The sequence below is a fragment of the Malaclemys terrapin genome, chromosome 2, assembly GCF_027887155.1.
Source record: "Malaclemys terrapin pileata isolate rMalTer1 chromosome 2, rMalTer1.hap1, whole genome shotgun sequence".
Classification (NCBI taxonomy): domain Eukaryota; kingdom Metazoa; phylum Chordata; order Testudines; family Emydidae; genus Malaclemys; species Malaclemys terrapin.
In genome coordinates, this window is record NC_071506.1 from 132,325,953 (window position 1) to 132,456,950 (window position 130,998).

Below are 130,998 nucleotides of genomic sequence, written 5' to 3' on the forward strand. Positions count from 1 at the left end.
CTTGTTTACACACTATGGCTCTGGCTTTTCTCCAGCATTTTTGCAGGCCCAGGCCTGACCCTGAAGGCTGAGACCCTGAGACTCCATAGCAGCCAGGGGAAGAGGCAGGGGAAACAAACCTATAGGCAGCAGATTTTCCCAAGCCAGTGAGAGCACCCCAGGGTTCTAGAGCAGGCTGGCAATGCAGTTAGGATGACCAGACAGCAAATGTGAAAAACTGGGACAGGGGAGGGGGCGGGGGGTAATAGGAACCTATATAAGAAAAAGACCCAAAAATCAGAGCTGTCCCTATAAAATCAGGACATTTGGTGACCCTAAATGCAGTTGCCTCCCTCCTGCATCTGTAGCTATGGAGCTGGGTTGTATTTTCCCCACACGCCTCCAGTATGTTTCTTTGGGACATGCAATAGCACATCTCACTAACCCAGACTCAGAGTACAGCCACATGATCTATGAACTAGCTTCCATCACAGACATTTCGGTGCTCGCCCCCATTCAGACATCAGCTGGTGACTGATGGGCCGGAAGGAAAGCCAGGTGGTGGGGATTATATGGGAGCCTGTTCTCTAACGACTCCCTGCAGAATTGGGGTGCGTGGGCCCCAGCCAGGGTGTGCTAATACTGCTCAGTACTTGGCAGGAGTTGGGACGGTTTCACTCCAGAGGGGATTTTGATTTTCCACTGGAACAGACTCCTTGGCCAGTGCTGGATTGTTCTCTACTGTCTAATTGCCCCAGCTCTGGTTACTTTTAAAGTGATTCAAGCAATAAGGCTCCCACCCATTCCCTTGGGAGATTATCCCACACCCCATGGGTTCCTCACCAGTGGGAAATGCATCCCCCTATACTCTCTCTCTTCATTTTCATCCCATCTTCCCTCGTTACCCCTCCTTGGGCAGCTGGAACAAACCCTCTCCCCTTCTTGTGGCTTCATCTTCTGCTAGGCATACAGAGGCAGCCTGAGAAATCAAGAGTTACACAGCCGCTTTACCACCCAGTTCCCTACACCGTTCCATCACCACTTCTACAGCCAAGCAGCACCAGCGAGTGTAAAACATGGGTTTATTTTTTTAAAAAATATCATTTTACATTTTAACAGATTCTAGGCACAGAGCAGCAAAATCTCTTACAAGAATGAGGGTCCAAGTTTCAGCGCCGCTCTCCAGCTCTGGGGCTGCGAGAGATAGCACCTGCAAAAAAAAGGGCACCCGCATGCTGGGCATGCCCAAACGTGCCAGTCAGGCAACAAGTTATACAACTGCCTCATTTATCTGCATATACAAAAGTGAGCCAAGATTTGGGACATGACAGCCCAGGGAGAGAGAGGGCCAGGTCCTCACGATGGCTCAGCTCCCACCAGCTCCTGCTGAACTCCACCCACTTATTTAAGTGGCTTAATGGGAGCCGTAGGATGCACGGCTATTTTAAAAATCTGCCCCCAACATATTTGTGCATTTTTCCAGGTGCCGATTCTCTCATCTGCAAACATCATGAGGATTTATACAGGGGTGGATTAGAATCAAATAAAACTCTCCTTCCTACACCATGTGGCTGTTTCGCTTTGCTCTGTTCCCTCCAAATCAGCTATGACCCTTTGGGGATAAACACCCAACATGAACAATGTGGGGTAACATCAAGAGTCCAGGAAGCCTTACTCATCCTGGTATCTGTCCCTTTAATGTGTGCTGTGTGTCGTTCCAGCCTCCCAGTTGAGCCACCTTTACAAGATGTTTACATTAATGAAAAGCGAGATCGGGTTTGTGGCTGGAGGCCACCCTGGGCGTGAAGGGGGAGACACACTGGGATCTCTTGGCATAAGTGTATTGGAAACTGGGATGTGGTGTCCCAGCTAGCCACACGGGCAAGGAGCAGATATGAAGGGAGCACCAGTGACAGCAAGCAGAATACTATGTAAACTTGCTGGCTGCAGCCTGGGGCGGGTGTGTGTGTGTTGGGGAGATTTAGTTCATTGCATATTAAAAGCCACTGCTTCCATGTAACATGTGCCCTGTGCATAAGGGTGTCTGGCTGTTCAGTAGCAGAGGATGGGGAGCAGCTTAACCTGACTGCATGACAAAAGATGCCAGGAGCTTCCCCTCTCTCTCCCTCTCTCCTGGTTGCTCCTCACACATCTGCCCCACTTGCACAGCCAGGCCTGGACTCGTCGTCAGCCTGCAGGGACTCCCCAGCAGACTGCTGCAGCAGCATCTGCCCTGCTAAGGGCAGGCAGGTGGATTCGCACAGCTCCCGGGTCTCAAACCTGTTCCTGTTTCCTTCGCAGCCACCGTACCAAAAGGAGGTGCAGCGCGCAGGCTGGGTCTTGTTAAAGAACCACTTCAAGGCGAAGGAGTGGCAGGGGCCTGCGTCTCTGTCCTCCAGGCACACAGCTGCAAAACACAACAGGCATCAGAGGTCTCCTGATGCAGTCGGAGACATCATGAGGTGCTGCTAAGAGGGCCAAACCAGACACAACAGGGACCTCCAGAGCTAAAAGCAGAAGCTGCTGCAGCTTGAGCTGAAGAGCAAGGCTCTCTGGCTGGGACTGCAGCAGACTCTCATGCCCTGTGGATAGGCACAGAGGGGGACCTGTAACAGGCACTCACCAGGGCCAGGGTTACACTTGCTCAGGCAGGCAGAACTCCCACTGAAGTCAGTGGATTATCAAGGTCTGCAGGGCTTGGCCCACACAAGCTCATTTCATGCTGAAGGATCCCAGAGCACTGAAGGGGTTCACCTGAGATCACACTGTAGCTGGAACTAGAACCCAGGCTTCCTAGGCCAGGACCTTCTCCACTAGACCAGATTTCCCTCCATGCCTAGCCCAATGGAACCTCCAAACTCTGAGGTGGCCCATCACTGCAAAACACTGGATTTCCCCAGGAGATACACAAGGCTTACACAGGGAAGCCTATAGACCGTGTACTCATGCCCTATTTCCCCTGAAAACTCAATGTGCCATCTATGCAAGGCTTCCAAACGGTCCCTCCCGCAGAGCAGCTCAGCTCAGCTCACAAGAACCGCTGCGAAGGATGCTAGAGCTCCACCCTCGGTTCTTCCACAAAGCATTACCTTGAGTCAAGTTCTTCTCTTCCCCAAGCCCGGCTGCACTCGTACCTGTATCCAAGAGAATCACAACGGTCAGAGCATCACTACAAGGCAAGTAACAACATAACACAGGCTATGGAACCAATGCAGGACGATTCTTGCTTCAGTCGCTCCCCCTGCACCCAAGGATGGAGCAACCTCAGCCGTTGGAGTCATGGCACGTTTGGGCTAATCTTGTGCTGGCACAGAGTATATGGTGTATTAGACAACGGCAGCAGCACAACTGTGTTCTGAACCACAACATCTGTCAAAGGGTGAGCTGCCCCTTTAAGGAGGAGTTGAGGCAGACTCACCTGTACCAGTTGTAGCCCCACCTTTCCAGGTGAAGGGAACAATTCCAAGAGGTCATGTTATGGGAGCACGTAGCTGAACTCTGGTTGCCCTTATATTCCTTAGCAGGCCTGGTTCGGAGTCACACACTCCCATCATGTGACCCCTTGGACTCATTCCCTTCACCTGAGGAGGTGGGGATACACCTGGAACAGGTGAGGCTGAGCCCCCATCCCCTTACAGAGCCAGCTCTCCCTGTGAAAATATGAGTCAGGATTGTCTCTGCTTGGAGCAAGAGCACATTAAAAGTCATTAGCACCTTGGCTGAGAAGCAAAGGTGTTGGGTACATTGAGGCAACTCCTTAAACGCGTTAGTGGGTTGCGGCAGCGTTCAGTCAAAGCCATTCGAGATGGAGTTGTTATGGATTGTGGGGTGTTGAAAGCAGTTGAGCCACAGCTGCAATGGGCTTGGCGAGGCAGCAGATAGGCAAGATAAAAGCTGTACAGCCAAGGAAAATAGTGTGTGAGAACCAGAGAGTGCAGTCAAAGATAGCTGCGGTCCCAGAATCCACTGCAATTCTGGCCCATCTGCCTTGGACCAAACTCTGGCTCAGCCTTACAGGTGATGAAGCTAATTGAATTCATCTCGTCAATTGGTGCCATCTCCCCAGGACAGGTCCCTGTGCCTCCACCCATCCCTCCCTGACACCAAGCCATGGACAGTCACAGGCTGCCCCACGTACTTCGGTCAATGCACACGCGGATGCAGTCCTGCTCACTGTTGAACCGGTTGGCATTGCCGCCACAGCCACCATACCAGAAGCGGTCGCAGGAACCCGTGTCCACCCGGTAGTACCACAATAAGGAGTAGCTGGTGCACTTGACGCCAGAGTCTTTGCCCAGGAAGCACGGATCGTCACCGTCCACAACACCTCTCACCTCACTGGGGCTGATGGTGGTGGCCTCCATCCCATCTTGAGGCAGAGCACCAGGTTTGGAGACCCTGTTAAAGCAATCGACTCTTCAGTGACAGGTCCAGATTGGCTGGTAAGACTTCTGAAAATGGTGTCTCTGAAAGGCCTGGTCAGAAACTCAGATGATATTTCCGGGCCCAGATCTGGACTGGAGACTGCCCCCAAGAATACCATGCAAGTGCTGAGATCCCACAGCGATATTGCTACTGAACCCTCCCAGATAGAGAGAACCAGTATGACCTGGCACACGACACTGGCATTCAGGCAGGTGTCTGGCCGCCTCCAATAACCCCAGTGGTCCATTAATACTGAGTCTCACTGTATAAAAGAAAAAATTTCAGATGCCTGGAATGCAGCCTCAGCCCCCGCCCCACTCCAGAAATGGTGCGTGCAAAGAGTAAGGAATGCAGACACTCCTGCATCCTCCCAGCCTCCTCCCTCCCCACCTTCCTCAGCCTCCCATCTTCCAGGTCCCATTGCTCTTGCTGCGCTTGCAGCTCCTGACTTAATATGTCAGCCCGTGTTCTGCTTATGCCCCCGCTTCCTGGATCCAGTACTTCCTAGGAGCCGCCGATCTGGGGAGGGTGCTCTGCTGACTCATCCGGCTGGCTGGGCACTGGAGGCCGTACCTGGAGAAGCATGTTTTCCCCCAACAGCAGAGGAAGAAAATTCGCCATTGGCAGGGCCGGCTCCAGGTACCAGCCTGGCAAGCAGGTGCTTGGGGTGGCCGCTCCGGATAGGGGCGGCCGCTCTGGATAGGGGCGGCACGTCCAGGTATTCGGCGGCAATTTGGCGGATGGTCCCTCACTCCCGCTGGGAGCAAAGGGCCTCCCGCCGAATTGCCGCCGCAGATCGCGATCGCAGCTTTTTTTTTTTTGGCTTCTTGGGGCGGCCAAAACCCTGGAGCCGGCCCTGGCCATTGGGCTAGCCAAGTTGCACCAGCTGCCCTGAGTGCAGAGATGCAGGGGTTCCAGCCTGCAGTGCAGCCACAGGTAGCTCAGCCAGGGTACAGTCCCCTGCTGAGTTCCAGGCACTTAAGAAGAGGGTCTAGGAAGGCAGGATCAATACGTGCCATCCACTCACCCATCTGGGCTCACTGGAGGTGGAGGCGTAGCAGTAGGATTGGTGGGGGATAGCTCCAGCTGACACCAAGCACTGGCGCGTTCCAGGGGATGCCGTTGGTTTTCCACTGTAAAGTGCAAACAGGTACGGAATGAGTGAGGCCTCCATTCTGCCTCTCAGCCAGTCCAGCCCCCTACCTTGTGAGGCTCACTGCCTCCCCTCTATATGCAGCCCTGGATCCTATGTCCTAGAGCACTCAGAAAGCCTTTGACAAATGTAACGCACTGGCTAAGTCAGTCACCAGCCCCTCTAGTGGCTGTTTCATATAGAAGATAATTGCCTAGTACTGCCACCAGCTAGCAGGGGTTACTCCCTCAGCTCAAGGCATACAGGCACTTGCTGTGGGGCAGGATGTCCCAGAGTCAATCTCTGCTGATGGATCATTGGACAAACCCTCCTTCTCCCTTTGTCCATGACTGCTGCAGTCAGTGCCATGGCTGGAGGAGGAGGCGGTGCTGTGGTCTCCATGGCAGATGGGAATTCCCCCCCATCCTCAAGCCCCAGCTGTCACTCACCCAGCAGGTTCCTCAGGAACCCCAGAACCATCCTCTCTGCATACTCCATTTCCGGCTCCTGGACTGAGCCAAGCCGCAGGAAGTGGTATCTCCACGCTGGGAAAGCCAGCAGCTCTGGCCCAATCCCTTCCTGCCTGCCAGCCCCCTCCGGGCCCAGGGCTAGGATGAACATGGCAAACACCCCGCACTGGGCAAAGCGGGACAGCTCTGGTAGCGTCTCCTGGTCCCACAGGTCAGTTTCCTTGGTAACTACAGCAAAGAGCACCCGTAGCTTGTGTGAAGGGCTCTCCCGGAATGCCTGGCGCAGGGTCCATTCCATGGCTTGGCTGGCCGGCATTGCTGCTTCCCTGGCAGCCAGTGAGAGCTGCAGATGCTCTTTGATCCTCTCTCTAGAGCCATGCTGGGTGAAAGGAAACTCCCACAAGACCTCTCCAGAAGCTAGGTGAGCGCTCGAGGGCCCCATCAGGACCAGGGAGACACGGGTACCACTGTCATGCCGCTCAGGGTGGGGAGAGATCTTCAAATGGTCCAGGATGCTGCTGAAGAGATGAGCAACTCTCCCCAGGCTCCCGACTGGCAGGGCGAGGGGGGAGTTATCCACCAGCAGAGCCAAATCCAGGTCCAGCCCCAGCGGGTTCTGCAGCAGGGGCTCCTTCGTGCAGTTCCCGGGCTTGCATATATCTGGGAGGGAAGGGGGAGGGACAGAAAGTAATGGTGCATCTTTCCTGAAGCAACAGCTGAAATACGCCCACAAGCAGGAAGCTACCCATTGTGATGTCACTTGTAGGGGGAAAAGGAAGGGTGGTCTTGTGCGTTCTGGCTCTGGGCTACGACTCAAGAGATCTGGGTTCAATTCCTGGCTCTGCCACAGACCCCCTGGGAGACCTTGGGCAAGTCACCGAATCTCTCTGACACAGAGAGACTAGCACTGCCCTAGCACTGGAGGGGAGGACAAATCCATCAGTCTCTGGATGGCCATGGCTGGAGATGGGACACTACACGGGGGTGGGCCAGGACTCTGTGATGTCACCGAGTATTCTCTCTCAAGTGCTTGGCTAGCTGGTTCTTGCTCGCATGCACAGGGTCTAACTGATCTACAGATATGGGGTGAGAAAGGAAGATCAGCAGTGGCCTTGGGCGGGGGGAGGGTTTGCCTCCCTCTGCAGCATGCGTGCACTGGTGGTATTACAAAGATCCCAAAGCACTTTCCACTGCTCCTGTCTCACAGCAATGAGCCCAACAGCAGCATGGTAAGGGGGTCTGGGAAAGACCCTACACCCAGGCTGGAGTCATAATATGCGGAACTTCGCTGGCCAAAGCCGAAGGGAAAGGGGGAGCTCTGGAGCAGGGGCTCTAGGACATGGGGAAATAAAGCCTTCAGGTCTATCTCAGCTTGCCTGGGACTCTCTCTGGTCCTCTAAGGTACATCTACATGGCCACAAAACTGCAGCACATGAGCTCCTCAGGCTAAAAATACCAGTGTAGACATTTGGGCTCGGGCTGGAGCCTGGGTTCTGAGATCCTCCCCCCCCCACATGGGACCTCAGAGCCTGGGCTCCAGCCTGAGCGTCTACACTGCAATTTTATAGCTCTGCGGCCCGAGCCCAAGTCAGCTGTGGCTGTGCCATGGGTCTTTCGTTGCCGTATAGACTGATTCTTAGGTTCTTCAAGCCAAGAGTCCCATGGAGCAGCAAAGCGTCTTACCAAAGCAGAGCGTGCAGAGGAACACAGCTTCCCGAAGAGCCTCCACATCCTGAGATGAGTCCGCGGCCGGCAGCTGGACCACTCTGAACGTCTCGTCCAGCTGGCAGGAGAGGTAGACGGACAGGGTGTAAATGAGGGGTGATTTGGCCCCGTGGCCGTGATGGAAACAGAGTGCAAGGGGGCAGGCTCCAGAGCCACAAAGCTACTGCCAAGCCTGGGAGAGCAGATTCTTCCTCCCCACTCACAGAGCAGACCCCGCTCACAGGCAGCGGGGAAGAGCCAAGGAATCACCCAGCCAGTCCTACAGCCTGGCCACGGGGCCTCCTGTTTGTTTACAGGCGTCTTGGCTTTTGCCAACAGCCGCATGTGAGACTTTGCACATGTCAATCAGGAGAGGTGCAAGCGATGGCTCTCACCGGGCTGCCTGCAACCCCTAGCCAAGCGGTTATTTACCAGGGCACAAGCCTGGGGGACATTCCTGAGAGATCAGGCCATAAACATATCCCCAAACATCCATGGAGATGTGCAAAGCCAGCGCATCGCAACGTGGCCAAAAGCCATTGGCACAAGAGGAGGCAGCCAGCTTACCCCAGAGGACAGTGTTTTAGAGGTGGCAACCCTGAAGTTCCCCCATCTCCATGGACTGCCAGCAGGAACCCAGGACCTCCAGCACCACAGTGCAGTACTCTTCCAACTTGAGCTAAAGAGCTGGTAGCTCTAGTAGGTTGTTGTCCTGCCATGGACCAGCCACCAGAGAGGGCTCAGCATGGACTGTGCCAGAACTTCACGCTGAGTCCCCTCTGCACGGTGTGGGTAGGGGCTGTCCATAAGTTACGTTATGCAGTAGGGGATGGATGGGTCCTTCATTTCACATGACAGTGTGCTTGTTTCATGATACAAGGAGGTGAGTGGGTGGAAAATCACAAAAAAAAAAAAACAAAAAAAAACAGCATTATGTAATGTACGGCTGGCCCCCTACAAGGGAGGTACCAGTCTTGTACCCTGGCCCAGCCTGCTCACCTGGAATGCCTGCTCCACTACTGGCAAGGAGCTGAAGGTTACCACCACTGGGACGATGCCAAGGGCCACATACTCCAGGGCGACCTTGCCAATGCCCTCCTGGGCCTGGCCCCGGCCGCTGGTCAGGAACACTGCCACCTTCCTGCCCAGCAAGGCTGGCCTCACCCTTTTGAAGGTATTGCGGCCCACGAACCTCATGGCGGCAGCCAGGCGGCCCCTCTGGGTAGAGCGCACATAGGACAGGTCCCCCACCTGCCGCAGGAGCAGCCCCTTCGTCTGCATGTCGGTGAAGCGCAGCAGGTAGGTGGGGGTGGAGGCATAGGACAGCAGGGCCACACGGGCCCCGGCGGGGCAGTTGCCCTGGGAGATGTGCAGGTCCCGGAGCAGGAAGGCCAGAGCGTCTTTCATGCGGCCGAACTCAGTGGGAGTGACATTGGCGGACCTCTCCACCACCAAGGCCAGCTCAGTGGGGAAGAGTGGGCAGGCCAGGGAGTCGGGGTCTGCACAGAGAAGGAAAAAGTAAAGACCCCATGGCAGCTGTCCCTGGGGCTGCGTACTGGAGCAGCACAGAGCCCTCCTCCTCAAAGGGCAGCGCTACCCATTCAGAGAGTGAGCCAGTTACTACCACTAGCCAGGTAGAGGGCAGGATGAACCAGCCATTACATCTTATAATGTTTCTGCCACATCCACCCACCCAGCACATCCGTCTGTCCCTGGCATGTTCACCCACCCACCATGTCCCTCTGTTCCTGCCACATCCATCCATCCATCCATCCACCCACCCAGCATGTCCCACTGTCCCTGCCACATCCATCTGTCCATCCATCCAGCATGTCCATCTGTCACTCCGAAACTCCCAGCACCTCTGTCTGTCACAGCAAACTATGTCTCTCAGGTCCTAGTTCATGCTGCTGGTTTCACTGTGCTTCTCACTAGAGCAGACCTCCCATCCCCAGTTCTGCCAGCTCCTCACAAAGCAGGCAGAGCTGAACACTTACCGCATCTCTCTCGGATAGAGGCAATTAGTTCACAGGGCTGGAAAGGAGAGTGGGAAGCTGGGTCAGTTCTAGTTTCCTTGCCTTTTCTTTCCAGGCCAATGGGGTTCCCCCTCTGCCTCCCTAGCTCTCCCAAGTGACACAGGGAGGGAGACCTGTGGGCCAGTCGGAGCTGACCCCAGAGGCTGTGATGCAATAGACCCAACTAGACACAGGGTTCTCTGTGTGTTTAGGTCTTTTGCAAGCTCCTTCTGTCAAAGGGATGGGAGTCATTCACAGGACTGAACTAACATACGATCTTGTATCCTTGGGATATTTCCACCAGAGGGCAACTTTCTGGGTGGTACTTACCCAAATTCTGCCCATAAACCAAGCTCCACCTGCATGTGATCATTCAAACTATGACCTGGTACGGTCTGCTGCCTCTTCAGACTTAGATCCACCCATATTGTGTGCAGGACAATTCTTGGGTTCCATCCACCCCACAAACAGCTCCCCCAGATGTGGAGGAGTTCATGCGGACACAAACACCCAGCACACAACTGCCTGTGCTGGAGTATCTCTGCTAAGTCCTGCCCCATCCTGTCTCTCCAAGGACAGTCATTTCTACAACTTCTCCTGCTGGGATGTCTCATGGGCCTTCAGAGAGATGCAACAGCTCAGAAGGCGAGCCAGCTGCACCCAGCATGGGGGTGAGAGTCAGGAGTAGCTGGTATGGATTTAAAGGGTGAATAGTAACCTCTTATGGCAGGGAGCACCAGAGACAAGAGGATACGGTACATGGCTGCAACAGCACTCCCCCCAAGCCATCACACACCCTTCCTGACCCACCTAATGAGCACACAGCCAAGCTAGCGAGACACTGCATAACAGAAGAACCCCTTACCGTAAAGAGGGGAACTCCAGGTAAACCTCTCAGACCCTTGAAGCAGAAAGGAAAAATAGAGAATGAAAAAGGCAGTGAGAAACCTTACTGAGAAAGCACCAGAGGACTCAGAGCAGTGAAGTCACCACACACACTTTCTCTCACACACACACCAAGCACCCGCTTAGGCAAATAAGATTCATCCTACTGAGTGGGAGCATTTTTCCACCAGGGCCAGTCTCCTGCCTCTAGCAAGGGCCTATATCTAGTTCCTCAGAGGAACATACCTCTGATACACCTGACCAACCATGCTGGACATGGGTTTCTTCCTGACCTTGGCAGGTAATCTGTTTATGCCCTGAAGCATGAGGTTTGGTGACCCTTATCTTGGCATGAAGAGCTGGGTTATTAATAGCCAAAATAAATCATCCATACCTTTTATAAGCCCAGACACAGCCGCCGGCTGATTGTGCCCCCAGACCCACTTCCCCACCTCTCCAAATGCAGTCCCACCAAGAAGTCCATGCATCGAGACTTTACCATCTTTCCTGGAGGTCCCACGCTTCCACGCAGCCCTTGGTCTCCCTTTCTCCCAAGAAGCCCCTGAAAGATTGGGGGGCAGTTTTAGAGAACACAAACCTGCAGGTCAGCAAAAAACAGCCTACAGGAGAAACAGCCCCTGGGGATAGCCCCGTTCTTCACAGGCAGGAACAAATGAGATCCATCAGCTAAACTGTGGGATAGCTGTTCAGTGAGCAGGGAGGTGCTATTCCTCCCCATCCCCCTACTCCAGAGCCTAGGCTGCCGTGTTAGCACCTACAGTCCAGGGCAAAGGGCCCCTCTCCCTAGGTCTGTACTTGGGAGCAGGAGAGTGGTGTGTTTAGCAGAGGTGGAACAGAGATGCTTTCCTGTGGGGAGCTGGCTGCTCACATATGACCAGCTGGGATTGCACAGCAAATCTTGCTTTGAAGAAGACAGCAGGCGGGCATTAGGCATAGGGTGTGGGTTGGCACTGGGGGAAGAGATGGGCATTTTTGTGGCACGGCAGACTGGGTATGTGCTGGATCCATCCTGAGAAGGAAGCCTGACTCGGATTGGAGGCCATGGCAGCACCGTACTCACCCTGGATCCACGCAGGCCTTTCCAACCTTTGTCCCCCCTGGCACCTTTGTCGCCTCTTTCACCCTGAGAATAGAAGGCAATAGACAGGCAGGGTCAGGCACCAGCGGTGGGTGAGAGGAATGCACTGCCTGTCCCTTAGGGACGTCCCTCACACTCCACTTATAGAGATCCTGCATAGCAACCCCACTGGTCCCCACCCCTCCTGTCCCCTATGCCCTCCATGCGAACCTTGCCTCCACGGCCCGTGCTGAGCGACAGAGAGTCGCAGCTGGCAGGTAACACGGAAGCGCTGCCGGACCTTGGGTAGTTATCCCTAGTCCCGACAGTCACCATGAAACGACAACGCTAAGCAGCCGCCTTCCCACTAGCCACAGGCTGACGGCAGCAGCTCTCCACTCACCTGAGCACCGGGGTCTCCATGGCCTCCGCGGGAGCCCTACACAAGAAAGCAGGAGAGAGGTGAATGCACCCAAGGAATGGATCCCGGCAGGAAGCGAAGCTAAGCGGGGCCCTTGGACCACAGGGCAGCAGGCAAAGCTCATGCTGCATGGGGTCACAATGGAGAGGCTGGAACTCAGTGGTGTATAGCATCTGCAGTCAAAATGCCACGAGGAATGGGGCTCCTCCGTGAATCCCTCAATCACCAGCCCAAGCCTTTGGAATAAGCACCTTATGCCCACACAGTGACCTTCGGCTGGTAGGATCCTAAAGCTCCTTACACTCCACGCTCAGGAACAGCTTCCCCCAGCGCTGAAATGCAGCCGGCTCTGCAGCGCACAGCAACAGTTTAGGGCAAAGTGAAGAATTCCAGGCCCGGGGCTGGTTTCATGATTTCAATGGAGCAACTGCTCATTTACACCAGTGTCGGTGAGACCAGAATCAGGCTCAATAATGGAAGTGTGGAGCCCCAGGGGGTGGGGAGAGGAGAATGGACTCTGCCCATGCGGGGTTAATGCTGCTGGTTTGCCGGCAGCAGCGATTACCTTTGGGCCCTTCCTCCCTGGAGGTCCTCGTTTATCACATCCATTGTCCCCCTAGAGAAAACACATAATTACTGTAGGACCTGCACATGCACAATACCTCTGTCCCAGCCCAGCCTGAAAGTGCCAGCCTGTCCTGTGAATTTCCCCAGTTTGCTGGGGGTCTGCTTGGGGACAACCAAGTTGGCAGGATGGGAACATATCGCAAAGCGCTCTGGAGATCCTCTCCCAGGCACCCTGGACCAGGAATGGAGGGGACTTTTCTTTCTCGTGTATCCCCTCGTTAAGGGACAGCCGGAGCCATACCAGGAGCATCTTCACCCAACACCCAGGTCCTAGGGCCCTCTGCACTGGTGCTGGGTGGCTGCAATGCATTTGGGAGGGGACTCCCACTGGAGATCCCACAAGTCATTTGGGTCTCAAAGGGGGAACAGCTGGGTCCTGAAAAGGAGGGGTGGGAAACTTAGCTCCCATCTGCAGTGGACTCTGGCCAGGAGCTCCCGTTCTCGGATGCTTGGCTGACCAAGTCCAGCACCATGAGAAATATACCTGTTCCAGAGCAATGCCAATGTTCCTCGCACCCAACTCACCAGTGCCCCCTTGGGCCCCAGAGACCCTGCGTTCCCTTTTTCGCCTCTTCCTCCGGCCTGCCCCTGGAAGAGAAAGAAGTCTGCCAGCTCAGGGGAAGTGCTACTGGACCAACAGGGCTGGAAAGGGGATGCTGTGCCCAGGCAAACTTTCAGGGGTGGTGATGAGAAATTCAGGAGATCTAATTAATGCACACCCCCCCATACACACACACAGTCGTTGGACCAGGGGTAACATTCTTAGGCACCAGGAAAGGGCTCTGCAGGGCTCTTGCAAACAGAGCTGCACCCAATAGTCAAGAGAACCTGTGGGGAGATATCTGCATCATGGCCTTGTTACACAATACACCATGATCTCACTGACCTTCTCACCCTGGAGACCAGTGGGGCCGGTGTTTCCTGGGGAGCCCACATCTCCAGAACGCCCCTAGGCAAAAGACAAAGGTAACGCTGAAAACGGCTCTGGTGCCAGGACCATCCAGCCCCCTGGCATAAGAGGAACTAGATAAAACACCCTGGGGCAATGCCCGGCAACTAGCTCAACTCACTCCACCTGCTGGGGTGATAGGCTGGGAGATGCAAGGAGGACCCGCCAGTAGGAGGCATAGGCAGAGCAGGGCTGCCTGGACGCGCGTGTCACTAGAGCTGCAGCGGGCGTGGACAGGGCAGTCCTTAGGACCATTTTCCAGCAGAGACAGGGCCCTGTGGTGAGGAGGTTCATCACTGGCAGGGCAGATGCCCTGGAGCCTGCAGCAAATACCCGTGTGTCCCCGGGGAAACATGAACAATGTAAGGGAACCATTTAAACCACAGAGAACACACTCTGCCCTCTAACACCATTGGGTCCCTGCTGGGGCTGGGGGATGAATGGATGGATTCCAGCACCGGAGGGACTGAGCAGAAGCACCACTCCCCCATTTCACTGTCCTCATCTCTGGCCAGCTGTAAAGTTGGGGGAGTTGAGAGCCGGCACCTGAGCTCCACGGCACCCCGGGTGACCCACGACGCCCTTTGTCCCTCTGAGACCTCGCAACCCCTGGAACAGAAGCAGCAGAGAGAAAATGTAGATGCTCCAAGCACAAGCCCAGGAAGACTGCCCGAAGCAGGCGCCCGCAGGCGGATCCAGCTGGCCTCACCTGTGCACCTTGGTAGCCCTTCTCCCCAGCAGCGCCTGGAGCACCTGGGATGCCCCTCCTGCCCTATGGAGAGACCAGGAAGGGTCAGTCTGGATGCATCCAAAGGATGAGAGTGAGATGTCTCACCCCTCCCTCTGGGGACACCCTGCAGCCAGGATGCACCAGGTCAGAGAGTCCCAAAGGCAGGCAGCTGGTTCTGAACAGGCCAGGATGGCCTTTGTTGGGCTACTCCACCCACCGGGATCCAGAGGGACTGGGTCTGCCATGCAGCTCAGGCATTGAGCCTGGACTCTGTCGGGGCATTCCCCACCCCTAAAGCTGGCCAAACAACCCACTGACTCTGCTAGAATGTGTTCTTTGGAAGGGATGAAAACTCCTCCAGGGACCTGGAAAGTGGATCATTACCACCTGCTGTGGGGGTGCAGTGGGGGGGGGGGGGGGAGCTTGCTACTGGTGCACACTGGCCTCGCAGGTGGAAACACCGGACATGGGGAGGTGGGGGAGAGGAGAGACATGTGGGAAACAATTCCATCAAACAACAAAAGCTAGTAGAGAGAGATTCCAGAATGAACAGGGGGGCTGGAGTCAGGACTCCTGGGTTCTCTCTGGGAAGAAGTGTGGCTGTGTGGGTCAGAAAAGGGGAACTGGGACCCCCTCTGGGCCTGTTTCCCCATCGGCAAACTGGGGATAAGGATATTTCCCTCCGGGGGGGGTGGGGGAGGGACTCATCAGTTCTCACCTGGGCTCCTTTCTGCCCCTTCAGGCACGTGTTCTGGGAAGAAGACAGACGTTGATTCTTTACTACACAACCCAGCCAGGCTCATACTATGCTGGAGGCTAAAACTGCCCCCACCCTCGCTGCTCAGCCCAGTGGCCTTGAGCAAACACTGGGATACTGAGAGAGAGAGACAGTTTCAATAGCCAGTTCTGATCCCAGGGCCAGACTTTGGGGGCTGGGTGCCTGGGGGAGCTCTCAACCAGCTCCTGGGGTGCCATTTGCACAGCCCAACCCTGACCCCGCTTTGAAATCTAGGGCTCAGTGGGGAGCTCTGCCCAGTTCTGGGATGACAGACCTCCATGGGGCAGGAGGATGCATGGTATAAGTAAAGACAGGGAGGGGCTCTTCAAGAGGGGACCCTGCCTGCAATTATACCAGCTCCCAGCAGACAGGAAGCAGGTTCCAGAAGCTGATGGCAGCTCAGATCCTCCAGGACCTTCATGGTTTTATTGTACAAGCTACAGATAAGTGCCTCCCAGCCTCCCCTGCCCCATGGAAACAGAACAAGGAGCTGGGCAGATGGGCCTTGACATTAAACACACATGCTAGGGAAGGGGCCAGCTGCTTTCCCCACCTTCACCTGGCCTGGGGCGGAGGTCTCAGTGACCTGCTAACGGTCAGGGTTTGGGGGTATTGGGTGCTGGGGGAAGTTCAGGGCACAAGGGGCTTAGGACAGGCACTGGACATCCCGCACAGGATGAGAGCGAAACGTACCGGATCTGCAGTTGGCCCTTGTGACCCAGGTGGCCCAGGGCTGCCCTCTGGTCCAGAGTCCCCCTGTTCAGGGAAGGGAACAGAAAGAGAAGCAGAACAAAGCTGTGAGAAATGGCCTGGGATGAGTGTGTCCAGCTTCTGGTCTGATTGCAGCAGGGCCACGGAGCCAGCTCACCACCTCCTGCAGACCCCAAGTGGGGTGGGCTGCAGACTAGACAGGGGTCCCGCACTGCCACCTTGCCAGCACAGCCCCTGGGTCTCTTCCTTCATTAGGCACAGGGAGATGTCCCCAGCGAGCTCCCTCTCCCAGCCCCTCACCAGGAGCCCGATTCTCCATTGCGCTGCCCTGTGCTGCCATTTACACCAGTGCAAAATCAGCACCGTGCTCTGGTGTGGATGGTGCCTAAGGGGAGAACTGGCTCTCCTGCTCTCCAGGGGGCTCTCCGACCCCACTGCACCGTTCAACAGGCCCTGCGCATGCCTTCCCCGGAGCACGCCAGCCTCTGGATGGAGCAGCCCAGGGGAGCAAATACCTAGCCATTATTATCCAGGGAACTCCCCTTCTCCGCAAACAGCACTGATCTCCCCTAGCTGCTCACCTTGCATCTTTGCAAATCTACCAACAGACCATGCTGCCTCCCCAGAGAAAAATCCATTCACCGGCCATCAAACACAATGTGGCAGCAACGCAATACACCAGGTGAGGGCCAGGAAGGGAAGATGAACGCTCTGCACCAGGGAAATTGTGGGGAGCAATTTCCAACCCAGGGGCTCAGCCAGCATTAACATTTCAACTATCACCAAAAGCTCCAGGAGGCTTCCTATGACCAGCCACTAGGAGGCAGGATCTCTGGCTTACATCTGTGATACTTCCGAGCCTGAGCCGGCTTCAGCCTGATGAGTCATCTCTGGGCCAACACGTGTGATGAATCAGAGGCAATTACCTGCTGGTCTTGTGATAGGCTCCAAGCCATTCAACCAGGGTTCAGCCAATCCACAGCCAAGAACCCACCCAGGTGATCTCAAGGCAGGTATTGGAAGCAGGTTCCTGTTTGCTCAATGACTGGGTGCATTCCCATTGCTAGTTGGGCCAACACACTGCCCTGGTGCCTGCTCTTGTTCCAGCCTGTACCCCTTTCCACTGGCTGCTTGGCAACACTGAAACATCTGATCCTGCAGAAATTACTGCCAACAGTCACTCTCGTCAGACCCTCCCTATTGAATTGCTAGTGCGCCACCCTGCATTTTCTTTACAGGTTTCCCAGCCAAGTACTGCCCAGGTCTGGTTCTGTTCAGCTTGTGTGCTCTGAACGGAGCATGGCCCAGGGTACTACAGCTGCCGCCTTTTGTTTATCTGGACTTGCAGTAAACAGGGCTGTCTAGGAGCATCTGCCTGGAGTCGTTAATGGCTCAGAGAGTTGGGATGGATTCATTGCCATTACCTGGGTGCCTCTTTCTCCCTTGCTTCCGGGGGCTCCGCGCTCTGTGCTGCTTCTCCCAGGATTTCCCTGTGGAGCATGGAATCAGAGGGGGTGAGCCCACATGCTGTCCCATCCTCCTCCCAGCCCCTTCCTTGCCAGTGAACTCAGGATTCATTTCTCCCTTTAGGCTCTGAAGCCAGACTCGCTGACTAGAGCAAGATCCAGCTGCAAGTGGCAGAGTGGCCAGCATAGGGGACATGCCCACTTGGCCCTGGTCAGTGCCTCTCTGGAATGGCACAGGGGATGCTGTCTCTGAAGCTGGGCATTTGGGATTAACATGTCCCCTTTGCCCACCAGGACCCCAGCTGTGCACTCTGCAGCCCTCCCTCACCCTTTGCTTTTCTGCTGGGTAAGACAGTTTGGGTGAATTGAGCGCTGGTGGAAGGGGCCAGATTCCCTGCCTTAGGTGGGGGGAGGAGGGGAGAAGGTCTGTGTATGTATTCACAGGGCATAGGCAACAGTAGGGCAAACTCCCCCCTACACGGCTCCACCAACCCGCCCCAGCACAACTCTCAAAACCACCCCATTTCCTCTGTGGCCCAGCTAGCCCTTGGCCTCTCCATTGAGGCTACCGACCAGTGGGCCAATGAATGCCAAATGCCACGGTGATTTCAGGGGCTTAGACTGAGACCCACTGAACTCATTGCACACCGGGGCCAGTGAGCAGACAGGAGTCAACGCTCACAGGGTCTGCACTGCAAGAGCTAACTCCCCCCAATTCTCCCCCACACTTACAGCATCGCCGGGGGATCCTGGAGGCCCTGGATCGCCACGGAAACCCCGGGAGCCTTTCTGCCCCTGGATCAAGGCAGGAGGAAGGGATTAGCAGCACGGAGCCAGCAGGGGTGAACATGGGGAAGTGCAGGAGGCTATTGCTGAGTCCGCATTACCAGGGGCACCCGCTTGAAGGTGAGTGGCTGTCTGGGAAGCAGCATCACAACGGGAATAGAGCCACACAGAGTGGGGTGATGCTTGGATCAGGGGTCTCAGGTCACGATGCTATAAGGCCGGGGGACATGGGCACGGGACCTTCTCCTCCTCCCGGGGCTTCTTTACCCGCTTAGCCTTGCTGCCCACTCACCTGCCTCCCGAGGGATCCTCTTGTCCCAGGATTCCCAAATGGACCGGCTTCCCCCTGGGAATGAGAGAATCCGGGAAAGGGGTGAACCCTCTCTGTGCTTTAGTCATTGCTGATGCCCTCTAGTCTCCCTGGAGCTCCAACGATTGATAGTTGGGCTCTAAGGGCCGATCCTCTGCCTCCTGACAGGGGAGGCTCCAGAACGGGTGCTCACTGCGTGCTGCATCTTCCCCTCGGTGCCTGTCCCACAGAGGTCAGGAGACGCCAGCAAGAGGACAGAGGGCACGAGCCAGAGCTCACTGAGAGCGTGGCCATGAATTTCACAGGTTCTGAGTTAGAGTTTTAGCTCCAGCAGTGGAGACTGGTGTCATTTGCCCCTGAAAGCCTTGGTTCGGCTCTGGCCGAGGACTGTCATTTCTCCAGGAGCTGTGGAGCTTAATAGGGTGGATTGTTTTAGGGGACACACAGCGAGCACGGCCCAAAGAGAGCAGCACAGGGACCTGGGGCTGCCCAGCTCTGCTGCAGGACATGCAATTGCGCAGCTCACCTTCTCCCCAGGGATGCCATCGTATCCAGCTTCCCCAGGAGCTCCCTGGAAAGAGATTTTTAGTTGTCTTAGTCCTGGATGCTACCTGGGACCTGTCTGAATAAACAGGCACTCTGCAGCAGGCCCAGGAGCAGCTCATGTCCTTCCTGGTCACATCCGTTAGGGCCAGGTCTTCTCAACATTTTGCATCTTAGCAGAGAGAATGCCTTGTGGACACCTCCCCTTCTGCTCTTCATTGTCCAGCCCCTCCTACCCTGCCATTCACCACTGCGCAGCCAGGAATGCCAGGGAAACACCAGGCACTGAGGGGGCCGTTGCTCCTACCAGTTTTGCAGGTGGATATTTGGAGGCTGGCAAACAGTACGGCTCAGGGTGCTGGCCTTCCATCTGCCCGGGATGGCGCAGATTCACTGGCACACCTGCACATACCTGCACTGCCTGGCCCCAGAGGAGTGCTCCTGGAGTGCCACATGCTGGGAGATGTTTAGGGAGAGAGCGTGACTAGCAGGCCTGGCTATTGTGGAGATGAGCCACGAAGCTGAGTCCTGCCACGCTCATCTTAAGGTTCGCTCTACGATGTACATAGTATTTGCCTGTTAGATTCTACACGCACACCAAACAGTAAAGCCTCTGTACCTGCTCTCCAGGGTATCCCATCAGTCCCTGAAGCAAGACAGAGAGAGAAAGTCAGTGAGATGGAGGAATCTCCGAACCAAAGGGAAAGCAACTGCCAAGGCTGGGTCTGGCATCTTACCTTGGGTCCACACTGGCCTGGGCATCCCTGGGTTCCCCATCTCCCTTGGAGCCCTCGCAGTCCCTGCTCCCCCTGAAATTGGGATTGGAAAGGAGAGACCTTCAAGCACTCCAGTGAAAAAGGAGGCTTCAGAGATAAGCAACACATACATCCTTACGGAGGCGAGTGGCTAGAAGTCCCCCAGAGCCGGCTTTGTCTAGCTGGGGGAATTGTCTAGGGAATATAAGCAGGAGTTGCAATGGGAGAATGCTGAGCTAAGGAGAATCCAGGCTGGGTATCAGGAAATGCTCCCTAGTGCCATTGGACTGTGGACTCATGGGCCAGTGTGAGCATGGAAAGTGGTGGGAGCCCATGACATGGACTTCAGAAGCAGAGTAGATGAATCTCTGGGGCACAATCTTGCACTGGCCCATGAGGGACAGAATTAGATGGGCTCTGATTGATCTGTTCCACCTCTGGCACCTGGGACTGTAGCCTGCACTGCCCAGGGGATGCCAGAGGCAGCTGGTGAGAGGGCTATCTTCAGCCAATGGGATACTTACAAGTGTCGGCTCCAGCACTATCCCCAGGCTTTATGATTACTCTGGTTTCCAAGCTGCCCTGCTGCCACCAAGCTCTAAACAAGGTGTGCAAACTCCAGTGTCCACACCAGGTGTGGCAAAGCTATGCCAGAGCTCCCACCCCATGCTGTTCCGATTGAAGATGCAGGGAGGGGATTGGGTCTTTATGGCCAGCGCTCTGCTCACCAGTACACGCCAAGGGCCATATGCCCAGCAGCCTTCCCACCCTGTGCCCAGGATCTCTGTCCTTGAAAAAGGTTATCGGCCCTAATCTATGTTTGTGGGGTACATCCCACACACCCCATTTCTACAAAGTGGGCCCCACCCTGGGGTCAAGGAGCCCAGCAGCAGCCACTCCTCCATTGGAGATTTCAGAAACAGACAACAGTTCTACTCACGCTGTGTCCATAGTGCCCATGGTCTCCAACCAGCCCCTTTGCTCCTTTCCTCCCCTAGAGCCAAGACAGCAGAACATTTGAAGTCAGCTCCCCTGGGACACAGCCTGCGCCACGCACTAGCTTCCAGTTTGAGCACTCCAGAGGAGAACAGTCAGCGGCATCAGCTCTGGGCTCACTCCTCTCCCAGTGCCCAGAATGCTAGGACCCGGCTGGACATAAAGTCCCAGCCTGTGAGCCCCAGACAACACAGGGGAGCATCAGTGCAGAATTAAGGCAAGCGCCTGAGGACAAGCTCTGCACAGCTCCTACCAACTTGCTCAGAGCAATCTCTTTGGCTCACATGGTGGTGCCGCAGCTTAAGAACTGAGTAACGGCTGTGCTGTGTGCAGCTGCCTAATCGGGGATTCAACTAAAGGGACAGTAATGGCCTAGTGGATTGAGTACAGGGCTGGGAGCCAGGAGTCTTGGGGTCTAGGCACAGCAGGGGAGTGTTGTCTCATGCATAGAGCAAGGGGCTTAGGAATCAGGACTATGTGGGTTCTCTTCCCAGCTCTCTGTGCGGGAGTTTGAGAGTCAGAGCCCCAGAGTTCTAGTCTTGACTCAGGGAGGGAGGTCTCTTGTGGCTAGAGCAGAGGCTGTGGGAGCCAAGGCTCCTGGTTTCTATCCTCAGCTCTGGTTAGAGCAAGGTACTGTGATTCAGGATGCCTAGGTTCTCCAACCCTGGGATGGAGTGCAGTCTAGTGGCCTTGGGCAAATCACTTTGCCTCTGTGCCTCAGTTTCTCCACTAGTAAAACAATCATGTTTGTAAAGTGTTTTCAGATCTCCAGAGGAAAGCACTCAGTATGGAAGAGCTAAGAATTAATCACTATGACTAAGTGGTTAAGACCAGCTTCAATGTCTGGTGAATCCAGTTGACACAACATCAGATGATAGACCTCAGGCAACATAGAGGCCAAGTTGACAAGGTCCCAGCTGTGTAGGGACCAGCCAGCTGGGTCAGACAACATAGGCCCAGCAAGGCCAATAGGAATGGAAGTTGGAGACACCAGGAGATTTATCCCAACTGGAAGGGAAAGAGAACATTATAAACTCTTCTCAGAAACATAGAAAACAAAAATCCCCTTGTGCCTTTTTATCATTCCCCATTGCTCTGCAGATCCAGATGTGCAAACATCTCGCCTCATCCTGATTTCTCAGACCAGTGAGTAAGTGCAAAAGGCATGTAGCTGGGAACAAGCGCTTTCCTAGGGCTCGTCTGCACAGGGTGTTTTTGCACTGGCAGCTCTGCTGATGTCACACCACCAGTGCAGATATGCCGCAAAGCCGTGCAGAGTAGTTTGTGCCCAAGCATGGTTTGGAGCCTCATCTACAGGAGTCACTATTTACAGTGGTGCAGGGCGTGGATAGTGGAGCTTTGCACCAGTGTAAAGGAACCCAGAGTACAACTCCTGCTTCGTCACCTCCATGCAGAGTGGGGGGGTACAGGCTGTGAGACACACAGCCTCACACTCCTGCTAGAGTCTGATCCAAAGCACTGGAAGGGAACAGCACAGCCCCCTGCCCCCCAGCCCCCAAGCAGAGGCTGCATGTGACAGCCCTGCATGCAGCACCAGGACCGGCGACCCGCGGCAAGCGCTTTACCTTGCGCCCTGGAACGCCCAAGGGGCCTGGCGAGCCTGGCAATCCAATGCAGGTGCAGGGGCACGGGTGGCAGCACTTCCTCTCTGACACAGCCAGCTGCAGCGGGACAGAGAGCGTCAGTGTCACAGCCAGGATGGGGACCTCTGCCCCATGGCCCGGAGAGTGAATCCCCTGGGGTCTCGTGCGAGGCGCAGGGGAGCTGCAGGCTGACACAGAGCAAGTGACTGACCACTGCTAGGAAGACAAGCCCAGTCATCAGGCTTCCTTCACTCAGAGCAGAGGAGCTTCCGTGCAACCCAGACAGCTGGGCCAGGGATGGACCCCAAAGGATAGACCCACCACTTGATCAGGGCCGGCTCTAACTTTTTTGCTGCCCCAAGCAGCAAAAAAAAGTGCCGAGCACCGCCGGAACCCCCCCCCCCCCGAGCGCCGCGCCGCCGGAGCCCGCCCCCCCCTGCCGAGCGCCACCGGAAACCCCCCCCCGAGCGCCGAGCCGCCCCCCACGCCGAGCGCCGCACCGCCGGAGCCCGCCACCGGAACACCCCCCAGCGCCGCGCCTGTGCCGCCCCCCCACCAAGCACCACGCCGCCGGAGCGCCCCCCCCTGGTGGAATGCCGCGCCACACCACGCTCCCCCCGCCGCCCCTTATCAGGTGCCGCCCCAAGCATGTGCTTGGGTGCCTGGTGCCTGGAGCCGGCCCTGCACTTGATACTTGTCAAGTATCTCTGCCCTCTGCTAGAAGGGGTCAGACCCCTGGGCCCACAAGCCAACCTGCTGGGAAGGGGCCCTCCCTTACCAGCTCTTGAGCCAAAACGCTGCCAATCTCGGGGCTTTCCATGCTTAGCTGCTGGCTATACCTGAACCTTCGCCCAAACTCAATGAGCTGCAGCTCTTCCAGGTTGGTAGCATTGTTCATTGCGATAGTCACTAGTGCGTCGAGCTGGCCTAGGATAGAAATGAGGCCAGAGCTGGGGTCAGCGTGGCATACGGAGCAGGGGGAGACACAGGTTGCTGACTGCAGCGGGGTGTGGGTTAGGTGACTTGGCACCTGACTCCCTATCTGACTCTTTGTTAGTCTCTAAGGTGCCACAAGTACTCCTGTTCTTTTTATCTGACTCTGTCTCTCAACATCTCTATGGCTCGGTTTCCCCATCCATAGGATGCAGGCAGTAACACTGTCCCGCCGCACAGGGAGGATAAGGATTAGTAAATGTTTGTAAAGTGCTTTGCAATCCTCAGAGGGAAGGGTGGATGGTGGCAGGGCAGATCAGCACCATGGGGCAATGGTAAAACGTGGCATCATGGAACCAGACGCAACGTAGTGAAGGACTACAGTCCCTGGGATAAGAGGGGAACAGAGACACCATGACAAGTTTCAGAGTAACAGCCGTGTTAGTCTGTATCCGCAAAAAGAAGAACAGGAGTACTTGTGGCACCTTAGAGACTAACAAATTTATTAGAGCATAAGCTTTCGTGGACTACAGCCCACTTAGTCCACGAAAGCTTATGCTCTAATAAATTTGTTAGTCTCTAAGGTGCCACAAGTACTCCTGTTCTTTTTTAGAGACACCATGCTCAATCCGTCCTGAGATCCCCACATTCCATCAATATCCCTGCGCCCAATCCCCTCCTGAGGTCTGACTGTGCCCAAGGCTAACTTTCTGAAGACCTCTTCCCCTCCAGATCTAACCACTGGTCGCCAGGAAGTTGTGCGATCCAGCCACATACCTTGCACCCGCAGAGCAGCTGACATCTCCTCCAGCTTCCTCACATCATCGTCCAACCCGTCCGTAAACAGGAGCAGCACCTGGGGCACAGACACATTTGGGGCACATCAGCCTGGAGGAAGCAGCATCCAGGGCAGAGACAGCCGGTGTCCCCCAGCCTGGGACCACACAACACTCCCCAGCAGCAGCAATGCAGCTCTGATTCTGCCCGATGTAGCAGGTATTCTGCCCAAGCCAGATGCACCTGCTGTACTGACCCGGGCAGACAAACAACCCAAGTGAACTCTCTGCTGAGCTCCTAGGAGCCTTCCTCTGTGAAAAAGCAGTGGAACAATGGGAGCTGAGCAGGGAACTGGCAGCAAGGGGGTTAAATGGCTAGAGCTAGCCGAGGAAGGGAGCCCACTGAGCGGGTGTCCTTGTCCTGCAGGATGTGCCCATGTGGAGCTCTTGGGTCAGCTGAGGCTCTACCTTGTTACTCTCTGGCAGGCCTTGGCTCATCTCCAGCAGTCTGTGCAGGGAGGGCTGGTTCAGGTAGGTGCGCCTGAAGGCGTGCACCACACGCAGCTGCTGCAAGATGTCGTGCTGGTACTTGGCGAGACGGGCTTGGAAGAGGACCTCACCGCCCTGGTCCATGCTCTGGATGCTCAGGGTGACGTTGAGCTGGGCGCAGCTGACCCTGGTCAGGGAGAACAGCTCCCAGATGATGCCCTCCAGGTACTGGTGCAGGCTGGACTGTTGGTAATCAGTGACATCCAGGCCGACGAGCAGGTGCAGGGGGCATATTCCTGCAGGGCAGAACATGGAGACCCAGCCAGCTCCCAGCCTCCTCTCACTCACCACCGCCCCCTCCACATCTCCACAGCAGCCCAAAGGGTGAGGAGTCCATCTCCCTTCCACACTCGCCTGGGGACTCGTGTGCCAAGGTCTCGCCCACCTGCCCATGGTGGTCAACGGCTTCTCAGGACTCAACCCTACTTCGGGACCTTTCCGGGATGTCTGCGCTGCAGCTGGGAGCGCGTGTCCTGCCTGGGCAGACAGACTCGGGCTACAAATAGCAGTGTGGACGCTGCCGCACCAACAGAGGCTCAGCTAGCCAGCCGAGCTCGGAGCTAGCAGGTAAGGGAGGCGCACCTCGGTCCCTCCTGTTCTCTGCCTGTGTCCCGTAATCGTCTGGTCTCCTGGGGGCTGTGGTGCTTTCGTCTGATTCTGGTTGTTGGGCTCAGTGTGGAGGAAGCATGGACCTGTGATCTGTGCTATATAGGAGGTTGGACTAGAGAATGGTCCCTTCTGGCCTTAAGCTCTGTGTCTTCATTGTGATAAAAAAACGCACGGTGCTGAGTCTCAGAGCCTGGGTCAGTTGACTCAGGCTCGCCCTGCAGGGCTATGCTCTGAGACTCTCCCGCTGGGCTGGCGGGCTTGCCTGGAGGTCTGCATTGCAATGTCATAGCCCTGCAGCCGACCCGTGAGCCTGAGTCAGCTGACCCAGGCTAGCCACAGAGCAGGCGTACCCCAGTGACTCAGTCTGTCAGCCCAGGCTTCCCAGCTGCAGTGCAAACATCCCCTAAATGATGCCCTCCCCGCTCACTTTTCACGGCTGTTCCAAAATACTAAGGAACTCTCAGGAGCCAGGGCCCTTCGCCCCACCGCTGCATCCTCCCACAGAATCCACCCTGCGGGCCAGATCCATGGCAGATGTAAATCTGGGGTAGCTCTACTGAAGTCAGTAGAGCACCCCTGATTTACACCAGCTGGGGATCTGGCCCTCTGTCTTTACACATGAAATGGGGTTTGGGGTCCCCATAGGGGGTACAGCCCTGGGAGTCCCCTCCACATGTGAGTACATGGATAGCAAGGCCTGGGGTCTCACTTTGTGGGTCCCCTCACCAGTCCCTGCCTCTCCTTGTGCATAGAGAGTAGGGCCTGGGATCCTCATTGGGATACACCCTGGGAGTCATCAGCACCTACCTGTAGGCAATTGGGATTGCCCTAGGCAGTGTATTGGAATAAATGCCCCTCCGGAAGCAGTCCCCACTTACCGGTGTCCTGACTCCGAGCCCCTCCAGCTCCGACAGCGAGCAGAAACAGAGCGAGCCAGCGTTTGAATAGCACCATCCCCTGCATCCTTGCAGGCAGGATCTGGGCTGGATGGGCTGAGGTGGAGGGGGGGCCACAGGGATGCTGCAGCCTGTCTATGTGGGGAAAGCACAGGGATCACCTTCCTGGAGCTCTTGGCCCTCAGACGGTCTACAAACTCACCCAGGGAAGAGCCTCACATTCACCCTGATAGTCCAGCTACCAGTCAAACTGGGTCCTGGGCAGATCCACAGTGGACATGGGGAGGTATCCTGCAGCGCCATCTCTTGGAGGTGATTCAGTGCACCAGCCCTTATGCGTGCTTCCCATGGGGATGAGCACTGGGGAGCCTAGGGCCTTGGCTTCCCGGGCCCCACCACATGCATGGAACTCCCACAGGACACAGTTCAAAGCATCGCTGCAGAGCCCCTCCCCCATCCCACCAGACCTGTTCTACTGCTGGGGGCCCTCTGCAGTCATGAGAAGAGCAGGATTCACCCCTTAGTGTGGGTCTTAAGAGGGCCCCAGCAAGTCTAAGCCAGCCTTGGTGACCCCATCAAAATGGGATCGTGACCCACTTTGGGGTCCTGACCCACAGTTTGAGAACCGCTGGCCTAGAGCGGTGGGGCTCTGATCTCTGTTGTGGCCTGGAGACTCCACTGTAATATAAATAATGAATAGCAATAATAATAATCAAGCACCTGCCTTGTGAACTGGGGTCAGGGCTTTGGGTCTGGCACCACTTCCTACTCTCCATCATTGCTCATGAAAAACAAACAGAGCCCAGCCCAGCTGAGAAGCTGATTTTGGCTTCCTCCAGCCCTGGCTGCAAGAGCAGATCCTGACCCCATCCTTTCTTGTCTGTCTGTTTTGCTGTTTGCAGAATCACATTTGGGTGCATTTTATTCCTCTGCTAATGGGTGTCAGTTCCCAATTATTGTGCAATGGATTTGATGCTGTGGTCTGGAGGGAGGGGACACCGAGTACGGGGAGATTTACCCCAAATGATATCTGAAATGTATGTGAGTGTACAAAAATGACTTTTCCATATACATCTCATGTTTCTTGGTCCTTTCGCAAGCTGTATGGATGCAATGCAACCTTTCACTAGCTCACAGCCCACATATGTCTTTTGCTTCAATGTTGCAGTCAGGGCCAACTCCAGGCACCAGCTAAGGAAACAGGTGCTTGGGACAGCCAATACAAAGGGAGGGCACCTCCTGGTCTTCGGCGGGAATTCGGCGGTGGGTCCCTCAGTCCCTCTCTTCCTCTTTGAGCTGCCGCCGAAGTGCTGCCGAAGAGGAAGAGAGGGAGTGAAGAACCAGCCACCGAATTGCAGCTGAAGAATCAAGTGGCGCAATTGAGCTGCCGCCAATCGGTGCTTTTTTTTTTATTTTATTTTATTTATTTATTTTTGCCTCTTGGGGCGGCAGAAAAGCTGGAGCCGGCCCTGGTTGCAGTGAGTTAATAAATAATACTAATAACACTTTGAATTTATATAGGTGTCAGAGTAGCAGCCGTGTTAGTCTGTATCCGCAAAAAGAACAGGAGTACTTGTGGCACCTTAGAGACTAATAAATTTATTTGAGCATAAGCTTTCATGGGCTACAGCATCTTATGTAGCATCTTTCAGCTGAGAATCTCAAAATGCTTTCCCAAGGTGGTTAAGTAGCTTCTTTAAAAATCCACATTTAAAAGATAGGAAAACTGATGTACAGAGAGGTTAAGATTCAGTTGAGAATAAAACCCAGGCGTCCTGGCTCCTAGTCCCTGGTCTAACCACTAGACCATTCCCAGCCAGAGCTGGAAATAGAACCCAGGAGTCCTGACTCCCAGCCTCTTGCCCTAACTGCTAGACCATCCTACCTCTGTTTTGACAGCACAACAGTCACTTTGTTGATTCAACACCGTAACTTCACTGAAGGATCAAAGCGAAAGAGAACCTTGTTTAAATGCAAACACCTTTAGGAATTAGCAAAGTGGCCAGCCAAGAACAAAACCCAGCCAAGAGCTGAACCTGTCTCCAGGTTCAGCTCTTGGCTGATATCTCCAGCTATCTTCTAAAGTTTTCCCCCATGTAAAATTTTCTCTTGATAGAAAGCATAGCCTCTTACCTCACTGCACCATTCGGCAGCGCGTAATAGCAGCAGTGCCTGGGGATCCGTAGAGGCTTATCCAAAATGGACAGAAACACATGAATTATTTTATTTGATAGTCGGCTGCAGGATGGAGGAGAATTGGCTGCTAACTCGGGACGTTCGGCTGGGAGGTTTACTTGTTTATTCCACAGCTTAAATAAATAAATAAATAAATGGATACGTCAGGGGAAAGTACATTCCGCCCAGTGACTGGCTGTCAAGAACTTCCCAGATTTTAGCTTTCCGGTTCTTAAAGAGAACATGTGAGGTCAACCTAACCTCCCCAAGGCCCATGATGCACACTAAATAATGCCAGTGGGGTTCTCATTTTTGTCCTGTTGAGGGTACAGAACATCCAGCTTCCAGCAAGCCCACTTGAAAGAATTAAGGAATGGACTTGTTAAAGGGCACTTCTGTACATTGGAGCACCTCTTGCTAAAAGAATATAATGAAGCCTTTTGAATGAAATTCCAGGACAAGAATCAATGAGATTTCCAGTTCTCCTAAGTGGCAATCAGAATGAGAGACCAGGCCACTTATGAACAGGTGTGGAAAGAGATGTGAAAGAAATTCACCATAGCACAGGGTTTTCCAACCTGCTACAACTTAAAGGGGGAAAATACCCAGATTAGCCTCCAGCTTCTTAGCGGGTGTAAATCAGCATTGAAATCAATAGGTGGAGGCTGATTTACATCAGCTGAGGATTTGGCCCAATAGCTTCCAAAAACCAAACATCTTTTCCTGTAATCCTAACAGAGCCTGAAGTTATCAAAATGGAAAGTGTTTGAGACATTCAGCTTTTACATTTTAAACGTTTCACCATGGATGCTGTTTGTCTCCTCTCGAGACTACACAGACAATGACATTGGATTTGCCTCTTGCCCTTTTGTGTTCTCATGCACGAGCCCAATGTTGTAGTGTGTGGGTTGCACACCATGAAAGGGGGGGAAACAAAAAAAACACTGTTTTCAAAGGGTTCTTTGTTGAATGGAAACTTTTTTTAATTGCACTTAGTAGCTTTAAAATCTTGTTTTTACAAAAATCTAAATGTTGGGTCTAAAATTAACCTGCGCTTTTGTGTAATTGAAGTATATCCTGACATTATTTACCCTGGGGGAAAATAAAGGGGGAATGCATCAAAGGTGATTTATTAAAGAGACAGGCTTTCCCCCTCAGCAGTGATGTTTGAGTAAGGAATTGGAATGAGAGGAATTCTGAATTTAGCAGTTACTGAAAAGAAAACAGGAGACAAGGAATGTTATTGAGCAGATAGGAAAAGGAAGGGGGAGCTGGAATTCCTGGGTTCGATTCCCATCTCTGGAAGAAAGTTTTAGCTAGTACCCAGAGCAGGAATCTGGGACCCTGGATTCCTGGGTTCTATCTTCTTCATTGCCACTGACTCACTATGGAACGTCAGGCACTTTGTCCAAAAGTGGCCTCAGATTTTTGGCACCCAACTTGAGATACCTCTAGCCTGATTTTTAGAGGAGTCGAGCACATGCAACTCCAGCTGGCATTGGGGGGAGCTGAGGGTGCTCAGCCTGCTGAAAATGAGGCTGGCTCTGCCCTCTCTGTCCTAGTCTCTGTATTGTGACTAAGGAAACTGACCTGCAGTGAATGTTAATGTTTGCAAAGGAGTTTGAGACTGTCACACAAATGGGCAAAATATTAACCTGATTGTTTAATGGAGAGGCAGCATTACCTAATGCCCAGGACCCTGGACTGGGAGTCAACAGAACTGGTTTCTAGGCCTGGCTCTGCCACTCATCTACTGGGTGTCCTTGGGCAAGTCCCTTCATTTCTGATTCCTCTTATTTACAGCACAAGCTCTTTGGAAGAGGGACTGTCTCTCTCTGTGTGGGTAGCTCCTGGCGCAATGGGGCTCTGAGCTCAGTGGGGGCCTGTGTGTGTTAATAACAATATTAACCACTTTAAATACACTTCCTTTCCAAACCGTTTGTACTTGCAAGTTGGGGACAATCCTCGTCCCGCTGCGAGATCAGCCATTGATTTCAATGGGAGCAGGATTGGGTCCTATAGGAGCATCACCTCAGGGACGTGAGAGCAGAAGCAGTGGCCAGTGAACCTGACAAGTTCAGGCAGCTAAGCCAAGCCCCCATGATTCCACTGTGCACGGCTGTGGGGCTAGTCATGCAAAAGGGCCAAGAGCAGTTCACAGTGCATTTAAAGTCCTTAGCAAATTGGAATGTTGTATGCTGCATAGTGCATCGCAGCACACAGAGTGTAAGGCCCGAAGAGACCACTAAATCACCTAGTCTGACCTCCTGTGTAGCCCAGGCCACCGACCCCAGCCAGGACAGCAGGCGGAGAATCTAACCCTGGGCGGAAAGCCAAAGCCCCATTGCATGGGGCTGAAGTCCAGTGCCCCGAGTCCTGCCACCCAGGGCTGATGCCAAAGAGTAATCAACGTAGCTTCGTGGGGGGCGGAGGGGAGAGGGGAGATGGGCCTTGAGGCCCCAGGCAATTGCCCTCCTTGCTACCCCCTAACACTGGCCCTGGCTTTTATATGCAGACAACCAATTGTGGTGGCACCGGTGGGCCATGGAATTTTTATAGCATATTGGGGTGAGCCTCAGAAAGAAAAAGGTTGAGAATCCCTGGTCTATCCTACCCCATCAAAACATGGGGATGCACATCATGCCCATTGATTTTAAGGGGGTTGTATGGGTTTTGTAAACTCTTTGGGGCAGGGACCAGCCCTCTGTTCTATTTGTACAGTGCTGAGCACCATGGGGGCCTGGTCCAGGACTCAGACTCCCAGGCACTTATGGTGATACAAATTAGTAACAATTCAGCCCTGCATGTGCACTGCCCTTGACAGACAATAGCAAGCTTGGAGCTCTACCTAGTGGCCACTGCTTGGGCTGATCCCAGTGCTGGCCAGTGGCCAACCCTCACAAATCACGGCCTTGCACAGCATTGCAGCAGTTCCCCCCTGTGGCTGAGCTAGCCCCCAGTGCTGCCTGAGTTCGCTCCCAGACCTAGGTCTCCCTTAACCCTTTGGACTCAACGGGGTTTGGCATGGGATGGGAAACATGGTGTTCTGCGTCCAGTGGAGGGAGGGAGGAAGAGACTGCAATGAGAAGGAGGGTGTGTGGGGGGGAAGGATAGATGCTAAAGGAAGACCAGGAACAAGACAGCATAGTTGTGAGAGGGAAAAGCATCCCTCTCCCATCAGCACCACCAGCTGCTCTGTGGGCAGGTGTTCAGTGTTTGATACAGGCAGAGATCTAGTCCTTCTCAGAGGAGCATGCAGTAGAAATTCCACTGAGAACTGCAGGGAAGAAACCCCCCACAACGTCTCATCTTCACAGAGGTAACTCTGCTTTCTCTGTCTGCTGTGCAGCCAGGGTTGTGTTCTGCAGGTAAAGGAGACAAGGGCAGTTAGTGAATGCAAAGGTATGGACACTGCTCATACCTACACACAAACATCATAAACACTATGTACTCTCTCTGATGCACACACTCATATATATATATAAAACACAGTATCCTCCCACACACTTTAATAAGCAAAACCACTGCTCCCACCCATATACGCACAGCCTACACCTGCACATACTCACCCTATCTAAGGTGTGATATCCAGGGCTGCTGGGATGCAGTTTATCGCCTAGCCCCAGTCACATGAACTGGGTAAAGGTTACAGAAGTGTCTGCACAAGCTCCATTATAGCAGCTAATGGTTTCTACTACTCCAGCAGTTGCTAGTGTATTGAGATGCAGGGCATGTCTTGCCAGACTCATTATGCAGCCAAGGAAGTCCTAGAGGCAGGAAGGAAAGGTGAGGATCTGTTCAAAGTGGGAGATGTGCTGCCTCTGGTCATAGCTGCCCTTGGGGTGGAGAATAACCTACAAGCACAACCCCACTGCTGTTCTGCAGATTGGGCACAACCTGGGGAGATCCAAGCCTCAGCCAAGTCAAGGGGGCTAGTCCCAATCCGGGAGTAGGACAGGGAATGTTTGCTGAACCCTCTGCCTAATAGTGCTCTGCTATCCTGGTACCCACTTCCTTAGGCCTTCTGTTTGCAGCCAGCTTGTTCCCCAGGGCTCAGCTTCCAAAGGGTTAAGAAAAGCACAGGCTGGGTGGGCTTCTGACAACAGGAGGTCTCAGGGTCATCCTGCAAGTCACCCAGCAGCTGCCAGCCACGAGAGAGGACTGAAGTGACAGGGCTTGACCTGTAGGTGTCGCCCACAGACCTCCGTTACAGGGATGCTGGGCCAAACTTCCCATGTGGGGAGCTCCCTGCACATGTAAAGGCTGTTCATCTCTCCTTGCTGGGGCCGCTGCCATGGCCTGGCTTTATCCCTACACACATAGCTACTAGCACCACCCAGCAATTCCCCTGCCCTGCTCCCTCCCCCCAGCACACCAGTCACCCTACGGTGATTTCCCTGCTGTTAACCTGGCTGAACACTGGGGCTCAGCAGCACCCCTGGCTGCTCAGACACCCTCTCCAGTGGGCAGAGTCCGGCCCTGTGCATCCGTCCCATGTGGAGAAGCATGTTGCACAGGTATTGGCCTTGTGCCAGGATGAGCTGGTGGGTTCTTATGGGGCCGAGTGTCTACCTCACATGTGTGCAGGTGAAACCCCTGCTGCAGCTGGCACTGCTTAGCCTGGGTGGCTCCAGGAGCGAGTGGGCTGAGGAGAACTCTGGAGCTGAAAGCATTGGCGGGGCCCAGTGTGTGTATAGGGGATGCTTGCCCCAGCTCTGTGCTAGCTCCAGGGATAGAGGGTGTCTCCAGGGCTGTCAGGCCAGCACATCTCACCAGCATGAAACTCACCTTGCATCCAAAGAGGCGGGCTGTAGCCCACGAAAGCTTATGCTCAAATAAATTTATTAGTCTCTAAGGTGCCACAAGTACTCCTGTTCTTTTTGCGGATACAGACTAACACGGCTGCTACTTTGAAACTTGTGAGAAGGGCTGCTAGAAAACTATGAGCAGGGCCAGATGTGCAAAAGGGTGCAGCTCCCAGCCGCTCCCGGCCGAGGGTTCACACCGTCCAAATCACTCTTATGGACTCTCCAGTCCCATTCCAGACCAGGCCCCCAAAGTGACACAGATTCACGGGACAGAGACTGTGCTTCCCATGCTCAGTGCACCTACTGAAATGAGTGCCAGGCATCTGAGGGACTTGCCCCTGCAGGGGGGGAGGGATGGCTAGATTCCTAGATGGAGAACTCACAGGGGCACAGCACTCCTCCCTGTATTTCCTCTGACACTGGGGAAGCATGCTGTCCCCTTCCCAGCCTGGGGGGCTAGATGCGAGCCCAGTTCGGTAGCCATTTACACCTGTGAAAAGTAAGTGTGAGACTCCAGCCCACCAGAACTGCCCCTCGCACCACCAGCAGCATTTTGCACCTCTTTGCATGAAGCCGGAGGCAGGGGGAGAATCCCTTCTGATGCTCGGCTCCTGGGAGTGGCTGGACCCAGGGTTTTGGTTCAGGCCTGTCTGTGGAGACCCCAGTGTGGATGCTAATTGCAAGCCCCTATTAAAAGCAACCAACAGACCGCTTCCCAGTTTCCTTCTCAGCAAGCAGCTGCTTTAGGGTCTATCCCGGCACTCAAGCCCTGCCACTCATCGACCAGCCCTGGGATCACAGCAGGGGATGACTCTCTCAGTCCTTCTCCCTCCCCAAGAAACATACCAAGGGCCGGAGCAGAGAGGGGGCAGCATTTCCTAGCTGTCCTGATCGCTCCCGAGGCAGCTGGGAGCCCTGCAGCCGCATCCAAAGGGGTGGGCGAGGGGACTGGACCATAGCAGGGGGCTCCCCGGGGCCCCGCAGCTCAGAGATCAGCTCACAGCCGGGGGGTCTGAAACGCCCCCCCGCTGCCGCCCTATAGAAATCTGCCACTTCAAGAGGGCAGCGCACAGCACCAGCTCCCCGCGGGTGCTCCCGGGTCCAGCCCTCGGTGCTCTCGCGGGGGCGGGGTGTGACGGCCCCACGCCGCGCCGCGGGATGCCGGGCGTTCCCAGCCCCGGGCAGGCGGGGATCCCAGCGGCGAGGGTGGCCCGGAGGCCCCGCGGAGGGCGCTCCCTGGCCGGTGAGCGGCGATGCAAGAGCATCTCCGGGAGCCGCTTCTCCCCCACCCCGGGCTGGCTCCGTTCCCAGCAGGGCTGCGAGCAAACTCTGCAGGCTGGAGGGGCTGAGCTCCCGGCCTGAACCCGCCCCCACCAGCTCTCATTTCCCTAAAAAAAAAAAAAAAAGAGCGAGAGCGAGGGGGGAAAACCCTCCCATCTCCTTCCACTTCTCTCCTTCCCCCTCCTTCCCGCTCCGCTTTTCCCTTCGGTCCCGAGGCGCGTCTGCCCGGGACTCGCCAGCCAGCATGTCCGGGGCCAGGGCGTGCTGGCTGCTCCTGTCCTTCGCGGTGCTGGGACGAGCCCTGGACTTCCCCGATTACACCTATGAGCTGGAGGACGAGGAAGACACTGAGCCCATTGACTATAAGGATCCCTGCAAAGCTGGTAGGGCCAAAGGGATCCCCTGCCCCAAAGCCCCCCCCCTGTGCAAATGCGTCCTTTGGTGGGGGGGGTGGGTCGTGTAGGGGCAGCGAGGCCACGGAAGGACAGGGGCTGGGTGAGCCTGGGTCATGCAGACTGCCTGGCTGGCAGGGCAGCTGCAGACAAAAGAAAGGGGACGTGGGGGGTGTTTCAGGGACACTTTCAAAGTTGCTGCTGCCGGGGCTGGGAGGGAGCTGAGCCCGGGCAGACACAGCCTCGGGCAGGGAAAAGCTCCGGGGCCGGAGACTTGAGTTTTCTGGGTTGTTTTGCCCTCCTCCCTCCCCCCTTTGTGCTGCAGGAAATGAATCTTCCCCTCCCCCGGGAGTTTTTCCTCCCCCCTCTCTCCCCGGGAGTTTTGGATTTCTTTGTGGGGAGGGCTTGGGTCTGGCTGGGTGGGGGGGGAGGGGGCTAAGATGCCTCCTGTAAGGGAGACGGGGAAGGAAGTTGCCACGAGGTTACGCTGGGGGGATCCATCCATCCATCTGTTTATACTTCGGACGTGGAAGAGGCTCGGCGGGGGGGAGGAGGGGGGGCTCTCTCGCTTCCCAGGAGGAGCTGTCAAAGCAGGCGAACTCCTCCAGCCCGGATCGCCCCCACGTCCCCGGCACAGCTGGCCCACTAGCAGCTAAGGCTTTGTGGCTAAGGGCTCTCTGGAAGTCTCCTGTCGTACACAGGTTTCACTCCTGTCTCACTCCGGTGTGAAGGGGGGGGGGGGGATCGGGCCGTAAGCGAGAGGAGAATCGGGACGCAAAGAGTTTGCAAAAACTTTTTGTTCTTTCTTTCTCCCAGCTGCGAAACAACAACAGAAAAGCCTGGTGGTGATAAGGGTGGGGATTGGATTAAGATTGATAAAGAGGGATTTTGGGTGGGAGGAGTGTTATCTCAGTTAGTGATTATGACATGTTATTTGATCAGAGACTTAGCCCTGTTCCTGGCTCTGCCACGAGCCTGGTGCCTGTTCTTGGGCATGTCACTTCACTGCTCAGTGCCTCAGTTTCCCCATATGTAAAATGGGGATAATGAGGACTGTCGTTTGTAAAGTGCTTTGAGATCTGCTGAGGAAAAGAGCCCTGTAAAGCCTCAGTAGTAATATTATCTCACTGTAATATTATCTCACTGTTTTTTATTATTATTATCAGTCTAGCATGATGCTTTACCAACCAACAGAGAGGGAGTTTAAAATCTAAACCTGCATTGGGATCCTTATAGGTGCTGGGGTCCCCTCGGGCAGATTGGATTGTGGGAGTAGGGCCTGAATTTGTGTGTGTAGCATTGTGATCATACAAAGCACCCTCTAAGTGTGGTTATTATTGTATTAGAATGATGTTTATTATCTTCCTTGAGCAAGCCAGGCCAGGAGATGGCTAAGGGGTTGGTATTTAAATTACAGCAGCACCTACAGGCTCCATCTGAGATCAGGGCTCCTTTGTGCCAGATGCTGTATTGAATGAGAGACACTCCCTGCCCCTAAAGAGCCTGCAATTGAAATAGACAAGAGTGATGAAAGGCAGGAGGGGAAACTGAGGCCCAGAGAGCAGACATGAGTTGCCCAAGGTCACACAGTAGGTCAGGTCTTGCAGAGCCTAACCTCGTGCTCTGGACATAGGAAGCCATTGTCCCTTTAAATCTGCTCTGTTTAACCTCCACTTCATCACCTTGTGCATGTGTGTAGGAGAGGGGGGTTTTAATTGTTGATTAAATTAGTGGAGGTCACTCCAGACAAGAGGTAGGTCCAGAGGAGTTCCTTCTGATTGTGCTTGCTGGTCCATTGTATGGTGAGAGACATGCGGAGTGGCATGCTGGATCCCTGCCCCCCACCTTTATTGGATCCATATGTGACTAATTCAGTTATTGCCATTTGTATGGTGGCTATGTCCGGAGGCCCCAGTCTGAATCAGGCTCTATTAGACACTGTACAAACACAGGCCCTATCCTGAAGAGTTCTTTATCACTCAATTAGCTTCAAGTGTAACTCAGGATCGGGGGGTCAGATGGGAGCTTGCCCATTGATTCCTACAGGACAGGGAAGCAGTTCCTCTGCTAAGATTGGCCTGGCCAACTACATATCCCACAAGGCTCTGGGAGAGTGCGTGTGTTTGTGTGGTGGTTTTTTTTTTTTTTCCAAGGCATCAGCTGCAGTAAGTTTCCTAGGACTTTAAGAGCAGCCCGGAAACAGCTGACTCCTTGGCAGTTGGAATTATTCCGTGGCTCCCTTAAATTCCACATGGAGAAGGAGCAGTGGGAATAGTCAAGAAATAGATTTGGTTTTCACTGCACAGCTCATGCCACGGGTATCCTGAGGCCACCCACCCACCAGGGATCACTCCCCGTGGCTCACAGCCTCCCTAACGTTCCCCTTGCCATCCCTCCCCGCTGCAGAACTTTCCCCCACCCCAGGGTGGTACTGGCCCAGACCCTGCTGTAGTGCCAATAGGCGTTTTCCTGAGAAATGCAGCCAGGCTTGTGGTCCTGCCAGCTTTGGCATCAAAGCTCCCACATCACAGCTGTGCCCGCTCCCTAGATGGAAACAGTGGCCCCGGTCCTGCAGTCCGTCTCCTTACCTCCTGTCAAAATAAACCTCCCCGGCTCTGATCCAAAGCCACAGCAGCTGCTGCTTCCTTAGCAGTCCAGTATCAGGGGGCAGCCGTGTCAGTCTGCATCCACAAAAACAACCAGGAGTCCGGTGGCACCTTAAAGACTAACAGATGTATTTGGGCAGAAGCTTTCGTGAGTAAAAACCCCATTTCTTCAGATGCATGGAGTGAAAATTACAGATACAGGCATCAAAGAGTCCTGTGGCACCTGATAGACCAGGGGTTGGCAACATTTGGCACGCGGCTCACCAGGGTAAGCACCCTGGCGGGCCGAGCCAGTTTATTTACCTGCTGATGTGGCAGGTTCGGCCGATCGCGGCCCCCACTGACTGCGGTTCACCGTCCCGGGCCAATGGGGGTGGTGGGAAGCTGCGGCCAGCACATCACTCGCCCACGCCGCTTCCCACCGCCCCCATTGGCCCGGGACGGCGAACCGCGGCCAGTGGGGGCCACGATCGGCCGAACCTGCCGCATCAGCAGGTAAATAAACTGGCCCGGCCCGCCAGGGTGCTTACCCTGGCAAGCCGCGTGCCAAACGTTGCCGACCTCCGTTATAGACTAACAGATGTATTGGAGCATGAGCTTTTGTGGGTGAATACCCACTTCGTCGGATGCATGTCATAAATATACTGGCACCTGAAGAGAGGGGAGTTACCTTACAAGTGGAGAATCAGTGTTGACCAGGCCTATTCAGTCAGTTAGCAGTCCAGACTCCATAGCGCTGAGGGGCCCCTTGGTAATTTGCCAGGACCAGTGAACTGCATCAGAGTCTGTGTGTGCTGTGGGTTCTGTCCTAAGCACTGGGATCCCTTGCAGCACTCGGACTAACACCCCCTCGATTTCAACTCCTGGGGCTGGCAACTCTAGGAGAGGAGCCCTTAGCTGTAGCATTCACTCTCCCTGTTGGGCCGGGAGAACAGTGTTCATCTATTCTTTTTTACTGTGTATAGGTTCTCATACCATCCTCAACACTGTCCTGTCTGAAGTACCTTCCAGCCGGGCACTAAGCAACATCCTCACATGTGGGTTGTTCCCTCCCCTGGGGCAGTGTGCAGTGTCGTGTTTGTGCAGTGAGGTGTCTTGTTTTAGTAGGGCTTTGTTTAATTTTTGTGTATCTCTGTACATGCTGCTCTGTACAATTGCTGTATTTAGAGGGTGGCTTGCCCGTGGGGTTAGCAAGTCCTTTGGGGGGCCCATCTGCTGCCACCGAGTCAATCTTTTGTGACAGAGTCCATTTATAAATCAACTCAATATCGCTTTGTTTCCTGTTGAACACGATGGGCTAGAGGAATAAGCAGGAGTTCGGCAGTCAGGACTCCTGGGTTCTCTTTCCAAGTCTGGGATGGAAGTGTGAACTTGTGGCTGGAATGAGTGGGCAGGACTGGCAGTCAGGACTCTTGGGTGCTATCCCTGGGAGGGAAGTGTGGTCTAATGGCTAGAGCATAGGGGTCTGGATTCTGCTCCCCGTTCTGCTACTGACTTGTTGTGTGCAGCCATGGACAAACCCCTTTGCAGCTATGTGCCTCAGTTTCCCCAGCTGTGAAATTGGGATATTGATACTGACTGACCTTACTGGTTTATTGTGAACATGGCTGCGTTAACATTTGCAACAGAGCTTTGAACACACAACGCCCTATTGAGTGCTAATCAAACACGTACAGCTAGTGTTTGTGCTTGCATTGTCCTTGGGAGATTAATATACAGTTGTTGAGCTCTTCAGCAATGAAAACAAACTCCCGGGTGTCTCCTGAGCCATTAGAGAGGGACAGCAGCTATGGGTTTGGCCCTGTGTGAGTCACTAGTTCCTATCAGCCTGATGTGCTGCTGTAGTAACCCTGCCTCTGTAATGTGATGCGGGGGGCAAAGCTGGAAAATGTGGATCCAGATTTTGGACCCCTCCCCCCCTTCCCAGAGTCAGGGATGATTTGAATCTTCCCATTCTGAAGTGTAGGGCGTTCTGTTCCAGGAGTTTAGTCTGGACCCTTTGCTGGTCAAAATGTCCTTCCAATATGACAGGGTGGGATGACATTTCATGGGCCCTGGTTTCGGGATCTCTGAGCATCCAGGATAGCAAAGTGTTTGGGATACTTGATCACCAGGAATAAGATAGGGATTATCCCCCGAATAACTGTGATAGTTAGCGAACTCCACCATCTGCTTATGCAAGAACTTCCCAGATCAGACCTTGGGTATCTCGGCCATACACACCTTGTTGCAGGGGAGCAGGTTTGACCTAAATTCCAGTTTCCATGTTGAGTCAACTGAAGTCACTTGTTACAGTTGTATTTATCACCATGATGCACAGACCTATTCCAACTGTTGTCATTTATTCATCCAGGGTGAAGTGTGCCCACTGAGCAGAAGCCAGTGTGAGGCTTTTGTTTGGAGATTTAAAGCGCTGCATAGGCCTTGTGAATTTCACAGCTTGACATTTGGATCTCCTCTATCAGTGCATTGTTTGCAGATTTAAAGTGGTGCATAGACCTTGTGAATTTCACACCATGCCATTTGGATTTTGTTTTAGTGCATGGGCGTAGCTCATTTCACACTGCAGCGTCCTCTGACTAGACACTGATCAGGGATGGTCTTGGATTTACTCCTGCCTCAGTGTGGGTTTGGGGGCAGGAGACCTCGTGAGGTCTCTTCCAGCCCTATATTGCTATGATTCTATAATAAACTGAACTGGGGAGAGGTCAGCTCTCATCCTGCAGCTTTGGGAGGGCATGGTGGTGGCAGTGTGGCTAATAATAGGTAAGCTTTAGTTGCGTGCTGAATTTTGATCACTGGGGTTTTAATCCTGGGGCGAGCTGGCGGGATTTCCCATGGCGAAGCACAGGGCTGCGTGCCTGGCTCGGCTATACCTCCCATCTGCCCTTCTGTACGCGCTGCCAGCAGCTTGGGAAATCCTCCTGCTGTTGATTCATGCCATCGGGTCATGTCAAAAGGGAGGCAGGACTTCCCGGCGCTTATCAACCAGCACTGCTGCGGTGCAGGAACAGGGAGCACATTCAGTGCACTTGAACAGGAAGGATGCTTCAGCCTGCTAGAGACAGAATGGGACAGAGACTCCCTGCAGATTACTCTCTGGCAGAGGAGGGAAAGGAGAGAACAAAGCATCCAGCAGGCAGCACAAGCAGAAGGGGAGAGATCGGCAAGAGAAACTAGACTGGAAAGATTTGAAGGGGCTTTAATTTGTGGGTGAAAGGACTGTTTGAATGGAAGAGGAAAGGACCAGTTATCTCCAGGGGTTGATCTGCCTGAGGACTGCATTTCTTACCTGCTTTTATCTTTAAGGCAGCACCTAGAATCATACTAGGCATTGCTTGGGAGGAGAGAATGCCTCCTCCTGGTCTATCAGCAGCCCTGTGTACTTCCTGGAGGTTTCCAGTCCAAGCAGTGACCCAGCCTGACCCTTTGAAGATGTAATACTATCCCAGCTTGAGACAGGGCCGCAGCACCTCCCTGACTAGTGAGCGAATGTCTTGAGAGGCCTTGGACAGCACTGACTCATTATGAGGTCTCCTGGGGTCAGCCACACGCAAACAGTTTCCGGCTGGGAGAGGAGGGCCTGAGAGCAGGCAGCATCATAGGCTGGAAGAAGGAGGCACTTGGAGAAGAAAAGAAAATGTCCTCTTTCCCCGAACCTGGGCTGGTGCCTGAGACTGACAATAACTCCGGCATGTGTCCTTCCCCACAGAGAGGAAATCCCTGTTTGCACAACCCCCCTGGGCCTCATAGCTCCATTTCCCAGTGGCTTCAGATTTCCAAGCTGGGGCTACCTGGGGTCTGACAGTTCCTGCACTGCTGTGAGGGGATGCTGCTTGGGACATTGCCTCAATGGCAAGGATCTAGCAGGTCCTAAAGACAAGAAGCATCTGTAATAACTATTAGACTGCGTATGTGAACCTAGTTATTGAGCGAGACTGTGTAACTACTGTATTCCGATAGTGGAATGTTTATTATACACGGGTATTGTGTTAATTCAGTGGGGGCTACAGCCAAAAGAAGACACTAGCTCCCAGATAAGAACATCCCAGCACACAGTTGACAGTGGGGAAAGCTATTAGCTTGGAGGATCCTACAGCCTGTCTCCAAGGAAGTTGCAAACATCAAAGGGCTATAGGCAGTTAAAAAATGACTTGATCCCTGGGAAGGGGTTGATCAAAAGATAGAGCAGGATTTAAAGGCACACTTTCTGAAGCAGGCAGGGAAAACTGCCTGGTGAGTTGAGAGAACAGAGTATACCACCCAGACTCTAGAGGTCTTGAAGTGTCTGTAGGAAGTTTAGATCTACCGGATGTGGAAGGTGGACAGACACCTGGTAAACTAGACATGCGTAAATAAACAATATGTTGCTTTAAGAAGGCTGTTTGGTCACTGCCTACCAGAGGGAACAGAACAGAGGGCACTGAACATAAGTCAAGCCTGATGAGGCAATCAGTTAGTATCTGGGGCTGCAGTCCAGGGTCCAGTCTGAGGGTGAGAGAATCGGGTGATTCCACCCAAAGAGGCCTGCGAGATGATGCCCTTGGAGAGGCCAGAAGGGGTCCGAGGTACAGTTAGCCTGGTAACTGTGACACAACACCCCTGCAAGGCAGGCAATTGCTCTTCTCCCCATTTCACAGATGGGGGGAACTGAGGCATCAAGAGACTCAGGCCTGGTCGACATTTAAAAGTTTTTCTGGCATAGAATCATAGAACTGGAAGGGACCTCGAGAGGTCATCTAGTCCAGTCCCCTGCACTCATGGCAGGACTAATTATCTAGACCATTCCTGACAGGTGTTTGTCTAACCTGCTCTTAAAAATCTCCAATGATGGAGATTCCACAACCTCCCTAGACAACTTATGCCAGTGCTTAACCAACCTGACTGTTAGGAAGTTTTTCCTAATGTCCAACCTAAACCTCCCTTGCTGCAATTTAAGCCCATTACTTCTTGTCCTATCCTCAGAGGTTAAGAAAAACAATTTTTCTTCCTCCTCCTTGTAACAACCTTTTACATACTTGAAAACTGTTATCACGTCCCCTCTCAGTCTTCTCTTTTCCAGACTAAACAAACCCAATTTTTTCAATCTTCCCTCATAGGTCATGTTATTTAGACCTTTAGTCATTTTTGTTGCTCTTCTCTGGACTCTCTCCAATTTGTTCACATCCTTCCTGAAATGTGGTGCCCAGAACTGGACACAATACTCCAGTTGAGACCTAATCAGCGCAGAAGAATTACTTCTCGTGTCTTGCTTACAACAGTCCTGCCTATACATCCCAGAATGATGTTCACTTTTTTTGCAACAGCGTTACGCTGTTGACTCATATTTAGCTTGTGACCCACTATAACCCCCAGATCCCTTTCCGCAGTACTCCTTCCCAGGCAGTCATTTCCCATTTTGATGTGTGCAACTGATTGTTCCTTCCTAAGTGGAGTACTTTGCATTTGTCCTTATTGAATTTCATCCTATTTACTTCAGACCATTTCTCCAGTTTGTCCAGATCATTGTGAATTTTAATCCTATCCTACAAAGCACTTGCAACCCACCCCAGCTTGGTATCGTCAGCAAACTTTATAAGTATAATCTCTATGCCGTTATCTAAATCATTGCTGAAGATATTGAACAGAACCGATCCCTGAAGGACCCCACTCGTTATGCCCTTCCAGCATGACTGTGAACAGGGCCGGCTCCAGCATTTTTGCCGCCCCAAGCGGCGGGGAGGGACGGGGAGAAAGTCGCGAATGGCGGCACTTCGGCGGCAGCTCTAGGGGACTTGCCGCCAAAGAGTTTGGCTGCCCCAAGCACCTGCTTGCTGCGCTGGTGCCTGGAGCCGGCCCTGACTGTGAACCACTGATAACTACTGTCTGGGAATGGTTTTCTAACCAGTCTTGTACCAACCTTATAGTAGCTCCATCTAGGTTGCATTTCCCTAGTGTGTTTATGAGAAGATCATGCAGGACAGTATCAAAAGCCTTACTAAAATCAAAATATACCATGTCTACCGCTTTCCCCCCATCCACAAGGCTTGTTACTCTGTCAAAGAAAACTATTAGGTTGGTTTGACACAATTTGTTTTTGATAAATCCACGCTGACTGTTATTTATCACCTTATTATCTTCTAGATGTTTGCAAATTGAATGCTTAATTATTTGCTCCATTATCTTTCTGGATACAGAAGTTAAGCTGATTGGTCTGTAATTCCCAGGGTTGTCCTTATTTCCCTTTTTATAGATGGGCACTATATTTACTCTTTTTCAGTCTTCTGGAATCTCTCCCATCTTCCGTGACTTCTTAAAGATAATCGCTAATGGCTCAGATATTTCCTCCGTCAGCTCCTTGAGTATTCTAGGATGCATTTCATCAGGCCCTAGTGATTTGAAGACTTCTAATTTGTCCAAGTAATTTTTAACTTGTTCTTTCTCTATTTTAGCCTCTTCTGATCCTACCTCATTTTCACTGGCAATCACTGCGTTAGTCATCCAATCACCACCAACCTTCTTGGTGAAAACCGAAACAAAAGTCATTAAGCACCTCGGCCATTTCCACGTTTTCTTTGTTATTTTTTCCCCCTCATTGAATAACGGGCCTACCCTGTTCCTGGTCTTCCTCTTGCTTCTAATGTATTTGTAGAATGTTTTCTTGTTACCCTTTATGTCTCTAGCTAGTTTGATCTCGTTTTGTGCCTTGACCTTTCTAATTTTGTCCCTACATACTTGTATTATTTGTTTATATTCATCCTTTGTAATTTGACCTAGTTTCCACTTTTTGTAGGACACATTTTTGATTTTTAGATCATTGAAGATCTCCTGGTTAAGCCAGGGTGGTCTTTTGCCATACTTCCTATCTTAGCTATGTTGGTCAGGTGTGTGATGCAGTGTGATCCGTGACCAGCAAAGCTGTGCTGGCAAATGGTTCCCTAATGGTTAGAACAGAGGACTTGGGAGTCAGGACTCCTGGGTTCTATTCCCAGGTTTGGAGGGAGTGTTGTCTCATAATTAGAGCACTGGGGGGAGGGGTGGGTTGGAAGTCAGGACTCCTGGGTTCTTTCCCAACTTTCCAATAAGAGGAGGAAGGCTCAGGAGACATGACTTGCAGGTTGTATTCCTTTCTCTGCCAATGACTGGCTGTCTGACATGAGACAGGCCACCCCACCTCTCTGTGCCTCAATTTCCCCATCTGCACAATGGGAGTTAGTCAGTGTTATCAACCCTACAGTCATGCAAAGCCAGGAACTGATCCCAGCAGTCCTTGCTCCCAGTCCTGTCCATGAACCACAAACACTGTTCTTCCTCCTGAAAAACCTCTGAAGATCCTGTTTCCATGCAGATGACCTTGATCATGAAGAACTGGGGAAGGATTAAAAGAAAAATCTGGTACCCCCACTGAATAGATTCCAAATATTTTTCTTTCTAGCAGCTCTTTTTTCAGTAAGTGACTAACTCTGCTGGCTCCAGTTCTGTTTTCATAGTTGACTTGAATTTACAGATTGAATCCAAACTCGAGGAGGAGGGAGAGTGTGTGTGTATGTGTGTCAAGTCCCCCCAGTGTCCCCTTGCAGCCTTCTTTTTTTAATAAATATCCTTCCTTTTTTGCTTGCTTCCAGAGAGGCTTTGACGTGTGTTGGGTTTGATTCCTCGCCCTGCGTCCTTACCTGGCAGCTGGGAAGCATCTGTTCTGTTCGGAGTAACGGAGCAGGATCAGTAGGAAGATGAATTCCACCCCCGTAAGGAGAGTTCCCCTCCCTCCTTCCTTTGGGGCGACCAGACCATCTCCTCTTCATGACCCATCTCTGAGCGTGCGTTAGTTGGAAACAATTTATTGCTATGCAGGAGGTCAGACTAGATGCTCACAGTGGTCCCTCCTGGCCTGAGAATCCCAGAGAGCTCAGCTGAGCTCCTTTCGTTGTTGAGTGGGCTCTGATTAAGCTCAGAGGTACCCAAGTCAGAAGCATTTTTCCAGCTTTGTGGGATGCAGATGTAATGGGCGTGCCAGCCTCGGAGATTTACAAAACAAGACCCAAAGCCACCCAGGCATTATCCCATCCCTGAGACCCTTCCTAAACAGCCTCCTCATTCCACAGTCTCCGCAGCTTCCCCACGGACATGGCTAACTTCTCTACCCAACCCCAAAGTAGCCTGTGGGTGAATTGGGCTAACGGCACTGACGTCAGTGAGCCCGATTGCCCCAGTGTCTCCTGCTTTGGGCAGCCATTCGCCTGCAATAGCCTGGGCTGCAGTAGTAGGGTGAAGGATGCAAGGGGAGAAATGAAGGCAGAGAATAGAGCTGGGCAAGGCCTTGAGTCCTGGACAAGAGAAGTTGTGGACAAAGGCGGGAGAGGGCAAAAATGCTGAGCTTGCTACAAAACAGGAGGGGCAGGGTCAGTGTTCTAGACTGGGACTCAGGAGACCTGGATTCTAGTCCCAGCTCTGTGTGACCTTGGGCAAGTCACTGTCCTGCACCTCAGTTTCCCCATCTGTAAAAAAGGGAAGAATAATACTTCCTGTCCTCTACCTTTATCTGTCTTGTCTATTTAGTATCTAGACTCCTCAGCACAGACAAAGGGCAGGAGGGGAAACTGAGGCCGACAGAGAGGCAGAGACTTTCTGAAGGTCACACAACAGGTCCCACATTTCCCATCTGCTCTCCCAACAATCCATCCCGCTTGCCTAATTCCCTGGTATAAAAAGTCCCTTTCCTCCTTATCTCCTTCCAGATTCCTCTGTTCCTCATATCTGAACCATCAACATCCACATTTTCTATTCCCAAGGATGCTGGCTCCCTCCCTTTTCTGATTCCCTCCACCAACAGTTAAAGAACATAAGAGTGGCCATCCTGGGTCAGACCAAGGGTCCATCTAGCCTAGGATCCTGTTTTCTCACCTGGCCAATACCAGATGCTTCAGAGGGAATGAAAAGAACAAGGCAATTATCAAGTGATCCATCCCCTACTGTTCAGTCCCAGCAACTGGCAGTTAGAGGCTATGTGCACCCAGAGCATGGGGTTGCATCCCTGACAAATTTGGCTAATACCCATTGATGGATCTATTCTCCATGAACTCATCTAGTTCTTTTTATAACCCACTTATTCCTGAATTCTCTGTGTCTTGCTCTCCCCTGTCCATGCACCATCTGCTGTTTCCATCCTATGTGTGCCTCAGCACATAGCGTTTTCGCCGTGCTCCCCCTCGGCCAGCAAGCCCAGGATGTGCTCTGCCTTTGCGCTCAGTTCGCACAGATGCAGCCTGTGGTACTGACAGTCCTGGCAGCTGGTTGGGCTGTGATTAGCAGGGATTCGGCGCTCGCCAAGTCTGTAATTACACACTCGCCGTGTGAGCCAAGGGGGAGGAGGCAGAGCGGTTAAGGTGACGAGCAGCTGGGGATCCACTCAGAAGTAGGGGCCCAGCAACAGACATGTGGCAGAGCTTGAGGGATACAGCGAGGGACTCTCTGCAGGAGCAGAAAGCACACTGACTCCAGGCCCAGGAGCAGGGATACAATGGTGCACTGAGGAGGATGCACGCTGAAGAAAGAACCCTTCATGCTCCATCCCAGAATCCCCCAGAGCCTTTACCCAGCCCCTGCACCATATTCCCTGTTCCCCAGAATGCCCCAGGGCTCCATCCCTTCCCCAGCGCCGTACCGTTACCTCAAAGCCGCCGACTCTGCTGCGTTCTGGCATGACGTTTTTTGTCATGCAGGAGATATGTCCCGAACACTGATGTTAGCCTGGTCTCAGCACAAAGGGGAATTTTTCTCAACCTCAGTTAAACCAAGTCCTCTAACCTGCACAGCTGTACCAACTGTTCACTCACTGCTAGCAGACACCAGTAAACTATAGTAAGACTTATCCGGCTCGGAGAGGGCACATGCCAGGAGAGGGTCCTATCCCCAGCTCTGATACTGGCTCACTCCCTGGCCAGCCACTTCCCTGTCCAGTGCGTCAGTGTCTGTTAAAACAGTGTCAGTGAGAATGACCTGCTCCACAGCACAGGTTGTGAAGCTGAATTTCTTATATGTGTGTGACAGACATGCATCTGGATCAGAAGGAAGGTGCTATGGGAAAGCAAATATCCCTAGCCAGTGTTCTCCGGCTGTTTGCTCCCCCTCCCTTGTTGGTAGTGAGGGGCACTACCAGGGGGCTGCAGAATGGTGCATCTGGGAGGAATCTCACAGAGGGCCTCCCTTGCTTTTCTGGTTTGTCTCCATCCCTGGCTGCTGTTCTTGGAATCTCTTTGCACAGCCGAGGCTGCTGCCAGGCAAACATCCCGGAGCCTGCTTGTTCAAATACTGCAGCAATCAGGAGGTGTGCTGCAGGCCCGGCAGAGGAACAGAAGCTTCACCAGCGAGCAAGGCTGGTGCCAGGTAACCGTCCACTTCACCCCAAGGAATCTCTGACTGCTGCTAGGCAGGAGACTTTTGAGGGAGGGTTTTATTCCTTCTCCCCCCCCCCCCCATGACAAATGAGGGGGCTCAAGCTGCAGGACTCGGATCAGGACTGTGGATGCAAAGGGTTAGTGCAGGGGGTCACACCCTCTGCAGCACATACACTGGGATATATCCCCACTCTGCTGTGCGCTCATAGGACTCCCTGCATGGTGCCTGGGCTCCATGGCTGGTCTAACATGAATGCCCTGCCTGGCTCTCGCCAAGCTTAGCAAATGCTAAGCATTGTGGAATGACTGCCTGCCTCTGAGCTGAGTGATTGCCCAAGGCCAGATAAACACTCCCACCCTGGGAGGTTAAACACAGGAAGGACATGGGGGGCGGGGGGAGCGCATGCTGGCCCTGTCCAGATGCAATGGGGACACGTTACTGACCATTCAAGCTAGCGTGTGCTCTCTGCACGCCCTGCTCAGCTGACAGGGTACAGAGCAAGGCTACATAGAACTGCGGGTTCATGGGGTTGTGAAATGAACTTCAGTTCCTAGCAGGAACGTGTCCACAGAGCAAATCAATGGGAACGGTTATCGACCTGGCAGAGAGGAAGCATGGCCCAGTGGTTAGAGTGCTAGCCTGGCTCTCTGGGTTCAATTCTTTGCCCCATCACAGACCTCTGTATGACTTTGGGTAAGGCCTTTAGGTTTCCCATCTGTGATAGCACTAATAGCACTGCTCTGCCTCACTGCTACTGGGATGATGGGGGCCATACAAGTCCCTAAGGATAAAGAGCAACAATAGGGATTGACAGGTTTCAGAGTTGCAGCCGTGTTAGTCTGTATTCACAAAAAGAACAGGAGTACTTGTGGTACCTTAGAGACTAACAAATTTATTTGAGCATAAGCTTTCATGGCGCATGAGGCCTGACCCCCCTGCCTCTTTCCCCCCCGCCCCATGTTACATCCTGGTCCCTCAGGGCAAAGCCAATGTAGGAGCTCTCAGAGGAAGGCAGGGGCTGGTCCACACCCAGTTGTTAATTACACTGGGGCAAAACCCCTCTGGTGTAAAAAGTGCCTTGGTTTCAAATCACTTTTAGTTCTGATGTCCTCTGTGTACAAGCAGAGGCATTAAGGGCCAGTGGCTTTCACCAGTGCTAAATTCACTCCCAGAGAAGGAAGCCCACAGGTTCTTTGGTCATACTGGGAAATTATCAAGTTTGTTTTTTGGATTCTTTTTTTCTTTTTTTTTTACTTGGCCAGTGCTGGCAGTGCAGGATTGAGCTCCCTCCCGCAGCCCTGCCATCCTCCACTGTGTCATGGAGCTCCAGTATTTCAGGGGGAGAACCTGGAACTGGCTGAATTCTGCTCTTTGCAGCTTGGTGTCTGTTTTTGCTGGGAGCATAGCATGTTCTGTGTGCAGCAGCCAGACTGGCGAGGGGGAGGGGGGAACATTCCTGACATATTTAACAACTTTGGGATGGAAGTAGGATGCTGAGCTATTGACGCTGAGACTGTATTATTTGCCAGATCAGCACTTGTCTGGGATCTACATTTTTAAACAGATCTCCTCCTTCCACTGAACTGCCTTCCTGTTCTGGGTAAACCCACAATCCCTTCCGGTGGTGCAGGAAAGTAGGTCAGGGTTTTGTCTTCCTAGGGGCTGCACATCAAGTCCATTCCAGGTGGGCACAGGAATCCAGTTTGAGATTTGGAAAAGATCTTTTAACTCCCATCCAGTCCACCCCCAGAGATTTTGGAATATGAGACTTCCCACACTGGATCAGACCCATAGTCCAACTAGTCCTGTCTCCAATAGCGACCAACTCCAGATGCTTCAGAGGAAGGTGCAAGAAGCCACACAGTTGTCAGTGGTGACACAATCTGCCCCACCCCATGTCAGCCGAAGCTTTCTTGCAGTTTTCCTTACTCTTTGTTTTCTAGAATTTTTTCAGGACTTGTTTGAAACCTCCTCATGTAGCGCGTCTGGCTAGAAGCTATATTGGCAGGAGAGCGTCTGGACAGCACTTTAAGTCGATGTAACTTAAGTTGCTCGGGAGGGTGTTGTTTTCACATCCCTAATCGACGTAAGTTACATTAACTTACGTGGTAACATAAGCCAGCCCTCTGTCAATTGATGCTGCAGGGCTGCGTCTTTTAGCTCAGGCAGTAGAGGTTCGTGCACATAAAGCCAGAGAGCCCAGGTTCAATCCCTGATACCAACAACTCACCCAGCGTCATGGTGTTACATTGGCAGTCGATCAGAGATAGCTTTTCCTCTGGCTAAGACTTTCTAGAGCATAAAACTGTCTCCTCTCCATTCCCTGGGAATCTCTTTGGTGGTATGTGCCCAGCTGTGTTTATTATCCCACAGGCGTCTGGATAGTAAAAGTCTCTCCTGTGTGGCGTCCTGCAGTTTTAAGTATCTGGAGAGTTGGCCTGGGGGTTCTGTTTGCTCTCTCTCTCTCTCTCCCCCACGTTTGGTCCTCTGGAGAAAATGCCCATTGTGGTTTCTTCTTTGTTTTTCTTTCCTTTTGTCCTTGTCTGGAGAGTTTAAGGCCAGAAAGGACCATTGTGATCACCTAGTCCAGGGGTGGGCAAACTTTTTGGCCGAGGGCTACATCTGGGTATGGAAATTGTATGGTAGGCCATGAATGTTCACGAAATTGGGGGTTGGGGTGCGGGAGGGGGTGAGGGCTCCAGCTGGGGGTGCAGGCTCTGGGGTGGGGCTGGGGATGAGGGGTTGGGGGTGCAGGAGGGTGCTCCAGGCTGGGACTGAGATGTTCAGAGAGCGGGAGAGGGATCAGGGCTGGGGCAGGAGCATGGGAGGGGGTCAGGGGTACAGGCTCCGGGCGGTGATTACCTCGAGCAGCTCCCAGAAGCAGCAGTATGTCCCCGCTGTGGCTTCTATGCGGAAGCGCGGCCAGGCGGCTCTGTGCACTGCCCTGTCCGCAGACGCCGCCCTGCAGCTCCCATTGGGTGCGGTTCCTGGGTGTGGAGCCCCCTGGCTGCCCCTACGTGTAGGAGCTGGAGGCGGGACATGTTGCTGCTTCCGGGAGCCACGCAGAGTGGGGCAAGCCCCTGACCCCGCTCCCCAGCTGGAGCACCAGAGCGGGGCAAGACCCGGACCCTGTTCCCCGGCGGGAGCTCGGGGGCCAGATTAAAACATCTGGAGGGCCGGATGTGGCCGCCGGGCCGTAGTTTGCTCACCCCGATCTAGTCTGACCTTGTGTATAGCATGGGCAAGAGAATGCCCCCGAGTCGTTCCTGCATCTTGTGACCATGTTTTGATTCTGTCACCCCCTTTTCATTCTTAAACTGCAATTCACTGGTATTGAAAATAAATTTGGAATGGGGCTGTCAATTAATCATAGTTAACTCAAAACAAATGAACTCAATTAAAAAAAATAATCATGACTAATCGCAGTTTTAATCACACTGTTAAACAATAATAGAATACCAATTTAAATTTATGATAAATATTTTTGGATGTTTTTCTACATTTTCAAATATATTGATTTCAATTACAATGCAGAATACAAAGTGTCATGTGCTCACTTTATATAATTATTTTTAATTACAAATATTTGCACTGTAGAAAAGATAAAAGTAATAGTATTTTTCAATTCACTTCACGCAAGTAGTGTAGTGCAATCTCTTTATCATGGAAGTGCAACTTACAAATGGAGAATTTTTTTTTTTTTACAAAACTGCCCTCAAAAACAAAACAATGTAAAACTTTCAAGCCTACAAGTCCACTCAGTCCTACTTCTTGTTCAGCCAATGGGTAAGACAAAGAAGTTTGTTTACATTTACAGGAGATAATGCTGCCCGCTACTTGTTTGCAATGTCACCTGAAAGTGAGAACAGGCGTTCACGTGGCACTGTTGTAGTGAGCGTTGCAAGATATTTATGTGCCAGATACGCTAAATATTTGTATGCCCCTTCATGCTTTGACTTGTAGATTGCACTCTTTTATCTTTTTTACATTGCAAATATTTGTAATTAAAAAATAATATAAAGTGAGCACTCAACTTTTTGTATTCTGCGTTGTAATTGAAATCAATATATTTGCAAATGTAGAAAAACATCCAAAATATTTATAATAAATTTAAATTGGTATTAAATTTATTGTGATTAACTGTGATTAATCATGATTAATTTTTAAAAATCGTTTGACACCCTAATTTGGAATAGGGGCCGTATTCTCTTGGGGCGTCTACCCAGAGTGTGTTGCAAATGGATACTATTTTGAGAGCTTAAGTGGGACTGAAGTGGTGCAAAGGACTTGATCCGGTTCTGCACAGAGGTTCAATTCACCCAGGTTGAGTTGAGATGTGATCTGCTTCTGTTTATCTGCATGACCCTCCTTTGCCACTATCATTCCCCCTAGTCCATGTTTGCTCTTGCTTGCTCACAAGAACACTGTTCACTTTTTGTGTGCATGACTGTGCTCACAGCCCCATTGTTCCTCCCCGTTCTCCTGCTGTTCTGCCAGCCCAGCCAGTGTGGATGTGGGGGTCTAACTCATCCTGAAGTGACTGCTGCAAATGATTTGGGAAAGAATATTCTTTTGACAGAACAGTACAGTTTTATCATGCCCTGCAGGATATTTCCAGCTTTGAGGAGCTTCTGGAAGGCTACCGAGCTACCAGACTCTTTGGTTTGCCAAAACAAGCCGTCTGGGGCTGCTGGAGATCTTTTAACATGGTGGGATGCTGAGGTAGGGAGTGGGGGATTAGAAAGGGTGACAGAGAGAGGGAATGAGCTTTCTGTTGATTAAAGGAGCGTGCCTCTTGCAGTTCAGGGACTGGATACTCCAGGGACTGGCTTGTGTCATAATAAGAACCTTGTTTATACAAAGCTCAGCCCTGGGATTACATCAGCGTTCCAAGAAGCAAAAGAGAGAGCGAGACAACGTCAAACAGCTGAGTATTAAGTTATCTTCCAGCCATTGGAAAAATCCGGTCAGCTAAGTTCTTTTGCTCCAGTGAGAATTTCCAGCACTTCTGACACAGCAACACTTCAGTGTGACCCATTCACAATAATGCTGATACTTAGCAGCTCTCTAGTACCTTCCCCACGAGGAGCTCATGCACATGGCCCATGCACCACTCAAATCTCACCTGAGTTTAAGCACAAAGACCTTGTCCTTCAGTCTGAGTAGGGCTTAATGAGGGCATAGACTTTGAGCTGGCCCTCTGCCCAGAGGAGAATTGTACCCTAAGCCTTTCAGAAATAGGAACTGATTTAATTCATTCGGGGGCGGGGGTGGTGGTGGTTGTAGGTCAGTATTATCCCAGAATTACTGATGGGGAAACTGAGGCACAGAGGATTTAAAGACAAAATATTCAAAAGTAGCCACTACTTTGGGTGTATGTTAGATGCCTGACCTGAGACGTGGGTCTGATTTTCAGAGACTGAGAATATGCGACAGTGAACAAGATAACAGACTCTTTTTGTGTGTGTGATTTCGTTATGAATTAAGGAAGAATGTGCAACTCATTGGATTCTTCGTGGCCACTCCCAATTGTTTGTTTGTTTTTGTTTTGTTTTCAGTTTGTAAAAATGAGCCCATCCAATGCTCTGAGTCCATCTACAACTATTCTAAAAAAAATCCCTATCTGTCTATCATTTACAGTAGAACCGCAGAGTTACAAACACCCCAGGAATGGAGGTTGTTAGTAACTCTGGAATGTTCATAACTCTGAACAAAATGTTATGGTTGTTCTTTCAAAAATTTACAACTGAACATAGACTTCATACAGCTTTGAAACTTTACTATGCTGAAGAAAAACACTGCTTTCCCTTTGTTTTTGTTTTTTTAATAGTTTACGTTTAGCACAGTACTGTACTGTGTTTGCTTTTGTTGTTGTTTTGTTTTTTTGTCTCTGCTGCTACCTAATTGCGTACTTCTGGTTCCAAGTGAGATGTGTGGTTCACTGGTCAGTTTATAACTGGTGTTTATAACTCTGAGGTTCTACTGTAGTTGTATCAGGATAGCACCTACAGGCCCTAGTCAGGGACTAGGGCTTCATTGTGCTTGGTACTGTACAGATGAACAATAAAAAGATCCTGCCCCAAATAGCTCCCACTCAGAGTTATCTCTCAGTTGGGTTTCTATACGACCCATTCCCATAATCTGTCTAGCCCCAGATAGAAGGCCTGATTGTCAGAGGTACTGAGCCCTCACCATTCCAATTGAAGTCAATGGGAGCTTTGGATGTCAGGCCTAGAGTATCAATCTGTCATCTCTAGGTTATTGTATTACTGTCAGCAATGATTAGGTCCAATGTAAGATCCATCCTGAACCCCTAGATCAGGGGCCGGCAACCTTTCAGAAGTGGTGTGCCGAGTCGTCATTTATTCACTCTAATTTAAGGTTTCGCGTGCCAGTAATACATTTTAACGTTTTTAGAAGGTCTCTTTCTATAAGTCTATAATATATAACTAAACTATTGTTGTATGTAAAGTAAATAAGGTTTTTAAAATGTTTAAGAAGCTTCATTTAAAATTAAATTAAAATGCAGAGCCCCCCGGACCGGTGGCCAGGACCCGGGCAGTCTGAGTGCCACTGAAAATCAGCTCGCGTGCTGCCTTTGGCACGCATGCCATAGGTTGCCTACTCCTGCCCTAGATTCCCACTCCTGCGTCCCCTCCCATCCTAGCAATAGCCCGGGAGGGCAAGCTGGCACAGAAGTTGATGCGCCATTTTGGCTTTGACGAGCCAGTAGAGGAATCAAATTGCATAGTCCCTTCACTAGGGATGCCCTGCATCCTGTCCCCCAGGTGATCAGAGCATTAACTCCAGTACTGCTGAGGGAGGAGCTCAGCTGCCATGGTACAGCATGGGGAGAGAGGGGCTCTCAGTTGATCAAGATGAAAGCACCTTGTGCTGATCACTACACTGAAAGCAGGGAGTGCTTGCGAAGCAGCTAGAGAGCTTATTGCTGTGCTGTTAGAAAAGGCTCTTTTCCGCTTCGCATCCCCCATCTTTTTCACAATTTCTTTCCTTTTCCGCCTCCCCGCCCCGCTCAGCTACTGGAGATGGGAACTAGGTCGAAGGGGAAAACACATCAGCACTGAGCAGCTGCCCTTGAACTTGCACCTGCTCAAGATTGCTGTGTTCTTTCCCTCCTCTGGCTGCAGCCCAGGCCTGATCTGCTGAGCTGTTATTTTGTCTACCTGTGTGTGTTCTGCCCTCCACGCACTCGCTTGGGTCAAACCCGGTCTCACCCAGATAAGGCCCCATTTCTGAAAAAGACAAAACAGAGCCAAGCGGAGATAAACCTGGACCGAGGCACCCAGCTCCCTTGTGAATGAAATGGAGTGTCAGGAGGGGAGTGGGATTAAAGGGCAAAGATCCCTCTGAAACCCCGAGGGACTTCTCTTTTTCCAGCGAGGAAAATGGGCAGTTGCTGGTGATGGCTGGCAGGATTCCGGGACACTTGGGGCCCATCTGTATTTTGCGTCAGCTCACTGGAAAGGCTGATGGCATTGACACAGTCAGCTGTTCTCCGTGCTGCTGAGGGAACCCAGCGCTTGCTCTCTCCCTCCAAGGCAAAGGCCTCCCCAGAGTGCCCCACTGTTGGAGCCAAGACCTTGGTAAATTTGCTTCCAGTCTGCCCTGTGTGAATGTTACAGATCCAACACCACTGACATGAGAGCAGGGCTTTGTCCTGAGGCCCTTGACCAAAATTTCCCCCTTCACACTGATTTGCATAGTGCTGTGTATCTGTCTGCTGCTCTCCTCCCCAGAGGTGGCTGCTCTCCTCCCCAGAGGTGGCTGCATTGCCATGGGGCTGCATATATAGAGCTTGTGTGAAGCAATTTGGGATCTGTGATAGCCAAAGGAAAAGACCCCTGGTACTCCCAATGCAGATTGCATCCTGGGGTGGAGAGTAGGAGCACATTAGTAATGGCTGTGACTGTCTGGGATGCTCCAGACACGTAACTGGGACAGAGTTGACTGCCCTACAGCTCCTAGCTTTCCTGGCACCCTTGTGACTATTGCTAAGTGCTTTGGTGTCCGTACCCCTCCCTGGCCTTGCCTGAGGCCTCTGTGTTTGAGCTTTCCGCAGCAAGCCAGCCCCTGCTCTCTGCTCAGTTCAGCACGCAGACCCCTAAGGCTGCTTGCTCAGCAGTTTTCTGATGCCCAGTGACACCCAACCTGCAATCCCTGCTTCCCCAAGTGTAGACAGGCCACTGCACAGCGAAACCCTGGGCAGCGAGGCTGAGCTGTCTGTCCCTCTGCCCCAGTAACCCTCCCACTCCTCCCCTTCCCCGGCGTCTCTCCCCTTTGCAGCGCTGGAATTTACAGTAACAAAAATCAGTCGGAAACTTAAGCAAGGGATTTTTCTAAGCTCTGTGCGGACTAGCCCAGCTGGTTAAGCAGATGGGCAGCCCCGAGGGAAGCAGCGCTAATACACATCCCCGCCCTTACAGAAAAGCTCTGCTCCTTTCACAAAGGCTCATAACCTCTCTGCAGGGTCTTTGCACCACCCTGTAGAAATGAGTAGAGAATTGTGTCCCTGCTATAGAGTGCAACCTCGCCCAGTGCCTTTGTTGCATTCCATGGACCACATCCTTAGCTCATGGTCTCCTTGACCTCCGCAGTGATGCTTTTTATACCAGCTGAAGATCTGGCCCCATAGGTCATTGTAATAGAACCCTGTTGCTTTCATCTCTGTTAAATCCTACAGGACTTTTCCCTGAGGAAAAGGTACAAAAGGACATAATGGATTATGCCAAGCCCTGGCCTTCTGGCTTATTGCTCTGAGACCTTTCGTGTGAGGCCAGGGTTCAAATCACAGTCCACGTGTCTCTTGCTTTGTGGGAACAGGAGACCCTTGTGGAGGCAGCCGGTGCATAGGGTTACCATACGTCCGGATTTTCCTGGACATGTCCGGCTTTTGGGGGCTCAAATCCCCGTCCGGGGGGAAATCCCCCAAAAGCCGGGCATGTCTGGGAAAATCGGGAGGGAGGGCTGGGCCGGGGTCGCGGTGCCGGGCGCGCGGTGCCGGGCCGGGAGCCGGGCCGGGGCCGCGGGGTCGGGCTGCCGAGGGGGTGCGCGGGGCCGGGGGGTCGGGCCGGGAGCCGGGCCGCCGGGGGGGTGCGCTGGCCCGCGGGGCCGGGAGCCGGGGGGTCGGGCCGGGAGCCGGGCCGCCGGGGGGGTGCGCGGGGCCGGGAGCCGGGCCGCCGGGGGGGTGCGCGGGGCAGCGGGGCCGGGAGGTCGGGCCGGGAGCCGGGCCGCCAGGGGGTGCGTTGGGCCGCGGGGCCGGGAGCCGGGGAGTCGGGCCGGGAGCCGGGCCGCCGGGGGGGGGGGTGCGTTGGGCCGCGGGGCCGGGAGCCGGGGGGTCGGGCCGGGAGCTGGGCCGCCGGGGGGGGGTGCGTTGGGCCGCGAGGCCGGGAGCCGGGGGGTCGGGCCGGGAGCCGGGCCGCCGGGGGGGTGCGCTGGGCCGCCGGGGCCAGGAGCCGGGGGGTGCGCTGGGCCGTCGGGGCCGGGATCCGGGGGGTGCGCTGGGCCGCCGGGGCCGGGAGCCGGGGGGTGCGCTGGACCGCCGGGGCCGGGAGCCGGGGGGTGTGCTGGGCCGCCAGGGGCCGGCTGGCAGTGCTGGGCGGGCCGGGGGTGGTCGGCCGGGGGCCGGGGCCGGCACCCCAGGGCCGCAGCCGACCCAGGCTGGAGCCGCCGGGGGGCCAGCCTGGGCCGCACCTCCTCCCCCCACACCGCCCCTTACCTGCCCAGGCTTCCCGCGAATTAAATGTTCGCGGGAAGCAGGGGAGGGGGCGGAGACTTTGGGGAGGGGGCGGAGTTGGGGAGGGGGAGGGGGCGGGGCTGGGGGCAGGGCCAGGGCCCCGTGGAGTGTCCTCCTTTTGGAGGCACAAAATATGGTAACCCTACCGGTGCAGCCACTGGGGGAGGACAGTTCGGCAGCTGAAGAGCGGTGATCTCTGCTCACCCAATCCAGGGCTTAGTGGTTATAGGGATCGTGACCAGATAGTGACATCTCTGATGTGATGGAGAGCAGGGCCTAGGCCAGGGGTCGGCAACCTTTCAGAAGTGGTGTGCCGAGTCTTCATTTATTCACTCTGATTTAAGGTTTCGCGTGCCAGTCATACATTTTAACGTTTTTAGAAGGTCTCTTTCTATAAATCTATAATATAGAACTAAACTATTGTTGTATGTAAAGTAAATAAGGTTTTTAAAATGTTTAAGAAGCTTCATTCAAAATTAAATTAAAATGCAGAGCCCCCCGGACCGGTGGCCAGGACCCGGGCAGTGTGAGTGCCACTGAAAATCAGCTCTTGGGCCACCTTCCCTGGCCTAGGCTATAGTATTCGGAGGGTCACTAAGAGGATAAGAGAGAACACAGCACAGGGGCTGAGGAGCGACCCTAGGGACTTCAATCAAATGCATGTCTGGGGCTGGGCAGGAGCCCCCGGGGTCTTTGGGTAACAGTGAATGTGACGCTGGGTTTGGCAGGAGCCCCAGTGGATTCTGAATAACAGTGAATGCAGGGCTGGGCAGATGCCCCTGGGAGTTTCTGGAGAACACAGTGCATGTCAGACCACAGTCAGGAGGAGGCATCAGCCCTGGGAATAATGGTTTGTTTTCTATCCCATCAGCTCACTATATATATCCCTAATTAGCCAGGGCTCACTTTTACCATTTTGCTGCGTTATTTTTTAGACCTTGGGTTGGAAACACAGAACAGGAGCAAGAAAACATCAAAGCATTGAGAAGGATTTGAGGGAGCCCATTGCAAGCGGGCGATACCAAAACCAGAATCCCTCTGTCCTGGGATTTGAGTCCTTAATCACGTGCTTGACTGAAGCTCATTCCTAAAGACTCTGAGATGAGACTGCACAGGCAGACAACGTCACGTTTTGGCGCTTGGAAAGAGCCTTCGAAGACGACGCTGTAATTCCTGTGAAGAGAGAGGCCCGATTCAGCAAGGTGCTTAAGCACGTGTGTTGCCATCAATGGGACTACTGCTCAAAGTCAGACCTTGTCTGCACCCACAAGTTGTAGCACTCTGCTGTCCAGGTATAGCTAGGGATTAGTGTGGATGCAATTCCACTGGTATAAAGGTGCTTATACTGGTACAGCTATTGCTCTGTGGAAAGGGGAATAAACTATCCTGGTAAAAAGCATTTTTAATGGAATAACTGTATCTCCTCTCCAATGTCCGAATAGACATTTCTGCAGTTGTTCTGTAGCTGGGCTTCTGCTAGTCCTCCTCCCCACAGGCTGAGGAAATCCAAGGCTTCTTTCCTGGACCAGGCAGTCGCACTAGGTTCATCTGGAGCTTTACATGGAGCCATACCTGCGTGCTCGCCAAGGTGGACTAGCAGGAAGAGAGGCATTTTGAAAACATGGTAGAGGTTTTAAAGGTGATGGGCAGACATCCGGTCCCTGCAACTCCTGGGCAGTAGAGTTCAGAATTGTGCCAGAGCTGTCGCTGTTGCAGGGACAGGGCAATTGTGGGACTGTTGCTGGAGGACTGTTGACAGCAGAACAGCGAATGCAGCATCTACTCAATGATGGTACCTCTGCGATAGGGCTCTGAGATGGCTTGTGTTGTCCATGGAGTTGGCTTCCCATGAGACACAGAAAGTCAGGGTTTTACCGACAGAATGAAAAATTGTGTGGACACATGCAAAGACGTGTTGAAATAAGGCAAGTTTTACTGGTAAAACATGGAGACCAGGCCTAATGGACATTGTTATGCTGCTACAACATCTGTATGGAGACAGGCAGCAGGCACGCGGTTAAGTGCCAAGCTGAATGGTGGCCGGAGCATTGGTCTCCAACCCAAGTTAGTTGGCTCACCTACTTCTTTATTTTGTCTTGTGTATTCAGTGCTCTTGATAGGTACCAGGCTGACAGTCATGGCGAATGAGTGCCTTTAATTCTTGATCGAGCAGGTACAGCATGGGCAGCATCAGGGCCACCTTCCCTGCCACGCTGTCCTGCCAAGGTGCATCCGTGAGAAGGGATTTCAGTCTGGCTAGTCCTTGGCCTGTGAGCTGGGACTTCCCCACTATGTTGTTAATTGCTAACCTGCAGGGGCGTTTATTTGTGATGTAGGCAATTGTTTGGGGAACTGGACTGAGACCTCCCACCCAGCACCTTTCATATGGTAATAGCCACATTTTGCACTTCTGCACAGGTAGCACTTTTCGGCCAAGTGGTTCAAAAGTGCCTGGTGACTTGGAGGTGCTCAGCTTGTGGCTGGCCGGCTTTAGGCCCCTTAAAAAGGTCTGATTTTCAGACAGTGCTGGGGACCCGCCATTTGAAAACAGGCCTCGTTAGGATGCCTTCAAGCTGGACATCCAATATCTCACCTCCCTGGCCCTTTTCAAAGGAGGGCAAGTCTCAGTCCATTGGTCACTGAGGAGGATGGTGGTTGTAGTAGGAAGAGAGCCTGAGACATAAGCCCTTATATCAAGAAGACTGGTATGAGGCAGGACCTGCTCACAGAATCTGGCAAGAACAGGGCTGATATTGCAGACATACACATTCCTGAGAAGTGCTAGTCAGAGTACTCACACAAACCTATCCCAATATCAAAGATGGTACAAAAACATTCCCCAAGCATAACAGAAACACACTGACCCCTCCTAAAAGCTAAGGTCAGGATGACAGTATGTAATAAAAATGTTTTAATCGAACCAATATGTAGAAGGTAATGGGTGATAACTAGCCACATCAGGGGGCAGTAACTATGTTCGAAGGTACTAACGTGTTTGTATCGGGGTACAAGATGTATCTCAGAGGGAGTATCTTTGATCAGAGTAGGGGGCAGTGGAAAGTCCTGCCACTGACTGCGCTGCATCCATTGTCATGGGCATTCATGTCCTAGTATCCTCATAGAGTCTGCCAGGTGCTATTACCGTGCTTCATCGACAATAAACCTGGTGGGTGCCTTCATCCCTTAACAGATCTTGTGGTCATTGGGCAGTTTGATCGAGGTCTGCTGTGCCAACTGTCTGTGCAGAGCTGGGGACAGCACACAGGGAGAACACACACCCGCAACCAAACATCTGACCACAGTGGTAACTTTCAGTGACTATTGGTCTGAGCTGCATGTGTCCTAGAGGTTAAAAGCCCCCACATGTGATTCCCATTCCCCTGAGACATCTACCCCACTTCCTTGCCAGACTAATATGTGTATTTGAGTGCATGGTGCTTAAAATTAAAGTGTTGCATCTCCCAAGGCTGCCATTCACATAACCGTCTGTCTACCGTCTTCCTGCAAAAATGTGAGCAACCTCTTCTGTTCATAGCAAGGTATCTCCTGCACACCTGACTTTTATAAGCCGCCTCAGAGACTTCTAGCAAATATAAGGCAGCCCAGCTGTTGTGGTTTACGGTGTATACTCAGCATATGGAGGAACTTTGTCACCTGACAAAAAAACAACAAATCAACATGTCCATGTAAGATCAATTTGGAGAAATATGCAGGCCATTCCCAGACCTGTCCAGGAATGGTTCAACCCAGGCCTGTCTCAGCTTGTCTGTCTTGAAATAGCTCCACTGGTTCACATGGGGTCACATCAGTGTGTAAAACAACATGGTTCATTGTCAGTGGCTGAGCGTATGGTTATGAATTATATTGTAAACTCTTCCGGGCAGGGGCCGTGGGTCTGATCCACCTGTGCCTTGCATCTTGTGGTGTCATGTATACGAGTGCAAAGTGACTGCAACGTGCTGCCATTATTATTCCTTGTGCTCAGATACTGTGGTGGTGGGTGGCAGTATAAAACCCTAAAATAGATTATTAATATAGCAGTAGCGTCTAGAGCAAGGTTGGTCAATAAGCGAACCGTTGGCCAAATCCAAATCATCAGACACTTTTGAATGGACCCCGAAATCTTTTTATTTACTCATTATTAGTATTATCATTATTGTTGTTGCTTTTTATTATTTTCTCTGGATTCTGGACCTTGACGATACCTTGACCAAGAAATTTGGACCTAGACAAAAATAATTGACTACTCTGGTCTAGAGGCCACAACCAAGATCAGGGCACCATTATGCTAGGCACTGTCAGGACCGGCTCCAGGCACCAGCGAAGGAAGCAGGTGCCTGGGGTGGCCAATAGAAAGGGGCTGCACGTTCGGGTCTTCGGCGGCACGGCGGCGACAGCTCAAGCACTCTGCTTTAGTCTTGGGCGGCAATTCAGCAACAGGTCCTTCACTCCGTCTCTTCCTCTTCGGCGGCAGCTCAATCGGGTTTTTTTTTTTCGTTTTTTTTTTCTTCGCCGCTTGGGGTGGCAAAAAAGCTGTAGCCGGCCCTGGGCGCTGTACGAACACCTGGTGAGAGACAGCCTCACCCAGAAGAGTTTATAGTCTAAATTCACAAGACAGACAAAGGGTGAAAGGTGAGAAGAGTTGCATAAGGTCATGCAGCAAATCAGAAGCAGAACCAGGGATAGACCTTTGGGCTCCTAATTCACCAGCTAGTGCTCTACCCACTAGACCACACCGCCTCTCCTTTCTGCTGCACATGTTAGCATCATTCATACAACGCCTCCAAACGGCTCAGGGCAACAATGGATCAAGTCCCTTGTTTTCGTATGTGTTTGTACAGTGCCTAGCACAGAGTGTGGCCTCTGAGTGACTGCAAAAGCAGTGTTGCCAGCCCTAAACCTTAAAAACTCAGGAGTCAGTGGTGGTCCCCACAAATCAGGAGATTGGCTTTAAAAATCATGAAATTTTATGAATTTGGGGCTCTTTTTTATTTGCCTTCTGGCTTTTGAGTCTTTGGGGGAGGGGGAGTGTCACATTCTCAAGCTCATTTCCGCAATCATGATGGCTAGAAACTTATTTAAAAAAAAAAAAAAAACAATGGAAACTGCCATTCTCAGGTATTCACATGACTCCAAGAGCTGGGGCTCAAAAAAACCCACCAAATGTCACAAGGCTCATGAGAAAATTGAGAGTTTGGCCCCGACATCAGCATACTGGGACATTGGATAATTGGCTGAAGCCCATTCCCTGTTTGTTCAGACACAAGTCGCTACTTGAAGCCCCGCAGAGATTTGCAACCTGTCCGCTAAGCCAGTTTCCTCCATCTGACAGCAGGATGAGAAGAGGAGCTGGCCCAGAGACCAGTTTTCCCTTCCCTTCTGGCAGTTCTTGCTTGTGACCCCACAGTCTGTACTGCCATGTCCCGCCATCTGCCTGAGCTTTGGTTGGGATCCAGTGCTGGTTGAAGGCTGTTAAAATTCCCAGCTTCCCCCTTGCATTAGAGGGTAATTTACATGGAGCACTCTGCTTGCTAATCTGCTATCACCTGTGAATGCAAACATCAGACAGCACCAGCCATTATGCTAATTGGGGATAAACAAGTCACAACAACATTGTATCAATTATAGCCAATGCTCTAAGAGAAATTAAAAGTGTCTTGGGAATCTTTGCAAACGGGTTGAACACTCCTTTAAGCTCCTTCACTCCATTATCTGTGAGGTGGCTGGGGAAACTCCAGTGGATCATTTTATGGCATTTGTTGAAATCTTTTGCTTGAAAAAAGATTTTTGATGAAAATTGCCTTTTTTAAAAATAGAAAAAAAGTTTGTTTTTTGTGACATTTTCTCAATGAAAAAATTATATATATTGGACATTGAAACAATTAAAAGCTGAAAAACATTCATGAAATTAAAAAAAAAATGTTTTATTTTGTTATGAAATTTTTCTTGGAAAATCTTTGCCATTATCTGACCAGCTCTGTTAGCTTCTAATACCCTTTTAGCCCTGTGTGACAGTACCCCTCTTCCCATCTCAAAGCACTTTGCAAACAGTAATTAATTCAGTCCCACAACGCTCTGCAGGATAGATGATATCATCATAACCCACTTTGCAGATGAAGGAAAGAGATGGCACAGGGAAGTAAGTGAGTTGGGATGTTTATCCTTCGCCTGTTGAGACGATGGGTAAAACTCTCAGTGGCAGGGTGGATTTGATTTAAATCACTAGTCAGGAAGACTCTATTTAATCATGGATTTCTACATAAAAGTGCATTCTTGTTGGTTGTTATAACCTTACTACATATTCTTCACAACTCAGAGATAGATGTAGGTTTCATTTTTAGAAGGTACAAACTATACATTTTTAAACAGTGATTTATTTTGAAAACTTTTCAGATTAGTTTTACAGCTATATCAGAAAATGAATGATTGTTTGGTTATTTCATTTACCAAAGATAATTGAAGCAGATATTTATGAAGTCATTGGGAGGTGAACTATCTCCAATTCAACAGGTTAATCATTAATATTTGGAGGATTTTCTTGCCATGCTGTATTAGGAGGAGAACATCACCAGACAGACATTTAAATTGCTTTATTTAACTAAAACAACAACATTATGTATTCTGGATTTTTTTCTTCAACAGCAAACATATAATATTTTAACAAAACAAGCATATGTCCCTCGCATCTCACTTTATCTCCAGATTTCTTCTCCTTGTCCAGATCTATTCTGTCCCCAACAATCTTCTATTCATTAAACTTTTTGAAACTTTGCACTTTTAGAGAGAGGTAAGGGATTGACTCTGGGTACACAAATTTGCAGAGGGACAATAGGGTTGAGGTCTATTATTTCTCTCCTCTATATATTATTTATTTATTTAAAAACATTTTTGCTGTTAACAAGCATGTTATCTCTGGAGACACAAATCCACAGTTTGAGAACTGCAAAACTAAGCATCTCTGATGGTATCTTCTAGAGTAGACTAAGCACTGAGTCCCATTGGGTAGATAGAAAGATTAACCTAAATAATCTATACAGAAGTCCATGGAACCCCATAAAATTGGGTCCCTAATCCATGAACTATTGGAACTCATTTACAAAACTTTTCTTAAACATTATAGGAATATATTGTCTCATACTATCGAATTAGAATTTATAATCCCTATTCCATGATGAGATATAATGTACCTTAATTAAAACTATCTTTAGATAGATTTTTTTTCCACAAAAATCCAATTTAAATAAAAAAAAATCAGTTTTTTTTTTTAATCCACCCTGCTCATTGGCTTTAACAGGAGCAGGCTTTGGCCCTAGCGTACTCAGCAAGTCAATGGCATCCTGGGAGTAGAGCCCAGGAGTCCTGACACCCAGTCGCCTCCTGTATCTCCGTAACCACCACTTGCTCTCAGCCAAAGGAACCCAGGTGTCCTGATTCCCACTTAGCTGCTCTAGGCACAAGATCACAGTCCCCTCTCAGAGCCAGGGATAGAACCCAGGAGTCCTGATTTCCTAGTTCCTTGGTCTAAATACTTCTGCATCTTTGGGTCCATACACACACTGTATGGACCCAGTATCCTTTCAGCTTTGCTAGTGGTGCCAATGACTACAGACGTTTTAACCCCCACGTCACTTAGGCTTGCTCTGAACAGGGTTAGACAACATGCCAGTAAAAACACTGACAGCTGGAGCTGATCTGGTGATAATGGGGAGGGGGGGGGGGGAGGCTAGCCTACGTAGAGCCAAAATCATTTTCCCCAGCATTCCCTGACACGTTCCCTGACTTACAGTGATCCTCCCGAACAAGTCACCCATGGTGCATTGCAGTCGTGTTGATACATGTGTAGCTGAGCTCTTTGAAAATGCTGATGGCAGGAGCTCGCAAGTGATACTTTGCTGCCTCGCTTTTGCTGAATGTTTAAAAAATATAGTAATAATTATTGGTTTCCCATTTCCTGCTGGAGCCCTTAGGAGCTTGGTCAAGAGGGCAGATTTTAGGCTGTGCCTATTGCTCTAATGGGCATTGTTGCCACCTTGTTGCAGTGGCCAATATGTTCTGTTTTTGTTTTGTTTTGTTGCTGCCGCGGGGGGTGGGGTGAGGGGTGGAACTTTTCCAAATCCTAAGTGTGCAGTTTGTCTGTTGATTCCCTTCGCCAGCGATCCCTTTGCTGCAGAGAATTGTGTTCTCCACCCACGTGGCTATTAAAATACATTGCCTCTTAAAAACACATAAAGCCACCTTCATTTAGGGATACACCCAGCTTCAATGAGCCAGATCCTTAGCCGTGATAAATCAGCATTGCTCGGTTGAAAGCATCAGCCACTTTTCAGAGGAGATGCGTTTATTTGTCAATTACTGGAGACAGTGGAATGAGGCTGAGAATCTGGCTCTAAATAGTTGCAGTTTTGTAACCCAGGTCTTGCACGTACAGTAAGTCTCCCCATGTCGCTTCTAGACATTCTCTTAATTTATATCTCTTGGCTGCATACTTGCATTCATAGCCTTGCGCCTCCTTCAGTGAGTTTACTTTCCTTTGCCTTTCTGTACTGTTCTTGGCACTACCTAAGCGAGGGTATTGTCCATTAATCTATTTGAGAGTCAGAACTCCTGCAATCCCTAATCTTCCCCTGCAGATGTTGCAGGTTCTGACATGTTTCCTAGAAGCTTTATTCTTTTTTATTATGTTGTAATTATTATTATTATTATTATTGCACTACTCTGTTGCCTCCTGGCCCACATAAATGGATAATCATTCCAAATATTGCACAATTCATAGCTGGGTTCCTTTTTCTAGCTGCATGAGGCAGTGTGACAAGTTCCAGACTGGGCACTCAGACACCTGAGTTCTTCACCCAGTTTCACCCCAGGCCTGCTCTGTGACTCTGGCAAGTCACGCCTCGTGTGTCTTGGGCTGGGTCTACACTACCCGCCTGAATCGGCGGGTAGAAATCGACTTCTCGGGGATCGATTTATTGCGTCCCAACGGGACGCGACAATCGATCCCCGAATCGATGCTCTTACTTCACCAACGGAGGTGGGAGTAAGCGCCGTTGATGGGAAGCCGCAGAGGTCGATTTTGCCGCCGTCCTCACAGCGGGGTAAGTCGGTTGCGATAAGTCAAATTCAGCTATGCTATTCACGTAGCTGAATTTGCGTATCTTAAATCGACCCCCCCCTGTAGTGTAGATGTAGCCTTGTTCTGCTCTGCTGTAAAATAGGGAGAAAACTACCCTTCTGGGGGAAGTGTGTTGAGATACTAGAGACTTTACAGCACCCGCACCACGGTAAGATCTCTTGTGTAGCCTCTCTATGCCGATGGGAGAGAGCTCTCCTGTTGACATAATAATTAAACCACCCCAGTGAGCAGCGGTAGCTATGTCAGCGGGAGAAGCTCTCTCTCAGACATGACGCTGTCCACACTGCCACTTATGCCAGCGAAACGTGTGTCACTCGGGGTGTGTGTGTGTGTTTTTTCACACCCCTGAGCAGCATACGTTTTGCTGACATAAGTGGTAGAATCATAGAATCATAGAATATCAGGGTTGGAAGGGACCTCAGGAGGTCATCTAGTCCAACCCCCTGCTCAAAGCAGGACCAATTCCCAGCTAAATCATCCCAGACAGGGCTTTGTCAAGCCGGGCCTTAAAAACCTCCAAGGAAGGAGACTCCACCACCTCCCTAGGTAACGCATTCCAGTGTTTCACCACCCTCCTAGTGAAATAGTTTTTCCTGATATCCAACCTGGACCTCTCCCACTGCAACTTGAGACCATTGCTCCTTGTTCTGTCATCTGCCACCACTGAGAACAGCCGAGCTCCATCCTCTTTGGAACCCCCCTTCAGGTAGTTGAAGGCTGCTATCAAATCCCCCCTCATTCTTCTCTTCTGGAGACTAAACAATCCCAGTAGCGGAGACGTGGTAGTGTAGAACATCATTGTTCTGAAACCTGATTAAAGCTGTGATCACTAGAGACAGGCCTGAACCACGAAGTCCTGAGCCAAAGGTCTCCAAGTTTTGTTCAGAACTGGGGGTTTGGTTCAGCCATCGTAAAAGTGGGCAGGTACCACGTTCATCTCAGGGTTGGAATCTGATTCTAGCCCAATATTCAGAAGGCTTTTTGGTTTTCTTGAGTTACCCTAATTGTCCGGCCTCATTTTCATAATTAAAGATGTTAATTGCATCAAAGCAGGGACTGGGCATCACCTTTCCTTACGCGTTAACTGATCCTGTCACCTTGTTTTTCATTTTTATTACTCTCTCCGCCACCTTTTCCTTGGAGCCAGAAAATCTTGGTAAGCTAGAAATGCAGGAGGAGGTGGCTTATTTCCCTAAATCCTATGATTCTGTCCTCCTCATTCCACTGCGCTGGCTGCTTTCCCATTCAAATGATTCTAACATGGACTGTGGCTGCCCATTGATTGTATTGTAGAGGGAAGGGCAAGACACTGCCTCATGCAGTCTGCAGCTCCCTGTTCATGGACCAGCCCCATTGTGCCAGGCACTGTGCAAACACAGAGCATAGAGATGGATGGTCCCTGCCCCAAAGAGCTTGCAATCTACATTCATCTTTCGACACTGGGCTCTTATAGGAACAAGGTAAATGACCTAAACCCCAGACCTGCTCAGGGTGTTTCAGTGAAAGTCTGGCCCCCAAGGCAGACGGTTGTGCCAAATTCCTATAACTGAGCTGAATCACCATCCCAGGGCTGGCTGGCTGAGTGTTGATGGTGTCTCTCTGAGATGCAGCCCCCACCAGGGTTTGTATGTGGATTCCATCTATGCAGCAAAGAGGAGAGCCTAGATGGCTTTTCCAGGGGAAGGAAATGGAGGGAGGAGGAAAAAGCCATCTGCCAAGCCAATTGTTAAGTCTGGGGGATTCTTTCTCAGCCTCCTTTGGCCAGAAACCATCCTGTTGCTTTTAGCACTGTTTTTTCCCCCTGTGGCAATGCAAGTTATATCCTTTCAAGATTAGGTTACTCCCAGGGTCCCCCTGTATGCAGCATACAGCGCAGGCTTTGTTTACCCTGGCGATTCCAGCTATTAGAAGCCAGTCACTGGGGTAGCTTCACTAGTGCAGAAGTGCAGGCCCAGGGTACGAGCTGGGCAAGGGGAGGGAAAGGAGCAGAGAGAGAGACCAGGTGTGTGATAACAGCAGGAACAAGGGTTTTAAACACAAGAAGGATCATTCTGAACTGGCTCTGGGTCTATTTAAATTGTAGGCTGCTCTGGGAAAAGGACTTCCTGGTACTCTGTGTTTGACCGTGCCCAGCACAATGGGGCCCCATTCTTGGTTGGTCCCTAGATGCTACTGTAATAAACATGATAAATAGTAATAATGGATTTCAGAAGCTGGATACTGGGATTCCCTCGTCTCTTTTCTCCTACCACATGCAATAGGTGTCCCCATTCTGTGCATCCCAAACTCTGCTGTCACGTATTGGGATCGTTCCATCACCTAGCTGTGGCTTCCATTCTAGGTGTGTTCTACACAGAGGATTGACTGGCATTATCTGCTTGCATGGTGCAGTGTGGTTCTTAACCACCCAGAGCTCTACTGCGATGCTTGGAGAGCTTGCTACTGTAGAATTGCCCTTGTAGTCAGGAGGCCGGATATTGCATCTTCTCTGGGGGTCAAATTCCCCACACCCACTGTGCACTGGGCCAGGACTAGGCCTATGTACGAGGCAAGGCCCAATTTTGAGGGCTTAAGTAGGACTAAAGTGGTGCCTAGCCTTGTGGGTTCTCTGCTCAGGGGTGAATTTCATTCTACACATGGGGACAAATCTTCTGGGTCTTCCTTACCCAGGCGAGACTCCCAGTGGTTGTAGTGAGATTTGCCTGAATGGGGGCTGCGCCGTGAGCTCAGGGGTTGGCTCGCAGCTCCTGATGGACCCGAACCAAACCACTGGATCAGTTCCCAGATCTGAACAATGCACTTGGGCCACTAATCTTTATACCAGGACAGCCCCAAACTTAGATCCAAACTGAAAATGTGTTTAAAATCTGAATCCAGACTTTGCAGCTTGGGCCCCATCTACCCTGTGAATGTTGGAGCCCCACTGCCTCTCACCCCAGGCTGGCGAATCAGGCACAGGGCCCCTCCCCCCGCCTCTGAGGGCCTCCATTGTGACTCTGGTGCTGCTGTCCGCAGTGTCCATCGTGCAAAGGAGCTGAATCCAGGCTCGCTGTGGGGAAGGAGGGAGGCAGAGGCCGTGTTTGCACCAGTGATCTCTCAGTTGTTGTACCATATGGTTTCTATTCTCTTTGGCAGAGGAAGCCGAGGTTATTTGAGTATCCCTTGGCTGTAGACTGGCGTGTGTGTGGAGACACAAAGAAAAAGGAGGGTGCAAAGAGGGAACTTGCAAAAGAAGCTCCAGGTTAAAACAATTTGTGTAATAATAATTAATAAAAAAGTCCTGAGGCCTGTTGTATCCAAACCAGATGTCTGAGCATCCCTGCTGCCAGCAGAGCTGGTGAATGGACACATTGGTGGGGCACAGAGCACCAGTGGGTGCTCCATCTCCATCAGTCATCTTTGTTGCTGCGTTCCCTGCACACACTGCGTTTTCGTTTTATAGAGGGGGGGGAAGAGAGGAAAAGCCTGCTGCATTCTTTCGGAGGTGCATTTGAGGTGAAGATTAACTCCTCACCTTTCCTGTCCTGGGACTCAGGAGAGGCTGGGCAGGAGGGGAAACGGAGAGAGAATCTGGCTTAGTTATCCCTGGACTGGAGCTGCACTTTGCCCCGGTGCTGTGTTTTCTGAGGTCGGTTATCTGGGATTGTGACATGGGCTGGGTACCTGTGCACAAGAGAATCCAGGGGCAGGTCATGGGACACCAAATACTGCCCCCCCCATCGTTTACAATGGTTATCAGTGTCCCTTGTGAGCTGGCAAATGTGCCCCGACCCAAACCTGCAGGGCAGTCTGCAGCTGCTGTGCGGCTAAGGAAGTACGGTTGATCTGAGCTCGGTTTACTGGCAGCAATGAGAACCCAACAGACTAGAGCGTGTGCACTGGGCTCCTAACTCACCGAGCTACTGGGTGGAATTCTCTGCCCTGTGATTTATCACAGTGTTCCCGTCTGGCCCTGGAATCTCTGTATCCATTAGGCACCCTCTGAGCTGCACGTCCAGGGGCCTGATCCTGCATTGTCCACTTTGTGCAGTCATTTGCACCAGTGCCAAGTGGCTGTAAGATGCCAGTTCCAAAGGGTAGCGTTTGACACCCTGTTGTGCTGGAGTAAATATGGCTGCACGGGGCAATGGAGAATCGGGTCTCCAGTCTTTTGCCCCCTGCCTCTTTGTTCTTTTCAGAAGGGTCCAGTGGAATGTTATGAACTAATAATCCTGGAGAATAAATATATGCTGGCAGTATCGCTAATGTCAAGCCTGTATAAATCATGAGTTGTGTCCCAAAAATCATGGGACTGGTTTACAAATCATGAGATTTGGAGGGAAAAAAACCAGCAACTGTTGGGTTCTTTTTCTTTACCTCTTTACGTCTGGGCCTTTAGAGTGTATTTGGGTCCTGTTTTCAAGCTTTTCTCTGCAGCCATAAGTGCTAGAAACTTCCTTTTTTTTTTTTTTAATGAAAGTGGAGATTCTCACCTAACCATGTTCATCTGTGGTTAGAAAGTGCCTTGAGAAACACACCAAATATAGCGAGACTCTGTGACAGAATCACAAGAGCAGTCTTGTGATGCCTACAAGTCATCACCAGTTGTCCGTCACTTTCCTGCCCCTCCTACTTGGGCTATGATTATGGGACCATATGGGACCCTGGAACCAAGACCCAAAGCCCCGTTTCTAGAGCATTGATTGCTCTGGCAGCTAGGTGCTGGTCTTAGCCTTCCTGGTGACAGAGGGCCAGAACAAACCCTGTGCATCACTGAAACCCTGAAAGTCCCCGTTTTCTACCTTCAGTGGGACATACGTGCTGCAAAAGGCCACGTGCTGGGACATTTCACCCGTACCATTGCAATGGGAGCTGAGCTCTTTTGAAAATCTGGCCCAGCAGTGGCTGCAGGACACTTGAAAACCCAGGCCTGAGTATCTGATCTTTTTCTTGATCCTTCCCAACCGGTCAGCTTGAATAATATCCCATGACTGCAAACTCCAGCTTTCCCCTTATAAAACGCCTACCCTCGAAGGGCAGCAGAATTAAAACCCCGATGACTTCTGCCCCATAACCGGCCTGTCCCCTTTTCCGTTTTCCAGCTGCCTTTCTGGGAGACATAGCGTTGGACGAGGAGGATCTCAGGTTATTCCAAGTGGACCGACTTGTGGACCTCAAACGCCGCACCGTCAAGAAAACAGCCACCAACACCTCAGGTACAGTAGCACCTTCAGAGCGGTAGCGAATGCTCAGCTGACAGAGCTCTTTACTGTGGTCCCTTCCTGGTGCTTCCTTTAGATGCACCACATACGGGGGTTGGAGAAGAGGGGCGTTGCCAAAGTCTTTCACAGTTCTCGTTATTTGGTAGGATTACTAAGTGCCCTCCAGCCCCAAGTTCCCAGCTCTGCCACTGCTATACTGCATGATGTTGGGTGAGTCATGTCACCTGTGTGACTCAGTTTGGAAATGGATATCGCAACACTGGCCCGTCTTGACACAGTGCTTTGAGCTCGAGTGATAGGAAGCACAGAGGCTTATTATTCATGTCCTGGTTGCCTCTGGTGGGGCCTATCTTGTAGCTCTCTTAAAAGGAGCAAGATGTAGAAGAGATTTAATTCCTCCCCCCCTCATCTTCAGATGCTTGATATCATGATTATTTGTAGTATCCATACACCTAGGAGCCCAGGCCCTGGACCAAGACCCATTGTGCTGGGCAATGTACGAACGCAGAACAAAGGGATAATCCCTGCCCCCAAAGAGCTCGCTGGTTTAGCCCTGAGAGCCACAGTAGGAAGGACACGTCCCCATCTCCAGGATTCTCTTTCTGTGTCACATACAAATCACAGACCCTCCTGTTCTAGCTCTGTTCACCACAGGCCTTTAACTAGTGACTTGTGCACAGGAGCCATTTGGTGCAACCCTAACGGCTGGGCTCCCCAGCCCTGTTCTCCTGCCTTTCTTTCATCCTTCCCGTCCCGCACCGAAGATAAACAGAACAGCCTGGCCAGGACTGAAGGATTGCATAGACCCTACCACCCGTCCTGCTGAGAGGCAGGGGTCATTACCCTGCAAGCTGCTCCACTGTTAGCTCAGCTGCTAGTCCTGAGACAAATTGAAAAGGGAGCCACCACCTCTGGCGTGGGTCCACTGATAATATTTGCAGGCTGCACGTCCGTTTGGGATAAGACAAAGGTACCCCAGCTCACCAGGGCCAATTCCCATAGGCTGTTTAACCATTCACATTCCCCTGGAGTTCCTGGGGATCTATCCTCGAGTCTTGCTGTCTCCCTGGCAGTGGGATCTATTAGGCTGTGGGGAGACTCTCCCCAAAGAGAAGAGCAGATGCCCCATTGCTTGGAACTGTAATAGCCGGGCTAGGCAAAGCGCTGGGAAATAGAGGGGGCAGTCCTGCCATGGGCCCTGGGGGCAATGGACCAGTCGGGAACTAACAGGTTTTCTCCATCTGTAGTTTCTCCTACCTCATGCACCAAAGTGGGCCCCATGGTCCGTTCTGGCTGACATTCTGTAAAGTGATTAGTCCTTGAGATACCTCTGTTCTCAGGTGCTTGGTCCGAGACCATCCAAAGGGGCCTGACTTTCAGACAGTGTTGAGCCCCTGCCCTCTGGTGACTGGCCCCTTTACAGCATCTTGAATTGGGCATCCAAAGTCACTCTTGAAAAATCTCTTCCTATGAACCAGTCGGGGGTCCCAGGCAGGGCCGGCTCCGGCTTTTCTACCGCCCCACGTGGCAAAAAAAACCAAACAAAAAAACTAGCGGCAGGACTTCAGCGACAGCTCAACCGTGCTGCTTCTTCTGCGGCAGTTTGGCGGCGGGTCCTCCCTCTCTTCCTCTTCAGCAGCAATTTGGCAGCAGCTCAAAGAGGAAGAGAGGGAGTGAGGGACCTGTCGCCAAATTTCCGCTGAAGAACCAGGCGTGCCGCCCCGACACCGGACAGAGTGCCGCCCCTTTGAATTGGCTGCCCCAAGCACCTGCTTGCTCCGCTGGTGCCTGGAGCCGGCCCTGGTCCCAGGGCAGAGCTAAGGACACAGCATAACCCCAGTGCCTACGCTCTTCCCACAGACGTGGGGGCGGCTTTGTGGCAACTCGCTCTCCTTTGACTCCTGTCTTGGATACTGTCCGTCGCGAAATCAGCAAGCCCCGTGCCCTGTCTCCTTGCCAGGAGGCCCGTCTGTGCGGCCTTGGCCACGCCATGTCCCATCGCAACCCTGGCCCATCCCGACAGGTAGCATCTTCCATGAGCCCTTTGATGGCAGCATTCCAGACTATTTGGAGGCAAAGAACTTGGTGTGCCCCAGCTGCTTTTATTTCATTTTCTTACAGAGACAGGCAAAATTTTGGAACGGCTGTGATTCCCAAGCCAAGCACACGTCGCTTGAGATCCCGGGGGCACTAGCTGGCCTCTGCTCTGCCCCGACCCGATCCAGCTCAAGAGGGACCAAAGCCGCTATCTCCTCGGCGCTGTAGAGAACTGGTGGCTTTGGCGAAGGCCATGCTAGACGAGTAATTAGTCCATCCTGCCTATAATCTGGGCTAGCGGGGTGGTCACATCCTGGCTTTCCACTGTGAAGTGTGATGTAGACTCATTCCTGAAATGAGTTCGGTGGTCTCATCGTAGTCCCTGTTCTCATGACCTCAAACTGGGCCTTGGATTCATCACCCCAGAACAGATGTAATGGAGCAGGGATTATTGATCGGTCTGGTGTGTTGGGTTCGTTGGGCCAGGTCCATCGCTGGCGTCACTGAAGTCAGTGGTGTTACACCAGGGAGGAATTTGGCCTGGGGACAGTCAGGTCACCAGGACTAAATGAGATGCTTCCATGGTCACACCCCCTGCCTTCGCTGCTCTCATGCCCCCAGGAATCAGCACCAACAGCACCAGCCCGAAGTCCAGGAGGCAGCAGAAGAGGCAATGGAGGCGGGGCCAGATGCGGTCTCGAAGCCGCCGTGCTGCCACTTCCCGTCATGAGAGGGTGTGGCCGGATGGGGTCATTCCCTACGTGATCAGCGGGAACTTCAGTGGTGAGTGGGGGTGATCGGCACGTGCTGGGCCCCCCGGCTCAGTACGCCTGGAGCGCACATTTCCTTGCCAGGCTGTTTTCCTTTCTCACCCTCTATTGCTGAGGAGAGAAGGGCTCTGACATGGCAGCAGTGCGGTCCAGTGGTTAGAGCAAGGGATTGGGCATCAGGACACCTGGGTTCTATTCCGAGCTCTGCTCTCAACTTGCTATGGGACTTTCTGAGTGGCTTCCCCTCCATGTGCATCAGTTTCCCAGTCTGTTAAAATGGGGCTGATGATGACTAGGGCCCAGTCAATTTCACAGTCATAGGATTTAAAAAATGTCATGATTTCAGATACTTAAATATTTCACAGTGTTGTAACTGTAGAGGTCCTGACCCAAAAGGGATGAGGGGGGTAACAAGGTTATTGTAGGGGGGTTGCGGTATTGCCATCCTTACTTCTGCTATGCTGCTGGCGGTGCTGCTACCTTCAGAGCTGGGTGGCCGGAGAGTGGCAGCTGCTGGCCAGGAGCCTGGCTCTGAAGGCAGTCCTGCCACCAGCAGCAGTGCAGAAGTAAGGATGGCATGGTATGGTATTGCCACCCTTACTTCTGTGCTGCTGCTGGCGGGGACTGCCTTCAGAGCTGAGCGCCTGGCCAGAAGCCGCCGCTCTCTGGCCACCTAGCTCTGAAGCAGGGCCGGCTCCAGGCACGAGCCTGGCAAGCAGGTGCTTGAGGCGGCTGCTCCGGAGAGGGGTGGCACGTCCAGGTATTTGGCGGCAATTCGGTGATCCTCACTCCCGCTGGGAGCAAAGGACCTCCCGCCGAATTGCCGCCGCAGATCGCGATTGCGGCTTTTTTTTTTTGTGGCTGTTTGGGGCGGCCAAAACCCTGGAGCCGGCCCTGCTCTGAAGGCAGCAGTGAAGTAAGGCAGGCAATATCATGACCCCCTACAATAACCTTGTAAACCCTCTCTCTGCCCCCCCCGCCCCCCGGTGACCTCCTTTTGGGTCGGGACTCCCAGTTTGAGAAATGCTGGTGAAATCTGTATGGTGTAGGGTAAAAGTACAGTAACTCCTCACTTAACGTTGTAGTTATGTTCCTGAAAAATGCGACTTTCAGTGAAACGATGTTAAGCGAATCCAATTTCCCCATAAGAATGAATGTAAATGGGGGGTGGGTGGGTTAGGTTCCAGGGATTTTTTTTTTTTTGCCATAGAGTGCAGTACAGTACTATAGTTTGGAGGTGTCCTCGCCTTACCCCACACAAGCACAGTCCACTGGCACTGGAGACAATGAGGCAGGCAAGGAGGCTGAAGATGCTGTAGGCTAGGAGAAGCATGTTGCGCAGCAGCAGCGGCAGCTTCCCCTACTCTGCAAGCACCAGGGGCGGGGGGCTCAACCCTCAGCCTGCCCTCGCCACCCCTTCCCCCAAACCCCCATCCTTAACCCACCTCTTCTTCCCCCCTTCTCCCCCTTAACGCCACACGCCATGTCCTCACTTCTCCCCCCTCCCTCCCCTGCCTCCTGCCCGGGGCAATCAGCTGGCTTGTGGTGTTCAGGAAGGAGGGGAGGGAGGGGGAGCCTGCGCCTCGAGTCCTCGCTCCTCCACCCTCCCTCCTGAACGCCGCAAACCAGCTGATTGCCGCGGGCAGGAGGCGGGGGGAGGAAGGGGAAGGCGCTGATCCGTGGGGTCTGCCGGCGGGTGGGAGGCGCTGGGGGGGGGGGGCATAAGTGAGCTGATAGGGGGCTGCCAGCTGTGGACAAAGCAGGCAGCCAAACGACGTTATAGCGAAGTATTGCACAATTTTAAATGGAGCGTGTGCTGTAATTGACCAGGGACGTAAGATCGAAACAACGTTAAGCGAGAGGATGCTAAGTGGAAAGTTACTGTACACAAAAGACCAGATTTCATGGTCTGTGACGCATTTTTCACGGTCGTGAATTTGGTAAAGCCCTAATGATGACTCTTACCTCCCTTGGTAAGAGACCTGTGGATTGTGCATGCAACTGCTTCCACTGAGAACAACAGGAACTGCTGGGTGCTGGGCTCCTTTGAAAATCCACACGTTGCTCTGTCAGGTGCTGTAGGACCCCTGCGACAGGTCCGGCTCAGATGTGTTCCTGTGCTGCTCCTCACCCACCTCAGCAGGGCCTATTGTGATTATTTATTATTGTAGCACCTGGGAGCTCTAGTTATGGCCCAGGGCCCCCTGGTGTTAGGTGCTGTACAAACAGAGAACAAAAAGCCCATGGGGCTTAGAGTGTAAGGAGCTGAACTCCTGGTCTCCTCCTGCCTCTCTTGCAGGCAGCCAGCGGGCAATTTTCCGGCAGGCCATGCGCCATTGGGAGAAGCACACCTGCGTCACGTTCTTGGAGCGCAATGCTGAGGAGAGCTACATAGTGTTCACGCACAGGCCATGTGGGTGAGTGGGGCTAAGGCCGCTGCCGGGCGGGAGGTGGTTCTCGTTCACTGGAGCCCAGGGAGACATTGTGCCCTGGACAGAATTGCCCAAACTGGGAACTGAGCCTGAGATTTTCAAAGTAGTCCAGGGGAGTTAGGTACCTACTTCACTTTGAAATTCAATAGAAACTGAGCTCCCATAGGACCCCTTTGGAAACCCCAGCCTAACAAGTAGGGCAGCATTGCCTAGTGATTAAAGCACTTGTGCGCTAATCCGCTTCTGACTTGTTGGGTGGCCTTGGGCACATCACTTTGCCACCCAGGACCTCAGTTTCCACATCTGCCCAGTAGTGATGACAGCATGGGCCTGCCCCCGCAGGGGACTGGGAGGACTCGTTCTATCAAGTGCTTTGAGATCCTCCAATGGAAGGGGCGAAAGGAGGGCCTTGGATTAAGAATCATGATTTTAATTATAAAGGACATTGGCAAATCGGAATTCAGAGGAAAGGTGGCAGAAAATTATGAGCCAAGTTTGAAATGTGGGTGCCTGGCTTGGCATTGCGTACAAAGGACCTGACTCTCCTCTCACACTGGTGTAACTCTGCTGAAGTCAAGTAGCTACGTAGGGTAAAAGTGAGGAGAGAATCAGGCCTTCAAGTTGCAGGCAGCCAGTGGAAATTTTATTCTTTTCATTACAGCAAGGCCTAAAAGCCACAATCTGTGTTGGGGCCCCCTCTGTGCTAGGTGCTGTACATGCACATGGTGAGAGTCAGTCCCTGCCCCCAAGAGCTTACAATCGGAAAAGACAGGACTAGACAAAAAGTAGGAGTGGAAACTGAGGCATAGAGCAGGGCAGTGACTTGTCCAAGGTCAGCCAGCAGCGCAGTGGCAGAGCCAGGGATAGAACGCGGATCTCTGGAGTCCCACTCTAGTACCTTAACCACTAGACTATGCTGCTTATCTGACTCTCCCTCATTTGAAAGAGCAGGTCCATAATATACCATTGCATGCTATGGGGTCCAATCCTGCAGCCCTTGCCTACCCAGACGGTCTCATTAAAGTTAACAGGTCTTCTTGCTGCAGGCCCAGGCCCAGTGCTAGAAGCAGACCACATGTGCCATTCCGGTGCAGTCCCGTCTGTTGGGGTCACTGCTTGTGATCGTTCAGCTGGTACGCAGCGATCCTTTCCAGATGCAGAGTGTGTCAGTGCTCTGCTCTAGTGCCAGGTTGGGGGAGGTTAGGCTCTGGGGCCAGATGTGGCAGGAATCCATTTGTCAGAGGTAGAGATGGACTCCTCCCCTGTGCGATGACACTCAGCTGCCGGTGAACAGAGTGGTGGCTTGTGGGAGCACTAATTAGACCCAGTTAGGTATCTTGGCATTGAAACACTGCCTAGCCGAGTTTGCTGTGTCCTAGCTCAGTAGAAACTTTGGTCCTGATCCTCAAAGGGTATTTAGGCACCTAACTCCCATTGAAATAAATGGAACTTAGGCACCTACATTACTTTGAGGATCTAACCCTTTGTGCCTGATTTGGGAATTTCTTTTTTAAGGAGTTGGGTGCAAAGATCCTTTCAATACAGCAATACATATTGGGGTTGCCCAAGTTGGCCCTCCTGGCAGGATAAGAGGAAACACATTGCCTCACAGTTACGCTGTGGAACTCATTGCCACATGATATATTTGAGGCCAAGAGTTTAGCAGGTTGAAAAAAGGATTGGAGATTTTTATATGGATAATAAGACTAGTCAGAGTCCTAGTAGTAAGAAAAAAATAAAACAAGAGCTTGGGAAGAGAGAGAAATCTTCATGCTTCAGGGCAGGTTATCCCTTCTTGGAGGGCAGGGTATCCCACATTGGCCTTTTGCAGAGTTTCATGCACCATCCTCTGAAACACCTGGTGCTGGTCACTGCTGGAGACCATGCTCTTGGTTAGGTGGAGCTCTGCTTTGACCTAGTTAGGTGGTCCCTATGTTCCTGTGATTCACAGACCCGTTTGTACACAGTGTGCATATGCCTGCAAATTGGAAAATATGGTAGAACAATGAGGATGGATTCAAACAACCCAGTCTGATTATTCTGGTGAAGCAGCAGTGAAAAGTAGGTGGGGGATGCGATAGCTGTCTGCATAGTCAGCGAGAAAGGAGGAGAGTCTTTGGGGTGGGGGCTGAAATAAGATGAAATTAAGCAAGGGAAAATGAAGGCTGGCTCTCAGCAAATGTTTCCTGACAGGGAGATGTATCAGGCTGTGGAACAGCCTCCCCAGGGGAAGTGCTGGATTCTGCAGGCCTTCAGCTAGCCTACTGCATGGATCAATCCTGGGCTGGCCAGGCTGGGTAGACAAGATGGGGCCAACCTGCTTTGTTCCATCTCCACATCAAGGCAGAAGGCAACTCTAGCTGGAAGGAGGGCTGCTCCCCGGCATGGCAGGTGCTGCTTGTGCTCAGCAGATGTGGTGAACTGGGGAGGCAGCTTTTGCTTGGAGCTCCCCCCAGCCCAAGTGCTGGAGCTGCGTGAATGCCGCCTTCTCCTCCCGTACCTGTGTGTGGTACAAATGCAATAAAGCACGGTTATTAATTAATCCTCTGGGGCATAATATTTGGTTGAGCAGAGTCAATCCACAGAGGAGCAATGAAACCACCCTCCTCCCACAGCCAGGCAGTAACAGCCAGGAGCCCTGCTCATTACCCAGGAATGAAGCCTCTTGGTGGGAAACCAGCAGGGACTTGGTGCACTGCAGAGGTGGAGGAGCAGGAGTGATGAACTTGGTCGTGCTCCGGAGCAGCCCCTATTGGCCAGCATAAGTAGCAATGCCAAAGCATGGCTCTCTCAGGTCCTAGGATTCATTCACCCCTTCGTTAAGTGACAGTGGGTTCAGCTTCTTGGTCGCTTGCTTTGTTCAGATCCAGTTCTTCCTCTTCCACCTCAGGCATGCATAGCCATAGAATAAGGTGTGCTATTGAATGAGACAGCTGGATTCGCTAGAAGCCTGCATGCTGAGCTGAGAGCACTGAGCAGCTGAGAGGAGGTGCGCAGTACCTCACCGGATCAGGCCCTAAAGTATACATTTTACCTTGATTTGCTGGCAGCACATTCAGGCCTCCAAAAGGAGAAAGCGCCTCTCTGCGGCTAGTCAGCCCGGTGTGGCTTTGGCTGACTCCACAAATCTTTAAGGAGAGGAGTAGACAAACATAGGGCATTCTCCGAGGACCCACCTCTAATCGCAGGGGAGAGAGAGACATGTCACAAAGTGCAAGGTGTTAGAACCATCACCCAGGAAATGTCCATACATCCTGAGCCACGGGGCCAGATTCTGATCCCATTGGGAACTGGCCAACTCCCGCTGAAGCCAGTGAGTATCTCCCCATTGACTTTAATGGGAGTATAGACCAGGGTGCGTCCAATGACTTCAGGGGAGGTGGAGCAGTCTGGCCCACTGAGTGCAGAGTTCTCCTTGCTGGCCCCAAGTGGCGGGTGCATCCTGGGGTTTGGTTCAGAGCAGCAACCAGCAGCACGGATGCTCCTGCAGACCTCGTCAGAGCTCTTGGAGCCTCTGGAGTCTGGCCAAGGAGCCTTCCTGGTGGTATTTTGGCTCTTCTAGTTCCAGTCCCGGCCAGAGTGCAGAGCTGCAGAAAGGAAACGCAATTGCTCTTAGGAGTTAACCCTGAACTGGTCCCAGGCAAAGATCCAGGCCACGTCTTACTCCATCCAAACTGGTTCCCCCATCCCCACCTGGGGCAGCTTCCCTCCCTTGCTGGTGACATTCACTTTTCCAGCTTTCACTTTTCCATCCCACAGGCAGCTGCAGGCCTCTCAGCCCTGTGGGACTTGCTGAGCCTTCCCAGTTTCCGACTAGACCCTACTCGCGTTAAAGTCACACAGGCTCTCATTTAAATAAAACCTGGGCAGGCCATTCAAAGTTTCCAGAGGGTAATGCTTTTCCAGATGTGCTGCCTCTTGTGGAGACGTTACAGCGCTAACACTTACGGCCCCGCTGAGTTCCAAACCATTCAAAGGGTCATGATTTCCCCACGGTCAGAGCGGGGCGCTCCCTACTCCACCCAGCTCCCAGATGTGCCTCAGTCATGAGAGGAGGAGGTGGGGTATCCCCACGAGCGCAGGTTACTCCCGACCTTCCATCATGTGATTGCAGACCCCTGCCCATCTAGGGATCCTAGGATGATGGATGGAACCCTAACTCTAACCCCAGGCCATTTAGCGCCAGGGAAGTTCATAGCTTTAAGGCCATTAACCCTTTGGAGACTGGCATATCGGCACCTCCCCGTGAGCCCTGCCCTCGGAAATGGCAGTGATCGAAGAGTTAAGGAGAGTTGCTGATTGGCTGGCTGATCTCATTCCTGCTACGCATGGGGTTCGATGGGGCTCTTATTCCTCCTCCCCACCCACCCCAGGTGCTGCTCCTACGTGGGCCACAGAGGAGGGGGACCCCAGGCCATCTCCATTGGCAAAAACTGTGACAAGTTCGGTATCGTGGTTCATGAGCTGGGTCACGTCATCGGCTTCTGGCACGAGCACACGCGCCCAGACCGGGATGACCACGTGTCCATCGTCCGGGAGAACATCCAACCAGGTAAAGGCCCCTGCACTCCTCTCTTCTACACTCCTCTCCACTGTTCTCTTCATCTATCCTCCCCTTCCCTTCTGCCCCACACCCGGCACAGGAGGTAGCTGGCAGTAATCAGCCCATGCTCAAGGTTTATCCAGGTTCCCAAGCCCTTCCCCACCTGCTGTTGCCTCCCTTGTTTTATTCATATCTCTGTCTCCCCCGGTTTCCGCAGGGCAGGAGTATAACTTCTTGAAGATGGAGCCCGAAGAGGTGGAGTCCCTGGGCGAGACGTATGATTTCGACAGCATCATGCACTATGCCAGGAACACCTTCTCCAGGTAAGAGTCCGAGGAGATGTTGCTTCATTCACTTGCTCAGCCCATGTGCACATAGAATCATAGAATATTAGGGTTGGAAGAGACCTCAGGAGGTCATCTAGTCCAACCCCCTGATCAAAGCAGGACCAACACCAACTAAATCATCCCAGCCAGGGCTTTGTTAAGTCGGGCCTTAAAAACCTCTAAGGATGGAAATTCCACCACCTCCCTAGGTAACCCATTCCAGTGCTTCACCACCCTCCTAGTGAAAAAGACTTTCCTAATATCCAACCTAAACCTCCCCCCAGGGCAACTTGAGACCATTACTCCTTGTTCTGTCATCTGCTACTACTGAGTACAGTCTAGATCCATCCTCTTTGGAGCCCCCCTTCAGGTAGTTGAAAGCAGCTATCAAATCTCCCCTCGTTCTTCTCTTCTGGAGATTAAACAATCCCAGCTCCCTCAGCCTCTCCTCATAAGTCATCTGCTCCAGCCCCCTAATAATTTTTGTTGTCCTCCACTGGACTCTTTCCAACTTTTCCACATCCTCCTTGTAGTGTGGGGCCCAAAACTGGACACAGTACTCAAGATGAGGCCTCACCAGTGTTGAATAGAGGGGAATGATCACGTTCCTCGATCTGCTGGCAATGCCCCTACTTATGCAGCTCAAAATGCCGTTAGCCTTCTTGGCAACAAGGGCACACTGTTGACTCATATCCAGCTTCTCATCCACTGTAACCCCTAGGTCCTTTTCTGCAGAACTGCTGCCTAGCCATTCGGTCCCTAGTCTGTAGCAGTGCATGGGATTCTTCCGTCCTAAGTGCAGGACTCTGCACTTGTCCTTTTTGAACCTGATCAGATTTCTTTTGGCCCAATCCTCTAATTTGTCTAGGCCTGGCCTCTCCTACTGTAACTTCTTTGGGAAAGCTCGAGCCCTCTTTGACGCCCTGTGGACCTGCCACAGGGATGAGCCTCGCTCATTGCGTCAGGCATACAGGCTAGGATGAGATTCCCAGTTGGGCACTCTCTGCTGGCTTGTTGGCCAGGTTGGGCTAGGATAATTGTCCATTCTGCCCCGGGAAGAAGCCTGAGGGGACCAGATGCCTCTCTTGGGGGATGGGGGTTAAAGAAGCCAGGGCATGTAATAGGGAGGGAATTCGCAGAAAGAGGCAGAGAAAATTCCTTGACTCAGGCTTCTGCAGGTGAGCAGCTCCTGAGGAGCTGCAGAATTAGACCCCTAAGCCCCAAGGAGGGATCCCTTGTCTGTGTGTGCCAGGTGATGAGCCGGCTGTGGCTCTAGGGAGGTTCACCATCTCCCCCCTCTGAGGGAAAGCCAGGAGGGTATTCTCCTAAGGCATCTGGGCACAGACAGACCCTACAGGTCTCTCTTGCTCCCCAGACGGTGCTGCCCAGTGTCCCCACACAAGCTCTCCCACAAATCCTGGCCTAGATTAGGCAGTCGGGGCTGCTGACAACGTGCAGTGGCCAGAGGGGAGACGGAGAGCGGCCAGAGAGAGAAGCAGCCACCTTGGTCACCCGGCAGGAAGTCCACTGATGGCAGACGAGGTGGGGAAATGGGTTGGGAGGTGCAGCCTCTAGCAGGGAAGCCTACAGCCAAGGGCACTGAGGAGAGGAAAAATAATCATCTCAGGGAGGCTCGGTGCCTTTGGGACATTCCTTCAGAATCTCAAGGCACATCCTGCTCGAGGTCCCATGTGGAGGCAGCATCCTTCAGGGGGCTGTGCCAGAGGGAGCTCCTGAATCAGCCTGAGCTAATACTCCAGTAAAAGCCCATCCCAGGGCAGGCCCAAGCAAACAACAACTCTGTCAAAATAGTCCTGGCAGCACTTACAAGGGCTGGCCACAGCCGGCTGCCTCCTAGGAGTCAGGAGTAGGAGTTGAGTGTTTACCTTAGAAAGGCAGGGGAAGTGCAGCGCTGGGCCTGAAAAACCCCTCATTGTCCTGGGGAGAAGGCTATGCTCTCCCAAGCTGCACACACCTGCCTCCCATGCTTCCCTTCTTCATCCCTGATTCAGTAATTCCTCATCCACAGCCATTATGGAAAGCCATAGAATAGGGTGCCTCGGTACTAGCATGGGGAAAGAGAGAGGAAGGAAGGAGAAATCAGAAAGCTCTATTTAATAATGATACCCAGCTCTAAGATAACCATTTAGCTGTAGTACTGAGGCCTCTTCTGTGTCTTCTGCCCTTGCCAATGCAGGATTGTTCCCTGCCGTATATTCTACAGGGTTTTGTCCCATCTGGGTTTCAAACTCATGAGGTTCTTCCTCATTACCAAACATTTCCTGCTCTTCAGCCCCAGTTTCTGCAGGTCAGGTGTATCTCATCCCATCTCCCATGCCGTGAATGATTCTCCTACCCCCTCTGTGATCGCAAAGCTGGGGTCTCCTCCGAGGCGCATTGGAGCAGAGAGAGAGAGAGATGCACAGAATGTATTCTCACTTGCAGCAAGCCGTGTTTGAATCCTGATTGAATGCATGAGAAATCCCCTTAGGAGAAGTTTGCCTTCTGACACAGCCGCAGCCAGGGAAAGGGCTTTGAAAATACAAATCGCTAATTACTGTATCTCACGGATCACTGGGAGCAAGCCAGCGGCGCCACATCTGGATTTGCCGCCGCAGCCTGACTGCACTGCGCCACAGCCCACCTCCCAGCGAGTTGTGTCCTTGCATGCTATGAGCTGACGATGTCCTCTGCCGAGCCTGTGGGCTCCAGATTATCCCTCCTTTTGTTGCTGCTGTTGGGCTTGTCAGTCTTTTCCCCGGGGAGGTTGGCTCGGCAGGTGAATCCCAGGTTGTGAATTCCTTTCGGCCGAGCCCGTCGGTGCGTGCTTTGCAGACGTGTGTCACTGCAGGCTATGAAGGTGCAGCTGGTGCAGTTTCTCGTTGCTTGTGTTTGTGTTGCTGCCTGGCATGTTTCAGCCGGTACTATTGCCAGCTTCATCCATGCTGCCTGGGACGTGCTGCTGGGTCTTGCTTTCGTAAGAGACACACAATGTTCCCCAGATGGCATGAACCAAACCTACCCAAACCACCTGTTATCTGTAATGGAGGCAGGTCCCTCTAGCTATTTACCATGGAGTATAACAGGACGGGGTCCAGGAGTCAGGTCCAGAGTCAGGCCTGAGTTAGTATGGGGGCTCCCTTCCTCTGCTGGGTGTCAGCGGATTCAGTGAGACCAGCCAGGCTTAGGCCCCCATTCAGCAGGTGCAGAAGTATGTGCCCCAGTCTGTTGCACTGACGTCAGCAGGACTACCCAGGTGCATAAAGCTGGGCAGGTGCTTAAGTGCTTTGCTGAATCAGAGCCTGCAGCATCCTAACTAAGCACCTTGGTCCTACCAGCTCACGTTTTCAAAAGTCGCTAGTTAGGGCAGCCTGAACCAATGGGAGGGGTCTCGGTTCTGTTCTCAGCTCTGCCACTGATGGTCTGGGTGACCTTGGGCAAGTCACTTCACCTCTCTGTTTCACCTTCCTTTTCTGAGTTAGGTTGTAAACTCCTCTCAATGATGCCCCAATCTCTAGGCGCTACCATAATAATTTGAGGTGCCTTTGGCTTTTGGTGCCCAACTTGGGACCCCTCTTTGCAGAGGTGTTGAGGACTCTCAGCTCCAATTCAGGGCAGTGGGGGATGCACGCATCCATCTTCTCTTAACCAGGAGAGGATGGAAATTCCGGGTGAATTCTGCAGAATTCTCCACCAGTTGGACACAAGCCTTCAGGCACCCCCGAAGGAGGGGAGGCTTTTGAACAGTGTCCTGCTGATCTGGGAAGCTGGACATCTGCCCATCACTGGGTGAAGTGGCATCTGCAGAGCCAGAGCAGCCTTGATTGCCGAGAGGTCCTGGCCCTCCATCAAGAACTTTGCATAATCACAGTTGCTCGTCACATTTTTTTTCGTGAAAGCTGCGCCCTGGGGACTCGATATGGGACAGACGCTTGGGCTGCTCCCTCATGATTCATATTCCCAGGGTCATTGGCAACTCGCCCCATGGTTACTCATTGTGGAGCCAGCCCTGAAATTTCATCACTTATTTTCCACCTCCAGCCAAAGCCTTTTGAGGAGGAAAAAGGCTGGACATGGAGCTCCTCTAGGATGATTTGCCGCACATGGTGGTGGTGCTGCTGCTGCTTCTGGTAGAGAATGTCCCATCTGCCTTGCCTTGTGCTGCTCTTTTAAATTCTGTTGCCTCTCCCGTCTTTGCCCTGGCTGCCAGATGAGGGTCCCTGCCAACTGGGTGAAACGTGTAACAATAACTCCACAGGGCCAGGAAAGCATGCCTGCAGATCACTCAAGATGACAGGATGGAAACCATCGAGAAATAAAAGCCCCCGCTCCCCCTCCCCCCGCATGCTCCCCTTCCAGATTTAAACACGTCCATATGGTAACAGGAGCAGGGAAAGATTCCGTTCATTAATGGCAGAGTCCCGACCTATGGGGGGAGAGAGCCCAAGCTGCTTGCACAGCCTCTCTCTGTCTCAGCGCCTGGTTCTCATTCTTTTTCATTTTCCTCCGTTCCCTCTTCCTCTCGTTCTTTCATTTTCTCTCTCTCGGGGTATGTCTACACTGCCACAGTGCGTCAGGCCTGGTCTGCACTGGAAAAGGAGGTGGGTTTAACGACGACATGGGTCGGGGTGTGAAAAGGCCATACCCTCGAGTTACGCAGAGCTCTCGGAGAGGTGGATTAACGACAGCGATGGGAGCGGTTTCCCCATCATGGCAGTAACCCAGTCCCTAAGAGGCAGCAGCTAGATAAACGGAAGAATTCTTCCATCAACCTAACGCCATCTGCCCCAGGGGTTAGGTCAGTATAGCCACATCCTAAATTCCCTCTAAGCTGTGTGGCCACGTGGCTGCCTGTTAAGCCCCAGCCAGGGAAAAGGAGCCCCTCCCTTGGCCTGGCCCAGCCCCGTCAGAGCTGCCGCAGCTGGGGAGAGGCACTTCTCCCCCAGCCCCGAGCTGCTGTGGCGAAAGGGGGCTGAGGGGAGTCCTCTCTCCCCACTGCAAACCCTGGGCAGCCTGCAGCCCAAACCCCTCATCCCCGGCCCCACCCCAGAGCCCGCACCCCAATCCTCTGCCCCAGCCCTGAGCCCCCTCCCGTACCCCTCATCCCCGGCTCCACCCCAGAGCCTGCACCCTCAGCCAGAGTCCTCCCCTTCCTCCCCAACCTCAACCTGCTGCCCCAGCCCTGAGCCCCCTCCTCCACCCCGAACCCTCCCAGCCAGAACCCTCCACCCCAACCCTCACCCCAGCCTGGAGCCCCCTCCCACACTCTGAACCCCTCAGCCCCACCCCTACCACATGAATTTTGTTGTGCGCACTAATATGGAGGTGCTATGTCACACAGGGTCGTGACACACATCACCTCCATATTGGTGCACATAACAAAATTCATCCCGCACATGGACATAAAAAATTAGAGGGAACACTGGCCACATCTCTCAGAAGTGTGGATTTTTCACATCCCTGACAGATGGAGTTTTGCTGGTGTAAGTTCCCTGTGTAGACTAGTCTTCTGTTCCTCTTCCACACACATTCTCACTCGTTTTCTCTCTGCCTTTTCCTTGCCCTGTTTTATTTTCTCTCTCTCTCTCTCTCTCTCTCTCTCACACACACTGACTGACTGACTGTCTTTAGTCTACCTCGCAGCCTGTGGGCACCATGGAATTTGCTCCCTGTTGAGTTGCTTCTAAGAAGAGGCAAGAAATATAGACGCCAAAGCATGGGACATAGGATGGGCCAATGCTGTGTCTGCAATACACTTTGAGCCCGATCCTGCTCCCGTTAAAGTTGCTGGGGAAACTGCTGTTGCCCCAGGATCGGGTGCACTGGCTTATCAGAATGTGGGGGTGTTCGTCTCTTTGGTTTGGGCCCTGGGGGTGGCCCTCCAGGAAAGCTGAGTGCAGGAGCCTTGCCCTTCGGGATGGTGTGTCTGGGGGAAGATGCTGCCTTCTTCAGTTGGATTAGATGGTGAGAGAGACGAGGGGCTTCCCAGCTGCCTTGGTGATGGGGAGTGAAGCTGCTTCCCTGACCTGCTCCTGTTTGTGGGATGAGCTCAGAGCAGAGGTGGGATAATGCCCTCAGACCACAGCCTGGCCCATGAGCAATCCCTCTCCACTCTCCCTTCAGGGCACTCCTCTGGTGGTTTCGGTCTCCGGTGACGACAAAAGCTTCCCCCCCACCGCTCCTCCCGAAGGTTCTCCCAGCATGTCTTGGCTGCCCTGCTTGCTGGTGGCTGGGTTTCATGACAGCTCCGCACCCTTGTTTACATTTTGGTGTATTTTCATGTTTGGTTGTGAAATGGCGAAGGGCCATGGGGAGCTGCCCTGTTCTGTACAGCTGCTGCTGGTTGGTCAGGATTATGCATCGGGTCACTCCAAAGGCACATACTTCATGTAATCAGTGTCAGAGATGGAACTAGAATGCAGGACCTCCTCTGCTCTCACCACTAGACCCCACTCCCCTCCCAGAGCTAGGGATAGAACCCAGGAGTCCTAGCTCCAAACCCCCTCTGCTCTCACCACTAGACCCCACTCCCCTCCCAGAGCTAGGGATAGAACCCAGGAGTCCTAGCTCCAAACCCCCTCTGCTCTAATCATTAGACCGCATTCCCCTCACAAGACTTACCCTAATTGGAAGATGGCACCGCACCACCCCACCCCAGCCCCGCTGCTCCCACTGCACCCCAGGTCTCAATCTCTGACTGGCAGATGAGTTAGCTGCCCCTGTCCCTCCACCAGCTGCGTGCAATCCTGTTCTTCCGTCGCTACGGGCTTCCAGCTTGTTTGACTCACTTTCCTTCACATATACAAGGAGCACTTTAATTACAGGGGCGTGTGAGCTGTTTTTAGCAGCTTGCCCCTTTTTTTCCCTAGAACAGAGCTGACCTCCGCCTGGAACTTTACAGCTGTGCCACCCTTTGTGGGGCGCGGTGTGTGATGCCCACACACAGTCCCAGGGGAGGAAGCAAGCCCACGTATTAGAGAGTTCGGACTCAGCTGCCTTGATGTGGTCCCCACAAGCCAGGCCAGACCCGGCACAGACAGCGTCGTGACCCGCCCCCCCAGCTGCACTCAGCTAGGAGTGGTGCTGCTGCCCGTTGCACTCCTCCTACTTCAATTTCAGCCCCCTCCCCTCAGCACCTTTCCCCACACACTCAGGATTGTTATCCCTGGATGGCTGATTTAAAGCCATGTGTTTGTTATGGTCTCCTGTCAACCTGGCCCAAAGCAGCGCAGCTCCTCCAGAATTGTCTCCCTCCTGCTCCCCAAGCTGCTGCCCCAGCTCCATTAAGGGGCTGGTGTCAAAGCAAACTTCCCTCTGGTTGATAACTGACAATACTGCTGAACGTAGCAATGCCATGGCTGGTACTAATGCTACCGATAACTGACGATACTGCTGACCGTAGCAATGCTAATAGGATGTATAGCACTATGGTACTATAATATTAATACTGCTATTCATAAAATCATAGAATATTAGGGTTGGAAGAGACCTCAGGAGATCATCTAGTCCAACCCCCTCCTTAAAGCAGGACCAACACCAACTAAATCATCCCAGCCAGGGCTTTGTTAAGTCGGACCTTAAAAACCTCTAAGGATAGAGATTCCACCACCTCCCTAAGTAACCCATTCCAGTGCTTCACCACCCTCCTAGTGAAATAATGTTTCCTAATATCCAACCTAGACCTCCCCCACTGCAACTTGAGACCATTGCTCCTTGTTCTGTCATCTGCCACCACTGAGAACAGCCAAGCTCCATCCTCTTTGGAACCCCACTTCAAGTAATTGAAGGCTGCTATCAAATCCCCCTCACTCTTCTCTTCTGCAGACTAAATAACCCCAATTCCCTCAGCCTCTCCCCATAAGTCATGTGCCCCAGCCCCCTGATCATTTTCATTGCCCTCCGCTGGACTCTCTCCAATTTGTCCACATCCCTTCTGCAGTGGGGAGACCAAAACTGGATGCAGTACTCAAGGTGTGGCCTCACCAGTGCTGAATAGAGGGGAATAATCATGTCCGTCGATCTGCTGGCAATGCTCCTACTAATACAGCCCAATATGCCGTTAGCCTTCTTGGCAGCAAGGGCACACTGTTGACTCATATCCAGCTTCTTGTCCACTGTAATCCCCGGATCCTTTTCTGCAGAACTGCTGCTTAGCCAATACTGTGAATGCTATTGATAAGTTGCAACACTGCTGAGAATAGTTGTAGAAATACAACTACCAATGCTACTTAACATTTCTAAGATAGTTTTCAATGCTATTGATAGGAGTATTAATGCTACTATTACCGTTTCTAATACTAATATGTTAATTAATCCTAGCTCTAATATACAATGCTACTTGTAATACTGCACTACTAATAGTACTGTAGTAACAGTACTAGTATGGGTTCCCTGAAGCCTTTGGGGCCGTTACTGTGGTATGAGTTCTGCTCCTCTCGCCTTTGTCGGTGCTTTTCCTTCCCATCTGCTTCTCCATCCACCTTTTCTCTCCCACCCACTTGGTCCTAAAATCTCCCACAATGAAGCTGCACTGTCTCCTGAGCGGGCCACTGGTGTACTTCTCCTCCCTTCACTCCGCCAGTCATTCCAGGAAATAATTGGGCTGAATTTTTGTGGCACCTTCTTTGACTGTGTGGCCAGTCGGGGTCTGGGCCATGTTCATCTCTGGGATAACTCCATTGACTCCAGCCTCTCTCCAAGCTCAGTGAGCGACGTTCGCTGTGGCCACGTACAGCTTAGACATGAGCGGACCTGGACTCTTGCATGCCCACCGAGCCTCACTTAGGCTCTCAGACTGGGCCTGGGCATGCTACCGAGGCAGCGTGCTCAGAGAGGAGGGCAGGAACCTTTCCTGCTCTGCAGCCAGTTTGGGCAGCAGGGGAGCCCTGCATGGAGCCGATGAAATGTGAATTTCTGACGCAGGTGCCGCTTTGCTATGGAGCTGAGTAGCTGGTGTCATCCATTCCCCTCACCCCTCTCTGCTCTTGTTCCAGGGGGGTTTTCCTTGACACCATCAAGCCCAAATACAATGTGAACGGGGTGGTACCCCACATCGGCCAGCGGACTCGGCTGAGCAAAGGGGACATAGATCAGGCACGCAAGCTTTACAGATGTCCAGGTAAGAACCACTGGCTACTCAGTATCCAAGGTGGGGGTAGGGTAGGTGCAGAACATACATCTGCCTGCTGGGATCAAGGGGAAAAGGGCAACATAGTCTGACCTGATACAGTATTATTATTACTGGTATTACAGTAGCATCCAAGATCCCAGTTGAGTTTGGGGCCCTATTGTGCTAGGTGCTGTACATACACATAAGTCAGAGACAGTGCCTGCCCTGAAAAGCTTGCAATCTAAATAGAGGAGGCAGACAAAGAATAGGAAAATGGGGACTGTCTCCATTTTACAGAGGGGAAACTGAGGCACAGCGAGGTCACCCAGGGAGTCCATTGCAGAGGCAGGAATTGAACCTTAGACCCCAGGAAACCTTAACCACATAACCGTTCCAGTTGAAATTGTTCAAATTTTGAAATTTCCACCAAAAGATTCATCAGAATTTCAAATTTTTGACCAAAAAAAATTGACAATTTTTTTCTCCAATTCTCCCTGGTTTTCAATCAACCATGGGATGACTAATTTTTTACCTTTTAAAAAAAATTTTTTTTGACATAACTTCTAAGAAAAATAAATAATAAAACCAGGGAAATAAATAAATAGCGCGCAAGAGAGAAATTTAGAAAAAACAAAACCCAGCTCAAATACACACTGCTGTGAGCACAATCAGAGTGTGGTATGCATTCTTTATAGGTCTGTAGTGTATTTTTTATTCTAGCTGAGCCACACACCTATTTTGTTTGTCTCCTAGCTGCATGAATGTAAAATCTTTGCTTAGGACGACTCAGAAGGGAGTTTAGAGGTCAGAGAATGAGTCAGTGACCCGTAGGGAGTTCCACTGGGAATGGAATCACAGCCTCCGATTTGGTAACACCAGCTGGAGTAAGCTGAGCCTGGTGTCCCAACCCCTTCCTTGTGTGTTATGTCCCCCGGGTTCTGATGACATGCTCTGATCTGACCGCTTCCCATTGCTTTATGAACGGAAATAGCATGACATAACCCAGGTCTGAGAGCCCAGTCTGGACCGACAGCTCCCATCTTCACCAAGGCTTTGGAGACCATCCAGCCATCCCCGGTTCTGGCGCCAGCAATTAAAGAGATGTCAGAAAGGAAGGCAGGGACAAGTAGTCAAGAGAAGAGCCGGGAGTGTGTGAAACTTCTGGTTCCCATTTGACTCCTGAGTCCTTGTCGGGCCTGGAGATCCCAGACAACCAGCCTCGCTCACCCTCTATATTCACAGAGAGGTCAAAGGCTTGTAAACAGAATGGGCTTGTTTTTCCACCAAGGAGTTCAGTGGAACGTTTCTGAAGGGAATGATGAGTCAGTGCCAGGGAATAGGGGGTGGTGCAGCAGAGGGGGAGCTACTGGCAGAGCTGAGTGTGTGAGGAGCACGGGGCTCGGATAGCAGGGTCAGGAGTGAGGTGCATTGACGGAGGTAGGGTGGGTAGCCCAGAGCTGGAATAGTGACAGGTGCAGTGGGACAGTATTGAAGTGCTCCGGCAGAGTTGTGTGTAGGGAACTTGCAGCCCACCCTCGTTTTGCCTGGCTCTAACTGGTGCTGATCACTTCAGGGACCACTCCATTTCCCCTAAATTCAGTCAAAACAGAATGAAGATAAAGATGATAAAAATCTGCTGAGTTTCCCGAGCCCTAGATGGGCCCTTTCTGCTGCTTTCTCTGGAGCCCACCTGAGAGAGGTCGGCAAGCCCTGTTATAAACCTTCCCCCTTGTGGGTTGCTGCAAATGGAGGAAGTTACGAAGAACCAAAGCACGTGTCAGGCAAACAGAAGGGGGCTCTGCAGTGCCACCCACGAAAAATAGCCCTGGAGACACATGCCTTGTGACAGTTGCCTCACCAGCTTCCCCCACTCCCAGCTGACAGGGTGTTGATGGAGAAGACAGGCTGGCCAACAGCTGTCAGTCTCCTGTCTTCCCTGGGGCTTCCTGCAGGCATCAAATCGAGTATCTTCCAGCTGGTTTTCCTGATGTGCCTGGGGTGACCACGTGGCCCATCCGGGGTTAGTAATCGGAATATTGTTCTGCAATGTCAGTGAGAATGAGTCGATTTTGCTGCAGTTGTCCACAGCTGGGGAGACACTGTTGAATCTCCTAACAAGTTCTAATTGGCTGCCTCATTGCGCTCGGTGCTGTACATACACAGAATAAGAGATGGCCCCTGCCTCAAAGTGCTCACAATGTAAATGGACAAGACAGACAAAGGAACAACTGAGATCCCCATTGTACAGATGGGGAACAGAGAGAGAAAGTCAGCGGAGTTACTCCCAGTGCAGCCTGAGATCTGAACCTGGCCCTGTGAGCCAAAGAACAATGCTGTGTAGGAGCCAGGGCACCTGGGTTCTATTCCTGCCTCTGTCACTGACTGGGCTTGAGCAAGTCATTCCACTTATCCGTGCCTCAGTTTCCCCATCTATGAAATGAGGTTAATACCAAGCTCCTTGGGCCAGAGGGGAGTGGAGTGCAAGGTTGAATTCATCAATGTATGCAAAGTGCTTTAGGATCCTCAGGTGAAGGTGCTAGAAATGGGTAATGTATTTGCAGGGCATCTATGGTAGATGCTATGGTGACCGAGGCATTACAAATGTGTGTGATATCTAAGTACACTACAGATAGCAGACCGAGATCCAGAAATCTAGATGGACCCTGACTCAGGACAGGAGCAGACCCTGCAGAAATCCCTGCTGCTTAGAGATAATTTTTACAGTGGAATAAAATGAGACATGTGCCTTATTTTGCTTCTTTATAATGGAGAAGGAAGCCTAAAAGGAGCTTTGTTTTTGTTTTATTTTGTTTTTTGTTTTGTTGATTAATCACATAAGTAAGGAGGAGTGACAGCTCTTCTTCTGTTTGTTTTAAATCGAAATTCGGGTCCGCTCTCAGGTGGAAGGCTCTATGGAGGACTGGAGAACTATGACATCACATAGGCAAGGAGAGCACAAGTTGGGCAATTGAGTGGAGAAGGGATTTTTAGCCAAAGACCTTAGAACTTTTTGTGCCAAATTGTCTCCATTGGCTTCATGGGAGTTTTGTCCTTTTACATGGATTTTTTGCCCTTTGTTTATCATTAGTTCCTGTTTAACTCCAGTGCCTAATTGGCCTCTTGGAGAAAGGAAGTCTTTGTTAAACATATAACACCTTTGCCTGGCCCTTGCAGTGAGAACCCCCAAGAGACCTCCAGCAAACTCAGGGCAGAACAGAGTGGAAATTGCTGATATTTCTACGGTTAGAAACCAAGCAGGGAAAATTATTATTAAAAAGAGTGCAAGCCTCCTTTTTCCATGGGAGGGACAGGCTCAAACCCCAATTCTGAAATTATCTTTTACATTTCACCTTTAATCTTGCTCCATCAACACAGTCCCCAGTGCTGTCTCCACACTCAGGGGGGTGGGGAAGAATGTATTGGCCCCTGGACAGCAGTACTGAAACGTTGCTCAGCTTCGCCACGGCCGACTAGATCATGTGGCTTCCAGATGGTAGTGCTGGGCTAGCTCCAGATAGTGCTAAGTAGTAAACCTGTCATGGGCCCAGCTGGCTGGCTGGCCACGGCATGGCGTGGCAGGGTGTGTGTGTGGGGGGAGACTCCTGTCCTGATGGAGGCGGGGCTGCCACGGGGGCATAAGTGCAGATGCAGCTCCTGGAAAGTCTTAATTGGCACTTGGATGCAGCTCTCCCCTGGCTGGGTTTGAGGGTCTGGCTTGGTGGCTATTGGAGCTGGAAGGCAGGGGGAAATTGTTTATAGGAGAGCGTTCAATCCATGGTGCTCTGCTGGAAAGGCTGAGACATGAGTGAGGGGGCGGGGGGGGGCAACACGAAAACTCTTGTAAGGTTTAATTTTCCATTTTAAAGTTGGGACTTCTGTTGCTGTGGCAACATGGCACCAGGTTGGGTTTCCATGGCTACTTGGGAGCTTCAGTCCAGGCTATTGATTTGATTGGGGGGGTGAGGGGGATGCATCTTAAAAAGGCCAGTGCTGCTATTTGGGTGACAAGAAGCAAAGCTCAGAGACAAAAGACGGAGATTTCCCTTGGAGCAATGCAGCCAGAGGGGTTGGGGGTGTGTGTTAAACATCAGGTTTGGAAGTGCACTTCTGCAGGAATGCAGGGCCAACTCCCAGCCAAGTATCAGAGGGGTAGCCGTGTTAGTCTGGATCTGTAAAAAGCAACGAAGAGTCCTGTGGCACCTTATAGACTAAGAGAAGTATTGGAGCATAAGCTTTTGTGGGTGAATACCCACTTTGTCAGATGCATAACAGCCAAGGTGATTCAGCCTGGCTAAGGGGGATAAATTGTCCCCTTTGCAATGTGCTGCTTGGGGGGTGGGGGGGGGGTCTATTTTTGGGATGGGATCTTTGAAAGCCACTGGTTGTTGAGCCTGATCCAAACATCCCTGAACTCTGCATTTAGATCTTGCGGCAACCTCCCTCTGGATGGGATGCCGGAGTTTGTGAGAGCTACCAAGGGGCAGAGCATGCACTCTGGCAGTCCAGAGAGGCGAGCCTGGCCCAATTCTCTGTCTGTACAGTAACTGGGAGCACGTTGTGCTGTGCCGTATGGTCCTGTGGGAACACTTCCCAGGGCTGCAGAGTGCACCCTCTCCTTGTCCCCAGGATCAGCTCCCCAGCACACCTTCAGCGCTTTAGTGGTCCGTTGAGCCATTTCCTATGGGCACTTGCCTCCCTTGATCTGTGCTCCCTTGAAATGGGGCTCCGGGTCTAAAGGCACCTCCAGTCCCATTACCGCGTCAGGAGTCCAGACTGTTCAGAGCTGCTGGGCCCACAGAAGGAGGCTGGAGTCCCCGGAACAGCAGTGCAAAAGCAAAGAGCTTTGGGGTATACCTGGCGCATGTGTGAAGTTCACCTGGTTTTGCATCAGGACCACAGACTGGTCAGAACGCTGGGAGTTCAGAGTCAGACCCCAAGCAGGCCCTGGGGTTTCTAAGGTTCCCTATAGCTTTAGTTCCTTGCCACTACCCCAATCCACATAATCCTTCTAAAGAAACAGCCCCACACGCAACCCTGCGACCATCCCCCACTCGCACCCAGCTATTATTCAGAAGCTCTTCCTGCACCTAGACTCTAGCTCCTGCCTTCCTCCCACTGCTGCTTTTCCTCCCTGATACAAACCTGGCAGCTCTGGACACTTCATTCCACCTGCTGCTGCTAGTGGTACCCAGCCTCCCCATAGGTGCTGGAACTAGAGGCGCTGGGGGGGTGCCGCCGCACCCCTTGGCTTGAAGTGGATTCCATCATATACAGGGTTTACAGTTTGATTCAATGTCTCTCGGCACTATACAAATTGTTTCGGCGCTCCTGCCCACCCAGCCATACAGCTCCTCCTGTCACAAACCCTTTCAGAAGCCTTGGCTTGTCGTGCACCTTGAGAATACATGCCAGTAACACGTCCCTGTGTGTTTCCACTATAGCCAGGAGAGACCCTAAAGTCAGCCAGCCCGGATACCTTCTGCTCACGCTCACAGAGCTGGCACAGGGAGGGTTGCAGATGGAAAACTCAAGGCACTGCTTTTGGGAGGGCAGGGAGCTGTTAGCAACACATTAATCCTTGTAACCGCGGGAGCAAGTAGCTTGGATCCAGAGTTTGATCTCTGATATGTTGTCTGTCTGGGGTCTCCCTACCCTTGTGCTGGACTTGGGGGAAGACTGGAATAAAATTCTTTCATCTCTCCGATTTGGATGTCTCTTACCCCCTATCCATCTGCCTCTCTCACTCCCTGCTCTGGCAGATTTATGGGGGTGTGGGTGGCAGTCCGTCGGCCTTTGTTCCTTCTGACTGGGGCTGCTTGTGAGGGTCGCAATGATTTGGCTGGGTGCTGGGGGTGGCTTTGCTGCTGGGTTTTTAACCCTCCGCCCTATCCTGTTTTGTTCCCAGCCTGTGGAGAGACCCTCCAGGACAGTCAGGGGAATTTCTCCTCCCCAGAGTTCCCCAATGGATACCCTGCACACGTGCACTGCGTCTGGAGGATATCGGTCACGCCGGGGGAAAAGGTACCAGAGCCCACCCCGAAGTGTCTGGGGTGGGGCACACAGTTGCAAAGGGCTGGGGGTGAAGGGATTAAATGAGGGAAATCCAGGTGTTGAGTAGTGCTTTTCTTTCTTGTTCCTCCTTCTTCCTAGTTCCCTTTTCCTTTCTCTGTCTCTCCCCCCCCTCTTGCTCTCCTTCCTCTTTCTTCCCCATTCTTCCCTTCCTGCCTTTCACTCTTTGTCCCTTTTCCCCTCTTCCCCTTTTATCTTCTCAGTAGCCGCCCCCCCGCTCCCCCAGCACTGGATGTAACACCATACAAATCAACACCTTCTCTCCTTCCACTCCTTTGTTCCCCTTGTGTTGTGGTTCCTTCTGCCACACTCTCTCTCTCTCCCATTGGCAGGTCAGCCCCAGCTTCTAGTGTGCAATGTGGTGTTTGCTTTCTCATGGCAGCACCCCCACTCTGGCTGGGATCCCATGTGCTGGGAAATGTCTTGACAGCCACAGCTATTTAACTGCGTGCTCCCCAAGCTCCATTGCGCTGCTCCGCATTACCAAGGATCCACTGGAAGGGTCTCGATATGGAGCGCTGTGCCCCATTGGAATGTTAGCCCCTCCTCCCATCTCATGCTTTCAGGGTCACCAGGCTCCGATCAGTTAGGGATGGGAAAGACCAGGAGAGCATGTGCCTTCAACGCGGGGGTTGGGACCATCCTCCCCTTCCCACACTGCCAATAGGAGGGGATCCCAGCAGGATCCTGGCTTGGAGACAGGAGGTCAGGGAATGGAAAAGGTGTGAATCACTGCATTAGAGCCATCAGAGCCATTTACTCTTTGGGGCAGGGACTGTCACTTTGTTCTGTGTCTGTACAGTGCCTAGCACCATGGGGCTCTAGTCTATGGCTGGGCCTCCTAGGTCCAATTGTAATACAAATAGATAATGATCATTAGAGCACTGAGCCCATCCCCCTGCAAGGACAGGGTACGGGCCCCAGAGCCGGGACATCACACTGATGTGCTGCTTCGCCTTTGGCTGTGCCTGCCTGTGTGGGAGGGGCAGTGGGAAGGTCAGTAGCCGGCAGCTGGTGCCTCTTGGGGGTCTGAGCGCTCCTCCCTAGAGTGGGGGTCACCAGAGAACAGGGGCAGTTTGAGCCAGGACCCAGCCTGCTACTTGGGTCACAAGCAGTGGGGACCTTACTCTTCAAACAGCCTGGTTCTCCCCTTTACCCTCAGCCTGTGTAGCCAGGTACGGTGGTTCAACCCTCCCATTCCGTCCTGCTGTGCTGCCCACTAACGGGATGGCCACATGTTCATGCCAGCTGGGGATGGAAAAGGCCTTGTGGGCCATCCCCAGTGAGGTTAGCACAAAGGCGGGGGCTATTCCCTGGGGCTTTGGCCAGCCTGTTGGAAATGTCCCAAGCGCAGGGGGGCTCCCAGTGCTTGCCTAGAGAGGGACACAGAAAGATCTCTCCTTTGGGAAGCTTTTTCCCCTGATGATCTGCCTGAAGACCCAATCCAGAGCCTGCTGAAGTCACTCGGAAGGCTCCCAACGAGTTCAAGGGGTGTTCGATTAAGCCCAAATTGCTCCTCTTGTTCAACTTTACCCCATTCCTATTAGTCAGGCCATGCTAAAGTTCCCCATCCCCCCACCCCAGCCTTGCTGTTTTCTGCCTGTGAATTGTGCCAGCAGACGGCTCTCTTGACTTTCCATAGTTAGCAGCTAGCCAAGCTAAGCAACTCTACGTATTTAGTGCCTCTGGCTGCCATATCTCAATGCAAGCACCTATCCATCCCTGAGCCCTTCAAGACTTTGGAGAAGGACCCAGATCTGACAATGCCCACGCTTGGGTTGAGTTGTGATCTGGAGCCAAGCTCTGCAGTCTAGGCCCATTTCTAGCTGGAGGAGTTAATCAGTTGAGCTTTACACAAAGTCGCGATAGCCCGAGTTGGGGTTTCGTTACGGACTCATAGCTTGAGCCAGGTTCACATGAACCTGGGGCCAGTGCTTTGCTTTTCTGACACCCTGGGATGCTTGTGGTTCCCACCTCAAAATCCAATGAAACTCTGCTATTTCAGTGGGACTTCCATTTGACTTCCATCTGCCATTTATTCCACCCTGAAGTTCAAAGCTAAACCCAGGGTGCGTGGCCTCCCACAAACACTTTCCTGTGTTAACTGACATCTTTCCTCAGCCAGCGGTTACAGCGCCCAACGATACTTGCCTGGGGTGATCACAATAACAGATGGGCCTTGGACTAGCTGCAGTGCAAACGCTCTGCTTTCAGAAGTTTGTGCCTGTGACTAGTGATTTGGGGTACCTCACTTGTTAGCTTCCCAACTTGAAGTGCCTGAATGGGCTGTGATGTTCAGACAATGCTGAGCATCCCCCTCTGCAAGTCGGGCCCCCTGTAGGGTGTCTAGTCACTTCTGGAAATGTGCAGGCCTTTGATCAAAGTGACATCTGGACACGGTGGCTACCGGAGCCCTATAGATACCTGAGGTGAATGAAAGAACTTTAGTTGAGCAGAGAATGAGATTAGTTCATGACTGCACCAAGTGGAAAGCCCTACTGCTGCTTTTGGGTTCACGCACCCACTCCTGAAGCCTGTTGGAGGGAGATGGCTGGAATGGCATAATGATCTCCTGGGTGGGTTTGAACCTGTGAGCTACAGTACTGCAGCACAGACTAATATCACATCAGCTAAAGGAGTAGCTCTGTGAGCTGGCACCAGTAGTAGGCTATTATCCTGTCATGGACTAGCCATCAGAGGGGGAAGAGGCACTCACTTGGCCAGTGTGTTACCATAGGGTCCCTTCATGGGAGGAGTTCAATCCCTGCTTGTTTTCCCTCTCAGATCATCCTGAACTTCACGTCCCTGGATCTGTACCGAAGCCGGCTGTGCTGGTATGATTACGTGGAGGTGAGAGACGGGTTCTGGAGAAAGGCCACACAGCGAGGTAACCAACAGGAATCTTGGACGGGTGGGCCAAGCTATGCTGTGCTGCTGGAAGTCAGCCCCTCTAATGACCCCTTCCTCCACCATTAACTCCCAGCTCTAGTGATGCTCTCCCTCCCCGCATTCCCCGCCTTCTCTGCTTTATTTGCTTGTGGCAAGGAACTTTCCGCAGCGATGCTGACCGATCCACATGCTGTCAGCCAGAGTAGGCAGAATAACCAGTGTCTTGGGCCTGGTTTTCCTCTCACTCACCCCATTGGTTTAAATGGGGTTAATCCCAATTGACATGAGTGTGAGATCAGAAACTCACCCACAGAATCATAGGGATATAACGCTGGAAGGGACATAAGAACGGCCACACTGAGCCAGACCAAAAGTCCATCTAGCCCAGTATCCTGTCTTCCAACAGGGCCAATGCCAGGTGCCCCAGAGGGAATGTACAGAACAGCTAAACATCAAGTGATCCATCCCCTGTCGCTCATTCCCAGCTTCTGGCAAACAGAGATTAGAGACTCCATCCCTGCCCATCCTGGATAATAGCCATTGATGGACCTATCCTCCATGAACTTATCTAGTTCTTTTTTAAACCGTTATAGTCTTGGCCTTCGTAAGATCCTCTGGCAAGAAGTTCCATAGGTTGACTGTGTGTTGTGTGACGAAATACTTCATTTTGTTGGTTTTAAACCTGCTGCCTATTAAACATCAAGGAATCATCTAGTCCAGTGTTTCATAAACGACTGGTCTGGGGACTGGCGTCAGTCCCTGAGATCTCCCTGGCATAGTTTAGGAAGGCAGCAAGCTGGTCCCTGGTATCAAAAAGGTTGAGAAACACTAACTAGTCCATCCCCTAGTGCCGAGGCAGGATTAAGTCTACCTAGGTCACCCCAGATAGGTGTTTGTCTAGCCTGTTCTTATAAACATCCAATGACGGTGATTCACTCCCCCATGTTCACCCACATCTTCCAAGTGCTTTGCAAATGAAGCTAGTGCAACTCCCTCAACCTCAGTGGAATGACCTCTGCATGCGTGAGCGCTGCATGTGACCATTAGCAGATTAACCTAATCCGCATGGCCCATCTGGCAGGCAGGCGAGTCAGTCACCCCATTCTGGGAAACAGAGGCACTGAGAGACATGATGGGCCAGATTTTCCAAAGATCTCAGCCCTCCCTCAGCGACACTCTTTTGAAAAATCTGGCCCTTGAAGACTCGCCGAGGGTCACAGCGAGTCAATGCTGGGAGCAGAACCCAGGAGTTACTTGATTGCTAGTCCCCGGCTCAACCACTAGCCCACGTTGCCTTTTAAAAATGGCTGATTCAGACTTACGGCTGTACAAGCCATTTTCAACCAACCAGCGTAGGGGCCTGCAGAATTCCTTACCCAGGGGCAAAAGGGGAGGACCTTCTTGGTAACTTGCTCTAGCCCTAGAACTTGATCTCTATGACAATGATGACATAAATGTTCCCCAAAATTCCACATCCTCACATTCTGGGCCACTTCTCTCTCTCTCTCTCTCTCTCTCTCTCTCTCTCTCTCTCTCTCACACACACACACACACACACACACACACACACACACACACACACACACACACACACACACACACACACACACACACACACACACACACACACACACACACCTGGAAACATCAGATGTTTGTGAGATTGCATTGGACTGAATGGCCATTTTCCCATACCAAACTGGCCACATTCCAGTGCCAATCAGGTATTGTTGGGAAGCGATGTTGCCTTGCCAAATGCTTTGCTCCACAACTGCAATGCAGGGAGCAGAGGGTGTGAGCCGCTGGCAGTAAATGCCATCGAGAGATACTCAATAAAGCACGTGTCCTTCTCCAGGTAGGTTCTGCGGGAATAAGCTCCCTGAGCCCATCATCTCCACTGACAGCCGCCTCTGGATTGAGTTCCGCAGCAGCAGCAACTGGGTCGGCAAAGGGTTCTTCGCCGTCTACGAAGGTACCGGGCTCTGCCCCTGGGACTGGCTGAGTCGCTCGTGTTGGTGCGGGGAGGGAGGTGACTCCAGGGGGGAGAGATTCCATGCAGTATCTCAAGGGTTACTTTTCTTTGGGGAGAGCTGATTAGGATTGTCAGTGCTAAGCCTTCTCCTGGGAATGGGCTGGGTGGTACCAAGCCCTCCAGATAACTTTCTCCCCGGGGGCTGCCCCCGAATGCTAGGGCCAGCCTGGCAGCAGCACCACCACTCCCCCAGGCAAGTGTCACCCTGCTGTGCACTGCCTGGGCCGCTGCTTACAGCCGGGCTGGCATTACCTTCTCTTGCAGCCATCTGCGGGGGAGAAATGAAGAAGGATAACGGCCACATCCAGTCTCCGAACTACCCGGATGAATACCGGCCCAACAAAGTGTGCACCTGGAAGATCACAATCTCTGAGGGCTTCCATGTGGGGCTCACCTTCCAGTCGTTCGAGGTATGGGCAGCACGAGTGTCCAGCCCGCACTGTGAGTGCATACAGGGCAATGGGCACAGGGCATGGAACCTTGACGCTCGCCGTGGCCCAGATCCTGAGACATGCTGAGCCTCTGGGACTCTCTCTGGCCCTGTTGAGGCTGGCAGGAGCCCAACACCTCTTGGGATTTCACCCAACACTTCGGTAGCCTGAAGATTCCAAAGCGCCTCCGAAGCATTAATTGGTGAATCCTTGCAGCTGCTGGGCGAGGGGGCAGCATTGCCCAGTGGATAGGGCATTGGGATAGGCTTATATGTTCTATTTCTGGCTCTGCTGTGACATACTGGGTGACCTTGGGCAAGTCATTTTCCCTCTCCATTCCTCAGTTTCCCCATGTGGGTGTAATGATCCTTTAAGCTTCCTGAAGGAAAAGCCCCATATAAGAGTTAAGTATTGCTATCTTACCCACGGTAGAGCTGAGATACAGAGAGGGGAAGTGACTTGGCCGAGGTCACTCAGAAGGTCAGTGTCGGGATTATAACGCAGAATGCTTGATTCCCTATCCTCTGTTTAAACCCCTTCTAAATCCCTTTGGCAGCACTGAGAATCTGAGCCCTAGATCACACCTCACTCATGTTAACAGCAATTCCCATTAGTCTGCAGCAAACGTGTACTCTCCTCTCTTTTCATCATCCCCTCCTCTTGCCCAACAACAGGCAGGCTCACAGAAGTCACCACATGCCTCCACTCCGTAAGCAAAGCCACAAAACTGAGTCATCGGCACTCATCCGAAGTCACCTGCTGGCTCTTCTCATTAGAACAGCGTTCCTTAGCAATGAGAAACCTACCGGCGAGCTCGCTTTAGAGACCGTCAGAACTCAGAACATCCATCCCCTGGGAAATCCAGAAATTGCAAAATTTCCTTGTGCCCGAAATCACATCGACAAGTGAAAATTTCCAAAAATTCCCACGAAATGAAATTTCAAAAAACATGGTTTTGTGCTAATATCAAAACGATCTTGTCGAAGTGCTTGGTTTTGAAGGAAGCGTTTTGACTCTTGATATGATATTAATCTAAATGTAGTGCTTTGCCCTTATCGAAACAAAACCTGCACATCATTTTTCATCCAAAATATTGATGACAAAATAGTGAAACGTGTCAATTCCATTGAATCGATGTTTTCCGACAGTAAACGGTTCTGCTGGAGGATTTCTGCCCAGCTCAGCTCTATAGCGGTAGGAAGCCAGCATGGGCTTGAAGTCAAAGCCGAATGGGGCAGGGAGTTGTATAATTGCACCTCAGCCGCACCTTGGAACAGCTCCGCCTAGGCAAGCGTCATTTGCCTTTTCAGGGTCTATGTACACTGCAGTGGAGAGATCTGATTGCAGCAGGGGGTGCCATCCCCGCGCTAGCTTTGATTGAGGTAACTTGCTAAAAATAGCAGTAGAGACTTAACAGTGCAGGTGAGTCCATACCGGGGATCCAAGGAGGGCTTGTATTTGGGCTGCTAGCCCGTGCGGCCCTGCCTTCACCACTGTTTTTAGCAAGCTACCTCAATCAAAGCTAGCCCAGGTACACGTGCTGCAGTGACACCTCCCACACTTAGCACAGACATGCCCGTAAATGCACTTTACCTACACCTTGTGGGCTGGCTTATGCTTTCTCGGTGGTGTAAATCAGGCGTCCCTGCTGAAGGCATTAGGATCAGACCAGTATAGAAGTGGTTCAAGTGAAAGCAGAATCAAACCCTGCATCCCCAACTTCCATTTTGTAGCTGCAGTACCATGACCCCCACTCACACACCTGGTCTATACCTCTCAGGCCTGGTTGCATGTCGAGTTTGTGTACTGGGGTATGAAATTGCTCGCACCTTAACTGAACCTGTAACGTTTCTCCTTTGGATCAGTTGAACTAGGTCCTACTCCCTTCTCTGCCACTGACCTGCTGGGTGACCTTGGGCAAGTCCCTTCCGTGCCTCAGCTTCCCAAATTTTAAAATCATGGTATTTCCCCTGCCTGCTGGGGCTGTTGTTCAATTGCTTTGGGATCATTAGCTGAAAGGAGCTAGAGTGACCAAGTGAAAGCACAATGGTTTTGGCCATTGCTACTGGATTTGGGAGTTAACCTCAGCAGGTGAAGTTGCCGTCTGACTGATCAGGCCCCTGAGCAGCTGAGGGATCCTTGGGAGCCCTCTGGTGAACTGCTGTCTTGCCTGCTCCCCCCGTCCCAGATCGAGCGGCACGACAGCTGTGCCTACGATTACCTGGAGATCCGGGACGGCAGCACCGAGTCGAGCAGCCTGATCGGCCGGTACTGTGGCTACGACAAGCCCGACGACATCAAGAGCACTTCCAACAAGCTGTGGATGAAGTTTGTCTCGGACGGCTCCATCAACAAGGCTGGCTTCGCCGTCAACTTCTTCAAAGGTACCGGAGCCTCCTTCGTCTCTCCTCTGCCGGCAGCATCTGGAGCTCATGTGGCAATGGACCCTTTCTTCTGAGCCTCCTGTTGTATGGGATGGGCTTGGCACAGCGTGCCGGGGTGGATGGACTCTGCTTGCCAGCGGGAAAGGGGCAGGCTGAGCTGTTCCCTCATGTCAGCTGGGGGAAGCTCTTTGGCTTTAAAATCCCAACCTTTATCTTTGGGCTTCCAGGAGCAGAGGGACCAAAAGCAAGCCCAGTCCAAGGTATGGCCCAGCCCGCTAGCAACTGGCCGGGAGCTTAGCTTGCTCAGAGGCCTCTCTCTTTTCAGGCCACTGCTCCCCAGTTTTTCTCCTGAGTGCTCAATTGGGGCTGCAGTCCCCAGCCCTGCTTGGTTCCTGTCCTCCATGGGGGGCTCTGAGAATGGCACTGCCCCCCTTGCTGGCCAGTGCCGAGACGTGGCCCTGGCAGCCTGTTCCAGGTGTCCCGCTACCAAACCCTTTCTCTGCTTTTGTCCCCTCGCAGAGGTAGACGAGTGCTCGCAGCCCAACAATGGTGGGTGTGAGCAGCGCTGCGTGAACACCCTGGGCAGCTACCGGTGTGCCTGTGACCCTGGCTACGAGCTAGCTTTGGACAAGCGCCGGTGTGAGGGTTAGTATCTACGGGTGGCCGTGACCCTTCCCTTGACCCTGCTGACCGCCCCAGAGCTGTAACTGCTCTTCCCCCCTGCACTTAGCCCTGCACTGCTCCAGCACACCCATCTGCTTCTGAGCGGTGCCTGGCCTAGAACAGTCAAAGTGTCACTCAGGAGGGAAGCCTGGCCAATGCTCCCATGCTTTGTACCCTGCAGCCGCCTGCGGAGGCCTCCTCACCAGACTCAACGGCTCCATCACCAGCCCTGGCTGGCCCAAGGAATATCCGCCCAACAAGGACTGCGTCTGGCATCTGGTGGCGCCTTCCCAGTACCGCATCTCGCTGCAATTCGAATTCTTTGAGACCGAGGGGAATGACGTGAGTACCAAGGCCCCATCTCCTTATAGGAGGAGCTCCTCCTTTCTAAACTCCTCACCGCCACCTGCAAAAGACCAGCTTGCTGCAACTCCAGGTGCAGATCCCCGCAAAATTGTAAGCCCCGGCATGCATGGTCTGGGGGTAGGGGGAGGCATGGCTGCAGAGGGAGGTCAGATGTTCATTTCTCACGGTGGTTCTATGTCCTGGTAAGTGCATGGGTCAAAGCCAATGTAGTAGCTCTCAGAGGAAGTGAGGGACTTTTCTACATCGGGTTGGTTGTTGCACTAGATGCATAGACTCCAAGGCCAGAAGGGATCACAGTGATCATCAGAGAACTTCCCTGAAATTAATTCCTGTTTGAACCAGAGCAGATCTTTTAGGGAAACATCCAATCTGGATTTTAAAATTGCAATTGATGGAGAATCCACCACGACCCTTGGTAGATTGTTTCAATGGCTAGTTACTCTCTATGTTGAAAACGTGCCCCTTATTTCCAGTCTGAATTTGTCTAGCGTCAGCTCCCCGCCACTGTCTAGCTAGTGCCGATACATTGGTGCAAAGCTTCAATATGCATGTGTGCATGGCTGTAAATCGTGACCTGCCTCCCCCCGTTGCTAGTCACTTTCTGCACTGCTGCAGCACATTTATAATGGCGGGTAAGCCCACTGTAGACAAGCCCTGAGCTCAGTGCTCTAAGCCCTTGGATGAGCCGCTGGTCAGCTCCTGCTGGCTGCCTCTCCTTACCCCATCTCAGCCCGGCTCCTCTGTCTGTTCCCTCCACCCTCACCCCAGCAGGTGTGCAAATACGACTTTGTGGAGGTGCGCAGCGGGCTGTCGGCCGACTCCAAGCTGCACGGCAAGTTCTGCGGTGCCGAGAAGCCCGACGTCATCACTTCCCAGTACAACAACATGAGGATCGAGTTCAAATCCGATAACACCGTCTCCAAGAAGGGCTTCAAAGCCCATTTCTTCTCAGGTAGACCCACCAGCCTGCGGCCTGGGTGTCCTCTGTCCCTCCACCCCCACCCTATCGCTAACCAGCTCCAGCCGCTTACCTATGCCTAGAGGGTGCAGTCCCTAGCCCCTTTCACTGGAGGACACTCTGCTGCCTCCAGGAAGTTCTATGCAGATGCTTCCCCTGCCCCACCTGCAGCTGCACCGGAGAGCCAGGAAGGAGTGGGGAAACATGTTCGAGGTTCTGCAGCTCATTCCAACTAGGAGCAATGGCCAGATCCTCAGCTGGTGTAAACCAGCATCAGTGCTACACTGATTTACACCAGCTGAAGATTTGGACCAAAATCCCGGCCAGGCCCCTGTTTAAGGAAATTGGCTAAAAAAAACAACCCCCAACTAAGGCTGTTTCCAAAACTCTCCGTTTAATAGGCAAAATCACTGTCCCTCTGGAGTTAGTTCCTGTGGGTCCCTGTATGCTATGGGGTGTGTACAGTGTATGGGTCACAGTCTGCCCCATTACAGGGGTAAATCCAGAAGATGCTGAAGTGGCTGCAGGTCTGCACCAGCATCATGGAGGTGGAAATCTGGCCCAGTGTACTTAGGCCCAGATCCTCAGGTATTCAGGCACTGAACTCCTATTTAAAACACTGCGAGTCCGGTGCTGGACTATCTTCGAGGATGTGGGCATCACGGCTTACTCTGGTCCTCATTCCGCCACCCTCGCTCATGCCCGGTGTGCAAGTGCAGTCAATGGCAAAAAGACAGGACTCACCGTGAGTGAGGGCAGCAGAATGTGGCCTTGTGTGTGTCAGATATAGCCAGACACCCCCTGGAATGAGCCCGGGCAGCCCCAGTGGATCCCTCTGTGCCGAGTTCAGCAGTGACGTAAAGCTGCACTGTTACCAGGGTAAGTTATACACACTGGGCTAAATTCGGCTGTCAGCAACATGGCCTCAGCTCCCGTTGACTGCTGTGTGTGGCTAAGGATACGTCCATATAGCAGTCAGGGGATGACAGGCTCTAAGTAAGGGATACGTGCCGGCTAACACAGCCGTATGCCAGCTCATGCCTATGGGCCTTCATTCGTTTCAAACAAACTTCCCACATGAGTATTCCTCCAATGCAGGAAGCCTGGGCATTGTCCACTCCCAGCTAGGAAAGCTTTTAGTGGCATTGTCTACACAAAGACTGAGTGCGTGGCCAGCTGGGGTGTGAATCTACAGCCTGCCGCACACTAAGGGGCTGGGTGGACCCTGCTACCACGCACTAAAATTTCCCTAGTGCACTTTGGCACCTTGCTGCTTGAAATTCCAGCTTGCCACGCGCTAGGTCTCGGAATAGACACGCCCACATGCTTTTTATTTCATTTGCAAGGCTAGACGTTGAAGTCAGCCTCTAAACCTTTAGCCCCTGCAGTCAATTACAGGTGCAAAACTGCCAGAGCAAATGACAGAACCAGCGTACGGCTCCAGAACCAGTTGTCACTGCCTGCCTGACTTTAAAAGATGCTGAGCTCCCACAGGGCCAGATGAAGTTAATGGGGCCTGCCGGTGCTCAGCACCTCTGTAAATCAAACCCCAGATATCTAAGTGCTGTCATTTGTATATGGAATTATTAATGATGTGTATTGCAGTAGCACCTAGGAGCCTTAGTCATGGACCTCTTGTGTTAGGCACTGTACGAACACAGAACAAAGAGAGGCCCTGCCCCAAAGAGATGGGGCACAACTAATCAGATGGCCCTGCCATCTGATTAGTTGTGCTACATTTAACAGGACGACTCCTGGGAAAGCAATGAGCTGCCCTAGCCCCTGACCTGCCCTTGGTGCTGGCCTTCCCTTCCCAGGGCACTGCATTCTCTAGCATTATTGTATCATAACAGCTTCAAGGAATTTGAGCTATCCGAGTGGGCCACTTCTCGCCTGGGCTACGAGTGTCTCCTCTCATCGCCACCTCCGCTTTGCCTCCCTCCGCGGTGCATCCCAATCCCTGGCTCTGCTTTGACGATGGCACTGTCTGCTCAATGCCTTTGGCAGTTGTCCCTCCTACGGCCACGCTGGGAACGTGGCAAAGCATCTGCGCTCCTTCTCTGCTTGAGGGTGTCCCCTCTCTTCCTCCTCTTGCTGGGATGTGTGCTGATCTAGAATGGACTAAAAACTCTCCCTACTTTCCTCGACTAGTAACAGCGGTGAGATATTGACCCGTCCTACTGTCTTGGCTATGCAGGGTCATTTGGATCCCTGGCTTGTACCTTATGCAGCAATGGAATTGTACTGGGTCTAAGTCTAAGGCATTGCACAGGGTTTAAGTCTAGGCAGGATTTGTCCTGAGATCCCTTAATTATGCCGTGGTGGTGAATCATCTTTGATACATGTAGCCATTCAGCTGCCTACGCTCCTTGGGTTGGGTCTCCTTCCTTTAAAGCAGACAGGGAATGTTGGGACAGTTCCAGTGAAAACCATTACCTGCTTATTTCCTGTGTGGTGTGTGTCTTTCTCTTCTTTCCTACACCAATGCCTTGGAAGCAGTGTTAGCTTTTGGAAATCCTTTATCCACTTCTTTAAAAAAACCAAACTCCTGGGTGAGCTGTCCAGCTGATGTAAATCAGCGTAGCTCCATGGAAGACCAGCTGAGGGGCTGGCTCAAGGACCCCAATTCATTTTTGTTTAGGACGGGTTTTAAGTCTGGACAGGATTTGTCCTGAGGTCCCTTCATTACGTTGCAGCTGCAAATCGTCTTTGATACATTTCATACATGTTTAGGACATGGTTATCTTTAAGCGCATGCTGAAGTCCCAGTGAAGTCCAAGTGACTGAAGGACGTGTTTAAAGGGAAGCACATACTTCTTGAATAGGGATGGATTTAAGCATATGCCTAAGAGCATTCCTGAATTGGGGCCAAGGAAAGTAGAGCAATGATGACAAACTCCTTGAATCCCCAATGGATTCCTCAAGGTCCTGGCCCCTTCAAGCCATCTGCCTGAGCAGTTTTGCCCCCAAAGCTCAGAGAATTTCCTACAGCTCCTGATGAGCACCCTGCCCCATCCCATGCTGCCACAGGAGACGTTCCAAAGAACCCATCCAACAGGGCTTCGGCAGCTCCTATAGCACCATCATGTTGCTTGTTAATCAAAGCCTTCTGCAGCGGCTGGAATGAATGAAGAGCCAATGGACGGGCTGCGGGTATGGTATTTTTGTTTTATTTTTTTAAATGAAAACAAGGCAAGTAAGGTAATCCGGCCTGGCCCAGCCGACAGGAATCGCCACCATCCAACAAAGAACAACCTCAGATAAGCTTCAGCAGCTGATCATCCAGCAGGATTGCCGAGGCATCCGGGTAAGTGTCTTATTCTCCTCTACTTCCTAGCTTAATGGCCTGCTCCTGGATCCTTTAGTCACCTAGGTGAGTGAAATCAGGGCCCTGCTGAAGTCAATGGGAATTTCATCATTGACTTCAATAGGGTCAGGATTTCACCCGTTCGTTTAGTGGCACTACTTGGGTGGGAAGGGGCTGCAGGATCCCAGGCGCCGGTTTAGGTCTTTCTCAGCCTTTTGATGTGCCTTGTGTTTGCTCCCCTGCCCCATCTGCCATTGTAGAAACACAGCATTCCCCAAAGACTTCCCAAATCGCACCTATCCACCCACAGAACAATTCAGATCCGTGGCTTTATAACTGCGATGGCCACTACACACCCTTGTTCACATTTTGTGGCATCTAGGGAACCGTAGGTGACTTCTCAGGGAGCCCCCAGTTTGTCCCATGGGTTCTACTCGCTGGAACGTCCTCAGGCTGTGGATTACCAGAGGTGCCCGCTGCTAATGAGGCCATAAAAATATCCCTTCTCTCTCTTCACTCAGGTCACAGCAAGATGAAGCTGGAGGACACAAAGAGAACTGGATTCCCTATTTGGTGTATCACCCCTATTTACTCCCAGAATATTCTATTGTTACAGTCCAACACCAGGCAGGGCCAACCATGAGCAGCTCCCAGATGTTTGTTTGGCTGGCTGGTCTCCTCTCTAAATGTATTCTTATACCCTTGGTCCTCTCTGGAGTTCTTGGGCCACTCATGCTCCAGATTCAGGCAGGAAGCAAAGCCTGGCCGCCACTGTCCGGTTGCACAGGAAGGAACCCTCCCATCTTTGTGACTGAGTCGTGTTCCTCACCTCCTGTGCTACTTTGGGAGCTGGGGATAAGCAGAGGCAGCTGGCAGGAGGCAGATCACTCTGGATTCTACCTGAGAAAACGCTGGCTGGGACCAGAACTAATGGCATGGGTTAATGTGGGTGCGTAAGTTAGACAAGTAAACGTGATCAGCAAGAGAGAGAGCCGTGGTGGAACAGCAGCTGTTGACCACCCGAACAGAAGACATTGGCTGGAATGTCCTATTCCTTAGCAGGTGCTGCAGAGTCTTGGTGCTTATCTAACCACGCTTAAGGAACCATTTCCACTGGAGCTGCCAGTGTCAGTGCTCAGGTAAGCTCCCCTTCTAATGTCCCTTCCACACTGGAGCATTGCTTCACAGCTGTATGTTTGTGTGATTCAGTACCTCTTGGGCTTAGGTATCTTTCTGGCCTTTCATTACTATTGTGCAGTGTTATCTGCCTACTTGTTGCCCTCCATCCCAGTGGTGGCTGCATTTCATCACCCGCTACATGTGGCCCTGCTCCAGGAAAGCACCTAAGCATATGCTTAACGCTGGAAGTCAGTGGGACTTAAGCACGTGCTTTGGCCAATGGTGTGCTTTCGTGAATTGGGGTGTGTGTCTCTACAAACGGGTGTATACAGCCCAATGCTGCATCGCTCGATTGCGGTGGGATGCAGACGGAAAGCAGAATTGGGGCCAGAGTTTGTAAGGTGCTTTGGGATAAATGTCAGACGATATCGTTATTGCTGATTATTTATTTTCAATGAACGAACTGATAGAATAAACAGTTACTAAAGACAGCTTTCCAGTGGGCTCTTTTCCTATGAAAATTCTTTCTTTTATCTCCCCATCCCAGGTGTCCCTCCTGAAGGGGGTTTATTACGCACAGTTCCCTTTGCAGCCCCCTAGTCTTGATTGACACGCTTCTCCCCCCTGCTCTGTTTGCTGCCTGTACAGTTAGGCCTTTCAAAGCCCCCTCCTCTGCCGCATCATGAACTTTGAGCTTTCTGGTTATAAGCCCCCAGGAAACAGGTCTGGCCATGTGCAGCAGTGGGCGGTCAGAACAAGGGGGTACATATTGTTGCACATGGGAGTTGTAAAGGCACGTCACCCCTGTTCTTAACAGCAGCCAGGCTCGTAAGAGTAACTGGACCATGCATCATGCGAAACAGAGCCCTGCGTGCATGTTTAAATAAAAGAACCTCCTGAATGCAGCCTGTAAGCGGTGTTTCACCTGGACCCTTGCACACGGGAGACACCTGGCTTCCTGGGGGGTGTTCTTTTCCCCACAAGACAGCACGGTCACACAAATTTTGCTATTCTTTGTATTATAGTAGCACACCTAAAGGCTCTAACTGAGATCAGGCTCCTATTGTGCTAGGCGCTGCATGTGCACAGAGTAAGGGACTGGCCCTGCCCGGCGGAGTTGACCATTTAAACAGACAAAGGAAGGACTGTTAAGCCCCAGTTCTACAGATGAGGAACTGAGGCAGAGAAGTGAAGCAACTGGCCCAAGGCTGCATGGGGAGTCTGGGAACAGAGCCTGGGTCCCACGAGTCCCAGTGCGATGCCTTAACCATAAGACCAGCCTTTTGCTCCAGCAAACCTTTCCTGCATTCGTGCTGTCTTGTGGGGAAAAGAACAGCCCCCCGGAAGCCAGTTGTCTCCCGTGCGCAAGGCTCCAGGTGAGACACCGCTTATAGGCTGCATTCAGGAGGCTCTTTCAAAGTGTTCCTGCATTCCTTGTTGACTAGAAATGGGTGCTTCTCGCAGACCAATCACTCTTGATGTTTAAACCCTTGACTGAGTGCTTGGCACTGTACAGAGCTAAAGGAACCACAGCCCCTGGGGGCTTACAGTCTGAACATGCAGTGCATGCGAGAGCTCACTGCAAGACCAGGGGCTGGGGCCGACTTACTGCTATTTTTAATACTTGGTTGTCTGCCCCCAGAGTCAGAATCTGCCATAAGTGGAAATCTCCAAATGCCCAGTCTTAACTGTCCTGTTATTGTTATTTGTATTCCAGTGGTGCCTCAAGACCACAGCCGAGATCAGGGCCGTGCTGTGCATATACATAGTGAGCAACAGTCCTTGCACAAAGAGCTCACCACCTAGACAAGGCTGACCAAGGGTGGGAGGGGAAACAAGAGGCCGAGAGAGGGGAAGTGTCTTGCCCAAGGTCACACAAACAGGTCAGTGGCAGAGCTGGTAAATAGAACCCAGGTCTCCTGGCTGCCAGTCCAGTACACTATCTGCGTCACCGTGCTGCCTCTTGACCTGTCCTACAGCCAAAGAAATTGCCCATAAAGATCATCTAACCTTCCCGGCTGGAAGCCCATGGGGAGCCCTAAGTAACCAGCCTTCCTACACGTGCTCCAAAGCCTGGAGACAACGTCGCCTTTCAGGGAGTTCTGCTATGTGCAGGGGCAGGTCCTTCCCGTAATAATTGCAGCCAGGGTTCAGCGGAGCAGAGGTAAGTGGGCAGGCGGGAGGATCTCCACACACCATCCCGTTCCAGGTGCCCAAAGTGCAAACAACGAAACCTCAAATATGGTCTTCCAAAACCTCCTCCAAATTAACACTCTGCAAACCGTGGGCAGTTCCTGTGCCTTCTCAGTTATCTATCTGGAGGGCTATCCCCCACGATGCTCATGTCCCCCACAGGAACAATGTGGAATTTGTATTGGCTTTTAGCAGGCGACAGCTAGTGAAGACTTTATTTGACTGATAGCTTGAAAGGGCCAATTTGCTCCCAATACTCCCTTGTCTCAAACCTCTCTGGAGTCTGCCAGCCCACCTCTGCCTCCTTGCATTCTCCTCTATGCAGAGCTAAAGCTGTGTTAGACCAGCGAATGTAGGATAACATGGGAAAGGAGGAGATGCTTCTGCCCTGAAAGGAACACTCCCCCAAGCGCCTTTAGGGGGTGCTGCACCAGAAAGTTCCTCCCGACTGGCCCATTCATCACTTAATGCTGGAGCTAAAGTTTGCTTTCAAGAGCCAGAGGGAAAGGGCGGGGTGTGACTCCGTGGGCTCCGGTAGATCTTGACGCCTTTCCCTTGTGCTGTGCCTCTCCTGTAGTTTGGCAGCAGTAGCTGTGTCTGTGCTTCCCCTTTTGTTCGGCTCTGTAACACTTGCTACTGAGTATGGCCCCCGCTCTCTGCATGTCCCACTGCCCCCCAGCCCTTTACTTGGCTCCCTTACCTTGGTGTCCAACTCTCCTTCCGGGCACAACAGCACCGATTCATTTTAAATTTTCTCTCTCTCTCCCTCTCTGTCATTTCAGAAACGAAGCAGCAGCCGCAGCCCCCGAAAGCTCGCCCACCCGGCTTGAAGTTCCGCCTGCAGAAAAGAATACGAGGCCCTAAAGGAACCCGGCCAATCCTCCGTTCAGTTCCTCAGGAACACCACTGCCCCTCCAAAGGATCCAGGGAACAGGGAACCAATGTCCTTCCGTTCTGTCCTAGTTCACAGCCTCGCTCAGAGAGTCGCCCAGGCCCCAAATTCCTTGCTTGACAGAACTGGTTGTTGGCTTTTTATTTTTTTTTATTCACCATTGTTTTTAGACTCCTCTGGTTTGTCATTGACCAGTTGACCTTTATTTCCAATTTTTATTGTGTCTGTGACATTTCCTATTGATAAGTAAAGAAGGACACCATGTCCTGGTCTTTCTTGCATCTTTGGTTGTCCTTGTGTCTGTTTTTCTACCTACCCGTCTGTACAGTAAGCAGGTAATGGTTGTGTCCCATATATATTGAATTGATTTCCATATGGAGTTAGCACAGGGAAAGATTTGTAGACACGGAGCTTGGTTCTCCTCTCGCTTGCACTAGTTTTGTGCTTCAATCACTGCATTCGCTTTGGTGGAAGTGAGAGTCAGGGTCAGGCCCATAGATCTGGTTGCTGCTGGAAATAAGAACTTGCTTGTCTGATAGTTTCCTTCCACTGATAGCTGAACGTTTCGAGTCCAGGTCCAGGGACTTTCAGTAGCAGAGCACTCAGAGTCTGGGAATAGTGAGTGAGGTATCATTTAGGCACTAGTTGGCACAATTTGTCTCCATGGAAGATGTTTCCACTCGAACAGTCGGTGGTACGGATTGAGGTCCCTTAAGCTGATGTTCACCCCAGTGCAGAAAGGTCATAGGGAGGCCCTGGACACCAATTCAGTCATGGAATTTAAGTGGGATTTTGCAATGCACAGAACCTTGTGAGTGAGCCTTCTGCACTGGGGGTGAGTCTGGCCCTTTCTGAACGGCTCAGCTGCCCTAGATTTCACCCCATTGAAAGGGCCGTCCATTGCAATGCTGGCGATTCACCGTAACCCAGCAGGGAACAATACCTAGGCCCTGCTAAACCAAGGACTGCTTCTTTTCTTCTCCTTAGACAAAGATGAATGTTCGAAGGATAATGGAGGGTGCCAGCACGACTGCCTAAATACCTTCGGCAGCTACCAGTGCCAGTGCCGCAGCGGCTTTGTGCTGCACGACAACAACCACGATTGCAAAGAAGGTATGTGTGTCCCCAGGACGGCAGGGAAGGTTCGGTTGGCTTGCTGGGCTTCTCAGTGCACAAGGTCTCTGAAAGGTTTGCTGCCAGTGTCCTCTGGACCGTGCACAGGTTTCCCCATCTCTTCATTTTTCCCAGCAACAAGGGGCTGGCGAGGGGATAAACAGCTTAGCTGGCCCTTTGGGAGTGTTGGGTGAGTGAGTTTGGGGGGTGGAGGAAGGATGGAGAAATGACCCTTTGGGGGATAGCCCCTGGCTGACTCCTTCTCTGGGATCCTCTTCCTGCAGCCGGCTGTGATCACAAGGTGACGTCCATCACTGGTACCATCACCAGCCCTAACTGGCCCGATAAGTACCCGAGCAAGAAAGAGTGCACCTGGGCAATAACTACCACACCTGGGCACCGCGTCAAACTGGTAATGTATAGAGCAAGGGACTACCAGCAGAAAAACACACATGTGTTATAGTGACCGCAGCCACCGGTCCCTGTGTGAAAGATAAGACATCTAGGAATTTCCAGTCCGCTTCAGACCAATGGTCTGTCTAGTCCATTGTCCTCTCTCCAGCTATGTCCAGTACCAGATGCTGTGCAGGGAGGTGTATAGCCTCTATAATGGACAATGGAGCCATGACACACATGGGAGGAAGGGGACAATTATGCAGTAACATCCCCAGGGGACATTTCTTGTTAATGTTGCTTTGAGAGCAAATGGGATGGGAGTAGATTGCAGACAAGATGACCTCTGCACAGGGAAATTGCCGGCTGCGTCCAGACTAATGTGGCTCCTAACAGCATAGCCAGAGATGTGCTGTGTATGGGACTTGGAATGGCCCCCCATCACTGTTGTGACTTGAGATCCATAGAACTTCGGTGCTTTGCCACCTACTGTCATTGTTTCCCTCCGTCTCCTTCCCTCTCCCAGACCTTCACAGAGCTGGATGTTGAGGGTCATCAGGAATGCACTTATGACCACCTGGAGGTTTACAATGGGAAAGATGCCAAGGCTCCAGTCCTGGGCAGGTTCTGTGGGGCTAAGGAACCGGACCCCGTCATCTCCACCAGCAACAAGATGTTCCTCAAGTTCTTCTCTGATAACTCCGTCCAGAAGAAGGGCTTCCAGGCCACCTATTCAACAGGTAACTGGGTTTTTGTTTACTTGGTGTTTGGTTCAGTGGCAGGTCCCTAAAACCTTCGGAGAGTCGTGGTGATGTCAGGCCAGGTGTGAAGCTCTGGTCCCAGAAGAGAGGGGCTGGAATATTATCCCACTTCACCCTTGTGTCTCCCTAGGAACTGTGGTGCTTTAAAGACTCCGAGGCTTGGCGTGGTTCAGTATTTTGTATAAGGTGTTAAATGTGTGGAGAGAGGCAAGGGGAGGAGAAGAACAGAGAGATTAGGGGTCATCGGCTGATAGTAAAGCAACGTTGAGAGGCGCAAGCAAAGCAGCTGCCGTGTTTCTTTTTGAAGTCACAATTTTGGGGGGCAGGATGGCTCAGGAGATCAGTGCTGGGACAGGGAGCCATTCACTTCTGCATGGCCCTTCTGGCCATCTATCTCACGGCTGCTCAGCAGATCCTGTGCAAAAAACACCCAAGGTTGGCAGACTAAGCAGAGAGGCCAAAGGCTGGATGGGGCCAGAAACTGAGCTCCACTCTCCCTCCTTCCATAACACACAGATGGGGTGGGTGTTTGAGCTCCAGGATAGAGAGAGGCCCCCCGGGGCTGCCAGAGGGAAAACATTAGGAAATAGAGAAGAAAGGAGATGACCCTCTCTGGCAATAGGTGCCCACCCTTCTTCACCTCCTTGCTATGCGCGTGTGTGTGTTCTTACTTCCAGTCTGCGGGGGCCAGATGCGAGCTGAGGTGAAAACTAAGGACCTGTACTCACACGCTCAGTTCGGAGATAACAACTACCCTGGGGGCTCGGACTGCGAGTGGGTGATTGTAGCGGAGGAGGGCTACGGGGTGGAGCTCATCTTCCAGACCTTCGAGATCGAGGAGGAGGCCGACTGCGGGTACGACTACATGGAGCTCTTCGACGGCTATGACGGGACAGCGCCACGCCTGGGGCGCTACTGCGGATCCGGGGTAAGCTCCTCTGCTGTGCTCACTTCCTTCCCACCCCTACCCTGCTTGGCCCCAGAAGGAGGGGAAAGCTGCACCACATCCCGGAGTGAAACCATGCGTCGCATGGCGCTCTGAGCCAAGAACTGATTGTTCGGTTTGGTGGCTGAACGGAAAAATCCAGGGGAAAAACCAAATGTTTTTGTTTGACCCAAAATGAATTTTTTCCCAAGGATTTTATTATGGTTTGTGGTGGTCTCCAGCCTTTTTTTTTTTTTTTTTTTTTTTTTTTAAGTTTAAGCAAATCTAGCTAAATTTCTAAACAAAAGTCAAAAAGGTTTGTTTCGAAAATGTCTAAACGAACCCTTTTGACTTTTTCTACTTTTTTTTTTCATTTGTTTTGAGACTAAACTATTCACTGAATTCAATCTGGATTTCCAACCCGGATAGGGGGTGGAGTCTGGACTGAAAAATGCCTTTTTTGGCAAATAAACTAGACCCTGAAAAAAAAAAACTGGCCCAGCTCTAGTACTCAGCTACTGCAGAGATGGGCACAGTGTAAGAGCCTATAGAGAATGGAATAACCAATGATAATGCAAAGCACGGCAAGCCCATTGGAGGAGAGGGGGAAACACCTACCCCTGGCGGGGAAGCGATTGAGCTTTCAGAGCTGGGGGAGAAGTGGTTGAGACTAGGGAGGGATATTTCAGTTTAACTTGGGTCCATTAGGAAAGAGAGGTAAGCCAAACAGAAATCAGTGTCCACCCAGCGTCCACCCATTGAACTAACCCAGTTCAGGTGGGTGCATAGATAAGCCTTATGCTGCTAGCCCAGTGGCCACCTAGGCTCAACTGTGCCAGTGGACGCCGCCTCAAGCAATGTGGGGTGTAAACTGCCCTACCCCAGGAGTTGTCCTGGGATTTAGCCCTTGCTGTCACCCCCTGGTGCCTTCGCCCTGCTCCCTCCTGGCTCCAGGGCTGTTGATGGTTTGCTGCTGACCTCCCTCAGCAGCAACTTATGAGGAAGGGGAAGATGAGCCCAGCCATCCCAGAGAGCCTGTCGACTCTCTGGCCCCTGCAGTCTCTCACCCTCTGGGTCTATGAGGGAGAAACAGTGTGCCCTGACTGACTCTCTCCACTCCGTTGCCTCCCTCTCCAGCCCCCGGAAGAGGTCTCCTCCGCCGGCGATTCGGTGATGATCAAGTTCCACTCGGATGACACCATCAACAAGAAGGGCTTCCACCTGCGGTACACCAGCACCAAATTCCAGGACACTCTGCACACAAGGAAATGAGGCCCCACGGCCACCAGGGCCCTCGCCACCCCACGCTGGAGGGACAGTTCTTTTCTGTATAGAACAAATACATGCGCGGGGAGGTGGGGGGAACCAGACAGACTGGATGGAGAAACACACAGTGAACCTCAGCACTAAGACACACTCACACAGAGGCTAAGGCACAGTCAGCTGCTGGCACCAACCAGATGGAGGGGGGGGTGTCTTATCTCTTTAAATATCCATTCCTGGGCCTCTTTTTGTTCTTTGAAGCAGGGGACCGCCCAAGCCAGCAGCAAATGTTCTTCTTAACCACTTTGCAACTACCGTTGATGAATCGATTGTATCCCCCAACTCCCATAACCCCCCACCCTCCCCGGGAGGTATCGCTTAATGCAGGAAAGTCCAACTGTATGGCAGATGTTTTCCTTTCTAAACTTGACAAAGCAGGTATCAGCTCAGCTCTCTGAATGTACAAACCCCATAGGAGTGAAGAGCCCAGCAAACACACAGAAGCTGCTGGCTATCTTTTGTAACGATGTAATAAAAACTCTATCTTGTAAGGGGATGGCCATCGGCCTCTTTAACTCTCGTCTGTTTGGGGTTTTGTTTTAGTGATGCTCTTCTGAGAGACACCTAATGTATCGGAGTCCTTTTCCCCAAATGTACGTTCGTTCTTTTTAAAAGTCTGATCTCCAGTTGGAGTGTTGTCTTCTTTCATGACACATCAGTTGATCTAGAGACAGCCTCAAAAGCAATTGCGGGAAGGAGCCAGGCGCTACCTCCGGTCCCACTTGGAAAATCTGCATCTAATAAACGGAAAGTGTTGCAAACAAAACTGCCTGGAGTCCTTGCTGGTGTGCGCCTGCTATCCAGGTATTCCCATCTGTCCTCACTCTCTTTTGGATCCTTTTTGGATCCGCTTTCATCCTCTGCCATCTGGTGGTTGTTTCCAGCGATGCTGTCACTTTCTGGGGTCTTGCTTTGCAGAAGCCATTGTCTCATTGGGTTCCAGTGGTGCTGGATCCTTCTTGGGAGCAATCCTAATCTCTTGGATCCTATGCTCGTGCCTGTTCTCCAGCTCTGCCGTCTCTTTCGGGGCTCCTGTGGTAGTGTTCTGCTCTCCAGATGTTTCCAGCTGTGATCTCTCTTGTGTGGATCCTTTTCTGCAGCCTTCTGTATCTCTTAATCTTCCATGGGTCTGATTCTCCTTTCACACTCACGTTAATCTGGATGAATTCTAGTGGACTCAATGAAGAGTGTCCACTATATGGTAAATGAGAAGACTAAAAAAGGCTCTATCTATCTGAGGCTTGAGTCAGCAAAACAATTAAGCAGTTGCTTAAAGTTAAGCGAGTACTTGAGTGCTTTGCTGATTCAGGGTCTTTGGGAGACAGGAAAGGCTTTATTGATCATATTTAATAAGTACTTTTTAAACATGTTTTTATATTCAAATAACATTTCCCCTCGCCCCATGTTGTAAGGGAAATAGCAGGAAAATATTACAGAGAAATTAAGAGAGACCTATAAGGTAACACGGGCATTTACAGTCAGCAAGGAGCAGAGTCCTGGGTCTGAACCCTGGCACGTCTGCATCTCAGGTTTGCTAATATGAAATGCTCAATCGCCGGCTCATTTTGCAGGAGGCGCCACACGTGCAATGCGAACCCGTGAGTGGGTCTCTCTGAACCAGAGACCCAAACTCCAGAGCGTCAAGAAAGCTCAGAGCCAGGGCTGAAGTGTGCAGTCCAGGCCAGCTCTGATTGCAACAGCCATTCTGAAGCTGAGGAGTTTTTAACTGAGGCTTGGAACAGATTTGTAGAGCTCCTTGTCAAATGCATGTCAAGGGCAAAATGCAGACACTTGGATCAAACTCTCCATTCTCAACCCAAACAGTCTCCAGAGTCCTTGTGGGCAGAGCAGTCACCAGCTCTGTCATGGGCGTGCGGGAGACACATGGGAAGGGAAACCACGCCCTGGAAACATTTATCCTCAGCTCTCCCAAACTCATCCCACTTCTCCTCCTCTGTATAATCCAAGAAACAAGCTGAAGTTTGATATTGCCTCCATCCCCTTGCCCAAGCCTGCCTGTCCCTCTTCCATTCTGTCTTGTGTCTCTCTCTACATGAGCTGCCTGGATGGCTTCTCTCCTGTGGCTCTGAGAGTAATACAGTGCTTTTCCTCCAGAAGGCTCCCAAGGCACTTTGTGAGCCCCATAAAGGGTATTAGCAACATTGGGAAACAGTTGCCCCTGGGGTGGGGTGGCAGCTCTGTCGACAGCTAGCCTACAGGGCTGTGGGAGATTGGGAGACAACAGCGGAAATACCGACTCCAAGTGCCAAAAGCTCTTAATGTCTTTGCAGAGGACACAGGATGTCAGCCTGCTCCAAAAGACACAGCCTGGGGTTTCATCTGATCTCCCTCGGAAGGATAAAGGTTAGATGCTCTAAGCACCACCAGAGACCTGCGTGGCCAAATCCTCAGACCCTCCCTCAGTTTTTAGGCAGCCCTTACTCAGCAAAACTGCCAGTAACTCCAACCAGAGTTTGCTTGATTAAGGAAAGAGCAACTGTGGACTAAAACCTGAGTCAGGACCTTGGGAATTGCATTGTTCTTTCCATCAGCTGCAGCATGTGCTGTAATTACCTTGCTAAGCAAACTGCTTCATTCAGAGTGTCCCCTCCATCCAAATGCTTAAGTTTCTCTTTTGCCAGCAGTAGCCTGTTGCTCCTTCCTCGGCCCAGTGGTGCTAGAAAAAGAGAATGGTGCCCAAATACTGTGACGTTGGATATCCTAGAGTAAATAGGGTGGATAGATTTGTTATCATTGACCTTTTCCAAAGCTGCATTTCGCTAGCCAGGGCCTAGCTGGGACCCCCCCCCTCTCTCATTTAACACATGAGAAGGGCAGGGAGGGCATGACCCCCCACAGGGCCGGCTCCAGGCACCAGCTTACCAAGCAGGTGCTTGGGGCAGCCACTTCGGAGAGGGGCGACACGTCCAGCTGTTCGGCGGCAATTCGGCGGACGGTCCCTCGCTCCTGCTCGGAGCGAAGGCCCTCCCGCCGAATTGCCGCCGCAGATCACGATCGCGGCTTTTTTGTTTGTTTGTTTGGCTGCTTGGGATGCCAAAACCCTGGAGCCGGCCCTGACCCCCCAGCACCAGGTCATGGCCCCCAGCTGGAGAACCCTTGAATTTAAGGATTCCATAAAACCGGTCACTGAACTTTGTCCCGAAAGTGATTAAACTGAAATCCACCTCTTGAAGGTCTCTGATGACAGCCTAGGTATGAAACATGCTTATGACATCACCCAGGCAGCTGCTGATGTCACAGAAACCCCAGTGCCGGGCACAATACTCTTAAGTGAAGGTGGTATGGAGATGGGTCAGGTGAGCAGGCAGGGAGCAGCATGAGACTCCAGAAAGAAAAATGGAAGGAAATGCACTACACCCCACGGCAGCTTTCCAAGAAGATTGGAGTCACCTACTCCATGGCCCAATTCATAGTGCAGAGCTATCGCAGGCCACAGCACGCCAAAGCTCGCCAACGTGTCACCCACCTTCAGCCAACTCCCAAAAAACAGAACGTGACTGTGTATAAGGCCCAGTGCACGTATTATGTCAGGACCAGGGGCCGAGGCCAGGAGTTAGCGGACTCTGACGCACCTTTGACATCTTGCTGCAGAGCAAAGGGGAAGGCGGAGGAGGATCTGTGTGGCTATGACGCTCCGTTGACATCTAATGCCAGGGGGAAGAGGGGAGCCAAGAATATGGGTGACTCTGATGTGCCTTCTCTTCACATCTGTTCAAGATCTTATTCCAGGGCCAAGTCCAGAAAGAAGGGCGTAAGCCCCTCCACATCCTATTCCAGACCGTGCAGGGGAAGAAGCTATGAGGCTTCTACTAGAAAAGCAAAATTTTCTAAAGGAAGGAGGGGAAGAAGGAGGCAAAATGTAAAAAGGAGAAAAGGAGCCCGGGGTGGGAGATACCAAAGGGCGAGAAAAGCTGTCCCTTTTGTGTCTTCAAAGCAGCCCTGCCAGAGAAGAGGCAGAGAAATACCCATAAACCTCCTTCTGGAGGTACCATTGAACATATACCTGGAGGATGAACAATGGGCAGTGAAAGGAGAGGAGAGGCAAACAGGCAAGAAACGGAGGAACAAAGGTGTTGCTGTCCAAGTCCCTTCCATCTGCACCACCGAGCTGGTAGCAACAGATGGCTATCAAACTGATTCTTCTTGCGGACACGGGGAATCCAGGACCAGGCAGTGGTCTGCAGCTGCATCTACGACTATAGCTGAGAGCCCAGAGGAGAGGAAGGATCCTATCCCTGAGGAGATTTCTTGTGAACATGGGGCTCGTCCAATAGGAGGAGAGGTCCCAGCAGAAATCAGCAAGGAATGCACTAGCTCTGGGTGGTGGGAAAGGATCCAAAACTGGCTGCTGTCCTTCGGAATGTATTTGGAAAATATAATAAAGTCCTAGCTCTCCCAGACAGATCCTTTCCTGTTTGCTATTGTTTCATTGGTCCCTAACGTGAGCATGTTTAGAGTGCTGAACCAGGGACCATCTGCATCACAGTGGGATGTGGGCACTTGCAGGTAGCCTGCTGTGAGCCGCGGGAGAATCTAGCTAGCTAGGCTTTGAGGACCTGATTTAAAGGCCACAGGAGTCTTTGCAGTGACTTCACTAGGCTTTGAATCAGGTCCTTATACAGCCCTCACTACCGACATCTGCTGAACACCTCACAGGCTGCATCCCAGGTGATGGGGATGATCAAGTGATTACCTGGTCCCTGGCCACAGCCCCATCGCCTGGAGGCAGCTTAATTAATCACAGGCTGGGGGCTGAACCAGAATCCCTTTAAAGGACCAGCCCATCCTGGGAGAGTCCCTTGGATTTTAGGGGCCCAACTTGAGACCTCTGACAAGGACCTGGTTTTCAGAGGGAGGGAGGGAGGGTAGGTAGCTGGGTGGGTAATAAACACTGTCTAAAAATTAGCCCCCGTTAAGGTATCTCAAGAAGAGCTAGGTGGGGAACAACAGTTCTCCATCCTGGCGGCGTTTTTGAGAGTTCCAACCTTTTTCCCATCCCGAATTGGGATGAAAAGTCAAAACTCCCAAAAACGTTTGTGACCTGACGATCTGAAAAATTTTTTTGTTTCGATAACTTTGAAACATCTCCTTTCCATTTCAACCTTTTTTTCCATTTTTAAAGCTTTTTTTTTTTTTAGTATAAATTAACTAAAACTTTGCACCGGAAAACGAAGGTGTTTGTTTCAGTAATGTCAAAGCGGGATGGTTCTACAATTTCAGAACTTGCCCTTCTCAAAGGGGGAGAGTTATCAGAACTGACCCTCCTCCACAAACAGTTCTAGCCCCAGCAAATTGACATTTTCTGACCAAAAAAACCTTGGGTTGGAAAACTCCCGACCAGCTCCACTCTCAAGTGGGGCACTTGGATGCATGAGTCGCTTTTGAAAACCTCAGCACACAATTGCTGCTCCTCGGAACCTCTGGATGGCACTTTGATTTAGGTGCCGCCAACTGCGGGGAATGTTGGCTTCATTTCTCCCTTTCCCTGACTCCCTTGCATCTGCCCAACTTGCATCTGGATTCAATCTCTTTTGGCCCTAACACTGTCTTTGTATCATTGCCCAGCCAGCCGTTAACATTTCAGCAGCCACAGTTCTGTCACTCAGAGAATGCAGCTTCTTTCAGCTCCCCGGGCTGTATCTCAGGGTTGACATCAAGGGCACACCCGGTCACCTGTGAAGCCTGATTTGCAATAATTTGCAGCCCAGTCCCAGTTTTAACCTGGTCCTTTCAATAGCTGTCGATCAGCCCTGTGCTAACTGGGCCAACTTTTAGGCAGAGACTGAGTGGGGAGAGCAGACCTGAAGCACATCTCTGCTGACTAATGAAATTTTGCGCTAACTAAGCTGGCCGATGTATATGTGCACCACTGCCCTCTACTGGATGGTATCTGAACTGCTCAGCTGTGTGGCATGAGTTATACTATTGATAACTACTAATAGAGATTTGATGGGTAGCATCAGCATCATCACACATGCATAGTCTACTGAGGACCACTGCACCAGCCAGAGTGACCACGCTTGATGGTATCGCACTAGGCCTTGTGTAGTGAAGTTCCCAGATCTGGCTCAATCCTGCAAATCCACAAATCCTTGGGATGGCCCTGCAAAGGGCTCCAGGTAGGGTCAATGGAGAGTTGTGGAGAGCATGGTTGCTGGGGTGTTTTTGTGCACCCTGGCAACGTGACCGAAGAGCATGCAAGGCTGCTTTTGAACTTAATAAGCGAAGAGAATTCGTCTGAAATCAACAAGATGAAATACAATGAGAATAAGCACAAAGTACTACACTGGGAAGGAAAAATCAAATGCCTAACTACAAAATGGGGAATAACTGGCTAGGCGGTAGTACCGATGAAAAGGATCTGGGGCTTATAGTGGATCACAAATTGAATATGAATCGTCAATGAGGCTATCATTCTGGGCTGTATTAACAGGGTGTTGTAGATAAGACATGGGAGATTCTTGTCCCTCTCTGCTGAGCACTGGTGAGGACTCAGGTGCAGTATTGTGTCCAGTTCTGGGCACCACACTTTAGGGAACATGGATAAATTAGAGAGAGTCCAGAGAAGAGCAACAAAAACAATAAAAGATTTAGAAAACCTGATCTATGAGGAAAGGTTAAAAAAACTGGGCATGTTTAGTCATGAGAAAAGAAAACTGATAACAGTCTTCCAGGGCCGGCTTTAGGCATCACGGGGCCTGATTTGAAGGAGCTGCCGCCGAAGTCCCGCCGCTGTCTTTGGCGGCAGCTCAATCGCTGTCACGGAGGAAGGACCCTCTGCCAAAATGCCGCCGAAGACAGCGGCAACGATTGAGCTGCCAACGACGACAGTGGCGAGACTTTGGCGGCAGCTCCTTCGAGACGTTGCAGGGTCCTCTTAGGGGCACGGGGCCCAATTCCAGGGAATCGGCTGAATCGCCCTAAAGCCAGCCCTGCAGTCTTCAAATATGTTAAGGGCTGTTATGAAGAGGATAGTGATCCATTGTTCTCCATGGCCACTGAAGGTAGGACAGTATAACAATGCAGGTAGTACACAGGTTTGATAGATCCTGAACTTTGTCTCAGCACAAAGATATTTTGGCATCCATAAGCGAGACGTGGACATCATGCAGCAGGCAGTGAGAAATACTGTGACTTTGAACGCGGCTTGCAGCCTAGGTAGATAAACTCATCAATCTCTCCACAGAACTCGCCTGCAACAGGGGCACTGCTGGCCCCACTCTGTGGTTCTGGCCCTTGATCTTCTGCCACGAGAAGCTCAACTCCATAATGGAGTGGCGCCTTGGAGACTTTGGAGGGGGGAGGCTGAAATACTTGAACTTCTCCACCAGCAAGGCAGTGTCGTCAGCAGAGTCCGATCAGTGAACACTTTTTCAACCACCCTTGATTCTGACATGTGGAGTGGGAAGTCCCAGTATCCAATCGATCGCTCAACACAGAATAGCGGCGGGAGGAGAATGCATCCCTGTCTCATGTTGTGTAGAAATGCGGCAAAAGTCATGAACCAAATGACAGTGGCCTGTGCTTTTACAGTAGCTAGCGCTGAGTTCTTTCTCTGCTGGTATCATCGTGAAGTTCTGCAGAGCCCTGGCATGCAGCACAATCCTGGCGTGGTTTTGTTTCACCACACCTTTCCGCTGGGGATCACAAACGATTATAACCAGTAAGCAGTGATTTGCAGTGAGATGCGTAATTCAACACATTCACTCCAGTTCCCTTCTGTTTGTCAGGCAGCTCCAGTCTGGGGGTTCACATCTGGTCTCAGAGGCAGTGGAGAGGGGTTGGGGTGGGGGAGTGAACCCAGCTGCCAATGTACCATGTATAATGTCCCCAAGCACAGATGTCATCTTGCTGGGGGCAAAGAGCAGGACACAGTGTGAGGCTGACACCCAAGAGAACACAGCAGAGGTAGGTAATTGAAATGGTGCAGAGATAACCAGTTCTTCGGCATAAATCTTGTTTCCTGGGAGCCTGGATTCAGGATTCTGCATTCAGGAGGTGGCCGCTGGCAGTCGTTTTCAGCACTTAAGATATGGGATATCCTCAGGTCCACGTGGGAAACAAAGGTGAGTCTAAAATGAGACATACTCCCCTAGGGAGGAGCAGATGGGAGGTAGGCTAATGCCCCTATGCACCTACACTCCCCCTGGACTTTGTTTAGTGCCTTTGCATTTCAGAAACAAGACAGCTTTGCGGCTCCCCCTTGTGACCTAACTAGCTAGTGACGGGATTAAGCTGGGGATGTGGGCAGGGGGCGGGGGGATTGTCAGCCTTGGAATAGCCTCCATCCTAATGTTTCTCCGAGGCTGGTTTGTTCTAAGTGTCAAGTGGCGTCTGTGTACTGCACTGTACAGTTCTGGGGTGGGGGGCAGCAGCGAGCAGTGGGGAATGGGGGCGGGGGTGGTCGAGAGTGGGGGCTGCTGAAGAGATGGAGTAGAGAGGGCACCGTTGCTAGGGGCATTGTGAGGGTGTTTGTTGCTAAGGAGCATAATAACGAGGGCACCTCTTACTGGGCAGGCGTGGCAGTGAGCTCTGATTGCAGCGGTGCTGCGGTGTTCAATAATATTTTTTCTTCTTTAGAGGGTGGGGAAAGATCATGGTTTTAAGTAATTTGCAATTTTCAGTGTCAGTTTTAGGACAGCTGCCGACATGGCTCTGTGTATGTGTGTGTGTACACACACACACCCACGCTCCTTGGAGAGACCTTCTTTAAAACCTACACGCCTCCCCTCTAGGTCCCAGGTTGTCTAGGGGGACAGAATCACACAGTTCTGCTATGAAAACAGGAAAAGGGAGCGGTGGGACTGGATATGCCTGTGTTTGCTGGTGGGTTACAGAGCTTCACCACTAGATGAAAAGGTTCAGAAAAGGGCAACAAAAATGATTAGGGGTATGGAATGGCTTCCGTATGAGAAGAGATTAATAAGACTGGGACTTTTCAGCTTGGAAAAGAGACGGCTAAGGGGAGATATGATTGAGGTCTATAAAATCATGACTGGTGTAGAGAAAGTAGATAAGGAAGTGTTGTTTACGACTTCTCATAACACGAGAACTAGGGGGTCACCAAATGAAATTAATAGGCAGCAGGTTTAAAACAAATAAAAGGAAGTATTTCTTCACACAACGCACAGTCAACCTGTGGAACTCCTTGCCAGAGGATGTTGTGAAGGCCAAAACCATAACAGGGTTAAAAAAAGAACTAGATAAATTCATGGAGGAAGGTCCATCAATGGCTATTAGCCAGGATGGGCAGGAATGGTGTCCCTAGCCTCTGTTTGCCAGAAGCTGGGAATGAACGACAGGGGATGGATCACTTGATGATTACCTGTTCTGTTCATTCCCTCTGGGGCATCTGGCACTGGCTACTGTCGGAAGACAGGATACTGGGCTAGATGGACTCTTGGTCTGACCCAGTAGGGCCATTCTTATGATCATCCATCCAACTCCATCCTTGGACAGTAATGATCAAAAGCTGTCTCTGTCCGAGGGGTGCCAGGTGGCCCATGTGAAATGAGTTTGCTGGGTCTTGGCCCAGTTCGGTAGGCATCAATATCACAAAAACAATGATCAGTTGGCACGAATTAGTCCCCTTGGTTGGTAGCTTCAGCAAAGAGGCCATGGACTGAATGGGGCACTCAGAGGAAAGCACAGTGTGGTCTAGTGGATAGAGCATGGTATTGGGAGTAGGGAGACCAGGGTGCTACCTAGCTTTCCCACTGTCCCATCTCTGTGCATCAGTTTCCCCATCTGTAAAATGGGGTTAATTATACTGACCTCCTTTATAAAGCACTTTGAGATCTACTGATGAAAAATGCTACAGAAGAGGTAGATGATATTATTAGTGGTGAGTAGGAGTGTAGGGAGAAGCTTGCACTGCCTGCCTCTGCCCATGTTGTACTTGCTCTGTGCACAATCTCCAGGCTTGTCTCTTATGATGCAAATTGTAGATAAGAAAGCTGAATATCCTTTGGGAGAAAACCCCGACCTGAGGGTCACAGCTAGATCCCTAATATAAAAGGCAGCCAGTCCTTACCCCTACTCCAGGAGGAAGGAATATGCATGCAAAGTGGCAAGTTTTCTTTTCTTTTTATGTACTTCATGCTAATATTACGAGTGGGATAATAGTGCAAAGCATGACGGGTAATTGCATGCTAATTGCCAGTTAGTCAGTATCTTATTTAGCAGTGCTTGCTCTCTCTCTCTCTCTCTCTCTCTCTCTGTAGCTTGCCTAATTTGCAAAGGGAACTTGTGTGTGAATAGGATCTTTTCATATATAATTTAATAACAACAGATTCTGGGATAAAGAAGAATGACATCTGCAGTGACACTTGCTGGGATAAAAATTTCATGGGCCATCGACCCTCATGCTCCCCTGCACAGGCTGCCCACCGGCCAGGGGTCAGGAGGAGACCCTGCACTCTCACCCCTGCCTAGCATTGTACCGCACAGTTGGCCAGGTGCGTGATGCAGACGTGCCAAGCCTCGCTCATTCTGGATTAATTGCCAGGCAGCTTCTGAAGCGCCTTGCTCTTGTGGAGATGAATTTTGCAGCATTTTAGATGAGTAATTTAAAATGTCTTACTGGTAACACCTATGAAATCACAGGCATTTAAACTGTCACAGCTTGGAATGCTCTGCATGATGAGTGAAGCTTTTATTTATTTTTTTACCACCCCTGAAGCATCTGGCATTTCTTACTGATAACAGACTGGACACCAGCCTAGATGGACCATTAGTGTGTCCCAGTACAGCTGGAGGCAGAATTCTGTGCTGGATGGTCTATCTCAATGCAGATGGAGACCAAGAGAGAGGGCACTGGGCTCTCTCAGTGTAGATCGAGACCGGATACTGGTGCCGTTGGAGACTAGGCTAGATGCACCCAAGTTCTAGTCAATGCAGCAGGAGACAGAATTCCAGACTAGACTGACTTCAGGGCTGCTGTGAAGTAGTGACTTCTATGTTCTGAATCCGAAACCTCTTCCTGCTTTGTTTGTGTTCATTGCAAATTCTTTTCCTCTGATTTGAAGGCACTTTGTGCACAGATCCTCAAAGGTACTTAGGCACCTAATTCCCATGGGAGTAAGGTGCCTAAATACCTTTGGGGATCTGGGACTTTGTGCCCAGTTCCAAAAACAGAGCGTTAGCCAAACTCTGCAGACCTGATTGCAAGGTGAGTGGCCAGTCTGTGAGCAGCATTCGAGTCACCTCAGAGCAGATGGGGAGGAGGGGAATGGACCCATGGGCTGCAAGATCCTCTCCACCCTCACAGGGAGAAATACTGCAGTCTTCTGTAGTGATAATGTAGGGTGGGCTATACTCCACAGTCCTTACTCAGGCAAAGTCAAGCCCTGAGTAAGGACTGTAGGATTTAGCCTAGTAGAAACTCTTTTGTAACCTATTGTGCTTGGGGTCATTACTGCAGGATACTGTTGTGTTTTTTGTTGCTGTAGTATTAACTACTGCTGAGCAGTGATATGCTCTTTGAAATTCGATAATATTGTTTACTGTAGAATAACATAGCATTCATTTCTGTTGACCATTGTTCTGTTTTTTTAGTACTGTAGTATTAAATACAGTTGAGCAGCGCTGCTGGATCTGTTTCTATGGCGTATACTACAGTATCAATTACTATGGAATAGTGTAGCAATTCTTTAAAGTAGGGTAAAATTCCTAGTTCATCCTGCAGGCTACTCCTGTTGTGTCAAGACCCCATAATGTCATGGCTCAAAGCCAGAGCAAAATCACCCAAACGTGGCCCTGTTAGTGTCAGATGGAGGTTGCTCTGATCTCACAAGATCATGAATGTCCCCTCAAGACTCCATCCATCCATCCATCCCATTGCAATTGTGGTGGGTAGCAGCCATTCCTCCTTAGTTGGTGTGTTCTATGGGGGTCTATTCATTCAGAGTCCTATACTGATCCCCATGTTTTGAGACACCAGCAGGTGGGAGAGGGAGAAGCCAATTTGGTAGCCCGTCACGAGTCTGCTCAGGAAGACCTTCAGTACAGAGACCCCCAAAGGAAACAGGGAAGCCATGTTAGCCACCCAGGAGCACCCCAGCTGTACAGAGAGGCCTTCATGGGGGAATGC

General features: G+C 51.7%; 2 protein-coding genes and 1 long non-coding RNA gene across 5 annotated transcripts; 2 read left to right on the forward strand and 1 right to left on the reverse strand.

Annotated features, from left to right (window-relative positions):
• Positions 1-1,072: 1,072 nt before the first annotated feature.
• LOC128831859 (collagen alpha-3(VI) chain-like) lies at positions 1,073-28,375 on the reverse strand. The gene is made up of 32 exons (XM_054018669.1): positions 28,261-28,375; positions 26,110-26,262; positions 24,542-24,858; positions 24,075-24,153; positions 23,143-23,291; positions 22,347-22,442; positions 20,705-20,758; positions 19,747-19,818; positions 19,629-19,655; positions 18,993-19,037; positions 18,449-18,502; positions 18,103-18,165; positions 17,329-17,394; positions 15,887-15,949; positions 15,134-15,166; positions 14,395-14,457; positions 14,232-14,294; positions 13,623-13,685; positions 13,262-13,324; positions 12,675-12,725; positions 12,092-12,127; positions 11,692-11,754; positions 11,110-11,172; positions 10,591-10,626; positions 9,708-9,744; positions 8,710-9,209; positions 7,690-7,789; positions 5,986-6,666; positions 5,432-5,537; positions 4,118-4,377; positions 3,069-3,113; positions 1,073-2,386 (listed from the first exon to the last, which is right to left on the reverse strand). The coding sequence occupies exons 2-32, from the start codon at positions 26,192-26,194 to the stop codon at positions 2,124-2,126; spliced, it is 3,696 nt and encodes a 1,231-aa protein (XP_053874644.1). The 5' UTR covers positions 26,195-26,262; positions 28,261-28,375; the 3' UTR covers positions 1,073-2,123.
• A 6,146-nt stretch (positions 28,376-34,521) lies between these two features.
• On the forward strand, positions 34,522-119,652 carry BMP1 (bone morphogenetic protein 1). Of its 3 annotated transcripts, none has more exons than XM_054018501.1 (20): positions 34,522-34,774; positions 71,732-71,845; positions 74,510-74,671; positions 76,958-77,075; positions 81,464-81,642; positions 81,851-81,956; positions 90,953-91,077; positions 96,974-97,089; positions 99,922-100,024; positions 101,882-101,998; positions 102,323-102,468; positions 104,678-104,873; positions 105,393-105,518; positions 105,718-105,878; positions 106,671-106,854; positions 115,359-115,484; positions 115,769-115,896; positions 116,404-116,617; positions 117,316-117,566; positions 118,701-119,652. In XM_054018501.1, exons 1-20 carry the CDS (start codon positions 34,636-34,638, stop codon positions 118,833-118,835), a joined length of 2,946 nt encoding a protein of 981 aa, XP_053874476.1. In that variant the 5' UTR covers positions 34,522-34,635; the 3' UTR covers positions 118,836-119,652. The 3 variants fall into 3 exon arrangements, with proteins under 3 accessions (XP_053874476.1, XP_053874477.1, XP_053874478.1); XM_054018502.1 differs by having other exon boundaries at positions 34,523-34,774; positions 106,674-106,854; XM_054018503.1 differs by lacking the exons at positions 115,359-115,484; positions 115,769-115,896; positions 116,404-116,617; positions 117,316-117,566; positions 118,701-119,652 and adding an exon at positions 114,262-114,652 and having other exon boundaries at positions 34,523-34,774; positions 106,674-106,854.
• LOC128831765 (uncharacterized) lies at positions 106,894-114,255 on the forward strand. Its single transcript, XR_008443851.1, has 3 exons — positions 106,894-110,167; positions 110,689-111,306; positions 113,004-114,255. It is a non-coding gene; the product is annotated as an uncharacterized LOC128831765 (long non-coding RNA).
• Positions 119,653-130,998: the final 11,346 nt, after the last annotated feature.

Coding starts and splice junctions, on each gene's coding strand:
- LOC128831859 (XM_054018669.1), bottom strand. CDS start 26,194: ATGCAGGGGATGGTGCTATTCAAACGCTGGCTCGCTCTGTTTCTGCTC. Junction 19,819..20,704: donor ATGGGCACTATGGACACAGC/GTGAGTAGAACT, acceptor TCCCAATTTCAG/GGGGAGCAGGGACTGCGAGG. Junction 11,755..12,091: donor ATGGAGACCCCGGTGCTCAG/GTGAGTGGAGAG, acceptor TTCTATTCTCAG/GGTGAAAGAGGCGACAAAGG.
- BMP1 (XM_054018501.1), top strand. CDS start 34,636: ATGTCCGGGGCCAGGGCGTGCTGGCTGCTCCTGTCCTTCGCGGTGCTG. Junction 101,999..102,322: donor GTTCTTCGCCGTCTACGAAG/GTACCGGGCTCT, acceptor CTTCTCTTGCAG/CCATCTGCGGGGGAGAAATG. Junction 102,469..104,677: donor TCACCTTCCAGTCGTTCGAG/GTATGGGCAGCA, acceptor CCCCCGTCCCAG/ATCGAGCGGCACGACAGCTG.